The sequence below is a fragment of the Salvia splendens genome, chromosome 20 (assembly GCF_004379255.2).
Source record: "Salvia splendens isolate huo1 chromosome 20, SspV2, whole genome shotgun sequence".
Classification (NCBI taxonomy): domain Eukaryota; kingdom Viridiplantae; phylum Streptophyta; class Magnoliopsida; order Lamiales; family Lamiaceae; genus Salvia; species Salvia splendens.
In genome coordinates this window covers 21321608-21427373 of record NC_056051.1, presented here as the reverse complement: position 1 = coordinate 21427373, position 105766 = coordinate 21321608, and the positions used below count along the sequence as shown (strand labels likewise).

At 37.9% G+C, this 105766-nt stretch overlaps 11 protein-coding genes, 1 non-coding gene and 1 pseudogene across 14 annotated transcripts; 8 read left to right on the top strand and 5 right to left on the bottom strand.

The window, feature by feature from the left end:
* Nucleotides 1–1093: 1093 nt before the first annotated feature.
* On the bottom strand, nt 1094–5369 carry LOC121782599 (boron transporter 4-like). Its single transcript, XM_042180514.1, has 14 exons — nt 5294–5369; nt 4440–4551; nt 4242–4324; nt 3879–4065; nt 3646–3784; nt 3383–3548; nt 3124–3290; nt 2876–3049; nt 2699–2794; nt 2507–2617; nt 2115–2428; nt 1748–2027; nt 1529–1666; nt 1094–1456 (listed from the first exon to the last, which is right to left on the bottom strand). Exons 2-14 carry the CDS (start codon nt 4541–4543, stop codon nt 1427–1429), a joined length of 1989 nt encoding a protein of 662 aa, XP_042036448.1. The 5' UTR covers nt 4544–4551; nt 5294–5369; the 3' UTR covers nt 1094–1426.
* A 7233-nt stretch (nt 5370–12602) lies between these two features.
* On the top strand, nt 12603–16050 carry LOC121780581 (EG45-like domain containing protein). The gene is made up of 4 exons (XM_042178185.1): nt 12603–12657; nt 15011–15181; nt 15253–15553; nt 15880–16050. Exons 2-4 carry the CDS (start codon nt 15040–15042, stop codon nt 15884–15886), a joined length of 450 nt encoding a protein of 149 aa, XP_042034119.1. The 5' UTR covers nt 12603–12657; nt 15011–15039; the 3' UTR covers nt 15887–16050.
* Nucleotides 16051–18036: 1986 nt separating this feature from the next.
* Nucleotides 18037–20116, top strand: LOC121782888 (probable histone H2A variant 3). Its single transcript, XM_042180877.1, has 2 exons — nt 18037–18300; nt 19587–20116. Exons 1-2 carry the CDS (start codon nt 18190–18192, stop codon nt 19881–19883), a joined length of 408 nt encoding a protein of 135 aa, XP_042036811.1. The 5' UTR covers nt 18037–18189; the 3' UTR covers nt 19884–20116.
* A 188-nt stretch (nt 20117–20304) lies between these two features.
* On the bottom strand, nt 20305–20946 carry LOC121781654 (3-ketoacyl-CoA synthase 11-like). Its single transcript, XM_042179371.1, has one exon. It carries the CDS (start codon nt 20899–20901, stop codon nt 20305–20307), a length of 597 nt encoding a protein of 198 aa, XP_042035305.1. The 5' UTR covers nt 20902–20946.
* A 5939-nt stretch (nt 20947–26885) lies between these two features.
* LOC121782969 (2,6-dihydroxypyridine 3-monooxygenase-like) lies at nt 26886–30535 on the top strand. Of its 2 annotated transcripts, XR_006046495.1 has the most exons (5): nt 26886–27167; nt 27417–27721; nt 27803–28013; nt 28116–28691; nt 30413–30535. XR_006046495.1 is itself a non-coding variant. In XM_042180984.1 (4 exons), the coding sequence occupies exons 1-4, from the start codon at nt 26934–26936 to the stop codon at nt 28635–28637; spliced, it is 1272 nt and encodes a 423-aa protein (XP_042036918.1). In that variant the 5' UTR covers nt 26886–26933; the 3' UTR covers nt 28638–28853. The 2 variants fall into 2 exon arrangements, 1 of the variants encoding a protein (XP_042036918.1); XM_042180984.1 differs by lacking the exon at nt 30413–30535 and having other exon boundaries at nt 28116–28853.
* Nucleotides 29209–29850, bottom strand: LOC121781653 (LEAF RUST 10 DISEASE-RESISTANCE LOCUS RECEPTOR-LIKE PROTEIN KINASE-like 2.1). The gene has a single exon (XM_042179368.1). It carries the CDS (start codon nt 29848–29850, stop codon nt 29209–29211), a length of 642 nt encoding a protein of 213 aa, XP_042035302.1.
* A 2063-nt stretch (nt 30536–32598) lies between the features above and the next one.
* Nucleotides 32599–32670, bottom strand: TRNAG-UCC. The gene has a single exon. It is a non-coding gene; the product is annotated as a tRNA-Gly (tRNA).
* Nucleotides 32671–41993: 9323 nt separating this feature from the next.
* LOC121782820 lies at nt 41994–47993 on the top strand (annotated as a pseudogene).
* A 63-nt stretch (nt 47994–48056) lies between these two features.
* LOC121782821 (probable protein phosphatase 2C 57) lies at nt 48057–50385 on the bottom strand. Of its 2 annotated transcripts, none has more exons than XM_042180781.1 (4): nt 49907–50385; nt 49260–49469; nt 48913–49124; nt 48057–48826 (listed from the first exon to the last, which is right to left on the bottom strand). In XM_042180781.1, the coding sequence occupies exons 1-4, from the start codon at nt 50084–50086 to the stop codon at nt 48262–48264; spliced, it is 1167 nt and encodes a 388-aa protein (XP_042036715.1). In that variant the 5' UTR covers nt 50087–50385; the 3' UTR covers nt 48057–48261. The 2 variants fall into 2 exon arrangements, with proteins under 2 accessions (XP_042036715.1, XP_042036716.1); XM_042180782.1 differs by having other exon boundaries at nt 49260–49466; nt 49907–50384.
* Nucleotides 50386–56304: 5919 nt separating this feature from the next.
* LOC121781241 lies at nt 56305–57028 on the top strand. Its single transcript, XM_042178966.1, has 2 exons — nt 56305–56518; nt 56606–57028. Exons 1-2 carry the CDS (start codon nt 56427–56429, stop codon nt 56943–56945), a joined length of 432 nt encoding a protein of 143 aa, XP_042034900.1. The 5' UTR covers nt 56305–56426; the 3' UTR covers nt 56946–57028.
* Nucleotides 57029–65339: 8311 nt separating this feature from the next.
* Nucleotides 65340–65837, top strand: LOC121781652 (uncharacterized mitochondrial protein AtMg00810-like). Its single transcript, XM_042179367.1, has one exon. It carries the CDS (start codon nt 65340–65342, stop codon nt 65835–65837), a length of 498 nt encoding a protein of 165 aa, XP_042035301.1.
* Nucleotides 65838–79325: 13488 nt separating this feature from the next.
* Nucleotides 79326–81584, top strand: LOC121781116 (probable indole-3-pyruvate monooxygenase YUCCA4). Its single transcript, XM_042178816.1, has 4 exons — nt 79326–80031; nt 80102–80350; nt 80551–80673; nt 81246–81584. The coding sequence occupies exons 1-4, from the start codon at nt 79408–79410 to the stop codon at nt 81483–81485; spliced, it is 1236 nt and encodes a 411-aa protein (XP_042034750.1). The 5' UTR covers nt 79326–79407; the 3' UTR covers nt 81486–81584.
* A 12131-nt stretch (nt 81585–93715) lies between these two features.
* On the top strand, nt 93716–99561 carry LOC121780542 (transcriptional corepressor LEUNIG-like). The gene is made up of 19 exons (XM_042178126.1): nt 93716–93972; nt 94206–94318; nt 94770–94867; nt 94947–95056; nt 95230–95631; nt 95708–95796; nt 95950–96028; nt 96111–96186; nt 96405–96454; nt 96573–96881; nt 96989–97183; nt 97423–97665; nt 97746–97881; nt 97983–98092; nt 98200–98349; nt 98441–98596; nt 98682–98798; nt 98910–99116; nt 99204–99561. The coding sequence occupies exons 2-19, from the start codon at nt 94287–94289 to the stop codon at nt 99345–99347; spliced, it is 2703 nt and encodes a 900-aa protein (XP_042034060.1). The 5' UTR covers nt 93716–93972; nt 94206–94286; the 3' UTR covers nt 99348–99561.
* Nucleotides 99562–105766: the final 6205 nt, after the last annotated feature.

The window sequence follows — 105766 nt, the reverse complement described above, 5'->3', positions numbered from 1 at the left end:
TAACTGCGACTGATGAAAGATTGCATTTTTTATATCAACCACCCAGAACAGAAGTCGCTACAACAAATGAGTGTTTAATCGAACTAGAGCTCAGATCAACTTAGGTGCCCAAGACACAGTATAAATTTGTGTACCATGTACTATACTATTATAATTTCTTTCTTACTTTATCAATTTTGTTTGGGATACTGATAAATGTACATAATTCAACTTTTTTAAGATTTTACATTACAAATATTTTTATAAACATTAATTGATTTAAAATAAATCTCATACTAATTATTTTGCAACACTTCGAAAATAAATTGGAATTTTAACTTAATATTTGTATATTTAAGCAAAAAAAAAATATTTTCTTACTAAAAATTGTACTCCCTCCGTCCCTCTGTAGTAGAGGCGAGACGTTTCATTTTGAGCACTTATTTTGAAAAAATTATAATAAATAGTTAAAGTGCAGAGAAAGTAAAGTAAAAAGAGAATAATATAGTTAATAGTCTTCTCTATATTAATCTTTCTCTTATTTTACATTTTCTTTATTTTAATTATTTATTATCATTTTTCCAAAACGAGTGCTCTGTATCGTGGCAGGGTACTATTCTACCACTCTGGTGCTAGTTGTTGTATTTCTATTTGATTCTTACATAAGCGAAATTTATAAGTACTATATCATTGTGTTATACATTTTGCATCGAGGGATCTTTTTGAGCTATGACTCGTGCGTAGTTATATTCTTTGTTACTCAACGCTCAAGTATACGTTGTTACTTAAATATGGACGGATTACGAATTTTTCAAACTTGGTGATTTATAGTACTCCCTCCGTCTCGGACTACTCGCACATTTCCTTTTTGGCACGGAAATTAAGGAATGGGTGTATAGCAAAGTCAACAATTGCGGCTGTAGATGATAATTTTTACTAAAAATTGAAAGAGTGCAAATAACTTGGGACGCCCAGAAAGGAAATAAGTGCAAGTAGTCCGGGACGGAGGGAGTAGTTTTTTGAAAAGCGTGGAAACGACTAGAATTGGATCAAACTTTATAATTTATTGTTCTGTTTTTTGAAAAATACGTGACCGACTAGAATTGGACCAAACTTTGTGATTAAATACTATTTGGCAATTTGGCGTAAAATTAAGAAAGAATTTGAATTCATTCCACTCTTGGATTCCTAACACAAATATTAGAAATTCAATAGCAGGTATGAGGTGAAACACCATCATATATAGTAGCTTCCTCTTCCAATGCCTCCTTAATCAGCCTTTGTTTTCCAAATGCCAGAAAAAATGAAGGGCCTTTGCACCTCATGATTTCTGCTGAGAAAAGAAGAATCCATCACTTCTTCCTATAATGCCATTTTCCCTCATCCTTTCTCCCAATCCCTCCTCGCTTAGCTCGCTCTTGTAAACGCAGCATTGTTGATCGCGTGTCTATGCCCCGCCTGAACCTTCAGGCACAGCCTGCATAAACACAACTCGCTAAGGATAGTTTCCGCCTAATCAACTCAAAGCCGTTGCAGAAATAGAACGAACCTGAAGCTGCTGCCTGCTGTTGAAGCTCACTGACCGGTGCTTTAGTTCACCTCTGCGCGTTGTTATCTCGTCCAATATCTCAGCAGATGATACATCAGGGGAGCTTTCATCATCGTCAATGTCAGGTATCTCCCTGTCCTGCTTTTCCACATGAAGTCAGCCTCAGTTTTCGACGTGTTTTGAGAGCCATTGCGAGGATAGGATAATAAAAAGAACTACCTTGATGGATAGGCTCTTGTTCCTGAACGAGCGCCCAATGATTTCTTCGTATTCAGCTGCATCTAGCTCGCGAAGATAGTGAGGCGGGAACATCTTGGGGAGAACGTGCTCTCGTATGCTTATCAGGAGAAAGAAAGGCAACGGAAACAGTATCCCAGCAATCGGTATCCATGTGATTCCGAAGCACAGTAGGAGGTAGGCGAGCTGAAAGATCGTAAACATGAAGATGTACTTGAATGGCACCCCCTCCACGTACGAGGCATGGAAATCTTCGATGACTCTGCCCGATGAATGAATAGTCACGAGTAAGTTAAAAAGAACCATGGTGGTCTCTGATTTATAGAGTGTAATAATATACGAGGCTTACTTGAAGCGACGGCCTGGTGGAACGAACAGAAGCAGAATCCTCTCCCAGAACTGGTTACCGGGGAGACTGTCAATGGCCATGTAGGCGAAGTATCCCCACAAGACCGAGGTAGGTATCAACCTGAGCACGGGCGTAGCACATATAGCGACTCCCACAAGTATGGATTGCAACAAGTTGCTGACCCTCTGCTCGTTTACTCTAACAGGCAAGTAGAGATCGATGCACTTTTCAGGGTCGAACGCGTTATCTGAGTCTGTATCATCATGGCTCATGACGGCTTCCTTCAAGCTTGCTAGGTCTTTGTCCGAAGCGTGCTGCAGCAAAACACGAAATTAGACCTTTAAACTAAACAACAGATGTAGAGATGGAACGAGACAGCAATGAGCACGTACGCCACCCTCCATTTCAACAAACACAGCGTGCATTCGCCCATATATCTCCGAGTTGCTCGCTTGCAATTTCATGCCCTCCTTCGCAGATTTCACCATTTTCTTCCGTAACAACTGCAGATCATCAGCACTCGATTATTAAACAGTTTATTCATTCGTATGATGAGAGAATTTCTGCACATTCGCAACTCCTACCTGCTTCTTGAGGACTGCAAGACTCCGAGTATGCATAGGGGACTGCGGAAGAACGCCATTTGAAGGAGGTAGTCCGAGTAATCCACAGATCAAAGTCTAAAACAACAAAAAGGTACAGCTCTCAGCAGAGAAGATAACATAAATAATCAGCCAACGATAGCGATTGTAATTACATACCATCACTCCCAGCAACATTATATCATAATGGTAAGCAGAGGGCTTTTTCAGATTGAATTCCTTTTGCTGTGCCAACTGTGAAGCTACACTGTGATCGAAAAAGTATAGACCCGCGATCATCAAGGCTGGTATTATCGCAGCAAAAATGTACATTGCTGGTACCCTCCCCATGTCCTAAAATTCCATTTAATGTTTCATTAAATGGAAGCAATATACAGCTATAAACAGCTTATTTACTAGCTAAATACCTTCAGCACGGTCCAGTGATACAGCGACTCAGAATCCCAAGGATCGGGGCAGAAAAGCCGCCTTGGGACTCCTGAAGGGATCTTGCTCGGTATGCTATAAGATATCGCAGTCCATACTATAACCGCGAAGGGAACTCCGTAGTCTGCAATAAGACTCCTAAATATGCCTGTCCAAATAGACCAGAGGATATGAATCAATACAATGTAGGTAATGCTACGACATGATTCAAGTTAGCATTCCAATGAAAATTCCCTGTACCTGAACCATAACGCCAGGACCTAGCTTGCGTGCTCTTGAGGGCAGTGATAAGGAGGCCGAAAGAAAAAATGATAGAGAGTAATCCATTAGTGTAAAGCCACTGGAATTGGAATTTCTCTTCGGAGGCATTTTCACCCTTTGGAATGCTGAATTCACTTACCACACCCTGTAATTATTCAAGCAAGATTACAAGTTACGATCACAAATTTTCTAGCGGGCCAGCTAGTAGATGCTAGAAGGTTAGGGAGCAAGTATATGTTTACCTTGATGGCCTCTTGAAGGAAAAGAACAGTGATTAACATGCCGAAAAGTTCCCCTGCTACTCGTGTAAATCGCTTGATGACGGTGCAAGCATTAAATATAGCAAGAAGAAACAGCATCAAAGAAGTCCAGGCACAAACCCTGACAAAAAAATCAAATGGAAAAAGGTTACTCAACGTGCTATCTGGAAAGCAAAAGATTGGACAACAAGAAAATATTAAGGCCATTTATGTACCAGCCAGCCCAGGCTAGATACAACTCCGTTCCCACGGTTTTCTTAGCAAAACTATACAGGTAGGAGTACATAATGATGGTTGGTTCCGCAACCCCTAAGATCAATAGGGGCTGTCCACCAAAAATGGAGTGAATGACTCCACATATAGCCGTAGAAGCAAGAGTTTCAGGGGTGCTCAACCTTCCATCTGATACAAAAGCAGAACTTATCAGAAGTTGAAGCTTAGTATTAGTGTAAAGAAGCTTATTAGCCAACAACTACTTCAATAAGTGGGACATGCTTATCTATGGGGCTCAACTTTCATTTCATAATAAATTCTTGTTCAAAAAGATACATCTAGTCTCCTCAAAATTAAAAACTGACCTGTTTCTCTACTTAGCTGCTCTCCAAAGGCAATCACGGGGAGAGCAGAAGCAAAGAAAATATAGGCGGTTGGAGCAAGAATACTGCAATTGTGAATGGAAATAAAGATCAAATTTTAAAGCTTTGCTGAAACAGAACATCATACTACATACTCTCCAATCTCCATCACTCAATTGCAAGGCAAAAAGAAATACAGACCTTGCACCCGAACCACATGAGTCGAGCCAGTCCTTCTTGTAGCATGCTAACCGGCCTTTGAGATCCTTCTCGACTCCCTTGAAGGGAGTCTTGAGGCCATCCATGGTGTTTCCTATAATCAAGAAAAACACCAAGGTATATAATAAATCAAACAAATGCACGAATGCAACACCAATGCATGAATAATTGGGTTTCTTATAAATTAATCAGAACCTAAACAATTCAAGATTTTAAAAAAAAAACAGAAAACTACATTAGGGTGCAAATATGATCTCAAAAACCAATCTTTAGCATTCCCATTTGAAACAACATTAATGAGATGAATCATACATATAAAAAATCCATTTTTCCCTGATTGAACAGATCATCAAAACTGCATTTTCCATAATCAAGAAAAGTTCAAGGGCCGGGTTAGATTCGAACCGGAATACCTTTTTCCCGCTTGACATCAAATTTATCACAAGATTGTAGCTTATATACGCGGTGTGCGCTTCTGTATAATAACGTGGATGGTCCATATCCAAATCAAGAACAGAAAACGGAGTTGCTAAAATAATGGATCTCACTCCCTCCTATAAAGCACTATAAACCATCCAATGTCCATCAAAGACAAAATAACGCTACTAACTACATAACCAATTAAATTAAAATGCACCACACATTCTTAAAATTACAACATATGTCATAACCATGGAATTGCACACAATGGGCTGATCTGATTCGAGAAAAAGAAAGCATGTAGGCAGCTAAATAGTCGAGTTAAAGATAAAAATGCAATCTTTTTTGCAGGCGGCGGTGTTGAAGAAGGAGGGCGGGTTGGCAAAGAAAGCGGGTAGAAGAAGAAAAATGCCTACCTCTTGTATCTCTCTCGCCGTTTTTAGTCTTGTCGTTTCAAGAGAGAAGAGGAATGGATGTCGAGCAGCAGCGAATGTTGTGTGAATTCGAAATATATAACGTCGGAGGTTGTGAAGGTAATGGGCCCACTGGTATCTGCTGTTATGAAAATATATTTTCGGTCCAAATTGTTTTTTGTATTTTGGAAATTGAATTTCGACATCTCATTATGCTAAATTACACTATTATTCCTGCTAATATTAAATTTCTTATTGTTAGTAGTTCAATATATGTTTGTTAGCTACTTGTGAAAGTTCTATAGTTCTTTTAATTACAAAATTAGATAGATTATAGATGTGAGTTCTCAGGTTTGTGAAAAAAAAATTAAATTTCTTTCATTCATTTGTAAAGAAGATGAAATTGTTGATAAACTAGTTCTATGTGTCATTATGGAAGATCTTTGGTAATCTTTTTGCTAGTTTTCTAGTACTGTTATGTAACGACCCGTTAAATCGTTACCTACACGAAAGAATAAACCACGTATCAAATACACTTTCGACAACAAATCGAGACGAAAAGTTGGATAAGAATCGCGTCACATCAGGCACGTTTTCCAATTGGATAAGAATTGCGTCACATCAGGCACGTTTTTCAACGCTGCATTAATTACGCGTCGCATCAAAATAAAAAGACGTGAAATTTTGTCTTTTATGAAAAAATTTTCTATATATACAACCTCCCTTCATTTCATTTCTTTGATTTCGAAATCGAGAGAAATCCGAGAGAAAGAAGAGAGGGGATGGAAGAACGAATTTCCGACCACCTACCTGTCGGGAACGGCGTCGGCGGCTGGGGGAGATCCTCGGCGACGGTGGCTGGGGCGGACCGCGACGGCGAGCCGCCGCGCATACAGCAGCGGTGGCGGCGTGAGCGTAGCCGAGAGAAAGAGAGGAGCACGGCGTGAAGGCTTTAAACGAACGAGGTGGGCTTTCTAGTTACCGTACAGTTTTTACGAGAAGTTTTTACGTGGGCTTTCGAACTAAAGTGTTTCCAAGAACTTTCATATATCGGTTTGAGCATCATGTTATATGTGATCAAAGTGAAAGTGTTGTTGCGCATGTTATGTTGTGATATATGTGTTGATTTATCGAGTGATTTGTGATTTGCTCGACTTGTTGATGTGATATGAGATGATGCTCGATCTTGACGGAGAAAAAATGATTTATGTTTCAAAAACGTTTTGAGGAAAATAAAGTTGAAAAGATTATGTCAAGCCATATTTTGTTTTGGAACTATGCCTATCTGACTGCAACGATGAATGGGATGGATTGATGGGAGACCGTGGGAGGTAACCACTTCCCCGGCACTTGAATGTTAAGATATGATGAATGATGAAAGGAATGATGAATGATGAATGGACTGATGAATGAACAAGAGATAGTGAAAATCGGGTTTGTCAGATACGGCATATGTTCTAAGAAAATAGATCGAGGAAAAGAAAAATGTTTAGTGTTCTCGGACTTTTCCTAAAATCCCGAGTTCACTCAAAGAGTGGCTTGACAAAATCTGTTTTTATAAATATATTTTCGGCACGTGTCCACTGAGTACACTAAGTACTCAGCCCTGCATATGTTTTCTCTATGTGCAGGTTGAGCGGTGACGAGCGCGGTGGGTGTTGAGCATGAAAGTGAAGAAGATTGTAAATAAAACTTTCTGAATATATTATGTCTTCATACATAATAGTATTCTACTCTCGAATGCTTCCGCCAAGTGTTGTTGAGATAATTTTATCTCGAGTTGCTGATTGTTGAAAAGACACTCTGATTTTATTCGAGCTTTTCCCATTTGTTTGGAGCTAAAGTCGAGTTTGCACTATGTGTATCATACACTCTTATATATATTATTCTTTTAAGCTAATTGAGCCTTTCTTATGAACTGTTATCCTTAAATGCTATACTTAAATGTTTGACCCTAGGTCACGATCGCCTCGTTTGTAACACCCCTAGCAAGTGCGGTCGTGACATGTTACTAGGTCATTTACGATAAGGCTGCGAATCGAAGACTTATTGTACGACATCGGATGGAGGGGGCGGCCAGATTGCGTTCCGCCTTGATTTGTGGCTGATTTTCCGACTATATTGCAGTCTGTTTTCAACCACAAAGAATCATTTTTTTAAAATACATTGTTCTATTTCGAAATACCTTCATTCTTCTTCTATCTATAGGGCGCGTTACAACTGATGTTTAATGTAGGAATTTTAATCAAATAAAAATATTATTATTTTAATGACTTTTAAATCATATTTCAATTTTAATACCGTGTTACTATTTGTGTTTAAAATTCAACATTAAAAGGGAAAAAATATGAAAATTTGTGAAATAAGTTGTGGCTGAAAATGAAATTGATATTGCAAGTGTGGCAAAATCAAAAATATTGACTTGACAAAAGAAAAATAGGCTATGATAGAAAATGGAGCTGGAAATCAAGACATTGTTGTATTTACCCTTTAGAACAATGAGACTACTTTGTACTTTGTTTCTATCTGTCGTTAGTAGATTGGAATATAACTTCTTTATATTTTATATTTTTATTATTAAATTTGTAAAAGTTTACCCTTTTTATGAGTAAGTAAATAAAAAAATATATGGATATATCAAGATGAACTCGAATTTAAAATCTTTGATATTGACAATATCTATTTTGTCACTAGACTCGCTCATACTTTTATAAAGTTCATTTGTCAATGTATATGGAATGTAAGTGCCATATTTAATTTGCCATTCGTTTAAATGTATGTGAATTGTGCTATTTCTAACTTGAAAGGTCTTAATGATGGCTTTGAATTTTCATTTTGTAAATTCGTTTTATCTCTAGTTTTGCTACTAATTTTATTTCTTACAAACTTCTACTACAATGCATCAAACATTATATCCTTGCAACATATTATATTTATATAATTTTCATGAGTAGTAATCATGCCATCAAAACAAATCATGTTTATCATATTCTAGTATTATTTAAATAAAAATTAGCCTAAACTCTTTTAGTAGTGCTAATTTGCAAAATGCAAGTATGCAACTCTTCATTAAGAAGGGTTTGATTAGTAATTTGTCATAATTGGAATATGTTGCAATTCCATAAGCCTTTTTTCCAAGTAAATCACTCAGTGTTGACTGTTGACTGTTGACTGACTCACTATATATTGATTTCCACATGGCGGCCGAGAAAACAAAAGCCTCTTATAAGTTAAACTCTATATGAATTTAAAAATTATTTAATCTTCTACAATATATTAATTTTATAATAAAATATTTAAATCAGAGTCTCCCAGCAAATGATTCAGTACTGTTTTGGGGACAGAGATAGGAAATCATACTCAAGTTCAATTTTGTAATTAAAAACCAAAGTTACTTTGATCCATGTTTTATTAGAGTTTTAATAAAAAAAGATTACCTAGTTAATTAATTGACGCTCACAATATGCCCCAGACAAGATTGAGTGTATGGTTTTGCTTTTGCTAATTAAATCTTGTTGTGATAGTCAAAGACATCAAAAGTTTATGTGGAATAATACACCTATATAATATATCCTTTTGCTAATTAAATCTTGTTGTGATAGTCAAAGACATCAAAAGTTTATGTGGAATAATACACCTATATAATATATCAAAGTATTTAAAATGTGATCACTAAATGAGATGTTAGCTGTTAAGGACGTTTCCCTTAACAAGCACCGGCGGCGAGTTTCGCTCGGCGGTGGAGATAAATTTCCGGCGGCCAATAGGCTCGGCGGACGATTGCAGAGTTTCTGTGCGCGGGAGTCGCTCCCGTCGGGCAGATAACTCGGCGATTGATAGAATACTCCGGCGTCCAATTAGGATCGGCGGAGGGAATCCAAAATTAGGATTGGAAAACACACGTTATATTTGGGAGAGAAAATATTTCATTAATTGATTGAATGAATAAAAAAGATAACAGTCTATCCTATTTATAATGCTACTGACTTAATGAACAAGAAAACAAAGATATAGAAAAAGATATGCTAAATCCCTATAATATCTAAACTAATAGAGGTTCGTATCAACTCCCCCACAGTTAAAATCCACCTTGTCCTCAAGGTGGGAACCACGAAGCAAAAAGGAGAGTTGAAAGCAGAAGCTTCGGCGAGGCAACTCCTCCTGGATCAAACACACACCGAACAGTTGAACGTCTCCCTTCTTCACTTCCATAAAAAATCAACAAAGGAGACCCAACTTTGGCGGAAAAATTCCTTGCCAAATCGAAAAGCTTGTCCACGCCTCCCAGAATGCCCAAGCATGGCATGTCATTACTCGGAGGGATCAACCTTGCATCTTTGTCGAGCGATGTTGATCGATGATTCATACTTGGAACGTCACCGACATTCAAATCCACATAGACACAAGCAATTACGGGCAAATCGGTGTAAGTACCATCTCCTTTCTTGCCCAAACAATTTCCAACAACATTTTGGGATGACACTTGAACAACATTGAGTGAGGCGATTATCTTCTCCACTTCACCAATAGAACCATCCTCCTCTTTATCTTCTAGCAATGTCTCCTCATTTTCACCAATCTTCTCATCAGATACCCCAACGAGCACTTGCGGTGGCTCATTGTCGTTCTTGACAATCCCTTTGTTCTTGAGGAACTCTCCAGGGGACTCGTTGTTTGGAACATCAAGAGGAGCGTCGGTAATGTCATTGGGAACATCATCACCGAATACTATCGTGGGAGTATTATCAGTTTTCTCTTCGGCTAAATTCTCATCTTGAATGTTCTCCTCAAACTCATCCCCATCATCCGCATAACAGAGAATGCGTTGTTTACACACATGTCTCATCACCCATTTCTCGGGACAGTGCCAGCAGAGACCCAACCTGGACCGTTCTGACTTCTCCGCCTGGGAGACCCGTATTAGAGGCAGGCGTGGCTGCTCCGGAGTTTGACTGGTCACACGTGCGGTCTGACTGTACAGGTCTCGCATTGGCTTTTCGGTGGAGTAGCGGGGCTGGTGGGAGGCGGGCTGGACTCGCGCTCTCACCTCCTCCCAAGGGCGAGGTCGGTCCCAGCACGTCTCCGAGCGTCGGGGCCGGTCAACGGTCGGGTAGCCGCGGTCCTGCTGTTGCGCCGGTGGGTCCCAACAGGTAGGTCGGCGCTTGGGCGGTGATGGCGAGTACATATCTAGCTCATAGGATGAAGAATGTTGATATGCAGTGGTCCGACGGGTCCATGGTGGGTCCCAGCAAGTGGGCTGTCGGGTGTGGCAAGGGTGAAACGGCTGCACGAGTTGAGGGAAATTGTATTTACGATGGCAATAGCTGGCGTAGTCGTATGACATGTCGACGGACTGAATCGTGGTTGTGGTAGAAATGGTGGTGATTTATTTGGGGATATGGATGAACGCAGACGGAGGATGCTGAGCTCTCAATGAAAGCACCAGTTGTTAAGGACGTTTCCCTTAACAAGCACCGGCGGCGAGTTTCGCTCGGCGGTGGAGATAAATTTCCGGCGGCCAATAGGCTCGGCGGACGATTGCAGAGTTTCTGTGCGCGGGAGTCGCTCCCGTCGGGCAGATAACTCGGCGATTGATAGAATACTCCGGCGTCCAATTAGGATCGGCGGAGGGAATCCAAAATTAGGATTGGAAAACACACGTTATATTTGGGAGAGAAAATATTTCATTAATTGATTGAATGAATAAAAAAGATAACAGTCTATCCTATTTATAATGCTACTGACTTAATGAACAAGAAAACAAAGATATAGAAAAAGATATGCTAAATCCCTATAATATCTAAACTAATAGAGGTTCGTATCATTAGCTTACATTAAACTCATCAGTAATAAAGTTATACAGGTATCACTATGGAAGCCCATTAACCAATTATTAATTCAATGTTGATAGGCGGTACAAATATTCAATGAATTAAATCAATAATTAGATGAATATATGTAGGCAAAATCTGGTAGATTAGTATTATATCACTGTAACAAACTAAAAAAGTCTAATGCATTATGATCCTTCCAAATTAAGCACTCATGGTTTAATGATAATCTTCTCTATACACAAATGGAAGTAATGTTGTCGTTTAGCAATTAGCATAGTTGTTTGAACCAAGCAAGCATTTTGCTAATTTAAGCACATATATGGAGTATTATTTTAGGAAATTTGGTAATAGTTAAATCAGTGTATATCGTATAGTCAATTATATGTCACTAGGTTACTGGATTATGTGAAACTTGTATAGTACAATGATTCAATATAACTCTATAAAAATTGGGCATTTTGAAAGTGACTTTGAAATGTGATCAATGTCCATGAAACCCAAATTAAAAACTAATTAACACAAATTTTAATGCAACTGAACCACTAAACTCTATTTTATCAATTATCTTAATCACACAATTTCCCTTCCTCCAACTTATGATTTACAAATTAGTACAATCTAAAATGTTATGCATCTAAATTCTAATATAGCAATAGAAAGAACTAAGAAGCTTCCGTGAAAGAATAATGGTCTAAAATGACGATTCACTGCCGCCAGGCGCCAACGATTTAATTTATGTTATGTGATTCCTACAAAATAAAAATAAAAATAAATAGGGCGTAGGAGAGTATTATTCTACGTTTCACCAAATTCCACGAAACAAACAAAAAGAACACATACATTAACAAACAAAAAGAACACATACAAAATGATTCACTATACTATCCAAATAAAATACTACACTCAATTGTTTTAGTAAGAAGGGAATATGAAACTGCAGAGGAGCTAAGAAGTGTTAAAAAAATCTAGACCTTTTGTCTTCCGAGACCTACACAAAGAACACATACATTTTTCATTTTCAGTCCAGATATATTTTTAGGTCGATAATTCACTCTGATGCCATGATAAAAATTCATGTGATTCTATTCTAAAATAAATTGGTGACGAAAAGAGAGACCCATGTGATTTATGTAGCGGTTTTAGCTATCTCTTTATACGGATATGAGATAATTATATTTTCATAGAATTTTTGCTTCAATTGTCAACACAAAAGAAGTAATTTCTCGTATATGATTACATTACATGATTCTTGAAAGGAAAGTAATTTCTCGTATATTAATTGTTGCCCATAAATATTATATTTCCAGTCTTGCACACCTTATAGATTACCTAGAAAAGTAATGATTATATTTCCTTAAAAGCAATGTATATAGTTAATGCGTAATCGAGTATCCGTAACGTCATATTTTAGTTTTCTAATACGTCACTATATATATATACCCTACATTATAATTTCAAGAGATACATACTCCTTTTTATTTTCCCAGCTCCATTATCAGTTGATATTAGAGAGCCATCTATCCATTCCATCAGGTATTTTCTCTATACTTCGTCACCTTTTTATTTCTATGCATTTGTGCATCAAATCAAATTCATTTATAACTGTGTTTGAATTCTCTCTCATTTTGAGAAAAATATATCTCGAGATGAAGATAAAATATAATAAAAGAGCTTGAAATATACTATATATTAGTATGTGATTTTTTATTGGGGGTGTTTCATCTCTCTAATTAAATCCCCTGAATTCACAAATTATACTATGTATAAATTATAACTGAAAAATAGAAATACTACTAATTAATTATAACTGAATATTAACAAATTTTATATAAAATCCCATTAATAGAGCCGGGAAGTACTCCATTAATGGAGCAAAGAAAAGCCAAATCCTTAGATAGGACCTTATGACATAATAGACTAATTATTTTAACTTTTGATCTTTGATTAAATTGATCCTAGTCTTGACATTGTAATGGTTGCATGTAGGTTCATTAAACAAATGGTAATTAATTTAATAGTATATGAGAGCTTAATTGGCGCCTAAATTAGTGTCACGAAGCTGTTAATACCAAGCCTTTTTTATCATAACCGATCTTCGAAACAAATTAAACTAATTAATTGTATTGACTAATTATATATAGTTTACAAATCCACAATTATAGTGATTGTGTGGAAATCTACAGGAGACGATCTCTTCTTCTTGCACTTATCTGAGTAATTATGCAACCAATGTCATAATGATTAACCTATTTCAAAATGTAATAGGAGTGATTTACAATTACAACTCCCAACAAGAAGATATGATTATGCTAAGCAATATTAGATATTCTCTTACTCATTCAAACATTATAAGAAATTAAGAATCAAAGATGTACATCGATCTGAATAATAATTTATCAGTATAATATACTAATAAATTCACAATAAATCTTTTCCTTATAAAATATAAATATGCATATTAAAAATTAGTTTACAAAAATTTACCTATGGGCGCCTACCATTTTTAGGTTGATTGTGTTCTATATTAATTAGTATTATTTTAACAATAACTAGAAAAAACAGAACATTAAAATCTAACAATAGACCAAACACAATACACATTTCTAATCCATAACCAACCTTACTTTGCAATAAATTACAATTTCCGCAATCCAATAACGCGTTAAATTTCAGTAGCCGATCTAATTATTTTTATTCATTTTTAAAATTAGTTTGGTTGTATTTACATGTTTATTAATCCACCAATACATTGCATTGAGATTAAGTTTGTGTGTAAAAACGCCACATCCTTATAGCTGACTATGTGGATTTTCAAAGGATCTCATATTATAATTTTAAAAATACTACTAGTACATGTTTAATATACGAAATTATCTAGAGCCGCAATGGACAACAACTCTTCAATAAAAGTATCCTATTGATACTTTTATTGAAGATCATCTTTTTGTAGAAAAATTAAGGCTTAATTACTATTGCCGTCACTTCATAGGTTTATTCCAACCTCGAATATTCTAGCAATTACTCGTGCTCAAAGTTTATATATAACAAGCCCTAAATCTAAGAAAATTAAAATATCACAAACAGAGGGGAAGAGCGTAATTTTTGAAAAAAAAAAATTGTATATGGTTTTACAAGTTCTGATCTAATTAATGTACTTATGAATTATGATTCTCATCTCACTATTTATAGAGTAGTGATGAACTTAACCAGAAATTTAGAGAGATTTAGATAAAATCTTATTCATAGACTTATACTTAATAAGATTTAGCCCAACCAAATCCAAGTTATTGAAAAACGATATTTTGCTTTTTAAGTTTTAAATATGAGATAAATGAGTTAGATTAGATTAAACTTCATGCTTTAAATGATTATTATTTCAACCTCTATTATGAATTTATGATGCAGTGGTCCAAGTGCAATTTATAATATTTTTTCTGTCCCATTGTAGATGTCACATTTTCCTTTCTAGTTTATCCTACAAAATATATCACATTTCTATTTTTGGAAAAAAGTCTTCTCTCTCATTAATATAAATATATTATTTTCTCTTTCCACTCAACACGCAAAACAACATCTCCTAAAACTCGTGCCATTTTCCAAGTGTGTCATCGGGACGGGACAGAGGGAGTATTATAAAACGTTTTTCACATGTGTACAATGTATTAATGTAACGTGTGGAGAATATCGCATTTAAGTTTAGAAAATAAAAAAACTATAAATTGCAAATATTCACCAAACAAATAACCGAAACCAGCCAAATTTAAGATATATATAGTTTTAGAAATCATCGTTTGATAGTTGTACGTCACCCAAATATACTAATATAGCACGTTACAGCGTTGACTAATGACAACATGTACATATATATCGATTGATATATGATTAGATAATAATAGCATTGAGGCCGGAATTCTTATGAGATCAAATCCTAGACTTGATCAAATGAGCATGGTGAAGCCCGAACTCCGCCTCCTGACCTGTCTCCTCCTCTTCCTTCTCTGCCGGTTATCGCGGGCCGACATCGGGACCGCGAGCCGTTATTCCCCTCCCTACACCCGTAAGTTTCGAACTCGTCAACCCGCCAATTCTTAAAGCTAGTGATCGGAATTTGTGATTGAAATTGTGTAGCCACGGCGTGTTACGGCAACGACTACACCGAGTTTCCGACGAGCAACCTCTTCGCGGCGGCCGGGGAGGGGATATGGGACAATGGGGCCGCGTGCGGCCGCCAGTATCTCGTGCGCTGCATCAGCGCGCCCGTGCGGAGTTCGTGCGTCCCGGGCCAGACCATCCAGGTCAAGATCGTGGACCGGGCACAGACCTCCGCCTCTCGCCCCTCGCGATATGGCTCCAGCCTTGTCTTGTCCGATACCGCCTTCTCTGCCATTGCCAATCCCGCGGTCCATTACTTGAACGTCGAATACCAACAGTAAGTACTTAGGCCCTTCTTCATATGATGGGATTGAACGAAGATATAAGTGCACTTCTATTCCATTCTATCGTACGAGCATTTCATTCCATTATACCAAGCAAATGAACGAACAGTGTTCTTTCTGGTTCCCATTAATTGTCACATAGTTAGGTGGAATGAATTTGTAGAATATGAAATCAATTTATCAAAAATAGTAAAAATGAAATGGTACGTGACTAGACAATTAATAGGGATTGTTATCACCATTCCATTCCCTTGGACCAAACTTTTTCATAGATCAAAATGTCTAATAAGTTGATCAATGAACTCCTTTTTATGTGCAGGCTTTGAACTTGTCTGATGCAGAGGAAGTTGACGTCACATTTTTAATACTACTATGATTTATTTATGTAGAAAACTAAAGTTGATTAGTGTTTAAGTTCTTTTCTCGATCGTCCTTATCTTTCTTTAAAATTGTTAATTTTCCAAATTGCTTTAAATTATCTTAGTGTGGACATGCGTGGATGTTCATATTATTTTTACCTAAAAGCAGACTAGTTCCGAAAAAATTCTCAAAATAATGCAAATGATAAAAAAACTAAATCATGTTTGACTTTTAATATTTTAATCGGAATATGTTGCAGCATATATTATTTGCAACACTGAAGAGTACCGTAGTGTGTAGATTATTTATTCAGTAGATGGATGAGAACTGTCATTTTAATTACACTGTTATTTATTGCATCAGATCATATGATACAATCTAGTTAAAATATATGTGATCACGTATTTAGTAAAGACGTTGAAGCAATTTTGATACCAATCACACCAAATTAGGTATAAAAGTTGGGTGCCAAAATTGATATTCGGTAAAGACTATTCCAAACCAATCCCAATGTACTAAAATCTTTTATTTGGTGAAAAATAAGTAAGAGACACATATCATGGAGCATGTCATCTTCAAATGCAAAATCTCAGACAACTTTTGGTATCATTCTTGCAATCGATAGATCATTTCCACATGCTCCCAAGCTCCCTTATGACCCCATTTTGGAGGCTTGATATTAATTTTTTTTTTATTTCTATGTTGTATGTCATTGTTTGGTCTGTTTGAGACATTAGAAACAATGACACTTTTCAAGAATTTGTACCTTACTCGAAAATGGAGACTAAATGTTTATTTTGGAGTCTCCATTCACCAGAGCAGCAGATGAATGACAAATGGAATGAAGTCAGATGTGGGTGAACTCAATGAATTTGCTATGATGCATATGTTCTTGATCTCACTTCTCATCATACTTATATTCTAGGACTTGTCTTGATTTATTGTTGTTTGTCTGGTTTGTTGTTTAATTTGGTGCTGTTAGTTCCGACAATTAAAGGGGGACGAAGAAGGAAGTACTAAAATAAGATAATTAGCCAGGAAATGACGGAGTAATAAATAGTTAAAGTAGAGAAATGGTAAAATAAGAGAGAGATTAATGTAGATAAGTGCTTTCTATATATTATGCTCTCTTACTTTACTATTTCTCCACTTTAACTATTTATTATCATTTTACAAAAAAGTGCTAAAAATAATTAGGATTGCTAAAGCGAGACAGCCTGAAAAACATACTATACAATGTAAATGATTCATACTCAAATTGGCCACTCAAAGGAAAAGGGAACATGTAGAAACAATTAGGCTCTCTGTTTCTTAAAATAATTTTTTTTAAATGATATGAATTTTAATACATAATTGATAAAGTAAGAAAGAGAATTAAAAAAATGTATTATTGAGAAATGGGTCTAACCTATTAGAAAGAATTTTCTAAATGAAATTTTTTTATTTTAAGAAATGTACTAAATTTTTTTCTTCTATTTTTAAGAAATGAAGAAAGTAGTACTATAATCTTTGGAATAAGAGTTAGTGTTACGGAAAAAGAGTTGGTGTTATTTCCTTGTAATTTAGAACGGGCCGAATATGCTTAAGTATCAAAATGATGAGCCCAAGAAGTAAGTCTTCGTATAAATGAAAAAGGAAATATTGAAGTCTCCACAAACTGCACATTAAATAATATCAGAAAAACTTGCATCTAAAAAAATGTATTAATGGTTGATTCAATCAACCAACACCAATGCAATTAAAATGCAAAGTATATGAATGCTTACCTATTTTTTTTTAAAAAAAGGATCCGCAACAAATTGGTTTATTATATGAATAAATCTTTAAGCTATATTTGAATATCCACTTTTAAAAACTTGTACGTAATAGTAGGTTGTCATTTTATTCTCTAACTACTTTTATTTTACTATCTTTTTTACATTTTGCATTAAATTAAATCTTGATATGTAAATTAATTTCATAATTAATGTGGTTCAGTTACAAAAGTGGGCCTCACATCTAATTTTTAAATAAATAACAGTAGAACACGAAAACCGGCCCAATTAAAATTGGGCCTTATACAAGTTGACTGACCCGACTGTGGAGTACGGATAAAAATAAGAAACCAACTTAAAAAATATCGAAAATCGCCACACCCAATCCAAACAGTTCACTCGTGTAGAGAGAGAAATCGTCGTCGAGACGAGTCGCGATAATCTTCTGTAGAGAGAGAATCTCCGAATTCTGAATTGAATTTCTGTGTAATTCGCAGATCTGCGCTAAGTAGAGAATGTCGGGGAAAGGAGCCAAGGGTTTATTGACGGGAAAAACTCCGGCTTCCAAAGACAAAGATAAGGACAAGAAGAAACCTATCTCTCGCTCTTCTCGTGCCGGACTTCAGGTTTTTTTTCCTTCCATTTTTTTACTTTTCTCAATTTTTACATCATTTTCATGTAATTCGTATGAATTTTGCGTCTATTTGTGAATATATTATTTTAAGCATTTTTTTGTGTTATTTAATTGTGAGCTGTTTGGTCCACAGTGTTTGGTCTCTAGTCTTGGTCACGCTTTTCTAGTCTGCGCCGTATGCTGTATAGATTTGTACGTATACGTGTTATGTCTATAATTGTGTAATTTCAGAGTTGCTACTGTGTATGACAGTTCTCTGAATTGACTAGTATGCGCTGTGTTATTGAATGTAATTTTGGCTGTTAGATACTTAGATATGCAAGTGGTCGAGCAATTATTATTATCTATAGATAGTGATTTTTTGGTGCGGATTTTCTAGCAGATTATATTTTTGGTAATATTGCGTGGGTCTTATATGAAGAAAGTTGCAAACCTGTATATATTGGTTGGGGCTTTCATAATTTTGAGGACTTCCACAATTTTGAAATAGTAGGATGTAGAATAGGTGTGCTAGGTCGCACAGCCTTGTGTGAAAGGTTTGCAGAAAGCTTTTGGATGTAATTCTAACAACACGGTGAGCTATTGTGCTTTTCATACTGAAATCCATGGATATTGGGAGTAGTTAATGAGAGTGAGATTGCCATTTGTATTTTTCCTTGAATAACCAGTTGAGTGATTACTTCTGTCAAGTGTAGATTTTCTAGCACATGTTTTGACCTGCATTACGATTTACGCCTCATTATGGGCTTGTTGCTCAACTATGAACTAGCTGAATTTTATTTGTTCAATGTAAAATGTAAAGCCTTTTAGATCGAAATATCTATATCTTGGTTACATAAACTTTCTACTTCGAGTGACTAGTCTTATACTCCATGAGAAAATGTGAATGCATAAAGATATATGGAATGAATGCTTTGGTAGGTAAGAAGTAGCAGCAGACATGGCATACAAAACAACCCATGTCAGTTCAACTGTGTTTGTAGATCTCGTATTCTTCTAGATTGAAGTGTAGTTTAGTAGTACTGACTGTTTCTTCTATAAGCATCTAAAGAATCTATTTTGTATGTAAATAATTTGTCTTGCAAGTTGTAACTTTGATTTTATCAAAGTGCTAAAAGATCAAGGTTCTTTTTTTCGTGGTCATCTTGTTTTAGAATCTGTTGTTGGATCTAGATTGTTTGCAGCATTTCATGCATCTTTTATCTCTCTAATTGAGTCATTTCTTGAAATGAATCATATCATCTTCTTGTGGTATCATATTCACTTTTTTCCCTGCAGTTCCCTGTTGGTCGTATCCATAGGCTCCTGAAGGAGCGAGCAACTGCTCATGGAAGAGTGGGTGCCACTGCTGCTGTCTACTCTGCAGCCATATTGGAGTACCTGACTGCTGAAGTCTTGGAGTTGGCTGGGAATGCTAGTAAGGATTTGAAAGTGAAGCGTATCACACCCCGTCATCTGCAGCTGGCTATTCGCGGTGATGAGGAGCTCGATACCCTCATCAAAGGAACCATTGCTGGTGGTGGTGTGATCCCCCACATACACAAGTCGCTCATCAACAAATCTTCCAAGGAATGAGACAATGATTAGCAGACATCGAGGGGGGTTTTAAGGTTCTAGGGTTAGGCTGTCTACATGTTTAGAAGTTCTATTTTGTGGCATGTTGTGAAGCTAAAACAGTTTATTGGATTCTGTTCAAGAATTCAAGAGACGTTTGTGCGCAGACTTCGTTGCAAATGTATTTTGCATAAACGAGCATGCAACATGAACATAGCCTTCAAATTATGTGAAGTGTGTTACATTGACTGAAATTGCTTGCATTCCTTTGAATCTTTTGAACTGTATTACTTGCAAAATCAATACATGCATTGAAGAATAAAATAGTTTTTGAAATAATTTCAAAAGCCTAGAAATGTGGCTCCAAGAATGCCAGAAAATGCTAGATTAGATCAATTCTAATGCGAGGTAAAATATAAAGTAGACTTGCAATTGCAGAAGATTAGCTCACCAATAGGTTGTAGCTCGCTGCACGCTTGAAGAAGGAATAAGAATCATATACTAGCAACTGGTCGATTTCATTAATCCACGGGCTCTTCTCCTTGGCTGGATTGATAGTCCTGAGGGCTTTCCACACAGCGCTGTTACATTTGAAACCAGACCCGAAGGCGATCTGCCATGTCCTGTCTCCCCTCTTGATCCTTCCCTTGGCTTCTGAATATGCCAGTTCGTACCAGAGAGAGCTGCTAGAAGTGTTTCCAAACCTATAAAGAGTCATTCGTGAAGGTTCCATGTGCCAATCAGATAGCTGAAGATTCTTCTCCAGTTCATCGAGCACAGCCCTTCCACCGGCATGGATGCAGAAATGTTCAAAGGCCAGTTTGAAATCCGGGATGTATGGCTTCAGCTTTATCTTCAACAACTTTCTCCCTACCAATGTAGTGAAGAAGAGCAATTGTTCAGACATGGGTAGCATAAGAGGGCACAACGTTGTGATATTGGCCTTTAAGGCATCACCGGCCACAGCCATCAACTCCTTGGACAGAGAAACACCCACTTTCCCGCTAGGATCCTCCATAAATGAATACAAGAAATTCATAATAGCACATATATATTTGATGGGCTTGCGAATTTATGAAACCATTCTAGGTTGTTTCTCACATCCTTAAATATTTTTTGTTTCACTTTCAATGTGGGACAAAATATGTTGAAGTTTCTTTTATAACTACATGTTTAGATTATTCATTTATCTTTTTCCAATGTGAGATACAAAACTTTCTTTTGTTTTCGACTTTTCTTTATTTTTTACTAGTACATTTTATTACTCACTAACTTTATCTTTATTTTTGTTATGATTCTTTTTCTAAGACAAATTTATAGATAATAATAGCATCAACTAGAATAGTTTAATTAAATTTGAATGTTGCATGTTGCTAATAATTTGTATATTTATAGAATGTGGACGTGTTCAAATAATTGGATTTAAATGTAAGTATGTTGCTAATTTTTCTCAATATATTGATTAAAATGTGAAAAAATAACAATTAATATAATTGGTATAATAATGATAAAAATAGATAACTTAAGAATGATTTGTTTAGTGGTATAATATAGTTTATATATTTATATATTAGTAGTAGACTAATAGTATGATTTTGTATAATAGTTGTTATTCTAATAGATGTAGTATAATTTTTATAAATAAAATTATTATTTGTGAATATATTCTTGATAGATAAGAATAAACACTTATTGAGTAATATGATTTGTATATAGATAAATAATTATTCATATTATAGTTATCGCTAGATTAATACAATTTGTATAATAATTATTTTCTTAATGTGTATAATGGTATTTATTAGTTAACATACACATAAACTTATACACAAACAAATCGATAATGATAAAGAATTAAAGAATAATACTTTATGTAATTATATTTGTTGTTGAGTTATAATAATAGAAGATAGTCAAGATATAAACTAATATAAACAAAGATGATGGAGATGTATCATGTAGTTATAAATAAGGAGTTTTATCCCACATTGAAAGAAAGAACAACACATCCAAGAATATGTAGCTATAAAAGGGAATCATCCAATACACTCTCTTTTCAACCCAAAGGCTCAAGTCTAACATTAAGTGTAAATTGTAACTTATAAGTTGTGACTTGTGATTTGTAGTCTCGTTGAAATAAACACTAAAACGAGAAGAAGAAAAAAAATTTATGAACCGCTGAACCGGCCCGGAACCGGCTGTTTCGGCCAAAAACCGTCGGTTTTGAACCGCCGCCGGAACTGCTGGGGACCTTGGCGGGCCGGTTCAGGTTCAAGGAAATCTTGAATTGTGAACCGCCGGTTCTGAACTGGAACCGGTGGTTTTCGAACCGTGTGCATGCCTAGATTGAGTATTATATTTTAGTTATATCACTTTGGTAGGGGTGGTCATTAGGTTTATGGATCGGATTTTTGTCCATTCAACTCTACTTGAAAATTTAAAATTTTATGAAAAATGAATATGATCTAATTTTTAAAAAATCCAAAAATTAAATTCGAACTATGAAATCCGAATTTGATTTGAAAATTTGAAATTGCATAAATTTATACTACACATGTCCCTTAAAAATAGACTATATTTGTATTTTGGGATGTCGATTAAAAATGGGGTGAATCTCATTCTCCACTAACAATACATCAATCACTTTTTCTTTTTAATTCTCTTATTTTACTAATTACTTATTTGTTATTACTCGTACCGTTTCAAATATTATCTATTTTTTAGATTAAGAATTCAATACCAAACATTTAAAATTTTAAAAATCTAATACCAAAATAAAAAAATATACAAGTAACTACTAGACATTAAAAGAACAATTAGGACAACAACATGACTAATCACCCAATATTGCCAATTAGTAACAAACACAACCCCCACAAATATTTTGGCATGAGTTGATAGGCGGAACAGACATACAAACATGACATACTTGTGTGGTTTCTTTTTTAGCTAAAAGTGACGCAAGCAAAACAACAATGTTCCGGTCACGTGTACTTTAAAACGAGATCGGCAAGCGAATACATAAGGGTACCCGCAACGCGTGCCGCCGGCGTTCCGCGTGCCGTTCCGCCGGAACGGTTTCGCCGCGGAACGCGTTGCGGCGCACCGTTCCGCTCCCATTCCGTTCCCATTCCGTTCCGCGTGCCGACGGCACGGAACGCGGCACGGCTTGTGCCGCCACGCGCTCGGGCGACGTGGCGCTCCCCGCTTCGTGCGTGCTTCCCACTCGCCGGCCCGCGAGTGGGACACGTCAGCTAATTTTTAATAAATTTTTTTTAAAACGGTCATATTACCGTTTTTTTTACTCCTAATTTTTATTTTTAATTTTTTTTATTTTATTTTTATTTTCTTATTCTATAAATACACCTAATTTATTACATTTCACACACAACTACACATCTACTCTTCCTAAACCAACATCAATTCCTCTCCAATTTTCTATTTCAATCTCCTTCACAAAATGTCCGGCGACGGGAATTACGGCGGTGGCGGCTCCGGTGGGTGGGATCTCAACGCGTTCGGCAATTGGGAGACCATGTACAACACACTAGGTGGTTCCGGGTCGTCGACGCCGGGCACCCAGGGGTCGGCGACGCCGGGTGGGTACCAACCCCCCACTTTCGATGTGGATGCCTACGCTCGACCACCCGGCTCGCGGCTTTCTCAGGGTTTGTCCCAGATTCGGGAGGATATCCCCGTAGAACCCACCCAGGGAGGAAGCCGAGGCGGTGGAAGCTCTAGGGCTGCGTCTGAGGCACCCGAGGATGAGGAGGAGGAGGAGGAACTGGAGGATCTGGGCCGGCATCCGTACAACAACGAAGAAACTAAGGCGGTGTACACCGCCTGGCTCACCGTCTCGTACGATCCCATCGTCGGGAACCAACAAGCCGCCAAGTGCTTCTGGGAAAAGGTCCGTGATGTCTACCACCAGACTAAGCCGAAAGGGGCCCGGAAGCGCAAATATACAATGCTCCGTGCTCACTTTGGCCGAGTCGACGCACAGGTCAAAAAATTTTGCGGCATCTACTCGGCCGAAGCGGCGAACTACCAAAGCGGAGCTTCGGGCGCCGACATTCTGAGGGCGGCTTTGCGCGTCTTCTACCAGGACACCGGTCTACAGTTCAAATATGTTGATATTTGGCAGCTCGTCAAGGACGAGGAAAGGTGGGCCGGCGGTGTCCGCTCGAGCTCAGGCTCAACCTCAAAGCGCACGAAGCACACGGCGAGCGGCCACTACTCGTCTGGTGACACCGGTGAGGCCAGCGAGGGTACACCGCAGGTGTTTGGGGGTACGGGGGATCCAACGCCCGACGAATACGGGGGATCCAGCCGTGGGCGCCGTCGGCCGCAAGGGACGAAGGCGGCGAAGACGGCTAGAGCGAGGAAGGGCCGAGGCGAATCAAGCCAGTCGGCCTCGGGATCGGGCTTGCGGGGAGGCTCGGACACACTTACGGTGGCGTACATGACCGCCACAATGGCGGACACTTCCCGCTTCTCGTACGCCCAATTAACGGCCTGGTGGAACTGAATTGTGTGTATGGCAGCACAACTTGGCCTTCCGACTCCCCCTCAACCTCGACCGCCTCCGGAGGATGATTCGCCGGCGGAGTAGTTTTTTTATTTTCCCCCGTTTAATTGTGTGTTTTTTATTTTGTGTTTTTTATGTTTTTAGGATTTTAATTGTGTGCTTTTTTTATTTTTTTTAAGTTTAAGTTGAATTTTTTTTTAATGTTGTGTGTTTTTTAATAAAGTGTGTTTGTTTTTTATTAAAGTGTGTTTATTTAAATTGAATTGGGTTGGAAATAAAAAAAATGAAATTGAATGAATAGTAATTTAAGGAACGGTTAAGGAACGGTTAAGGAACGAAGGGTTGCAGGTTCCGTTCCTTAGTTAAGGAATGGAGTAAAAAAGTACAGTGGGGCCATCAAATAGTGGTTTAAGGAACGGTATAGGAACAGCGTTGTGGATGGCCTAAGGTTATCGGTTGACGGTTTAATTGATCTGACTGAATAGATTGCTAATTGAACCAAAATACTGCATACATATATAATTAAAATGTATATTATATGCAAAAGTAATGCTCCATCCGTCCATCAATACTTGACATGGTATTTCATTGTAGGTTGTCCATCATTTAAAGACACATTTATCTCTTTTTCATTTTTAGTAAGTGGATCCATACTCCACTAATTTATTACACTCACATTTTACTACTATAAAATTACTAAGTACAATATAAAAATGAGACTCATATTCCCTTTTCACTCATTTCCTTTATAAAGTAAAAAAATTTAAAAAAGATATCTTTAAACTGCGTACATAAGGAATAAAATTTACTCCCTCCGTCCAATAATATATGACACACTTGGGTAAATATAAGATTTTATGAGATTTTGTTTTGTGTGTTGAGTGGAGCGAAAAAATAGGTATATTTATATTAATATGAGAGGGAATTTTTTCTAAAAAATAAAATTTGACATTTTTTATGGAACAAACTAAAAGGGAAAGTGAGACATATAGTATTGGACGGAGAGTAATAAATAATAAATGAATAAAAAGAAAAAGTAGACGGTGTAGAAATAAGAAGGATGGTTTTGAAGCCCATTTTGAGCTATCGTTGTTGATCGATTTGGTAAGGTTGTTTTGAGTGAATCTATATTATAAAATACTGAGTTCCAATCCAACAAAAGTTTAAAATAAATATTGAAGATAAGGGAGGAAATGGAAATTAAAGAAAATGTTTGAATAACTGACCAAGTAAGTTTGGTTAATAAAAGATATAACAATTCTGGGGTACTATAATTGAAACGACCATTTATATAAAGCTTCATTACTTAGAGGCATACTACTTTATCAAATGACTATTCCAGGCTAAACCACAAAATAACACTATACTTTGACGGATTCCAAACATTCACTATAGGATTCCAAACATTCATGCTTGTCCACTATTGTATAGTGGGATGTCCTAGTGATGTGGCAGTGGAGTGGGAAGTCCTAGTGACGTGGCAGAAGGTGTTTTTAGAAAGTCTTAGTGATAGTTCGTGGGAAAGTCCTTCCTACTACAGTGGCGGACCCACGTTGGGGCATGGGGTCCCTTGGAACCCCCACCCGTTTTAGAGTGCACCAATTACAAACTATATCTGTAGCGCAGTTGGTCGGTACTTGCATTATTAATCTGGGCGTCCCCTGGTTAAAAACTTGCTGTGTTGTTATTTTTTGGATTTTCTCAACTATTCACTTAACTAGACAGCTAAAACAAATTCAGTTGTCCAGTAACTAACCCATTTGTCCGATTCTTATAGCTATAATATTAGCTACTGTAGTATTTTATTTTCTTGTTTATGTAAATATGAGTATTATTGTAAGACGAAATAGTAATCTTTATAATCTATATAAAGTAGTATATCATATAATGTTAATATAGTTAATTTTAAAGGTATATTTTTATTTTAAAAAGATATTGTCGTCATATATACTTTAATTTATACTCCTCATTTTCAAATTATTTATCTTTTAGCTCCGTACTATTCATGTCGCGACTGTTTTTGGCATCATTGACACTAAAAATATGCAACAATTGTTAATATTAATTTGGACTCTCAGTATTAAAATCTTGCGTTTGCCACTGGCTAGCTATAAGCATCGCTGCATCACACCACCTCAAAGGTTGATATCAATAATAATTTCTAAATCGTGTGTGAGTTGGTCAAGTGGTAGAGATATTGATAATATCATAAGTCAATGGTCTCGAGTTCGAGTTCTCCGTGGTGCTAGCAGCCTTTAAAAGTTATATTCATTTAATTATATAAAAAAATACTCCCTCTGTCGTTTAACTATATAATAATAACAATACTTCGTCCTTTAAATTTATATTTATTTAACTATATAAATAAAATACTCCATCCGTCACATTTACATTTTAAAAAAAATTCTCTTTCACAATAATATAAATATTATATTTTCTTTTTCCAATACCTATTTAATACTAAAAAAAACTAGACCACACAAAGTAATGACGATGACATATAGCTAAGGAAATCGAGAAACTTCAAACGCTGCCGTTTGAAGATGAAGGGGAAGGCAGTGGTGGTTGGCGGCAGCATCGCGGGGTTGTCTTGCGCGCACGCGCTGATCACCGCCGGCTGGGGGGTAGTGGTGCTGGAGAAAACAAGCTCCCCGGCGACGGGTTGCGCCACCGGTGCCGGCCTCGGCCTCGATCCTCTGTCGCAGAAACTCATCAAATCATGGCTCGATCAACCTCATACGCTCGACCTCACCACATTGCCGCTCACCATTGATCAAGTAAGTAAAACCACCGAATTATAGTTCTATTACTGAAATTGAATAGGATAGCTATAGCTTTGGGAGAACGGTTATTCTGTGTGGTTTTAATGTGAATTGATTTGATTTCTTCACATTCCTAGTTGATTGTGATTGCAATCGGAGATTAAATTAGGGTTTCAGTTCGTTCATATTCAAATTAATATGTGCAAATAATCACAATTCAGTGTGAGATTAATGAGTTTCTGGTGCTAATTTGTGACATTATAGAATGAAGCAACTGATGGGGAGAAGAAAATCAATCGAATGCTAACCAGGGATGAGAGATTCAATTTTAGGGCAGCACTCTGGTCTGATCTGTACAGCCTTCTGTACAAGGCATTGCCTCCAGGGACAGTCCACTGGGCTCAAACATTTCTTTCCTTTCGCATTTCCGATGACGAAAATTGCGTGAAAGTGAAGCTTAAAGCTTCTCAATCTGGAGAGGTGACTGAGGTTGTAGGTGATCTTTTTGTGGCAGCTGATGGTTGTCTCTCTTCAATACGGCAGAGTTTCTTTCCCGAGCTTAAATTGAGGTTTGTGATTCGGTTGTTGACGATTTAGCTGAAAATTTGGGATGTTGTTTGTTCGTTCGACTAAATTACAGATTCAGTTAGATATTCAGGTTATTGTGCATGGAGAGGAGTCCTTGACTTCTCGAACAATGAGGATTCGGACACCATTCTTGGGCTCAAGAAGGCTTTCCCTGATCTTGGGAAATGCTTATATTTCGACTTGGGATCAGGAACTCATTCTGTGTTTTATGAGCTGTTGAACAAGCGGATCAATTGGATTTGGTACGTGAATCAGCCGGAGCCACAGCTTAAGGTATACTCTCCTTCTCTCTCTGTGGATTGTCGATGGTGGCATGTTGTTCATTTTCTTGTTTGTTGGTAAAGTGTGTGGTAAAAAAAATGGTGAATGAATCAGGGAAATTCAGTAACCATGAAAGTTAGCAGTGATATGATTGCCAAAATGCATGAAGCAGCAGAGAAGGTTTGGGTACCCGAACTGATGAAAGTTATACGAGAAACAAAGGATCCTTTCTTGAATGTGATATACGACTGTGAACCGCTGGGCCAAATTGTTTGGCAGAATGTGGTCTTGATTGGAGACGCAGCTCATCCGACTACTCCTCATGGTCTGAGGAGCACAAACATGTCGATATTAGATGCTGCAGTCCTCGGGAAGTGCCTTGAGAAGTGGGGAGTCGAGAACCTAGCTTCAGCTCTTCAAGAATATCAATCAACTCGTCTGCCTGTCACAACAGAGCAGGTCCTGTTTTCACAAAGGTTGGGGCGTATCAAGCAAGGTCTGCAACTTCCTGACCGCCAGCCCCTCGATCCAAGAACAGCAAGTTGGGAAGATTGTGAGGAACTGCAGCAGAAGAAGATGCCTTTTTTGTCAGATATGCCTTCTATTCTGAGCCATATAAAACAGTTGGAGGATTAAACCTGCTATTCTTCTATGTCTAAAACATTCCATGTCCATATCTTTATGTAATTCCCAGTGATAGGGATGCTAGTGTTTATATCTACTCTTATGTGTTGGTGTAGGAATCGACAGAGTGTCTGTGAAACTCATAGAGAAATGGACTCAACAAAACCCCAACTTCTCCAACTACTTAGTTTGCAAATGGGATGAATAAAGAATTCAGTAATACTATAATTCACAAGATCATGAAAATAACTAAGTACTCCCTCCGTTCATGAAGAGTATGCACTATTTCTTTTTTCGTTCGTCTCCAAAGAGTATGAATATTCCAATTTTGGAAACCCTCTTCTCTTTAATGAGGTGAGACCAATTCTCCACTAACCATACTTTAAAAACCTTCTCTATCTATCTCTCTCTTACTTTACCAATAAGCATTAAAACTCGTGCCTAATCTAAAGTTCATACTCTTTGGGGGCGGAGGCGGAGGCGGAGGGAGTAATTCACTTCATGTTACATCTGATATGAACAAATTACAAAAACACAATAAAGAGGAACTTGTTTCTAAGTAAAAATAGATGATAACAAAAGTTCAAGCAATACTAATAATCTCAATAATGCTACTATCATTGATATCATGCAACAATGATATGGAAGCATTTGAATCCGTCGCCCAGTCTTCTTCCTCATTTCTTGCCATATACGATGGATAGTTAGGGATATGCAGTTGTTCGACATCACCTTCTAACATCTCTAGCACCTTATTCATTGATGGACGATTTTCTGGACTCATTTGTATGCACCATAACGCAACTATAGTCATCTTCCGACCAATGTTTCTATCGTCATTTTTATTATCATTTCCAATGTCAATGCCCTCACCTTTGTTTAAGTGGTTGTTTATCCAGTTTGGGAAATACTTACTAGATCCATCGTTGTTTCGTGTCAAATCTTTGTTTATATTTTCCATCAACAACATCCCGAAACTATACACATCGGCCTTGTAAGACACTCGGCCAATACTTCTATTGATAAGTTCAGGAGCAACACACCCTATAGTTCCTCTAGCAGCCGTCAAAGTAACTGCCTCCTTGTTTGTGACGCATAATTTTGCTAGCCCGAAATCTGATATTTTTGGGACAAACTTATCATCAAGAAGTATATTGTGATGTTTGATGTCAAAATGCAAGATCCGGATGTCACAACCATGGTGCAAATACTTAGGGGTGTGCATTCGGGTTTCGGTTCGGTTTTTTGCCAAAACTAAACCAAAACCGAAAAACCGAATTTAGTTCAAAATCCAAACCGAACCGAACCCGAAAAACCGAAATCGAAAAACTGAAAACCGAAAAAACCCGAAAAAAACCGAAAAAACCTGAAAAAAAATAAATATAATATAAATATATATTTATATTTATATATGTGCATTTTATTTTATTTTATATATACTAATAGAATATTTATATATAATATAAAATTAATAATACATATAATATATATTATATAGTAGAATATATTAAAAGAATATATATATTATATATAATATAATATATTAAATTAATAGAATATATATAATTCGGTTTTTCGGTTTTTCGGTTTTTTTCTTCGCCCGAACCGAACCGATAAACCGAAATTTTTTTATTTTTAAAATCGAACCGAACCGAAAAACCGAACCGAATTTCAAAATTTCGGTTTGGTTCGGTTCGGATATTCGGTTTCCGGTTTTTTTGCTCACCTCTACAAATACTCAATCCCTCGAGCCACTTCAACTGCAATCTTAAACTTCATGTCCCAATCCAATGAAGATGTGTTTTCTTTGTTTAAGATGTACTTGTCAAGAGAACCATTTGGCATGTATTAAAAAATGAGGGCACGCTTTGATTTTTCAGCGCAATATCCAACAAGTTGGACAACATTTACATGATGGATCCTTCCAATAGTTGCTAATTTATTGATGAAGTCTTGCCTGTTTGCCACAAATTTTCCAAGTGATTTGACTGCTATAAGATGACCACTTCGAAGCTTTCCCTTATAAACAGAATCGAAGCCCCCTTGCCCTAGTTTATCTTCAAAATTTTTAGTCATCTTCTTTATGTCCGAATAGGAATACATAACTGGAGCGAGTTTATTGTCACTTTGTTGGAATGACTCTACTCCCTCGAAAGAGGACAAACGCCTTTTCCGAAATTTACCAATCAAAAAACAGACTACCAAAGAACAAATGATTATCCTTGCTGCCCAGATGATGATTCCAGTAATGAGCACTGATATCAAAGGGAAAAACAAAGACAAATACATTTAGTAATAATCCAAAAAACTTGGGCTAAAATAGTACTATTATAGTAACTTGAATGAGGTAGAATAAAAAGGAACACTCATATCCACCTCATCCATTTGTTCCATCTATTTTTGTTATCCATAACATAGTTTTCGATTGTAATTAAAATAATGAAATTAAATAATTGTCAAACATTGTTCTATTCCAAAATCGCTCGACTCTTCATATACTTATCAAAAACAAATGCAAATTACTACTATAATATTGAAATGGTAATTCGACATAAAACATAAATAAAGAGCGAACTAGGGGAACACGAATTCATTAACTTCAGTTGGGATCTCGATATAAGTTTTCTCTACACGTACACCGGCTAGATACAAAATAAAATAAAGTGAATTTAAACTTACAAGAAGCGTTGATCAATTTATACATAAGAGTAAAGATTCTTACATTTGTCGATATAAATATGCAAGAGTAGTAAATAAAAATATCATGAGAGTAAAAAAAAGTAAGTTAGAAGAAATATGTTGATTTTTACTATAAGGGAAATTACTCCACTATAATGGAACGTACCAAAATTACAAAATGACTATACTACTATGGAACGGAGGGAGTACGTAACATCCCTGGATCAAGAATCAAAAGATACCAGGGGCGGACGCAAAAAAAATTGGTTGTAGGGGCTGAGCTCCACTATATATTTTTTTTCATTCTCAACTTAGTTGGGACTGAGGAGGCATTATATTATATTTTATTATATTAAATATAATATAATAAAATACTCTCCGTTCCAACTAAGTTGAGACATAACTTTTGGGCACGAGATTAAGAAATTGAATAGAAAAGTATGAGAGAGGAATAAAGTAAAAAAGATAAAGAGAGAGTAAAGTAGGTGATGAAATAAAGTAAGAGTGATTAGATGTTTTAATTTTATCAAAAGGGGAATTGACTCAAATTAGTTGAGACATCTCAAAAAAGAAATGTGACTCAACTTAGTTGGGACGGATGGAGTATAATGTAAAAACTGTAAGCACAACCACCGTAAAGTAGTACTCGTATATATTTAACATGAATTAGTCTAAAAGATATATCTAATAAAATGAACATGTCATATTTGTGTTTTTATATCTAAAGCGGTGGTAACTCAATTCTAAGTGTTTTCATCGATTAAAAACGTTGCAAGATTTGTTCGTTATTAATAGTTGAAAATATGTCCTTCTCACTTGATTTTGCAAGTTAGTTTTGACAGTGTTCATTACACTACACCCAAATGCTCATTCTTTACTTTTTTTTTAATCCAAAAAACGTGTGTCGACTTTTAATTTTAAACCCTTCTATTAATAAGAAAGAAAAATAAAATTGTGTGCCCCCTACTAAGAGTTATAGAACTTTTATAAATCTGAAGAATGCATTCTCTTTTTTTAAAAGTAAACATATAAATGTGGAGTCAGACTTTTTTTATATTATTTAATTCCTTTTGAAAAAGTACACATCATCTTCCTCACAGGCCAACGCCATTGTTACTATTTTTTCTGCAAATTCTTTCTTTTTCCTTCTTTAATTTCAGCCCCTTACAATTATTCATTTCAAGATAATTTGTTCTTCAGTAACATTATTTGGTGAGGGCTTAACATCATTTTCCAGAATTTTGAAAAATTTGGAAGTAGAAAATATAAAAAAAAATATATATATAAAATGAAATGCGTTTGCCGGGAGTCGAACCCGGGTCTATTGCTTGGAAGGCAATTATCCTAACCGTTGGACTACAAACGCTTGTTTTTTATGTATCAAATTATTTCATATTATAACAGAAGTCGGAACTATTGCCTTTTTTTTGTTATCTTCTTTATTTTTTTATGTATCAAATTATTTCATATTTATAACAGAAGTCGGAACTATTGCCTTTTTTTTGTTATCTTCTTTATTTTTTGCCTTTTTTATGAGAACGCTTTTTTTAATCTTATACTACTCTCCATGCGCCATCAAATATTTTATATTGATATTTTCAGATAATTATTAATATGAGTAATATAGTACTCATCCTAATGGCTAATATGATCTACTTCCTCCGTCCCTGAAATTTTGTCACATTTTTTCATTTGTGTCTATCCCATAAAATTTATCACATTTCATGTTTTACTATTTTTTGTGATAGACCCCATATTCCACCAACGTATTCTCACTCACATTTTATTATAAAACTAATACTTTAAAAGTAGGACTCACGTCCTATCAACTTTTTCAACTCACTTTCCATTATATTTTTTAAAACATGTGCCCGATAAATAGTGACAAAATTAAAGGATAGAGGGAGTATCTTAGCATTGATACTGTAGGATTTAAGTAACTAGCAAAAAAAATTAAGTCGATCCAACAAATATTAACTACTCAGTTTATAAAATATTTATGAACAATTATTACTAATAAAATACACGAAAGAAACATTTATTAAAAAATGAATTATCAATATTATAAATGTATTTGAAACTCATTTTTAATTGCCGTCACTCAAGCAGCAGTCTTTCAAAATATTTTTAAATGAGTGACACGTTTCAATATTCGTATTACTTTCAATAGAATTAGTTAGGCAACCCATCTACAACTTAACTGTTAACACTTACATTTTTCAAATGTCACATCTCATGTTAGTATTGTCAATATCATACACATTAATTAGTAGGAGGCGTATAGTTTAATGATAATTTAGTTGAGTTTGGAGCGACAAATGTTCTTAGGATTCAATGGGATTTACTAGTAAACATTATCATTAGTTATAGTTAATCGTGTTTACTATCCATAATTTTATGACTACTCTTTTGCATGAATTTTTCTCCTCGTAATTCAAATAACTAAAATTTTAGAATTACCATCAACTTATAGCCCGAATTTTATGTATTTTACAAAAAATATTATCTTCGATAGATGCAAGTAAAATGCTGTCAAATTAAATAAATATTGCATGCGAAGTGTTCAAACGTCTCGTGACAACCTAATAAATAGTTACATGACAAAAATGGCGACAGTTCCAAGCAATCCAATTAGTACGCAATTGTCTCGAAAATATAATTGTCTTCAATTATTTATGATTAAAAGGCGAATTAATTACTTTGACTATATTCCTTCTAGAAGGGTAAATTGGCACAATCTATCACCATATTATATTACGTTACCTAGACATGCTATCAGTATCTTGATATTCGGTGATGAGGTTTTACATTTTCTTTAGCAAAAGAAAATAATACTACAATGAAATAATAATAACGGTTATTTTTTAGACAAAAAAATCTAGCAAATAATAATAAAATAATATATATTAAGGGTTATGTTTTACTTCTCTTCACAATTTATTAAATTATGGTTTGACTTGGCTGATGGATCCGCGAATTTCTGATGTTAGTAATTGCTGGTAGAGAATGAAAACTACGACACAAAGAATTTACGTGGTTCGATTTACTGAAGTAAATCTACGTCCACGGGAAGAAGGGAGGGCAAGATTGTATTGCTTGATCTGTTTTCTACAGCTTACAAATACAAACTTGCTATTTGCTATTTTATCTCTAGAGAGCTTCTAACCCTTGTCTATCTGATCTTAGTTCTATTTATACATTGAACTAAGATCGTGGCTTACATCATCACTCTAGGTCGTGGATGTAGTGTAGGTCATGGCCTCAGATCGTGGCCTGAGTTGACACCACTAAATAGATCGTGGGTGCATTGGAAGTTGTGGAGGCCTTTCACGAGTCCACTAACTTCTAGTTCGGTCGAATACTGAGACCGAACTGCTTTGGTCTCAGATCAGCTTTTACCGATCTGAGAGTAGAGCTTGATGCCGACCTGAGGGCAGAGCTTGATTGGTCGGCTTTTACCGAGCTGCAGGCTGAGGCCGAACTCTTTGGTTGTGCCGACCTGAACTCTTGGCCGAACTCTTTGGTTGTGCCGAACTGAACTCTTTCTTGGGCTAGCTGAGCTGTCACTGCTTTTGGGCTTGTTTAGTACGTACCCCATCACTACCCCCCCCCGAAAAGCGAAGTGAATCACTTCGGCGAAGCGAGTCACTTCGGCATTCCGGATAAGGGTACGGGGGAGGCTGAAGTCAGGGGACGTGCCTTGCGCGTGACTGCATTAAATGCGGCATTAAATGCGACAGTAAAATCCGGCCGTCGAATCCTGAAAAGGTGGGATATGAAACGGTGCGATGATTTGAAATCTTTTCCAAATCTGATAAATACCGCCTTTCTTCATCGTTTGAACACCTTTGCTATTGGCTTCTTCTGCACTATCTTTTGCGTGAAAGATTTTCTTCCGCTTTCAAAAATTTCCTCAGATTTTGCAAAGAGTAAGGACCATGTCTGCTTCTTCTTCGTCTGAGTCTGGTAGCGGTGGTGAAGGGGGTAAGGGGTCTTCTAGCCGGAAAGAATCCGGGGAGAAGACCGTAGAGTATTTTCACAGTATCTTGAGTAAGGATACTGTGATATCCCTTCACGAAAAATACTCTTTTCCTGGGGGGAAGGTTGCGATTCCCGACGACCTTTATAGGGCGGACTCGCCGCCGGAAGGTTACGCCACCGTCTACGAAGCCAGCTTAGAATGCGGGCTTCGTTTCCCCCTTCCCCTTGCCTTTGTAGAGTTGCTAGATTTTTTTCAACTCCCTTTAGGTCAGGTGACTCCGAACTCTTGGAGGCACTTATCGGCTTTTGCTGCCGAACTGCGTAGGCTAGATAAGGATCTGTCTCTGAGGGCAATCCTTAATTTTTTCCAGTTTAAAAGGAAGGGATCTTGGTTTTACTTGGTCCCTTTACAGCCTTTTAGGGCCTTTTGTAAAACCAAATGGCCGAAATGGCAAAATCGCTTCTTTTTTTATAATAGGACTGCGGCTCCTAGTTTTCCCTGGAGAGGGCCGAAGTCCGTTATCCGTCATCCTCGGCCTGAACCGTTGGACGAGCTCGATGGCGAGCTCAACAAGATTCCCATAGTTAGGAAACAATACACGGAGTCTGAGCTCGTCAAGGGCGACGTCGTGTTCGACATCTCGTCTTCGGACGAAGAGGCCGAGGGTGAGGATTTCTCTTTATCTTTATGCTCTACTGCTTTAACGAAGAAAACTAACCTTGCTTTCTTGCTTTTTGGCAGTGTACATGCTGAACAAGGCTACCCGAAAATCTTCGGAGTCCAAGGAGCCGGAGAGAGAGAAGGCTACCAGCTCGGCGCCTGATGCCGAGAAGAATCCGAAGAGGCAAAAGACCTCTTCGGGTCCAAAGAAGCCGGAGTCGACTTCGGCAAGTAGGAAGGGGAAGACCCAGAAGCCCCCGAGAGCGCCAGAGAAAGACGTGGTCTTGGCGCCTCCTTCGGAGCATATCTGTGAGCCATTTTTATGGCCCACGGACTTCGCCGAGGTGAATTGTCTTCTTGATTCTTTGGCTTGGCTTCTGTCCTGTATTTTTGGTGCCCTCTGTTGACTTTTTTCCTTATCCATTTTCAGAGGAACGATATGCTCTCCAAGCTCGTCGCAGTCGAACTCTCCAAAGCGTCCAACGACTATGCTGAGATGCAGAGGAAATTGGCGGCTGCTTGTCACCGGGCCGAGCAGGCTGAGGCAAACTTTGAGAAAGCCAGAGCTGCTAGGATTTCGGCCCAGGATGAAGCTCAGTTTGCCAAAAACCAGCTCGTCATCCAGCGAGAGCAGACGAAACGGAGTGATGCTGCCGCCGTGGTTGCCCAAGGAGAGGGTCTCCGTGTTTACACGGAGAAACTCTTTTTGAGCAGCCAGTTCTCGGCCTTTGTCGGTAGTCTGGTAAGGCTAATTGCCGATAAGGGCGAGCAGGGGGCCGACGTCGTGCTGCCTCTGTACAGCCGAGAGATAGCAGCTCGGCTTCAGAATCTGCCGCTCCTTGAGGAGCTCGCTTCATCCTCGGTCCTGCTTTCTGCAGACCGAGTCCGGAGTTGTCGAGCTGATCGGGACGAGAACCTGGAGGCTATCTTTGCCTCTGTGGGACCCGTTTCACCCGCTTCGACTTACAACGGAGAGGGTGAGGCCGAGCCGCTGGAGCTGGAGGCCGAAGTCGAGCGGGCCGGGCATCCGGAGAAGGAGGCCGATCAGGAGGCGGAGGCGAGGCCGGCAGGAGGCGAGGCCGAGGCTGAGGTAGCCCAGGAGAAAGAAGCTGTACCAGACCGAGGAGCCGGAGACGAAGCTGGCGGAGTATGATTTCGTCTCCCTTCTCTTAGTCTAGTTTCTTCCTTGTAAAATGGCCTTGAAGCCCTAGTGTAAAAAAATTTTCCTTGTGAATGAAAAATTCTCTACACTTGTCTTCGTATAGCTTTTCGTACTCGCCTTTATTCCTGTTGTATTTTACTATCTGCTCGGTACAGCTGCCGAACTAATATAGCTGCTTTGTACCCAAGGAGATGGAGATACTTCACTGGAAACGGCTGTACTCTTCGGCTTTGGACGAAGCTGAGAGAAAAGCTATAGCCGATCAGACGAAGAATGACGAGCTTCTAGCTCGTTTAGTGAAGCTGGATGCCGATAATAAGGACTTAGAGTCCGATAAGAATGATCTGGAGGCCGAGCTGAATACGACCATTGCTGAGAGGACTGCGTACGAGGATTACATCCGTGTGCGCGGGGGAATGACCATATCAGATGTTCAGAGTCGAGTTGACGAACTGTGGGAGGAATATAATGTACTCCGGAGGAACAATGCGCTGGAGAGCTCGGCTTGCCAACAAGTCGTGACATCATTGCGGCGCTGGGCCTCTCGGTACGACATAGTTCTTGCCCGGCGTCCCTCAATTGAGAGATTCCTCCGGCATTTCCCGCCAACAGATGCTAGTACTCCAGCTCAAACCTCTGACTTACTTGCTCAAAACCCTACTCCAAGTCAGCAACGAACTCAGGGACAACCGGAGACGTCAAGTCGAGGACGGACTGAAGTTCGCAGAAGAGCTGTGGTTATGAGTGAGCAAGATCGGCAAATGCTTCGTGAAGAGACTCTTCGCCGCCGAGGTGCTAGGGCTTCCCGGGCTCAGAGAAGAGGTGGCAGGTCGATTAGAGCATCTCGTCGACCTGCTTATTCTGCGGCTGCCTGGAACGCCCGAACTCAGCTTCACGAGGATTTTGTGAATAGATGGCTCAACTTTAGCAACCCTGGACAGTAGAATAGTCCTTTGTAATAGCGTAACGCCATCTCGTAGGGTAGCGGAGTTGTGTGCCGAACAAGATTTGAAAAATGAAATTTTGTTTTCGCTTCTAACACTGTATTTACAGCTTAGCGAAAAATTTCATCGTACTTGTCCTCGGTCTTATGAAGTAAACTTCTTTGACCGGACTTGGTCCTTGGTCTGATGAAATAAACATCTTTGACCGGACTCGTCTTTGGTCTGATGAAATAAACATCTTTGACCGGACTCGTCTTGGGTCTGATGAAATAAACATCTTTGACCGGACTCGTCTTTGGTCTGATGAAATAAACATCTTTGACCGGACTCGTCTTTGGTCTGATGAAATAAACATCTTTGACCGGACTCATCTTTGGTCTGATGAAATAAACATCTTTGACCGGACTTGGTTTGTGTTCTAATTTGGCGATTTTTGTCGCCGGGATCGAACTTTCCCTTGTCCTAATTCGGCGAGTTTTATCGCGTGGATCGGACTTTCCCAGTTAACCGAAGTGGTCTTATGCAGTAAACCTCTTTGACTAGACATGGTCGTCCTCGGTCTTATGAGGTAAACTTCTTTGACCGAACTTGGTCGTCCTAATTCGGCGAGGTTTATCGCGTGGATCGGACTTTCCCTTATTGCAGTTCGTTTCAGACGAAGTGCTTATTTCTTAAGCCGAATTGTGGTCTTGTATCTTCCTGAGAAGCTTGGACTCACAATCGTTGGCTTATTGCAGTTCGTTTCAGACGAACTGCTTGTTTAAGCTGAATTGTGGTCTTGTATCCTCTTTAGAAGCTTTGACTCACAATCGTTTAGCTTGTATATGTTCTAAGAAGGGGATCAGCCTTCGAAGAACAAGATACCTCAGTAACATTTGTAAGAGACGACACGCACATAGACAGACAAAACGCACAGATAAAACGCAGAGAGACAAACAAAGACCAAGCAAACCAAAGAAAGCACATTGACCGAACAGAACTCAAGACTGACTGACCGGACTGTCTCTTACAAATGAAACTTTTTGAGGTTGGAAACGTACCATGTTCGGGGTACTTGTGCTCCTGACACGTGAGTCAATTTGTAAGACCCTTTGCCGAGGACTTCTGACACCCGATATGGACCTTCCCATGTGGGTTCGAGTTCGCCCAGCTTTTCTGCTCGGCTTACTTCGATGTTTCTCAAGACGAGATCTCCCACTTGAAATTGCAGCTTCTTCACCCTTTGGTTGTAATACCGGGCTACTTGCTCCTTGTACTTGGCTGCTTTTATGCAGGCCAATTCTCTTCTTTCTTCGGCAAGATCTAGTTCGGCTCTCAGTCCGTCACCATTCATTTCTGAGGAGAAATTGAGTTCGGGGACTGGGTATGCCGATCTAAACCGGAATCACGGCTTCAATGCCGTACACCATTGAGTTCGGCTCCGGTGTGACTTCGGTCATTTCGCCTGCTTCTGACTCCGGCTGCTGTGATTGCTATGCTTGATGGTGCCGAACTGATTGCTCGGCACTTTTAAGCGCAATCTGCGAACACACTTGCTCTTTTTCGATCACCTCGTATGACCGCTATCCCTCCTTTGGTGGGGAAGGTGTTCGGCGAGGAAGCCTCTGATCGCTATGATCGGGCTTCTTTTCGTCTCCTCTAGATGAGCTGTCTAAAGACCGTTTTCGACGGTCTGCCTCATCGGCTCGGGAGAACTGGTCCGCAATGTCCCACATCTCTTGAGCTGTTTGCGGACTGCATTCCACGAGCTTTCTGTAGAGAGCTCCGGGCAGGATTCCATTTTGGAATGCCGAAATGACAAGTAGATCATTGAGATTATCTACTTGTAGGCATTCCTTATGGAATCTCGTCAGGAAGTCGCTGATCTTTTCGTCGCGACCTTGACGTATAGAAAGCAGCTGAGCCGAAGTGCTTCGGGCTTCCGCTTTCTGAAAGAACCTCCTGTGGAAAGCATCCATTAGATCTCGGTAGGATCTAATGCTGCCTTGAGGAAGGCTGTCGAACCACCTTCTGGCGTTCCCGATGAGCAGCTCGGGGAACAGCTTGCACACATGGACCTCATTGAGACCTTGGTTCGCCATATTATACTGATAGCGTCCCAGGAAGTCATGAGGATCCACGAGTCCGTCATAGGTTATCGACGGAGTTCGGTAGTTCTGTGGAAGGGGAGTTCGGGTGATATCGTCCGAGAACGGAGTCTTCAATGCTCCGTACATAGCGAACCCGACATCTCTTCGGTATGGAGGAGATGGAGATCTCCTGTGATTCCGGTACCGAGGAGGAACAGGAATGTGTCGGGGTTGAGGATTCTTCTTCCTGGAAGACACGGTACTACTTGCGGTAGTGACTTTCATGTCTGGACGAGGAAGGAGAATCTACCGTTTTCATCTTCGGCTGTTGGCTCTTTTGCAGGAAGGCTAAGAACTCATCCTGCTTCTCAGCCAAGAACAGCTTGACAGCATCATTCAAATCAGGCTGCTGGGAAGACTCGGTGGGACGATTTTTGGAGCGGCTTGTTCCTTCGCCATGAGAACTGGTGGTGGATTTATCCCTAGGCTGTTTTCCAGACCTGTGGGGTGGATTGGCTTCCTCCTGGTTCTCACGGGCGGGAAAACGGGTACTCTGCGATCTGGTATGCATTTTTTGGGTGGAAAAAATGGATCAAAAATTCGCTTTATCACAAATTTTGTTCTCTGTTTCCCACAGACGGCGCCAGTGATGGATCCGCGAATTTCTGATGTTAGTAATTGCTGGTAGAGAATGAAAACTACAACACAAAGAATTTACGTGGTTCGATTTACTGAAGTAAATCTACGTCCACGGGAAGAAGGGAGGGCAAGATTGTATTGCTTGATCTGTTTTCTACAGCTTACAAATACAAACTTGCTATTTGCTATTTTATCTCTAGAGAGCTTCTAACCCTTGTCTATCTGATCTTAGTTCTATTTATACATTGAACTAAGATCGTGGCTTACATCATCACTCTAGGTCGTGGATGTAGTGTAGGTCATGGCCTCAGATCGTGGCCTGAGTTGACACCACTAAATAGATCGTGGGTGCATTGGAAGTTGTGGAGGCCTTTCACGAGTCCACTAACTTCTAGTTCGGTCGAATACTGAGACCGAACTGCTTTGGTCTCAGATCAGCTTTTACCGATCTGAGAGTAGAGCTTGATGCCGACCTGAGGGCAGAGCTTGATTGGTCGGCTTTTACCGAGCTGCAGGCTGAGGCCGAACTCTTTGGTTGTGCCGACCTGAACTCTTGGCCGAACTCTTTGGTTGTGCCGAATTGAACTCTTTCTTGGGCTAGCTGAGCTGTCACTGCTTTTGGGCTTGTTTAGTACGTACCCCATCATTGGCTAAAATATTTTTTGAAAAAATGGAATATGAACATTAAGCTTTTTAATATCTAAAAATCATTTGTATTGTAAATACGTACAGTTGGCCTTGAAAATCATGCATGGAACTTTTTCTGATCTTCTAATCCCCAACTAATAAATTAGATTTGCTGCATTGTCCCAAAAATCGTTGGGGAAAATTAATTTCTATTGAATTTATTATCAGTAAATTATTTTCAACTGAATTAGCTCGATCTCTAACGTCAAAATTCCTCCATTAGCCTATATCATGGCAAGACAAATAGGCCAATTAAATTTTTTTCCGTGGTGTTTAGTGAGTTAAATGAAGATAAAATAAAGTAAGAAAAAAATATAAAGTAGGACAGAGTTTTAGAAAAAATAGAGTAAGATTAAAAGTTTTGTTTGTAGTCATAAAAGAAAATGATTTAAGTAACTTGGAACAATCCAAAATAATGTAATACAGCAATTTAGAACTGAGGGGTAGTATATTTTCATGCTCCATAACCAAAGCTACCTATAAAAATGAGTGCATGTTTCATATCTGTCTTAGTCTCATCATCTCTTGCATGGAAGCTCTCTGATTTCTTGCAAATTTTCGCGGTGGCTGTCTGTTTAAACCAAGAGTGATGGAAGGCGGCGACATATTCAGAGTTAACAGCGCGCGTTTAAGCAGCTCGAGCGTATGGAGGAACACGGGAATGGATGTTTTCTCAAAGTCTTCTGCAGAAGTTGATGATGAAGAGGCACTAAAATGGGCTGCTCTTGAGAAGCTGCCAACAAATCTCCGTATAACGAGAGGGATACTCGCAGAGGATGAAGGGAAATCGAGGGAGGTTGATGTAAAGAATCTTGGACTAGTGGAAAGGAAGAATCTTGTGGAGAGGTTGTTGCATATTGCAGAGGAAGGGAATGAGAAGTTCTTGCTCAAGCTCAAGAAAAGAATTCAGAGGTGAATCCTTGAAGTATATGTTGATTCAATGAATGTGAAATGCAGTTTTGAATGTTGGTCTTTTGGGATTGGTTTAGGGTTGGTCTTGATCTTCCTACCATTGAAGTTCGGTACGAGCATTTGAGCGTAGATGCAGAGGCGTATGTAGGTGGGAGAGCTTTGCCTACAGTGTTCAACTTCATTGCTAATATCTTGGAGGTGATTGATTCAGTAATACTAATATTATGCTGAAATAAATGATCTGTTTTTAAATAGGGAGTGCTTATTTTGCTTGATTTCGTGTAGGAATTTTTTAGTAGTTTTCGTGTTCTTCCAAGTCGAAAGAAGCCTTTGCCTATTCTTCATGATGTTAGTGGAATTATCAAACCTGGAAGGTAATGAACTGATGATTTTAAGGCCAATGTTTCAATTTTCTGTGATTGAGTTTAGTGGTCTTGTTTCGCAGAATGACACTACTTTTAGGGCCACCGAGCTCTGGAAAAACGATGTTGCTTCTGGCTTTGGCAGGAAAGCTTGATCCGGAGCTGAAAGTAGGCCAGCAACACAAGTCCAATTTACAAGTTTTGCTTATTTTTTACAACATAACTTTTGAATTTTGATCGTAACTGTCTGAAAGGTATCTGGATTGGTGACATACAACGGGCATGGGATGAACGAGTTCGTGCCACAAAGGACGTCTGCGTACATCAGCCAGCACGATTTGCATATAGGGGAGATGACAGTTAGAGAAACACTGGCTTTCTCCGCGAGATGCCAAGGAGTTGGAGCGCGTCTAGGTGTGGAACAATTTCATTCCCACATATAAAATGTAGAAGGATTAGTTTGACGAAATTGATGAAAATGTTGTTTGTCTGAAAATTCAGAAATGCTTGCTGAGCTTTCGAGAAGGGAGAAGGAAGCAAACATCAAGCCAGATCCTGATCTTGATGTATTCATGAAGGTACTAATGAAACTCGAGACAAACGTTGTGATACGATGATAGTTGCTTATAAAGTTTGGTTTTTTTATTGCACAGGCATGTTCAATTCCTGGGCAGGAAGAAAGTGTGGTGACAGATTACATCATCAAGGTAAGATATAAGGTCCAAAAATTTTCACTATTTTGTATAGTTGTGTCAAAGATGCAGCTGTGACAGTAACTTTATATACTCAATGACAGATTTTGGGGCTTGAGGTCTGTGCTGACACTTTGGTTGGAGACGAAATGGTTCGTGGGATTTCGGGAGGGCAGAGAAAGAGACTAACAACAGGTAAATCTTTACTATATAAAAAAAAGATTTGTTGTACAATTTGAGGCCAAGTTTTATATCCAAATGAAAATTGGATTTTAGGGGAAATGCTGGTTGGACCAGCTAGAGCCTTGTTCATGGATGAGATATCGACTGGTTTGGACAGTTCAACGACGTTCCAGATTGTGAACTCAATCAGGCAAACAATTCACATTCTTCAAGGGACCGGTGTGATCTCACTGCTGCAGCCTGCCCCAGAGACGTACGACTTATTTGATGACATAATCCTCCTATCAGATGGACAGATTGGGTATCAAGGCCCACGCGAGAACGTGTTGGAATTCTTCGAGCACATGGGATTCAGATGCCCTGAGAGGAAAGGAGTAGCAGATTTCCTTCAAGAAGTACATATGCCATTTGTATCTGTTATCTACCAACTTTTTTTATTTGAGAATATGCCAACTGAGCCTTGTTTTTCTGCGTAAAATTAGGTGACATCGAAGAAGGATCAATTGCAGTACTGGGTGCACAAGGACGAACCTTACAGCTATGTGTCCGTGAAGGAATTCTCTGAAGCGTTTCAGTCTTTCCACGTCGGGATAAAGCTTGGTGATGAGCTTGCTGTTCCTTTCAACAAGGCAAAGAGCCACCCCACTGCTCTCACCAGTGATAGATATGGAGTCAGCAAGAAGATGCTTCTCAAAGCCTGTTTTGACCGAGAATTCTTGCTCATGAAACGCAATTCTTTCGTCTACATATTCAAGCTGACACAGGTACGATAAGCTGCCATCTATGCATAAAGATTTTCAGTCTCAATCACAGCTCTAATTTCTCAAATGTGTGTCAATGTAGATTATCATGGTGGTTGTCATTTCAACGACACTATTTCTAAAGACGGAGATGCCTAAGAAAAACGTGACAGACGGTGGGATATACATGGGAGCTCTGTTCTTTGCTCTTTTGACAAACATGTTCAATGGATTCTCAGATCTGGCAATGAGTATAATGAAGCTTCCCGTGTTCTTCAAGCAACAAGACCTTCTGTTCTTCTCTCCGTGGGAGTATTCTCTGCCAGCATGGATACTCAAGATCCCAATCACACTTGTTGAGGCTGCTATATGGGTTGTTTTGACATATTTCACAAGTGGATATGATTCTGATGTGGAAAGGTAATAACTAATACTGCATATCTAGTAAGTTCTATACATTGAGTTGCTAATCTTCTAGTTTGTTTGAATACAGATTCTTCAGGCAATTGCTGGTGCTGTTTTGCATAAGTCAGATGGCTTCTGCACTGTTTCGTTTGATGGGAGCGCTGGGAAGAAACATCATCGTTGCCAACACATTTGGATCATGCGCGTTGCTCACAGTTCTCGTCCTAGGTGGTTTCATTATATCTCGAGGTAGACATTGATTTAAGAGATATTATATCCATGATCCACAGCTTGTAACACAAAGGTGCTGCTTTTTATCAGAAAATATCAAGAAATGGTGGATATGGGGCTACTGGTTTTCGCCGTTGATGTATGGACAGAACGCCATCGCTGTGAACGAGTTTCTTGGAACGAGTTGGAGCCATGTAAGTAGTGTGTCTATGTTTCTTGGACTAATACTGGTTAGATAACGAATGAAATAGCTGACATCAAGCGCGTGCAGATTCCTCCTGGCTCGACAGAATCTGTTGGGCTGTCGGTTCTCAAGTCGCGGGGGATCTTCATAGAAGCGCGTTGATACTGGATAGGCGTAGGCGCTCTCATTGGATATACGTTCCTCTTCAACTTGCTCTGTGTCGTAGCTCTCACTTACCTCAACCGTGAGCTCTCGTTCCCGGATCATGTTTTACTCGTTTACTCGAAAAACTGAATAGATATATAATTTGATGCAGCATTAGGAAAGCAACAAGCAGCTCTATCAGAGGAGACATTAGCAGAGAGGAATGCTATCAAAAGAGGCCAACCTACAGAAAATCAAGATTTTGGTAAAAATGCAGCAAGAGAAAAGCAGGCTGTTTCATCAAGACACAATAGGAAGAGAGGAATGATTCTCCCTTTCCAACCTTTCTCAATGACATTTGATGATATCCGGTACGCAGTAGAGATGCCACCGGAGATCAGAGTTGAAGACAAGCGCCTAGAGCTTCTCAAGGGCGTGAGTGGCGCGTTTAGACCAGGAGTTTTGACAGCGCTTATGGGCGTGAGCGGGGCAGGAAAGACGACGCTGATGGATGTATTGGAGGGAAGGAAGACCGGGGGCTACATAGAAGGGACGATCAAGATATCTGGATACCCGAAGAAGCAGGAAACGTTTGCACGCATAGCAGGATACTGTGAGCAGACAGACATACACTCACCTCATCTCACAGTCTATGAGTCCCTTCAATTCTCTGCTTGGCTCCGTCTGCCTCCTGACGTCGATGCTGCAACACGAAAGGTGCCTTACGTAATTTTATTGAACTTACATTCTCCCCAAAAGGGGTAGAAAATGAAGCAATGAGTTTGTTTGTGTGTGCAGATGTTCATTGATGAAGTGATGGAGCTAGTTGAGCTCACCCCCTTGAGGGACTCCCTCGTAGGACTGCCAGGTATCAACGGGCTCTTGACTGAGCAGAGGAAGAGGCTCACCATTGCTGTGGAGCTCGTGGCCAATCCGTCCATTATATTTATGGACGAGCCAACATCAGGGCTCGATGCAAGAGCAGCTGCAATCGTGATGAGAACAGTCAGGAACACGGTGGACACAGGCAGGACGGTCATCTGCACCATCCACCAGCCGAGCATAGACATCTTCGAAGCCTTCGATGAGGTATGCACCAGCATCACCCACTCATTCTTCCCTCCCTCCCTCCCTCCCTCATCCAACTCAACTTCTGCCATATTCTGCAGCTGCTGCTTCTCAAACGAGGCGGGGAAGAGATCTACGTAGGCCCACTAGGCCGCCACTCGTCTCACCTAATCAAATACTTCGAGGGGATCCAAGGAGTCAGCAGCATCAAAGACGGATACAATCCAGCTACATGGATGCTTGACATCACTGCACCAGCACAAGAAGCAGCTCTTGGTGTTGATTTCACTCAAATATACAGAAACTCTGATCTCTACATGTAATGATTAATTCAACAACATCACAACAATGCACAGCACTACTCTAACCAAATGCTTGAGCTAAACATTACTCTTACCAAATGCAGGAGAAACAAAGCACTAATCAAGGAACTGAGCATGCCAGCCCCGGGCTCAAGAGACATGCACTTCCCAAACCGATACTCTAAGTGGTTCTGGACCCAATGCATGGCCTGCCTATGGAAGCAACACTGGTCTTACTAGCGGAATCCGCCCTACACTGCCGTGAGGCTGCTGTTCACCACCTTCATGGCAGTCTTGTTCGGTGCCATATTCTGGGACCTCGGCTCCAAAAGGCAAGCAACCAAACACAAACACAAACACACCCTCCATCACTCTTGAACATATTAATAAAAAAGTGTGTATCCATCTGTGCAGGGAAAGGCAGCAGGACATCTTCAACGCGATGGGATCCATGTACACCGCTGTGCTATTCCTAGGCATCCAGAACGCCACAACCGTGCAGCCAGTCGTTGCAGTCGAGAGAACTGTATCCTACCGAGAGAGAGCAGCAGGGATGTACTCTGCCTTGCCATACGCCTTCGGACAGGTACCTAGTTTCATCAAAACTATCACTGTTATTCCTATCAACTTTCTTTCATTCATAACAACTATGATTGTTTGTGCTGCAGGCTGTGGTGGAGCTCCCGCACCTGCTGCTGCAGACGCTGATATACGGCGTGATAGTGTACGCGATGATTGGGTTCGAGTGGACCGTGGCAAAATTCTTCTGGTACCTTTTCTTCATGTACTTCACCTTGCTCTACTTCACTCTCTACGGGATGATGGCAGTGGCCGTCACGCCCAACCACAACATCGCTGCCATCGTCTCCTCCGGCTTCTACGGCATTTGGAACATATTCTCCGGATTCATCATCCCTAAGACGGTGAGAGAATCGACACACACACAATAACTAGCACCGGAAATGTTAACTTTGTCTAACATCGTTTTTTTCCTTTCAGAGGATGCCGGTATGGTGGAGGTGGTACTACTACGTCTGCCCGATCTCGTGGTCACTCTACGGATTGGTTGCTTCGCAGTTCGGAGACGTCGAAGCTGTGCTCGACACCGACGAAACGGTCGGAGATTTTGTGATGACTTACTTTGATTTCAAGCATGATTTTGTGGGATATGTGGCTGTTATCATTGTCGGAATAGGCGTACTGTTTGGCTTTATTTTTGCCTTCTCAATTAGGGCGTTTAATTTCCAAAAGAGGTGAAAAACAGAGGAACAAGTTTGTTTGGCTTCATTTTTGTATTCTAAAAGAGGTGAAAAAAGCGAGGAAGCTGATTGTTTGGCTTCATTTTTGTCTACACTAAATCAAGAAAGTAACAAAGGAAAGGGATGATTAATAAATCTTGGTCCTAGCTTAATTTAGTAGTTCAAAATGAGAAAGAAAACAAGGAAAAGGAAAGTGGAAAAAGGGAAAGCTAATGTCAGTTGCCGCATATGTTACAGTTGGAAACTACATCCTCTCTTAACAACAACCAAGCAAGAATAATAAAGAAAAAGATGAAGTGAGGAAGATGCCACAACCATCTCATCTCTAATCTTCAAATATCTAAGTCATCCAAGAAGCTCTGCAACTCCTTCAAACCTTCAGCAGAGATGCTCCGATGCACTCTTCCGCGAGGGACCATCAAATTGGGCGGTGGCTCGGGCTGGAAGCAAACCACGACCACCGATAAATTATCTCCACTCTTTCTCTTCAAAGCCTCGTCCACAAGATCCTTGCTGCACATCAAGGGGTCATTGTGCTCCTGGAGTCTTCTACGAGTAAAATCCACAGCGTTTTGGCTCAGAAACACGTCCCACATGCCATCACACCCGATGATGAGAAACTCGTCTTCTTCAGTGAGCCTCGTGGTCATGAGTTCAGGCTCTGCTGTAAGTGGTCCGCCATCGTCACCTTTCAGTCCTTCCATGTGCCAGTCGCCCAACGCACGAGCAACATTCAGCTGCCCGTTGAGATAGCCGTCGTATACATAACCTCCCGAGGCTTCTATACGACGCCTCTCCCTCAAGCAAACAGGTTTATGATCTCTCGACATCTCTATCGCTTTACCCCTGCGACAGAGTACTGCTCTGCAGTCACCAGCATTCGCCACCACCAGTGACCTACATTGAGACAAGCAGAAAACATTCCATTAATAGCATTTCTCATTTGTTCACAACAATGAATCATCCACAACTAAGATACCAACCTCCCAATCACCAGAGCTGCCAAAGCAGTGGTGCCTGAAGCAAGATCTGCATCCGTGGAGCAAGCTTCTGCAAAAGCAGCATCCGTCTGTAAAAATGCCGACGACAGTACCCTCTCAATGTCCAGCGGAAAATCTCCATCCTCGACAATGAACCTTGGCAAATTATAGCACGCAAAGTCAGCAGCATGTTTCCCTCCATGTCCATCAAAAACCTGACCAATACAGAAAATATTTCATTACATACTAGCCATCAATTTTGGTTACCTCCCCAAACAAGATTCTTCACCACATCCAAGAATAGCTACAATTCCACATGCCGAAAGTAAGAAATAAAAAGAGTTACTAACCCCATAGAAGGCACTGGGACTCTCACTAGAGCCGCTTAAACCATAGTCATTCATCATGTTGTCCGCACAAACATATACATCTTCCATGTTCGAGCGAGAGCCAACATCCGCCCATGCTCCCGAACGGAGAAGAGGCACATATTCAGCATCACTATCATCTAGGTTAAGTCTTGGTTCAAACGAAATTTCTGATGCCCTGCTTCTCACCTGCTACCATTCCAGTCAAAATCCAATTGAGAAATCAAATGTAATGAAAGCTGAACCAATTACTCAAGAATTGCAGTAAACAATAAACCAACAGAGAGTACATGAAACATAAGACTTAAGCTAAACCGATAAAAGATTAAAATGTTATGTTCAAATCTAGTTCAAGCAGCCAATTGCTGAGTTAAATTCCCAATCGAATCCGGGAGATGAAAGAAAATAGAGACAACATACAATTGTAAGTCACTAGCACAACGAAATTTACCCACAATCACTTCAAAACCTTACTATTCCCTCTTTATGGATTACATTTTATCGAACAATCTAACCAATCAGATTCAGATTTAATGACTTGTACATTGATGAGATATTGAAAATCCCTAACAATTTCCCCAATTGCCCCAACTCTAAGCTGAAAATAGACGAATTTCAAGTGCAATTACCAAAGAGGGATGGCGAACAAGGGACTTAGCGCTCAACGGCGGCGTGCCGCCAGAGTCCAGGCAGTGTCGGTAGGCTTCTCGGCCGGCTATAGAGTTCGGAATCGGCGGGCGGCCGTCTCCGGAGCTGCAGTTTTCTCTGTCGCCATCAGCATTGTTGACAACTATTCTACTGCCTTCCATTACAAATTCCAACCATTACTCCTCCGATTGAAAGTTTCGAGCTTTAGATTGGGGAATCCAATGAAGCGGGAAATCAGGCGGTGAATCTTGAAAGATGTTTCAATTGGGGGCTAGGGTTTTGCAGCGAGAATGAATAGTTAAATGCAGGTATTGTGCGAATACAGAAAGAAGAGATCTGAGATAGGAGAGAGAAAGACGTTGAATTTGGCGTTTGGAATCGGATTTGAGAAATACTGCCGCTGCGAAAATGATGCTTCGAATCAAGGCTACGGTGTCGTTTTGCCCTTTTTTTTTGGAGATCGACGTGTGCATTTTACAAGTGCCACACGTTTTATATTTCAACGCTCTCGAGGTGTCAAATGTTTATTTATTGTTTCTAATTTTTAGACACGCTTTCGATTTAATTGTGTCAATGTTTATTTGACGTTTCTCCTTTTGTTTTTTTAGTTTATTTCATGATATTTAGTTAATGGAGCTTTCGTTTTTATTTATAAGAGCAATCACTTTTGTTTACAGAATAAACTCATAACAATACTGGCTTTTAACGTATAAAACTAATCACTAATTATATTGATTTATTATACTTCATCCGTCCACAAAAAATAGGACACGTTGTGAATATCACGGGTTTTAATGTGAAATTGGTAAAGTAAGAGAGAAAGGAAAAAAGTAAGAGAGAAGTAGTACTAGTGGAATGTGAGGTCCATATTATTAGTAAGAGATGAGGGAAAAAAGTAAGAAAGAAGTTGTTGAAAACTTTCTTTTTTAAATGTGCTCTATTTTTCATGAAAACTAAAAATGACAAATATACTCTATTTTTCGTGGACGGAGGGAGAAATAAAAAAGGATATTGGCCCCTAATATCATTGAACTTTCAAAAAGTTGGATTTCCCCACGAACTTTTAACTTGACAAATAATATCATGAACTTTACTCTGAGTTTGTTAATTCACACTCACGAAAAAATTCTAGCTATATTAATAGATTGAAGAACAATTTTGGAAGGTGTATTTCAAGAAAAACTATCCTCAAAGATTGAAGAACTTGAATCTCTCGAAGTTGTTGTCGAGAAATTACGAAAAAAATATGTATCATAATATTATTTGTCGTAGCTTTTTCGACGATGGAAAATAACAAACTCGGGTAAAGTTCGTGTTATTATTTTCCAATTTTAAAGTTTGTGGGAGAAACCTAACTTTTTAAAAGTTCCACGATATTAGAGGCAAATATTAACTTTTAGTTAAAGCTGAGCATAGCTTGCATTATTTTTGTTCATTAATCATATTATAAAATAATATTGGTCACTAAAACTATGATTTGGTTTAATTTAGATATATTCCATGAATTTGAAAATTGTTATAAAAAATAAAAAAAAATTTATATCTCTTGTGTTATTTTTCACGACGGTTAATAACCATATCCGATTAACATGCATAATTTTTTCTTATCTTACTTGATACAACTAAATCATTAATGTTTCACGGTTGTGCAGATAAATAATTTTTCATTGAAAATATATTATTTCGATTGGGTGGGAAAATAACACAATAAATGTAACATTAGTGATATTTTAAATCAATTATAAAATTGGTGTGAAATACTAAAATTAGGCCAAAATATATGGTTTTAGAAACCATATCCATTATGGAGATGAAGCATGCGAGCATATAAGAAAGTGGCTAGATACATAAAATACATCTATATTAATACGAACTGAATAATGATTAGTTAAAATAAGTAATGAAAAGATCCCATTCCTAGCCAATCATTAGTTAAAACATAAGAAAAGACTAAGAAACGGTAAAAGAAAACAAAAATAATGAATGATATCCGAGTAAGCTACCAAACCAAACAGCACCGCGTTTCAGTTGTTGCTGCAAATATTTTAGTTAATCATTTCTAATTATTCAAATGAGCTCCAATATATATACATAATTAATCAAAGAGAAGAAGGAAGAAGAAGAAGAATCAGGCAATGGTGGATGGCGATGTCGAAGCCGCGAAAAAGGAGCAGACTCGGCACCTGGAGAAAGAGGCGTTCCAGCTGGCCAACTACTACTTCGTGTTCCAAGGCGTCATCTTCACCGCATTCTACCACGCGCCCTCGCACCTCAAGTGCGGCCACAGGTGGGTCCCCATGACCCTGTCGGCCCTCGCTGGCGTCCTCAACTCCTGCGCGCTTCTCAGGATCGCTCTTCGCTACAAGGCATCCTTGGATGATGCGGATACCGGAGCTGGCCACGACACCATTGCCGTCATGTGCCAGAGGTCGTGGAGGTGCTTCTATGTCGTCGCCTGCATGGCGTTTGTCGTCGCCTTTCTCGGGGTCACGCTCGCCGGCTGCTGGGTCGTCTCTTGTTCCACCGATACCTTCTCACCGCCTACTGACTAGAAGATCTTTTCGTTTATAACTTCATTGTTGAATTATTGACCATGCGACGCATCTCAGTTGGTCAGGCGCTTTAGAGTGATGTGTGTGTGAGACTTGATTATTATAGAGGGGGTTTGTTTGATATGTATTCATGCACTTGTTTATTAGTAGTAAAGAAAAGAATATCATATGTGTATTTTGTACATCTTTCAATACATGGAGTATATATAACATGAAGTTGTTGTTAATTTTCTTACATAATGTAATACTAATAAAATGCAATTTGGAAAAATGGATTTATTTTGATGTAATATAATAAACTAATGCACGTAGTGTTTCAAATCTGGTCTTTTGTTTCTTGTGGAAATGAATAAACATGGTGAAATCAATAATTTTGTTACTATAATGTTGAATTTTTTTTATTCATAGATTAATAAAAGTTTTTCACTTCATATTAATTGTTCATGATGTGAATTATATTTGAGGTCTGAGGAGGGCATTACTGTGAAAATAATTGGTTTACTAATTGTTTGAGAAAATATCAAGTTGGATCAGACCCATAATAAAAGAGGAAGACTTGGAAATGGTAAAAGAAGCATATATTTCAAAATTAAAAGGAGTGGAAGTATTGCACGTTTCACGCATATACTTAACTGCACTAACAAGCAACTGTCAATATTTATTTATTCATGATATTTAAGTGGTCGCTTTTTATAATGTATCACTTTCATTTTCTATATATTCTTTTTAGTTTTCTTTAGTTTCAATTTATATATAATATTTTTACTTCTATATTATTATCAAATTAGGCTATAGTATTATTTTGTTTTATAGTTTATTATCATTTCTATTTGATAAAAGTTAATTAAGTATTACACTTGACTTGATAACTTTCTCGATACCCACATCATCGGAAATAGTTTAGGGAGGAATCGATTTCCTTTTTACCAAGATTTAGAAAAATAAAACAAAATACACGATATTTTGGCAAAATTTGTACTCGATTTATTCTTTTCAATTTTGAATTTGAGTACATGTCAGCCGGTTTTAGCTAAATCTTTTGCATTCAACTCCATTCATTTCGAGGACTAGAATGTCGAATTCCATGTAAAGAAAATGATCACTAGCAATAATATAAATTTCATATTTCAGGGGGAAATCGAGGTATATTTTTTTTATTGTTTTACTCTCTCTGTCTCATAAATATGTGCACTTTCCATTTTCGTCCATCCCATAAAAAAATATGCATTCCATTTTTGAAAAGTTATATCAATTTAATAATGTAGATCTCATTATCTACTAACACTACTTTAACTATCATTCTCCTTATCTTTCTTACTTTACCATATAATTCTTCTCTCTCTCTTACTTTACCAATTTTATCTTAATTATCGTGTTATACCCATTGTCCATATTTTTATGGGACGGAGAAAGTATATTCTACATTGATTAAAGAATAGTGGTTTTTTTAATAGCAGAAAATGAATAGAGCTATTCAAAATGGCCCTGCACATTGATTAAAGAGGGTTCTTTATAAAAAGAGTGGACTATATAAATGGTACCTAATCTTTCACTTTCGCACATAAATGTTACTTGATCTTTATTTTATATCATTTTTGGTATCTATAAATCACATTTTTTGTACCTGATGCAATTTTCACCCAAAAATGCCCTCTAAACAAATACATTTTCTCATTTGTGTCATAGAGGATATTTTGGGCATACACAATAATAGTACCAAAAGTGATAATTATAATATCTTTTCTCATTCTCCTCACTCTTTATACAATTATTATCGATCAATATTAATATTATTATTTTGATGTTACAAATTAATAATTAAATTTTTTATATAATTCAAATATACTTAATTAAAATTAAAGTTATAATTATATTTAACTATTATTATAATAATATTACTTTTATAATACTAAAAACTAGTATTAATTAATAAATAATTATAGTATAATTATTTTAATTATAGTAAATTATATAATTATTATATAATAATAACTATTATTATTATTATTTTATATTAAATTAATAACTAATCAATATAGTCTTAATAAAAATTTAAATTGTGAATTATATTCATAAAGATATAAACAATTGAACATTTTTAGTTAAGTGTTTCAACCTTAAAATGATGAGTATAAAATAATTTAATTAAAAATATTTAATTAGTTTAAATAATTAATTTAATTAGGTGTTTTGTTCTTGATTTATATTATAAACGCAATTAGATGTATGTATAAAACATTAAAAGATTTAAGAAAAAGAAGAGAAGAAAAAAGAGGAAACATAAACTAAGGAGGAAAAAGATAGAAGAAATGAAGATAAAATACTAAAAAGAAAGAAGAAAATGAAGAAAAAAGAAAGAAGAACAAAAGAAATAAGAAAGGAAGAAATTTAATTGAAATTTCCAAAAATATCCTCCATAATAAAAAAATCACTTGTTTGGTACATAAGATTATTTTTGTAGTTATTTTTGTCACGTGGTACCAAAAACGATATAAAATAAAGATCAGATATCATTTATGTGTGAAAGTAAAAGATCAGGTACCATTTACATAGTTCACTCTTATGAAAAAATGAATATTGCTATATAAAGAGCCCTAAAATACAAGTTTGGTTCTTTTTTATTTTTTTGGAAATGAAAGCAGGTAAAGTTCGAACTTATTTTTTTAAAAGACTACATTAATTAAAGATTATAGTCTCTTTGGATAGTAGAAAATAAATAACCGAAGAAAGATGAATAATACTACTTCTGTCCTATTAAATATAAAATACTTTGCTTTTAGTATGTGATTTTCAGATTCCGGATAATGTTGTTTTGTAAATTAATAAAAAAAATTGTTTTGTTTCTATTTCAGAAAATATCTTATTTTTAATAGAATAACTCAAAAAAAATATTTTAGTTTTAATAGAATAAATTAAAAAGATAAAACTTTTTATTTTTAATCAAATAGAGAGAATAATGGAAAAGAAAATATAGATGAACTTTCCTCCAAATTTATTGGAAGAATTGAGGAGTTAAGGAATACGTGGAAAGGGAGTTAGGTGGGAAAAGAGAAGATAACATGAAATGTCAAAATCTAGGTGATAGATGAGCGGTCAAATAAATGTTACTAGTAAAAATAAAATAAAAATATTACTCTAATATCTTATAATCTTATTTAAGTGTAAAAGCAGAATTGAAACCGCTTTATAAGTCTCATATGTCATTCTTTTATCATTAATTGATTTTAGAACGAAATCTTATACACTCTCTTTTCTACTTTAAGTGACCCATTTCTAATTCGACACGAGTTTGTATATAGTGTTGTTTTATGATTAAAGTGGGGAAAATACAGTAAGAGAGAGGAAAAAATAGAAAAAATAATATTTCTATATATAAAAATGTGTCATTTAGAGTATGACATCTTATAAAAAAATGTGACACTTAGTGAGATTATATTTCTATTATGGGAGCCAAATTTTATTGATTGAGTAGTATATTTGGACTAACATTAATGACTGGAACATTAGCAAATGAAACACTAAAAATTTCTATCAATTTATAAAGTCCATACAACACAACAACACGATTGTTGCATTTTGCACGCTAGGACTACTACGATTAAACATACAAATACTGAATACACCTTTGATTGGTAGAAGTTTGAATGGATTGATTATAGAACATGACAAAAACTAGTTTTGTTTTAGTTTAATCTATTTTGGCACCTCAAATTTGTAAACATGTACTACACCAAATAAGCTTCTAACAAGTACAATTCGGCACAAATTCAATGCACTTTTCTTATAAATCAAATACTATTTTTAATTTATTTCAAACAGTATTGTTATACGGCAAGCAAACTGCTACAGAAAGATCTTCCTTTCCCAGCAAACGTAAATTGACCATCTCTCTATAAAGGAGAGCGAAATCACAAACAGTTGGAGTGCAATTCAACAAAACAGAGCAACAATGGTTACCTCAAGCTACTGCTCCCTCAATTTCCCCCCTCCTTCCACCACATCACCTTCTCCCCCAATCTCAGCGGCGCCGCAGCTTTCATGGTGAGTAACGCTACCGGATTCCGATCTGTTTACATACATAGATCACTAATCAATTATCCAATTTCTGATCGAATTGTTTTCACGCAGCTCTCCGACTCTCAAGGATCGATTGTGGAGGAGTCGATGCGTCCTTGGCTTAACGTGCGCCATAATCGGCCTCGACGGCGGCGATTTCGCGGTGGTTGGGGATCAGGAGAGAGCTATGGCGATGGATATGCAATCATCCGCGATCGCCGTCGGGGCTCCGAGATGGAGCGACAAGAGAGCTTGCTTGCCGTGGCAGCTCAATTCGCTTGAAACGATCGTGCCGGAGAATCTGCCGCGGCCGTCGGCGAAGCGTCGGTGGGAGGCCACTGGCTTCTCGGAGACGGCTCCGGCTGTGAGGGTTGCGGTGAAATCTGGCGCGAAGGGTTGTTTCACTATGTGATTGATTAACCATGGGTAGAAAATGATGTATACTGTAAATATCTTAAGTTGGGAGGAAAATATATCGTATTACCAATTTGATAATTACTCCCTCCGTTAGTGGTAGTTACTTTTCATTTGAACACGAGTTTTAAAAAATACAAATAATATTGAATTAGAAAAGTTAGTAGAATATATGATCCATTTTATTATATTGATTTTATAATAGAATATGGGAATTGAGTTAATGAAATATGAGACATATTTATTATTTATGGTAAAAATTGAAATGTGACATTTATTATGAGACTAACTGAAATAATAAAATGTGATTATTATTGCGAGACGGATGAAGTATTTTAATTAAGTACTATCTTTTTTATGATTAGGTGATGTGAAGTTTTACTGGGTTTATAAAAAATGAGAAAAATAACATGATTGAAAAAATGAATTAACCAATTAGCCCGCCGAGCGTTCCGTCCCGCCGAGACTTCTCGCCACGCGCCAGCGCGACGTGGCGAGCTCCGGCGCCATGCGTGACGCCCACTCGCCGGCCCGCGAGTGGGCGTCGTCACGATGTCGCAATAAATCATTTTTTTAAAAAAAATTGAATTAAAATTTTTTTAAAAAAATGAAAAACGGTATCATTACCGTTAATATTACCGTTTTTTCTTTTTTTATTACTTTTTATTTTTTTACTTTATAAATACTCTTAATTCATCCTCATTTCACACACAAATACACATCTATTCTTCCTAAATCATCTCCATTTCCTCTCCAATTTTCATCTAACCCTCATCACAAAATGTCCGGCGACGGAAACTCTGGCAGTGGCCGTGGCGGCTCCGGCGGGTTTGACATCAACGCGTTCGGCGACTGGGGGCATGTACAATGTCCTGGGTGGTGGTTCCGGTTCGTCGACGCCGGGCACCCAGGGTTCGTCGACACCGGGGGTACCAACCACCCCATTTTGATGTTGATGCATACGCCCGTCCCTCCGCCCCGAGGTATTCGCAGGGATTATCCCAGATTCGGGAGGATTAATCCGTTGAACCCACTCCGGAAGAAGGCCGAGACGGTGGAGGAGGCCGAAGCGGTGGAAGCTCCAAGGCAGAGGCGGACGAGGAGGATCTAGGCCGGTATCCGTACAACCCCAAAGAAACACTGTCGGTGTACAACACCTGGATCAGCGTCTCGTATGATCCCATCGTCGGGAATCAACAATCCCGGAAGTGCTTATGGGAAAAGGTCACCGAGGCCTACCACGAGATGAAGACGAAGGGGTCCCGCCGCCGCACATTAAGATGCTCCGCGCTCACTTTGATCGAGTCGATAGAGAGGTCAAAATATTCTGTGTCATCTACAAGAGTGAAGCGGCTCATTACCAAAGCGGAGCCACGGGAGCCGACATTCTGAGGTCGGCTTTGCGAGTCTACTTCGACGACACCGCCAAATAATTCAAACATGTCGATGTTTGGGAGGTCGTCAAAGACGAGGAAAGGTGGGCCGGCGGTGTCTGGTCTAGCTCGGGCCCGACCTCGAAGCGCAAGAAGCACACGACGGGTGGCCAATACTCGTCTAGTGAGGGCGGTTCGGGCAACACTAGGGGTGGCACGGTACGGTATACCGCACTCAAAATGTCATACCGCATACCGTACCGCAAATTGCGGTATGAGAAAATATCATACCTATACCTTACCGAATTTTTCGGTATACCTCATTGCGGTATACAGTAAAATTCAGTATGATTATTTTCGATACCGTTATCATACCGTCTATGCGATATACCGTACTTTTACATTATACCGAAATAAGGTATAGCATATCGAGTAAATAAGGTATGACATACCGTAATACTTGTGTTTCATACCAAAAAAATTCTATTATAGCCAAATATTTAAAATAAAATTTCACTTATTTCAATAATTTCCAAAAGATTAAAACTACACTATAATCAAATCTATACAGTGGACTTGATTTGCATCTTTGCATATGAATGTTTGGGGTTGGGGGCGGTTGAACTAAAATATGAAAGTATGATTAGGGATGTTAACATATTAACTATTTTTTATATAAATTTTAAATACAACATATATATCAAATTTTTAGCAAATATCGTAAATGCGGTATATTGCGGTATAGGAAAATCTATACCTTTACCGTACCGATATCTATCGGTACGGTATCATACCGTACCGCAACTTGCGGTATACCGCAAATTTGGTATTTTCGATATTTTTTTGGTACGATAAGTGCGGTATTTCGGTATTACGGTATATTTTGTCAGCCCTAGGCAGCGCCGCACAAGAGTTTGCCTCGCAGGAGGTTGAGGCACGACAGACGATGCCGGGGGGTCCTCTCGTGGGCGCCGTCAACCGCAAGAGAGAAATGCGGCGAAGGCGGCTAGAGGGGGGAGGGGCCGAGCCGAATCAAGCCAGGAGGGCTCGGGCTCGGGGGCACCGTCGAACTCCCTAATGTCCATGTACATGACTGCCACAATGGCGGACACTTCCCGCATGACGCCTCCCCAATACCAAGCCTATCTTGCCGGAATTGAGTTTATGGTAAGACAACTTGGTATTCCGCCTCCAGGTGGCTTTAGTGTACCTCCACCGCCTTCGGGGATGATTCGACGGCGGAGTAGTTTTTTTTATATTTTCTATAAAATTGTATTTTAAATTATGTAATTTTTATTTTTTAGTATTTTAATTATGTATTTTTTTTATTTTTTTTTATTTTAAGTTGTATTTTTATTTTACGTTGTAATTTTATTTTATTTAATGAAGTGTGTTTTTATTAATTGAATTTGGTTGGAAATAAAAATAAAAAATGAAATTGAATGAATAGTAATCTAAGAGACGGTTAAGGGACGAATAAGAGATGGAGGGTTGCAGGTTCCGTCTCTTAATTAAGAGATGGAGTAAAAAAATACAGTGGGGCCTATGAATAGTAATTTAAGGGACGATTAAGTGAGAGAGAGCGTTGCATATGGCCTAAGCATCCACGATTAGTAGTAGAGTGCAGTACATCCAGTACAAGAAACGTGACAAAATCACAAAATTAGAAAGGGTCATGGGCCTTCAGTACAAGAAGCCCATTAGAAAATTGGGCCCATTATGGACTCCGACACAGCTAATATTATCTACCCATTTCAACAATAAATAATAAGTACCCCGGACCCCCCCCCCCCAAACTATTCATATATTTACAAAAATAAACTGTTAAAACATAACTACTACTAATTTTTATTGAGAAGGTTAAAAATTAATCATATCACTCCGAGAATACTCGCGGTTGTGATCGATAGTAAAAACCATAAAATACATGATAAAATAGTAAATGTTGGTATTTCTAATTTTACATACTCTCTACGTTCACTCTGAGTTGAGCATTTTCGATTTAATCTGATATTTTATACAGTTTTTTTTTGTGTTGAGTGGAAAGTAAACAAAATATAAATATGGATGTTTTCAATTTTTTTTAAAAAAAGTGTTAAATAGAGTGAAACATACAAAAACGGGAAATATGTCATTTAAAATGAGACAGAGAGATATATTACTAATAAATATAAGTACTTCAATTTTTCACGAAATTTGCCACAATTTTTTATGTTGTTCGTCCACACAAACATTGTAGATATGTATTTATAGTAATAAGGTTCATATAATTCATCGTACTTATCACATATTTTAAGTACGACTCTTATTCTAGTCACATAAGATCAATTATTTAAAAATATTGGTATTGTCTTGTGAGCAGGAAGAGTCGACTTAACTTTCAGAATATAAATTTGGACAATTCGGACTTTCACAAGTTACTAGTAGTACTAAATGTATGAAAATAAGTGAGCAAAATTACATAGTACTAATAAAAGTTTATAATAATTTGAGGATCGTCAATTATAATAATTGGAGATATAGTCGTGTAGGAGTCCCGACTAGACTACACACATCTTGGTCAAGTATATATCACACACTTTTCTTGTTTCCTTAATAATGACAATATAAATTTTGGTCAACTTAGGCATATATAAGTATGTAAACATATCATACATTTATGTATAATTACGTATCATATACATTAATTTCCATATATAGTTCTGAGCTAATATCCATTTTCATGTAAATTACTTAGGAATCTTAGACGTACGTGTCAGCGCAATAAGGAAGGAGGGGCCATGCTGGACCTGTCAATCACAATGTATAATAGTTCAAATTTACAATAATGTTTAACCTAAAAATTTATATTATCAATTTCCCTAGTAGTATAATCTTAAAATGAAACTGGGTACAGAAAAGTAACTTAGTCATACGTGATACAATCCAACAACAAATACTACAAAAAATTGAGTGCACGAAAATGAAATTGAATTGCATAAATGAAATGCAAATAAGAAGCTGCGAAATCGCAAATTAATAGCCGACTCGATGAATCATCTTTCCGCAATACGAGATATTCCCCGACAATGCTCTCGGATTTGGAGTGTAGTCTCCAAAGAAAAAACAACTTCATCTCTGGTGTAGCAACTGTTGGAGAAGATCACGGAAGATCACGAGATATGCTCCAAATCACACGAGAGATATGCTAGAATATATCTTACCAAACATAGGAGATATCAATCATTGTAATTAATGAATGTTTTCCTTGTATAACCTATCCTTGTACTATATAGTGGTTCCTAATGTATAATGACAATAATCAGTGAATAATAACAAGCCCTTTACCGATCAAAGACTTCGTTTGACATGGCATCAGAGCCAGAAAAACGACTACGGCTCAAAGAATTCTCATCATAGCCGCGATACCAATCCCAACCTTCCTTAGCCAAGAACCAGAATAACCAATCCTGTAACAAAAAATGTCAGATACAAAGGACAATAAAATAGATCCAGAACAACCAGCAAAATTGAAGAATAACAAGAATGTCACGGTGGCATTCAAGCTCAACGGAAAGAACTACCCATTGTGGTCGAGACTTATGAAAGTCAAGATAGGAGGCTCGCCTATTCACACATCCGGAAAGAACCCCCAGAACCGGGAAGCAAGGGATACGATGATTGGGAAGAGGATGATTTGGTAGTGTTATCGTGGATCGTCGATAATATTGAGAATGAAATTATCGCCGATTTCGCCCATCATCAAACATCAAAGCCGTTGTGGGACAGTCTGGCCGTAACTTTCGAAAACAAGGCCGAAAAATATCTCATCTACGACCTGGAGGAGAAAATAATCACGATCAAACAAGGAAACATGGACTTGGAAACGTATTACCAAAGGATCCACGGACTGTGGATCAATGTCGACCGCTGCCAAAAGCAGCCGATTACTTGCTGTGACAAAGGAGTCAACCAATACCGAACCCATTCGAACAAGAAGAGATTGTTCAAATTTCTGGCTGGATTGCATCTCGAATATGATTCGATCAAATGGGATATCCTCAAGGAGGATCCCTACCCATCAGTTAAAGTGGCCTACGGGTGGGTGAAGAGGCAGGCGGCTCGACGTCAAATCATGCCACTGGCATCGTCTTTCCCCACCCTTGAGACCGCCGGCGGCAATACCGGAGATACATCATCTAGGGACGGCATCGGGAGTGGATTCACTGCCAAAAGCCAACGCTCATCATACCGGAATGGAGGAACACCACGCCCAGCAGCCACTGCCAGCCAACCGGGGAGCCATCCCGATAAATCCGTCCTATGGTGCACCAACTGCCAGAGACCCAAACACACGTACGAGACGTGTTTCAAACGACTAGGATACCCCAATGGTGGGAGGGGATGCAGAGGATGAAAACGGCGCAACCTCAGGCGAGAATGGCTGTTGGAGTCACCGAGAACGGGCAACCACGAAATTAAAGTGTAAACTGTGGGGGAACAGCCGGAAAAGGACCGACGGTGAACCAGGAGGCTTCAACCGGTGGTGGCAATGTCCGAGGAGCCGGAAACTTTGCAGAACGGGAGGGAGCGGCGCCGGAAAATGGAGGTAACGGGTTTGGTTTTAAACCAAACCCTAGAAACTTGTTGAAATTATATCTGTCTCCCCTGAACTATGAGAAATTAGATTTTCGACCCCATCTTTTACAAAGAAGGCCCTCAAATTGCTGGAAATTAAATATCGACCCCCTTTATATTGGGAATTCTAATATTAGCCTCAATATATGTGAATATGTGACAGAAAACCCATTTGCTCCCTTAGAAAATATTTCTGCTGCATTTCACGTGAATAGAGAGACTAGTATGTCAAAGGGTTGGATTTTTTATTGTGGGGCCACTGATACTATGACACCAGATATGAATTATTTTATTAGCATGAGTAGAATCACTGAAACCTATATTAAAACAACAAGTGGGGAGTTAATTACTGTTGACGGGTCTGGCACTATCGAAATTTCCCCTACACTCCGTCTCCAAAATTGTTTATATGTTCTGACTTTATCTCAGCGATTGATGTCTATCAGTCATGTAACAAAGGAATTAAATAGCACTCTTCTGATGCATCTCAACTTCTGCATTTTACAGGATATTCGGACGAAGAGGATACTTGGGCGTGGCACTGAGAAGTGTGGACTCTACTACGTGGACGAGATAGCTCAACATGGTAGTGCGATGCTGGTTCACGGATCCATGAGACAAGAGATTTGGTTGTGGTACCGAAGACTAGGACACCCTTCTCCTGGTTATTTTAAACTACTTTTTCCGAACCTTTCTGTTCCTACTGATTTCTTTTGTGAAACTTGTGTTTTGGCAAAGAGCCACTGACAATCATTTAAACTCTCAAACACTCGTATGCAATCTATATTCTCCTTAGTACATTCTGATGTGTGGGGTCCCGCACCTTTTGCTGGGGGAAATGGTTTTCGATATTTTGTGATATTTGTTGATGATTGCACTAGGATGACTTGGATCTGTTTTATGAAACATAAGTCTGAGGTTATGGATAAAATTGTTTTATTTTTTAAAATAGTTCAAATCCAATTTCATACCTCAATCAAAACACTTCGATCCGACAATGGAAGGGAATTCATTAACAGCCCCATGACCCAATTCTTCCAAGAAAAAGGAATGGTTCACCAAACTTCATGTGCCTATACACCAGAACAAAATGGGGTGGCCGAACGAAAAAATAGGACAATCCTAGAAATAGCCCGAGCCCTACTGATCGAATCCAAAGTTCCACAACACTTTTGGCCAGAAGCAATAGTCACATCTGTCTACCTCATGAATCGTCTACCAACAAAGATCCTAAATTAAAAAACCCCCCTCGATATTCTATCATCTCTATCCAAAATCCCACCACACCTTAATCTTCAACCCAGAGTCTTTGGTTGCACAGTTTATGTTCACATCGCCAAACACGAAAGAACCAAACTATCCCCATGTGCTACCAAATGTGTCTTTGTCGGGTACGACATTAACCAAAAGGGCTATCGGTGCTATGATCCCCATACCAAAAAAATCACCACCGCCATGAACTGTAACTTCCTAGAAACCGAATTCTTCTACCATACCCACCTTAGTAGTCAGGAGGAGAGTGATCCCGGTAATTCCGTGGACTATCTAAGTTGGGTCGTGCCACTTCTAAACTCTTCGATTGAGGATCTAACAGAACCAGTTGTCACTACCGCCGAGCAGGTCTCACCAAGTGAGTCATCTCATCCACGATCCCCCGATCCTCTTCCACCGACATCCGAGGTAACTACTGAACCGAATCCCCATACAGTTTCTACTGACCTCTCGGTAGATGCAGAATCATCGGAAGAGATCAATACGATTGATAGTGACACTGGGAGATATATTCTGCCCCCTCGGAGCACAAGAGGAGTCCCGCCAAAGAGATATTCCCCCGAAAAGATTGGAAGAAAGAGCAGGTACAGAGTGGCAAATTTTGTGAAAGTGAATCTATCAAAAATGGCAAGAGCATTTGAAGCTGCTCTATATGAAGAAGAAGAGATCCCGCAGTCAGCCGAGGAAGCAATGAAACACAAACACTGGAAGGAGGCTATGCATATTGAAATGAAGGCACTGATGAGAAACAATACTTGGGTCAAAGACAAGTTACCTGAAGGGGTAAGAACTGTCGGGTGTAGATGGGTGTTCATGATAAAGAGGAGGCCAGACGACACGATTGAGAGATATAAAGCCAGACTGGTGGCATAGGGATACACCCAAACCTATGGGGTCGATTATGCGGAGACTTTTTCACTTTTGGCTAAAATTAACACTGTAAGGATGCTATTCTCGATTGCCGCCAACAAGGATCGGCCACTGCATCAATTTGATGTGACGAATGCCTTCCTACATGGAGAATTACCAAAACCAGTTTTTATGGAGGCTCCACCCGGGTTCACTGACGAGTTTCAAGGAGGAGAAGTGTGTAAACTGCAAAAGACTTTATATGGACTGAAACAGAGGTAATGAAGAAGTATGAGTACACGCAGAGTAACTCCGACCACACGCTGTTCATCAAGAAGATGGGAGATCAAATTACATGCTTGATCATATATGTGGATGACATGATTCTTACCGGGGATGACACAGAAGAAATGGCCGAACTAAGGAAGAATCTGTTCAGCGAGTTCGAGATGAAAGATTTGGGACCATTAAAGTATTTCTTGAGAATAGAAGTGCTACGATCGAGGAAGGGAATTTTCATCAATCAGAAGAAGTATGTGCTGGAATTGCTAGCTGAAGCCGGGATGGTAGATTGTAAACCAGCAGACACTCCGATGGTCCAAAATCATGGACTGCAGATGAAGGAAGAAGCGAAGCAGACCGACAGAGGAAGATACCAGCGATTGGTCGGGAAGTTGATTTATCTATCACATACGAGACCAGATATTGCGTATGCTGTAGGGATCCTGAGTCAGTTTATGCACGCAGCCCAAGAAAAGCACTGGGAGACAGTTTTGTGAATTGTGAGATACCTGAAAGGGGCAGTCGAACACGGGCTTCTGTTTGAAAATCATGGGCACCTACAGATACATGGATTTACTGACGCCGATTGGGCCTGCAACTCGAATGATAGGAAGTCCACAGCAGTGTACTTCACCTTTGTAGGAGGTAATCTTGTGACATGGAGAAGCAAGAAACAAAAGGTGGTGGCCCTTTCTAGTGCAGAAGCAGAGTTTCGAGGAATTAAGAGTATAGACTAACAGTATTACTATGGCTGCGGAAGCTTATGAGGGAGTTGGGACTTTCGTCGTCCCAAACATGCAAGTTATTCTGTGATAATAAGGTGGCCATAAGTATCTCGGAGAATCCAGTTCAGCATGACCGAACTAAGCATGTGGAGGTTGATAGACACTTCATAAAAGACAATATTGAGGCGAAAATAGTCAAGATGCCCTGTGTCAAATCCGAGGACCAGCTGGCAGACATATTGACCAAGGCAGTGAACTCGAAGTCATTTTGGGAAGTACTGTGCAAGTTAAGTATCGGGAATCCCATCACTTAACTTGAGGGAGAGTGTTGCAGAAGATCACGGAAGATCACGAGATATGCTCCAAATCATACGAGAGATATGCTAGAATATATCTTACAAAACATAGGAGATATCAATCATTGTAATTAATGAATGTTTTCCATGTATAACCTATCCTTGTACTATATAGTGGTGCTTAATGTATAATGACAATTATCAGTGAATAATAACAAGCCCTTTACCGATCAAAGCCTTCGTTTGACCGCAACACCACTCACAACTGAGCTCCGACAAACTGGATGGTGGTGACTGGTGAGAGCAGAGCAACAGTTTGCACTGTGTGCAATGGATGAAGTGACTACCCTATTTATAGGCGTACATAGTACACTGGCCGGAGCATGTTAGAGGCAATGCAAACTATAAGTGTGGCATCATTGCTGGAGTGTAACCGCCGGGAGTTACAGACTTTACAAGCACCACTCAGAGACGCATGCTAAAGCTGAATCTCAATGGGACGAATTTGGAGACGCCCCACGTCTAGATTCATTCTCGGACATAGTGCACGTTTGTGGACTATTTTAATTGATCCATTTTAGTTGGTTTATGATCCAAAATGAACTTTTGTTCAGTTTTTTCAAAATTTTCGAGATCGAGAATCTAATATTGAATAGCTTGATCAACACAACTCAAAACCCTACTTAATTCGGATTATAAATTATTAATATGCATTTTTTTCATTTTTATAATTAAATTTGGAATTCGATGGAGAGTATCATGTGTATATACTAAGGAGGAGATGTAAATTTCTAAATATAGTGATAGAGTAAATTGCTTTTTTTGTTTCCCTTCAAAGTGCAAAATGTGTTTATGTTGTCTAATATTAAGTGTTATGGTCTTGTCAGTGAGTGCTCACTGGAAGAGGGGGCAGTCCTCGAGCTGTCAACATTTTACAATCTCTCGAGATGTGTAATTAATAAAAATATGTTACTCTACTTTCATTCAATAAATCAAAGTTTGAATTATTACCAGATAAACTAAAAACTAAACTATTAATGTAAGTTTAAAAAGTTTCAAATTGTGAGACGCAACATGCATGTGTAAACGCTTTCAAAAGTAATTTACATTCCTGTTTCTCCTATTTTCTCTTTTTTAATGTTTTCCATCACTCCATCAGCAATTGTCCGCGTGCGATTTAATTTAGTTCAAATCCCATCGAATGGTAATTTTTATCTACTTTTTTAGTTCCAGTTAATTATATAATTTTGCATGCAAGATTCATGCATCCAATAGCGTAATATAAGTTTCATAAGAATCATCTTAAACCTTATACTATGGCAAAAACGTACTCCATAAAGAATTACTGAACTAATAAGTAATCAGAGAAACCCTAGTTTTTTTAAAATGAAAATAATCTTATTAATAAAAAAAATGCATTCAAAACAAAGACACATGTTATTATACGCGACTAGAAAATCCTAAAGACTTATAAAAAAATTTAAACGTAAAACTAAGAAATTAAAATTAGCTTGGAAAACCAAAAATTTTGTTTTTTGCCCTATAAACGATGTTGGATATAGCCTAAATCTATTTCACGCCATTGCTACTTAGCCATGATGTTGATTCCTCGATTAGTAAACATTAGGCAAATTTCATGTCATTCCGACGCAGAAAAGCTTTGGACGTCGGCCGCAGGAATTGTTATAATTATAATCCTAAATAAAACTATGAATATAAATATAATGAAGCAAGGTAACTAGGCACATATATCGTCAACTCCAACTGCGTGAGTGTGTGTTTTGAGCAGCTTTTTGTTAATGGAGAAAACTATTCGAAATCATCAAATTTCCATATGATTACACACACAGATTCGGATATTTAGTTGAATATTCATAGTGAAAGAGATATTCCCACAATCCGAAGGTGGGGACTGATTGTTCAAGGATCGCATATCGCAATAACACTTTCATCATTGCGGTAGCGGAAAGCGTTGTTTAGTCAGTTAATTGTGTTGTTTTGTAGCTGTTGTTTCCAACATAGGTTTATGATTTTTTCTAGGAACCTAAGACTATGGTGTTGATGTAGTTGATGAGATTGAATTGATAGAGCATCTTCATTTAATTTACATCCTATGTTATGTTTTGGTGTCCCTACCATGCACAACGTTACCGAATTGAAAACCAAGTGTTTGCCAATTCAATTCCTATAAATTTATTTGTGGATTCTTGGCTGGCTCTTATATATCTTGATAGATATTTGGTTGGCCACCATGTTTTTCGAATATATATAGGGATGGGAGTTGGAAACAGTCTAGCTTATTCTATGTGGAACGACATGTAAAAAATCATGGATTAAAATATGCCCGGTCAATGGATTTTGACCAAATAATAAATGTGACGAGACATTTAATTTGTGAAATTAAATGACATAGCGTCGATCTACATTTTACGTAGGTAAATGTAGTATATTCACTTTCTCAAATCCGATTTCCGGTGAGTGAGAAATAGTGGATTAAAGTTGGGCATAATTAGCTTTTAATTAAAGCTTGGAGATGGAGCTTAGGGAATAATTAACTAGTGTTAATTATCCCACATTGGAGGATTAACACATCTTTAATGTGTATAAATTAAGTGACTTTATGTTACTTAATAATTATAGTGGACCAAGATGGGTGAAAGAGCCCACACGCGCGCACACGCGCGCGCCGCCGCCGCCCGCCCGCCCGAGCCCGAGCCCGTGCCCGTGCTCGTGCTCGCGGGCCGCGGGCCTCGGGCCCGATCTCGATCTCGACGTCGTCAAGCGAGGCACAGTCACGGTTGCCACGTGAGAAATCCACACGCTCCACACACGGGTGGCACATTACAGCCACACGCCTGTAACCAACGTTTTTGCCATGATGAGCCTTCAATGGCTGGTTGACCCTGCATGGTGGTTGGCCTATAAATAGGCTAGCCATACCACTGCATTAGTACACACACCTACAAGCATTCTCTGCATAAGCTCTCTCCCTCTCCCTGCATTGTCTTTCTGTCGAAGCTCTGCCCTCTCCTCCATCCCGTTCGCCGGAGCTCTGCTGATTGCGGTGCTGCATCAGAAGAGACGTAGCCGTTTTACCTTTGGGGACGACACGCCAAACCGAGAGCACTACCGGGGCGTATCTCGTCTTGCGGGAAGAGGCCTCCTCGACTCGGCTGTCATAGCATACTGGTTTAGTTGTTTCATTTTCGTTGTAACTTCAGTTCTTTTTTGTATTCCTTCTTTTGGGTTGTATTACGCCCGGTTTTGTTATCTTGTAATCCCAGAAACCAACACGACATATATGGAAAGACCATAAAACAAATTTATTTATGTAGGTCTTCATAGTTTATTATGTTGGTATGGTAAACAAACCTAATTATTTACAATAATGTATCATAATTTTTCGTATAATGCATATATAAGCTATGAGTTGTGATTAATACATAACTAAATCCTACTAATGCATAACCAAATAACAAAACACGGAGGTTATTTTTAGACCGTTTTAGTTCACATGAGGAGTACACCGGTCTTTTACAAAGGTGAACTTCATCTCGCCTCTTTTGCTTGCGGTTGAGATAGTTCTCAGCTTTTGGCGGCGGTATTGCTTTTGCCTCTTTATTGCATTATTTGTTGGCGGGAGGTGTGTTGGTCGTGGTTTGTCGTTCGTTTCTTTTGTGTCTTTATTTTTTGGCTAGATGTTCGTTCTAGTTTGGTGATTTTGTTGTCCTTTTTGGTTGGGTTGAAACTTTCTTTGCTCACTGTTGTTAGTCGTTTGAGTCTTTTTTCAATAAAAAAGGGAAATAAAGTAGAGATAAATGTGTTTTTATTTTAAGTAATGTGTCATCTTGATTGGGACAACCCAAAAAGGAAAGTAGATAGTTTTCAACGGGAGAGGAGTATTAACTTATGTAGAGTTGCTAGTACAACTTAATTGCATAACTTGCTAATAGGGATAATTATATTTTATGTCCTCATTTTAAAGCATTTTTTTAGAAAGAATATTAGTATCAACTTATGTTTCTCTTAACAATCTTTAGAAAAAAAAAAGTGATTTATGTCCCCTTTGACATAATTCAACATCTGAACTAAATTATATTCACCTATGAATTCAAAAGCTAACTCGTCATTCCATCACCAAACTATATCTAACATATACTCCCTCCGTCCCCGAATAAGAGTCGCTAATTTCTATTTTGGGTCGTCCCCCATTAAGAGTCATTCTTCATTTTCACCATAAATGGTAATAGGCCACACATTCCACTAACTCACTCCACTCATATTTTATTATAAAACCAATAAAAAAAATGTGGGTCCCACGTTCCACTAACTTTTTCAATCAACTTTTCTCTACATTTCTTAAAAATCGTGTCCGGTCAAAGAGCGACTCCTATTAGGGGACGGAGGGAGTATCAAACTTTGACTGGTGGACAATTTTCAGAAACACGCAAACTTGCGGACAGAAACAAGTTTAATCAAAAAATTAAAACTTACAAAACCCCACTTCGGACTTTTAGGTTTTCGTAGTATTATTGAGTCCATTTGAAATTTTGGGCATTCTTAATTACGACGAGAAATTTCATTATTTCATTGGTCTTCCTATTTGGCTTTAGCTAACGAAGTCGAATATTTCCAATACATGAGTGTAATTAGCAGGAGGATTCTAGATTTTCTCATATATTCCACCACCATATATGATAGGAGTATATAATGATTCAAAAGTCAGATGCTGCATATTCGAATTCTTTAATTGGACACAGATTAGTTTCGGAATCGACAAACGTCGTCTCAAGTTTCAATGGTCTCGTCGTGTTCTCATCATTTTATTCGTGAATATTAGGAATTGTTCGTATTTGTTTTTCCTCTGTGCTAATGGTGACATTTTCAGTGTTCAAATTTTGTCGATGTATAAATATAAATTTTTAAACAAATATAAAAAATTGCTAATAGCTCCCAATAACCAAGTTTGCACCCACCCTTTTCGTTAAAATATTTGTAAACGCAGCCGTTGGATCAACCGCGTCCACGGCGGGAAATGTGCCGGAGAACAGGGCCGTCCTGACAAAATCAGAGGCTCTGTGCAAAAATCTAAAATGAGGCCTACCACTATAGAAAAAAAGACAATGCATTTTAAAGCTATATGATAATTAAAGAAATATACCTTTTCGAACCTCGATTGCATAGTCTTTACTTGAACAACATCATTCTTTTGGTGTTCTTTGAAATGAAATCTTCGACGATGTTCTCATATGCAATCTTCTCCAGCATCTCACTCTCGAGTGCGATTATGGCCAAATCATTCCGTCTATCTTGTGTCATTGTAGAACGCAAATATGACTTCAAAAAATAGTCACGGTGCTAGAAAAAGGCCTGGGCGTTGCTATACAAGAGAAATAGCTTTGTTGGGCTGAAAAAATAGGAATATATGTATATGAACTGAAATATTTCAGAGGCCCCTGAAAATTGGGGGCCCTGTGCGGTCGCACAGGCCGCTAGGGCCAAGGGACGGGCCTGCCGGATAATCTACGCAAAAACAACTAAAAATGGTAATGTTATGGGCAAAGGACACGTGTCTGATTAGAATGACAACAGCGTCAACACAAAGATCAGATAATCAATTGCCAGTTTCACTTGCAGTTTCAGTTTAAGACGTGCGGTTCAATGTTGTACAAAGGAAGCAAGAGGCTACACCGACTTTAATATTCGTTGATGCTTTATTTATAAAATTTATAAAAACAATTATCTAACCCTACAAAACAATAGAAAAAATAGAAATAAAAAAGAGAAAAAAAAGTAAGAGAGATACACAGTATTAATTACTACTCAACTATAATGGAACTTTCTAAAATGATCAACCGACTCAACTATTATGGTGGAACGAGGGGAGTAATAATTAACATTGTAAGTTTCCGTAGATCTCGTTTTTCTACTAACAATACTTCAACTACTTTTTCTCAAACTATTATATATTACAGCTTTGTATAAAACTTGTGTTGTGCACGATTAAAAAAAAGTGACGCGGGTAGTATCATTTTTGTTAGAACGTAATAGACCTCAGTAAATATTTGAAGTTATTGGATTTGGCTCCCTCTCCTTAATTGTAGTAGAGTATTGTGAAACCTCATTAACGACGTCCGGATCCGTGTTGTTTATGATCCAGTTAAAGCCATAATTGATAAAAATTGTTATCTTCCATATTTTCTGGAGTTGTTGGTTGTGGACGTATTGGATTGATTTCTGGTGGGATATTTTAGAGGCTATGCTGGATGAAATTCGCAAATTGAATTGTAAACTCATCAGGGAAGTTCATGGCTGAGATTTGATTTTCTGGATTTCCTCTTTTGTTGGGAGTCTTTCTTAATCGAATGGTATGGGAATGGTATTAAGCACAATGACACTATTTTTTTAATCCTCATCGTTTCTTGTTCTTTATATACATGTAGTAAGAGCATCCACAGTGGGGCAGACGATAGTCCGCCCGATGCATCATCCGGGCTATCATCCGCCACTGTAGCAAGGCGGACGATGGCGTCGGAATACGCATCGTCCGCGGTATCGCCTGGCCCATTGCGGGCGACGCGGAAGATGCGACGCATTTTTTTTAAAATTTATATTTATTCTACAAGCGCAGGATGGAGCAGCTTCGCAAGCACTGGGATCAAGTGAAAAGCAGCTCAACTAGTTCTCAGCGGAGTACATGAAGTGCCTGATGGAGCAGGGCAGCGGTGAGAGTTTGTCCGATGTACGCGATAAAGCGTTGGCGTCGTACTTATCAATGTACAGCGAGTTCAAGCACTACTCCGATGGGCTCATTGTGAAGGACAAGCCAAAGTTCCAAGGATGGATTATGCTCATATCGTCTGCGTCGAAGATGACGAAGAACACCGCTACCGGTGATTATACGAGCAGCGACAGTGGCGCACCTTCGATGGACCTCAACCAACCGATATACGAGGATGAGAGCTCTGGCACACCGATGTCCACCCGGCGTCCGATTGGGGACAAAGCTGCCAAGAACATGGGGGAGAAGGCGACGACCTAATAGAACCCGGTCCCGGCCACGGCCCCGGCTTCGTGTGCGGTGCTTGCCTATGGGGACTTGGTGAGGGTCTCCGCCCAGAGGAATTTGTTGGACACGTACAATGCCCTCAGGCAGACCACTGACCCGGGTGAAGCCCAATACCTCAAGCAGGTGATCATTGATATCCTACGCCAGTTGGGAATGAACTAGACTAGTAGTGCACATGTTTTTATTTCCACTCTTCGTATCTTCCTATCATTGTAACCTTTTTTTTAATTAAGTAAATATAGGGTTTGCCTAATTTGTGTTGCTTTATATTTTGCTTGACATATTTGCAAACATAAAAAATAACAAAATAGCAGTTTAAACTATAGGACGGGCTATAGGGCACCCACTGCAGGTGAATGAGTAGGAAGATAAAATGCTGACGTGGCGAGTTATAGGGCGCCCCATTGTGTATGCTCTAATACATAGAGAGAGAGAATGAGAGATATAATATTTGCGAGAACATAAGGATTAGGTAATTTATATTTATTGATTTCCGTAAAAGTAATTGCCTTCTAATATGGGGATGTTGTAAGCGTATGCAAAGAATATACTCTTTCTGTTCCTTTCAAGATGACCACCTTTCCTCTTTTGTTTGTCCCAATCAAGATGGTTACTTCTAATTTTGGAAACAACTTTCTCTCTCTTTATTAAAATATTCAACTACCTTTTTCCTCTTTACTTTATTCAATCTAACAATACTTCCTAAAATTCCGTGTCAATCAAGAATGTGGTCATCTTGAATGAGACGGAGGGAGTACTCGTTTATACAAAAAAAAAAAATATGCTCCATTCCTTGTGAATGATAGAGGATCATGATCCCTGGAAATCTTATTCATTTCTTATGTGAATTATTTCATTCCTTGTGTGTATTTTATAATCTAGAAAAAAGTCGCATTGCGAAGTACTAGCATTTATAATCATTTTTAATTATAGAAATAGGGATAAAAAGAAATACTCCTATTTTAGATGAACAATACTTGATGTGGAGCATTGAATTTTGAGTTCAGTAGGCAGCAAGTAGTATGGGTGTAAATTTCCTAAACACAGAGGCAGGCACTACATATGAATTTAGTCATGAAAAATAATAATTGGCACGTGAGTGGCAGGGTGACGAGGATGTGAGGTCACGTGACATCAAAATTAGAAGTTGGTGTGCGCCAGCACCCAAACTGACGCACTGACGACGCCTAATTGACTAATGTTCGTCCGTACAATCTTTTCCTTTTTTTTTACGCAATGGTAAAATCTTTTTCTTTTTCATATGCTATCAAAAATCATTCCAATATTTTAGTTTTACCTTTTTACCAAACTATTTTTACATAATGATTTCATGATTATCGATAGCTAATTAACTAATCTTTGGCTCATCATTCTTCTCCAATTATATTTGTGCCTCTTTTCCCCCTTTTAACTTTTTGGTGGTTATATAGTCTAAACTTTCTAGTACATAATCTGCGCTTTTTTATGTCGATTTCAGTACATTTGAATAAGAATAATGCTATGCGGCCACATTATGGTCAGCTATAAATTAATTAAATAACAAAAAAATTAATTTTTTTTCAAATTTTTGGTTTAATACTACTTGATTTTACTTTTATATCATCTTCATTATATGTTGCTCAACATGTTAGTGTTGCTCGTTCGTAGTTTTTGCTCAACTTATTACTACTGTCATTTCTTGATTGTTGCTCAACGTATACACTAATTCGTGATATTAATGTGTTTTACGTAATGGAATTCAAAGATAAGTATCAACTCACAAGTCCATTCACACACATATAAGTTTATATCGACAATTCTAATTTTTTTTATACATGTAAATGAACTAAATTAACTCTTTATGGCAGGCAACATTATGGCCATTTAGCATCACTCTTTGAATAAATACTTTGTTTTAAGATTTTGATTTTAATATTTACATGATCAGTTAATGCTCATATCACGCTGAAGAAAATAAAAATAATGTACTACACCACTACTTATTGGAAATAAATAATCATACTGAATTCGAATTAATTTTAGTGATTTAGTATTAAATATTCTATTATTAACAATAACGATAATATTAATATGTTTGAAGTTGATATATAGAACAGTATATAAGGGTAAAACAGTAAAATAGAATAATAATACTCCCCACCATTTACATATGTTAAATGGAATGTCATATCTATTTTAATAAATTGGTTGATGCATTGTGAATGAATAAATTAGTATTCCATGATTAAAAAATATTTATTTGTTTATGAAAAAATATAAATCAATTTCGTACATATATATGTACTATTTTTATTGGACGAACATGTATATTTCTAGGAAAGGAAGTGATGGATCATGTAATGAAAATAATAAATAAATTGATATATTAAGACCAAATAATATGTTGTGAGATTATGTCTATAAATGGAGATAAATTATTTTTGTAGACTATATATTTTAATGGAGAATTTATTTTTTTCTAGGTTAAAGTGCACTGAAATTGAATTGATACACAAAATCACATCCAAAAGCAACCAGTCGATAGATACTCAATGAATGAAGGTCTTAAATTTTGCTGTTTCCCAGTCAGTGAAAACAATCCAAACCAATCAAATCGCATTATAAATTTGGCTACAAGATTTTCAAAAGAGCGAAATCATTTAATTAATGACTTTCGCATAAAAAGAAGGGTAAATATTAAATCGTGATATGATAGAGGTATACCAAATTTTCTACAAGAAGTGAAAATTGTAAAATGGGGCTCAAATATTTTTCTATAATTCCTATTTTATATTTTTACATCACATACCTATACATCTTAGCTCTAACCCATAGGCACACGCCCAATATACATATATATTCTCTGCATTTATAGGTCAACCAAATAGTCTACTAATTCTAGCATCATATCTATGGCCCGTTCCTTAGCCGTCACTCATCTCATTCCGGAGTGACAAAACGCTTAAGGGACGGCGTTGCAGCCTTCCGTCTCTATCCCGTCACGGAAAAACTCCCGTCTCAGAGGGTCAGCTCGCGAGACTTCTCGCCACGAGCGTTGGCGACGTGGCGAGCTCCGGTTCGTCCGTGACGCCCACTCGCCGGCCCGCGAGTGGGCGTCGTTTTTATCAGGAAAAATGTTTTTTTTTTTATTTTTTTTAAATTTAGGAAAATTTTAAAAATTAAAAAAAAATCCCAAAAAATATACTAGCCATTCATAGGCATTTTTTGCAATTTTTTATTATTTTTTTTATTTTTTAAGCCTCCAATCACTTCTATAAATATCAAATCATTCCCACAAATTAATTCACTATAAAAAATATGTTTTTTTTTATTTAAATTATATATTTTTATTTTTTTAGGATTTTATTAATGAGGTTTTTAAATTTTTTAGAACTTTAAGTTGTAATTTTATTTTATTTTTAATGAAGTGTGCTTTTTTTAATTGAATTTGGTTGGAAATAAAAATAAAAAATGAAATTGAATGAATAGTAATTTAAGGGACAGAGGGTTGCAGGTTCCGTCCCTTAGTTAAGGGATGGAGTAAAAAAGTACAGTGGGACCCGCGAATAGTAATTTAAGGGACGGTTTAGTGATAACGTTGTGGATGACCTAAGTATGTACATTTATTTGTATTGATTTGGTTGTTGACAATATAATTATAATCTTTTAAAGATATCAACATTGTTATTATTGTCAAACTTCTGTTTGTGCTTGGATCTGTGAACCGGAATTTGGCATCTTAAAAATTGATTTAATTAATTAGTAGGGTTCTTGCATGGTATATGTGGGAATGCTTTTATCAATTTTGTGCAAGAATTTGGAGAGTTGAATCAACTTTATGGAGCATATGACTGTTCCCGCGGTTAAGTTTGAGCTCATTACATGTTAGCAAGTACTCCATCTGTCCATTATTAGAAGTCTTTTTTTCCATTTTAATCTGTCCACTACTAGAAGTTTCGATTTATCTTTTTACTATAAATGGTAGGTAGACTCATTTTCCACTAACTCATTATACGCACATTCTATTATAAAATGAATATATAAAAATAGTCTTACATTCTACTATCTTTTCCCATCCAATTTTCTTTATATTTCTTAAAACTCATGTTATACTCAAATAAGACTCCTAATAGTAGACGAAGAGAGTATATTTTAAAGGCATAAGATAAAATAAAATGGCTACATTTTTCGATTTAAAGGAGCAGCCCAAAATAATTGTGCATCAAATATCAGCAAGAGGATCCAACTATTGTGCATCAAACATTTTCCAAATATTCATTTTTCCGAATCGAGTGCATAAAATATCAAAAAGTCTTGTCTACAGTATTCTATCTCTTACTTTACGCTTTCTTTAGAAAAAAAATTCTAGCGAACTGAACACAACTATACGTATTCTTGAAATGGTATATGTTAGTCGCACGACCTTACGAATGAGCGTCTCTATTGTGTATCAAAAGCCATCACCTTTAATTTGTAAAATTACAATAGTAGTAGCTAGAGCTAGACAAATGAATGATTTTGCTTAGACCATATGAGTATTGTTCCATGTTTTCGAATTGTCGGAGATAGGTCTGAAGACTGACGTGGATATTAGTTGGATCCTCTTGCTGATATTTGATGCACAATATAACATGCACATATATACTACCACTTATACTCATAGTATATAATAAATAAGAGGAATTAATTTGTGTGTATGTCCAATATGCCCCATTTCTAGGTGGAATTAAAATATTCTTAAAATTCAACATTATTAAAAAGAAGAAATACTTGTAACATACTCAGATAGAGTATAAAAAACAACAACATTGGCTTCGTTGGATATTCTGACGTTACACATCAGCTATCAATACCATACTGAGACTCGAGTTTTCGATTTCAGTCTAGTTTTTTTCTTCTTACTGTTCAATTGAACTAAAGCACCACAAAATATTATTTCTGGAAGAAACAAAATGGATATATAGAACTATAGAAAAGAAAATCGAATGTAGAACACGAGTTGAACATTCAGAAAACTGTATAGAGTATCCAAAAATAGCATAATTGCATATTTTCAAAAAATTTCTGCCCTTATCCCATTACAAATATTTCATTTATAATTTATGATCACCACTTGCGCATGACAAGTAACTTATATTATAATATATTTATATTGAACTCATGATGAAACCTTTTAAGGAAACATATAGTAATATAAGTCTACCGACTTCAACTATTTTATGAATCTCATCTCAATTACATGCACATAATAATCTCATTAAGTTTATTTGCATGTAGAAAAAAAATTAATACAGATTTTTAAAAATATAAAATGATTGCATAATAATCATATTAATTTTATTTGCATGTAAAAAAATTCATGCAGGTTTTCAAAAATATACTAACTTTTATAATAAAAATATAATAGTAGTAATAGTTTAGTAGAATGTATACTCCAATAATTTAAAATAGGAAGAACTAAATAAAATCATTTTTTAACTAAATAAAATCAAATTGTTAGGTGATAGTAAAATGAATCAATATTTGTGAACCAGGTAATTATAAGAAAATCATTTCTGCAAATAAGTACTACTCCCCTCCATCCGCCATTAGTAGTCTCATTTCTTGGCTGCATGGGTTTTAAGAAATATTAAGAAAAGTGAGTGGAAAAAAGTTAGTGGAATAAGAGTCCCACTTGTATATATTAGTTTTACATAAAATGGGAATGGAATGAGTTAGCTCAAAGTGAGATAATTTATGGTAAAAGTGAATCGGGACTCTTATTTGCGGACGGATTAAAATGAAAAAATAGGACTCCCATTTGCGGACTGAGGTAGTATATTACTCCAGTGAGAGTCATGAAATTTAAATTCATGCGCCTATAAATTGCAGATAGCCGTAGAGAGAGAAAGCACACAGTAACACTACCCAGTCCAGTGGAAAAAGGCTGCAAAGCCTGAGTAGAAAAAGCCTTGAGCAACTGAAATCCAAACTCCTTTTCTCCATAAAACTCTCCTAAATGCCTTCTTCCAAACAGCAAGTGAATTGCGTTTTCCATCCCGGCCCCATCATCGTCGGCGCCGGCCCCTCCGGCCTCGCCGCCGCCGCCTGCCTCCACTCCACTGGCGTCCCCGCCCTCCTCCTCGAGCGCGCCGACTGCCTCGCCTCCCTCTGGCAGCGCCGCACCTACGATCGCCTCAAGCTCCACCTCCCCCGCCAATTCTGCCAGCTCCCCCTTCTCAATTTCCCTAATTTTTTCCCCAAATATCCCACCAAACACCAATTCCTCTCCTACATGGAGCACTACGCCCGCCATTTCTCGATCCGCCCCCGATTCAACCAGGCCGTGCTCGAGGCCCGCTACGCCGCCTTCACCGGGCTATGGCGGGTCCAGACGCAGGACGTGCTCTACGTGTCGCGGTGGTTAATTGTTGCGACGGGGGAGAACGCCGAGCCCGTGATTCCGGAGATTCACGGGCTGCGGAGGTTTCAAGGCCCGGTTCTCCACACCAGCGCGTATCGCTCGGGCTCTCACTTTTCAAAACAGAAGGTGCTCGTAATCGGCTGTGGAAACTCCGGCATGGAAGTTAGCTTGGACCTTTGCCGCCACCGCGCCTCTCCCTCCATCGTTGTCAGGAATTCTGTGAGTCATTTTAAGTTTAATTTATTTATTTTATGATTATTTATTGACTTTTTTTTATAATCAAAATTAGGTTCATATTTTGCCGAGGGAAATGTGGGGAGTTTCGACGTTTACGATGGCAATGGTGTTGCTGAAATGGCTGCCATTGAAGCTGGTTGACAAATTTCTCCTTGTCGTTGCTAATTTGACGTTCGGAAACACCGCTAGATTAGGCCTCCGCCGCCCCAAAACCGGCCCCATTGAGCTCAAAAATGCCACCGGAAAATCGCCAGTGCTCGACGTCGGCGCCGTCTCTCTTATCAAATCCGGCAAAATTCAGGTATATATACATACATGGGGAAAATGCCGGGAACGCGGACAATTGAGAAAAATGTCAATTTATTAGTATTATAATATAATCAGGCAGTACTATTTTTTAAAAGTCGCGGAATTGATAAAAATTTGATTATATTATATGGTTTTTTCGGCAACGATTCCGTATAATGCACACATTCTAATCTTTCTTTCTCTGTAATATAGGTAGTGGAAGGAGTGAAGGAGATAACAAAAAGCGGTGCAAAATTCTGTGACGGCCAAGAACGGGAATTCGACTCTATAATTCTCGCAACGGGGTATAAGAGCAATGTGCCAACTTGGCTAAAGGTAAGTAATGATCTATTTGTCTCGTTTTAAGTGATTGATTTAGCTGTTTTACTATAAGTCATCAATTTTCTTATTACATCAAAAAAAATTTAATCTAAACTTTAGAGAGTAATAGCATTAATTATAGAATTTATTTTATAAATTATTAAATAAATAAGGTTTATTCGGAATCACACATCGCTTTCGGCCTTACACATGCAGTGGGCTACAAAACGTTTTCTTACACTGTAACAGAAAAGGGCAAATCTGATAGCATTTGTTTGGATCATCCTTCCTACCAATGCTTGCAAAATATTTTTTTTGTTCTCATTTTATGATGTGTTACTGTCATTAATTATTTATTCACCTATATTCAATTTTGTAAGACTGGGGAATTTTTGCGTATAGGTCTCAACTACTGCTGTTTTCAAGAACCAGTCTCAGAAAAATTAAATGTCATTATTATTTCTAGTAGTACTTGGTTTCATTTTATATATTTATATGCCCAAGAATTAGGTACAAGTGAATTAAGAGAATTGATGTTGAAATTGCAATTGATATTAATTTAATTCTTTTTGTGGGAAATAATGTAGGGTGAGGATTTCTTCACAAATGAAGGAATGCCGAAGACACCTTTCCCTTATAGTTGGAAAGGAGAGAACGGATTGTATGCGGTCGGGTTCACGAGAAGGGGGCTTCTCGGAACATCATCGGATGCCGTCAAAATTGCTAAAGACATCGCCGATCAATGGAGGAAAATTAACAAGAGATATTCAGCCAAAGAAATTAAATTAGGTAGTGAAATATTTGGGAAAATTACGGAAAATATCTAGAGTGGAGGTGTTTTTTAAGCTAGTTATTTTTTTAATGTTTTTTTGTTGTAAATGAATCAGTTTTGTTTTGGGGAAATTGTAAGAATGGCAATCGTTAGGTCGAATATTTTTATTTTGAAAAAAAAACTAATGTATGATACAAAAATGCAATGAAAAATATAAAAAATTATGCTAAGTGGGAAGATTGTGTAAGGTTAATATATACGTATATTTGTAGAAAATGTTCGTGGTGATTATTATTAGCCTTTGCCAAAGTGGGTAGAGGTTATCTAAATTGAACGCAATTTTACAGAGTGCTACTTTAGGAATTCATGAAATCTTTTTACTCATTAGTTTTTTCAGTTATCAAGTACTATTACACGCAAAAAAGTGAATCTAAGAAAATTGCTTTTTCCAAGTTAATGATTGCAACACGATTACATCACCATCCCCAAAAACTTTTTCAACTTTACCATCTCGTTTAATTTCCTTTCTGTAAAAATATCACTCTCCCTTCCATTTGTGTGCACCACAGATTTTAATGACAAAAATGAGTAAAAAAAAATGATACTAAATGGCCATATTATGGCAGCCATACAAGGCTAAATTAGTAAATTTAAGTGTTAGTTATTAAATAAAATATTAGTTACAGTTAGTGGATAAACGAAAATTACATATATATCCTTGATCATATTTTGTCGAAAATTGATATGTTTCAAATTTTGAATTAAAGAATACGCATTTAATAGCCTCAAGTTGGAATTTAAATCAAAGGAGACCATAATTAATGAGTTTTATATTAAATGCTCAATACACTAATATGATTACACAGTACATTAGATAGTCTTTTAAGAAGGCATATTATAGTAGTAGTAATACTTAATAGTGAAATTTAATCCATGAAAATGTGATCTATATTATCTCATGTGAATGGCATTACACGCCCTAAGTATATAATTATAAAGCTTAATTATGGTACAATCAGTTTGACAAAAAAAATTATGGACTAATAAAAAATATGAATAATGAAAATGTAAACAAAAGATAGAATATAAGAAACAATATTCTTAACTAAGGAATAACTAATGGATGATAAGCTCACAACTCACAAGTACAATATGAAAAAATAAAACTCTTAGTTTAGAATTGAGTAGTCTTAGAATAAAATATACTACTAGTATTCTTAATTGCAATTAGTATTTTTTTTGTCGCTGTAGCATAATACTCCAAATATATGATATGTGAAATAATATTTTTTTACTGTAAATTCGCCTATAAAAGGAATTGATATTAAATTCATAAGGATTAAAAATTGGATGTGAAATCAATCTCGAAAGATTGTATTGATGAATTTGTATCGATTTAGAATTCAACAATCCAGTCGAATATTAGATTCAATTTTTGGACAATAAAATTTCAATAATTAATCTATTTATATTGAGATATTAAACTTGAACCACATTTAAATTATAATTAAACTTAAATCTCATTATAAATTTTTACTAATTAAATAGTTGGATAAGAATAATTCAATTGTTAATCTATCTATTTTGTAATGATAGAACTCAATCACACCCAAAATGTTATCTAACCCACAACTAATATTAATATAATGTTTTGACTGATTAAATAGTTTGGTGAAAATAATTTAATAATTGATCTATTTATTTTCTTAAAATAAAATTAACAACGTTCAAATTCCTATTTAATTGATTTTAGGCTTGTATAAACTTTAATTTGAACATTAATTTAATTAAATTTAGATTTAGTCGAACAAATAAGTTGACCATTAGAATTAATTGAATAATTAAAGATACTTTAATCTACCATTCAGTTAAATTAGTCAATTAAATAATATGTTTAGTTGAACAGTTTAATTATATTTAGATTTAATTTAATAATTATGTTTAGATTAGATTTAACTTAACGATAAACATTTGATTCATATGGACATTTTGTTAAATTAAACATTTAATTTATATGGACATTTGGTTTCATAGTAGATTCAATTTATCTTATATCCAGTTGTATTCTATCATCTCTTGCAAGATTTTTGTACTGTACATGTTAGTGATGGAGTGATGGTACGACAAATGCCATTTTAGTAACATTTTTCTTTCTTAATATTATAAGATTAAATTATAGATTAAAAAATCTATTTATAAATTTAAAATATATAATGAATCTTAGTTATAATTTTTAAAAAGAAAAATTTATACGATAAGTGTATTAGTAAACTGAATTAAAGAAAGTCAATCTAATGGAAATGATAATAGAACAAATCAATCTACTACATTTTGTATTCTATTTTTTAAATGTAATTGAACAATTAAGGTGAATTTTAGATACAAATGAACAATTGAATATCGATTAGTGAATAACTTTTCAAATTTAAAAAAGAATGAATTATCCAATTTAATCTAAAATTCACATATAATATATAAACACTATTGAATTATTCTATTTTGAAATAAATTCAATTAAATTGAGTAGTAGTATTAATAAAAAATTATGGGGTGTATCAAATTAATTCATTTACCTTTTATATTTTATTTTCAACTGTGGTTGGACAATTAAGGTAAATTTTATATTCAAATGAATAATTCAAGTGAATCTAAACATTATATATTCAATTATTCAATTGAATTCTCTAATTACATCTTATAATTAAGTGAATCTAAATTTTATTGAATTGCTCAGTTGATTCTATGTTCTATGTTCAGTTAACTCTAAGTTCGATTGAATTGTTTAGTTACATTTTATAATAAGTGAATCTAAGTACTGGTGAATTTCTCATTGATTCTATGTTCAATTAACTATTTAATTGAATTATGTACTTACATCTTATAATCAAGTGATTCGAAGCACTATTAAATTGTTCAATTGATACTTGATAGTACTATATTCAATCAACTCAAGTGTAGTTGGATTATTTAGTTAAATCTTATAATCGAGTGAATCTTATAATTGATACTTGATAGTACTATATTCAATCAACTCAAGTGTAATTGGATTATTTAGCTAAATTCCACGAATGTACGTTATGAGAGCTCTTATCCGCCATTTGTACCCGCAAAAAAAAATTCCAATGAAGGGAAAGACGCGAGCGCCTCTCGCGTGTATAAACAAAGACGCATCACCGTCTCGCGTCTTTTAAGAAACACTCATGAGTCTCATGCGTGTTTGCCTTCTCCACATACACACATAATCACCAAAAGATGCATACTAACCTGAGTAAAAGATAAATTCAGCAGCTATTGATAAAGATAAATTACCCAATTGCGAAGATGAGGGCTTCAAAGTTCAATCCATTCCAAGAGGCAACAACGATATGTCTTCCTCTCTTTCATTGTAACTTCTATCGGTTACCAATCGAAATCGAGTCGACGAGAGAGGGCTCATTAGAACCGAATTTGAATAGTGGATAAGATGTTTGATGAATTGTTTTTTAGAAAATTTGTGTGATTGTTGATGTAGAGAGAAGTGAACAGACTTCGGACAAATTGCAAACGGCTCATGCGTGTGGTATGAAAATGGAGAAGGCAAACACGCATGAGACTCATGCGTGTTTCTTAAAAGACGCGAGACGACGATGCGTCTTTGTTTATACACGCGAGAGAGATGCGTGTTTCATTTGTTAAACACGCGAGAGGCGCTCGCGTCATTCCCTTCATTGGAATTTTTTTTCGGGTACAAATGGTGGATAAGAGCTCCCATGAGGTACTTTCATGGAATTTCGCCTCTAAACACCATTCAATTGTTTAATTGTTTCTAAGTTCAATTAAACTTTGTTTAGTCGAATATAGCTTCAGTTATATCAAACTAATGTATATTCGATTGAGTAATTTGAATCCTTATTTTTTTAAATTCATGTATTTGTTTGATTATATAATGATCTTTATTGTTATTTTTTAAATAAAATCTTAATTATTATCGCCATTGCATTATCCACACTTAAGTAAATAGTACCGTCGAGAATATCATTGTCGTTGCGACTTTTTTCCTACTAAAAAACGGTGTCAAAATACGTGGCTTGAGAATTACAACTTGTCTCAAACAACGATGTTTCAATTTGAAATTTTAAGGTAAAATTATAAATTCCATGAATAAAAAGTCTTATATAATCAATGCTTAACTAAAAGTAAGTGACAAATTTTTACCTCATATAATTAATCAGTTTATTCTGAAATTATTAAAAGATAAACTGTTAATGTTTTAAGGTCTATTAACATTATTTTTGAACTTATCCCATCACTCATGTTTATTTATGTTTAATAAAATAATTGTAAACTATTACAATATTATACTTTATAGTATTATGTTATTTATAAATGTAAATTTTTACATTTACTTATTATTGTAAGCTCTTTAAATTGAAATAATTAAAACAATTTTTTTCGGCAGTTGGGAAGAGAGAATAGTAAGTATGGGCCCAACTCCCAATACATCTTCTTCCTGCTTCTAGCTACATATCTTCTCCTCAAATTATGACAAGGGTATACAAGTAAAATCAACAATTACTAGACCAGAAATTTTAAGTAAACCGGTTCTTTTTTGCTATTAAACCAGTTTATGGCTGACCATAATGTGGCCACATAGCTTTTCCCTAAAAAATAGGTAAAATAACTTGGATAAAGAGAAAATGTAGGTAAAGTATAAGAGAGAATGGGAAAAGTGTATAAAAGAGAAGAGAAAAGTGGGTAGCATATACTCCATCCGTCCCAAAAGAATACGCACTCTGATATGAATTTTAATACAAAATTGGTGAAGTAAAAGAGCTCAAGGCAGAGAGAAAAAATAATTAAAATATAACTAATGGAGAAGGATCTCACCTTATTAAAGTGAGAACAAATTTCAAAATTTGAAAATAAATATTCTTGTGGGACGAACTAAAAAGGTAATAGTGTATTTTCTTGTGGGACAGAGGAAGTTAAAAAGAGAAATTTTTTCATTTTCATAAATAGGATTATTTTCTATAGACATTCCAAAATAAAAAAAATTAACCTATTTTTCATGAACTGATGTAGTATTTAATTGAGAAATTGTTACAGAAACATTTAAGGGAGAACCTAGTTATATACATGATACGAGCCTCTTCTATTATATTATTTAGTTTAGATATATTAGGGTAGTTTAGAAATATTAGGGATTCACCATATCCTATCATATATCCTAGTATTATAAATAGGCTTAGATTTGTATTATTGGAAATCATCTCGTTCAATAATAAGAATATTGCTTGGCCTATTTTCGTTGCTTCACTATCAAGAAAACCCAGAAGCTGCGCTGCCCGACGAGTAGAACTCGCGCACAGCCCCTTCAGGATTCCGCCGACCCTGTGCTAAGGGCGCCGGACGTTTGTCGATCGGAGTTATCGACGTTAGGAGCAGGAGGCTCTTAACAACTGGTGCTCTCATTGAGAGGTGACCCTCCCACCATCTCGAACCGAAGCGACACCGCTGCCCGACGGAAAACATTCCGCGCACAGCAACGCCTCGATCTGTCATCATGACACACAATCACCATCACCATTTCGTTCACAAGCATACACAGCCGCTGCCCGATTTAGAGTTTCACTATCGCAAGGCGTTGCCACGCGGGTTTAACAGCTTTCAACCGCCCCCCAAACGGGTTCCAGCAGCCTGGAAGGCCGAGGGAGGAGAGCCTTCGCAATTCGGCCACCCACAGCAGCCGCTCGACCAGCCGTACAGGTACAGCTTCTCGACGATTCCTAGAACAGCAGAGACCGCACACGACCAAGAGATTCATGCCAAGCTGGATCATATCCTGGCTGTTTTTGATAAGTGGGAGAACAAGTGGGATGCCACGGATCGTCGTATCGGAAGATCATATGCTCCGCCACGACCTGAGCCAGTTTCCGACCGGGGAGAACATCGAAGTACAAGACAACCATGGCGAGACCCATCGCCGCTCCCGCTCGCAGAGGGACCAACTCCTCCACGACATCCTAACGCGAGGTATCGGGGGCGCTTTCACGACCAACCCCATCCGCGAACCATTGCTAACAATTGGGATCAAGGGGGGTGGGACGATCGCATAGACCACCGTCAGCGACAGGGGCGCCGGACGTTTGTCGATCGGAGTTATCGACGTTAGGAGCAGGAGGCTCTTAACAATACATCTGTCAAGAAAAACGAACGTCTTCTTTATTGTTGAAACGCATCTTGGTAATTAAGATTCAAGACTGATGACGACTTTTTTGGCCCATAGATCTTGATGGCACCCCACACATTTACATTGTGCATCAATATTAGTATTGACTTAAATAATAAATAAATAAGAAGTCGTTGGAATAAGACAATTGTTATCTACTAATTCCGTCCACAAAAAGATGTATACCAAACTATTCCCTTCACCCCAAAAAAAGTTTACCTTTATCAATTTATTCTTCCGTAGAATTAGTCCACTTTTAGTCTTGGTTTTCTAATAAGATGGATCTCATTATTTACTAAAAATAATATAAGCATTTTTTTATTTCTAAATTTCTCCTACTTTGTCCATTTCGTGCGTACAAAAACATGTGTCATTTTCAATAATATATTTTTGGCGATTCATAACAATTATAGTACTCCACTACTATTACCTTTCTTATGATTTCTTGCTCACATACGTACGATGAACACATTTCTGCGTTCAAAACATTATTATCAAGTGTATTAAATAAAATATGTACTGTTCAATTTGCTTAATTCCATACCCAATCCTTACTCTTGTATTTATATCAATTTGGTTAATATATAGGAAAATAGTGGTTATTATATATTTTGATCTGACGTGATTCTGTATTGCCCTCTACTCTAGGTTGATGTCAAACCCCTTAATTTTGCCCTTTCACTGACATCTTTTTACCTCTACTATTACTCCTCATTACTTTTATCTTCATTTCCATTTCAAAATCCTAGTACACGAATTGTTGACTACTAGTGGATTACTTGAAAACTACTGCTATGAATTTTAATGTAGGAATGATATATAAATAGGAAATAGTTAATACTTTTCAAAGTAATAAAGAGAGTAATATTTTATTAGTACCACGTATCCCTATCCCTTAAAAATAAAAATTTTCTAAATTTTATATTTTAGGACATGTATCTCATAATTCATTACACTACTTTCACTATTTTTTCTCTTCGTCTTTCTTACTTTATCAATTTTTCTTTATTTCTCTTACTTTAACAATTCTTCTCTCTTTCTCGTATTTCGAGGTGTGAAACCTCAGTTTTTACTTGATTTAATAGTGCTTACTTAAGAGCATGCGTAACGCCATGGGCCGGGCCGCAAATCGCGAGTCCCGGCCCGTCCCATGCATTACACGGAAGGCCGGCACGGCTCAGGCCCGTCCCGGGGCCGCATTCCCGGCCTGGGGAGCGTCCCGCGTCACGGCCCGGGACGGCGTTGCACGGTGACGGGCCGCAACTGGCGAGTCCCGGCCCAGCGTTACACGGTCCTCGGGCCGGGCCGCAACCAAATTTTTTTTTTATTTTAAATTCGAAAATTTTTCTATAAATACTACTCCATTTTCATACACATTCAACTTCACATTCAACTTCAAATCTCTTCCTAGAATTCGAAAAAATGCCTCCTCGTCAAAGAATATTCGAAGATCAATTGACCCGAGTGTTAGGAGAGGCGGTACCGGCAATCCAAGAAGAAATGAACAACGAAGTTGAACGCTTCCAAGCTGCTATTCAAGCTTGGAACGAACAACGAACCCGGGTACCACGTACCCGGATGTATATTCACCGAGACCGTGAACAAGCTGCCTTGCGGCTTTTCACGGATTATTTCTCTAGAGATCCGCGATGGAGTGATCAGATGTTCCGTCGCCGGTTCCGGATGCGGAGGCCTTCTGTCGGGCAGTCGTCGAAGCATTCAAGGATGCGTACTTGAGAAAGCCAACGACCGACGACGTTAGCAAGTTGGTCGACATGCACGAGCGGGCCCAATGGTTGGCAGCGGTCAAACATCGCCGACACAATGTATGCATGTATCATAATGCATAACATGATCGTTGAGGACGAACAAGATAACGTCACTTTGTGGAGCGACGATCCGCTCGCCAGCACTGGGAGTAACTACGTTGTCACCGAGCCGCCCGTGCAGGGCCTTCCTCACGACATCTGCAATGTCATGGCTCGTTCAGCTGCGATGCGCCAAGAGGAACAACACACTCGCCTCCAAGCCGATCTAATCGAAGAAATTTGGACTCGCAACAACGTTTTCCAGCATTGACGTTATGTTTTTATGTATTTTATTTTCAGTTTGAAAATTTATATGTTGTAATTTTGCAGTATTCGATGAAATTAAATTTTCCGTGTTATAAATTTTCAGTGTTTTTTATTTTACTTTCAAAATAGGTTGGAGTTGTGAATAGTGTCATTTATTAGTTGCGGCCCGGGCCGCAACCTGCAGGGTTACAGCAGTTGGGGCCTGGGCCGCAACTGTAGAAGAATGATGACGTGGAGGGGACTTGGGGCCGGAAATGGGGACGGGGTTACTGATGCCCTAATACTCCATCACCCAATTTATATGTCTACATTAATTGAAGGAGAAATCATTCAAAGATTTCGATTTTGACTGGATAATTAATTTGCAGGAGTAATTATTCTGAATTTTTTTCAGACCTCTATCTTATGGAGTAACTAAATAAATTGTCAGGTTGAGTCCAGCTTACGTATTACTGTCAATATAAATAAACGACTTAAACGTCAGATGTTAATGAAAAATAAATTATATGAATAATTTATATTTGCCCAATAAAATTCTCAATTTTCCGCTAAAAACACACTTAAATCGAGTTAAATTTGGAGGATGGACAAAACTATCTTACCTTATTTTGGGTCCAATTAATTAGATACTCCGTATAAACTTAAATTAAAAAACTGTAGTATAAGAGTCATTTTCTAATATCAAATTTGAAAATAATTGAACAAAAGAACATTTTTAATGTGTACTATATTACTCCCTCCGTCACCCAAATTTTGTCACACTTTGATCGGGCATGAGTTTTAAGAAATGTAATGAAAGTAGTTGAAAAAGTTGGTAGGATGTGAGTTATACTTTTAAAGTATTAGTTTTATAATAAAATGTGAGTGAGAATAAGTTAGTGGAATTTGGGGTCCACAACTAAAAATGGTAAAAACTGAAATGTGACAAATTTTGTGGGACGGATGAAAATGAAAAAATGTGACAAAATTTCAAGGACGGAGGGAGTAATATATAAGTATGTTTACTAGGACACAAATAAGTTGTATAGACTTGAAAGTCACCCAATCTACCAAAAAAGATATAAATACATACAACTTATTATAATAATCTTATTAATGGAATTATTCTCTCTTATAAATTCATGAAAAGTATATACTACGACGAATGATGCTTACTAATCAAGAAAAACAGTAGTTGGGTAGTGTCATGCATGCCGTTTTGCCATGCATGCATTTCTCAGACGACAAATCCCAATTGTATCTCATTGTCTTCTCTCTTCATGTAGGGTTTCTCACCTTCTTCTTCTCCTTCTATTCATGTCCATACACTTTTGTCTTGCCTGTTGTACACAAGGGAACTGTTTACCTAGTTCGTTACAATTTGTAACTATGTATGCCAAGTGTTTTCGCTAAGGGTCAATTTGCTATGATAGATAACTTAAATGACCTAAAATGTGTATTTTTATTATCATATTTTACCTTATCTATCTTTTTTTATCAAACGACCCCCTTAATTCATTTGAATCCTTTTGCGCGTATTGCCCAAATGTAAACCTAGACTACTAAGGGCCGCATGTTTTGTCATCATTAAGTGCGCAGCCCTTTTGGCGTTTTCTGACTGCGCCCATGGCATAGACGGGAACGTCGACTAGCCACCGCGTGTTTGGGGTAGGGCCCACAGGAAGCCAGCTAGGTGGTTGAAGGGAAAATTGGAATTCCTATTGTTGTTATGCATGAATGGTTGGTTTATTTGGGTCCACATTTTGGTGACCTGTTGAAGTTCAGTGGTATGTAGCTTTAGCAACTGCAAATTGTTGACTGCCTCTCAAAGGAGGGATGTGTGCTTCTTTTGTTCCTATGTACATGTGTACCTAATAGTACCTCTGCTGCCTTTTTTACTAGAGAGACAACTCCTAGGATATATAGTCACCTCCTTTTCAAACAATATCTTATTTTATTACTACATTTTACTCTATAATACATAGAGTATCTGATATTTGGAATATTTGATTTCAATTGGAAGATGCTATAGATTGTAGCAAAAAAAGGCGATTCCGTCGCCTTGGCGGCCCCCACACTCCGGCCCGACATCATATGAAGGGGTTCCATCAGGATACGCAGTAGCCCGTTAAGGGGGAGACCTTAACTCACTAGCTGCCAGAAGCCCATCTCCCAAGGCCACACACTTGTGCCTGAGAGATGAAAGCAACTACACGACAGCAGTGGAATTCGAACCCATGCTCATTGCAACAAGATCTGCCCCTCCGTTACCAACTGCGCTATGCCCCTGCAGGCATTGGAAGATGCTATAGAGTTTAGACGGTGGGTGTGACTATGTATGATGAATGACGGACATAGAAAATATCCTCACACAACGGCCATATTTTCTTGGTTTGGTCAAGTCCAATTTGTGCCCATTAATATCTAGGTAGTAGGTACATCCTAATATTGTCTGTTACTCGTGAAATAGGTTCGTGTTTCCATTGGGATTGATATGTTACGTTTCTATAATTATTGCCTAATAGATGTAATTTATAATAGAAAATATTTGTGGGAACCTAAATTTCCACACTATGAGAAAGCAAGTTAGAGCTAAAACTAGAATTGGCAATCCTATTTCCAACAACCAATCTAACTTGGCTCCATAGCATCCACAAACAATATAAGATGTAGTATCATCATGTATGGATCATTCGTTTTATATGTTATAAGTTACATAGATTTCAAACAATATAGGATGCCAAATTGTTGGGAAAATTAGTGTCGAATGCTTGAGATGGGCCAGAGAGAGAAAATTATTGAGCTCAATTGTGTACATTGCATACAAAAAAGAGAGACTTATTTTATATGATTGGGCCCATGCCTTAAGTGGGCCGGACCAAATGTTCAGAAGAACAGAAGCCTCCATTCATAGGTAGATCATGTTTTATTCACTTTTACTTGAATCTGACTATGAAAGTTGAGAAAAGAAATGGATTAACTCAAAGCAGAATAAGAAAATTTGAGATGCCCTCGTCAATAATTTCTGAAAATCATACAAGATATAAAAATGACATGATTAAACAAGTTGAATCTTTTTTAGAACTATTCTTCCAGCCATTCTAAAAGATAATCAAATAACATTGTAATATCGCAATATTAAAGGGTTTAATATGGTTGACATATGGAATGTGAATCATTCGTTATTTCGTTGACATTTAGAAACATTTATAATCCTGCAACTTTGGTTATACACAATTTACAATTTGAATTAAATCCACAAAACCTACTTGTATACACAACATATAATATAGATAGGATGTCATGCCTTCTTAGAGTGAGGATAGACCACTTTTCATTTTGTGCCAAAACAAAGCAACAGGGTCCGTAGGGTGACAAAATCGTGCTGGGTCGTTATTGAGTCAATTAAATAATTAACGACACACCCATTAAGATTTAACCTAATTTTGACTTGTTAATGAAATTCTCAATTCGAACATTAACATCACCTACTACCCCGAAAACGACATGGATCCTTTGATAACACGATTTAATATGAGTTGAGTCGACACACAACGACCTAAACATGATTTACATGATTAAACATGATCTTTACGTGATAAAAACATAATTTAATACCTGATTGAATTGTAGTTTTTAATGGATTACTCAGTCCGAATACAATTCAAGATTATCAAGTTCCTAACATGTTAATCTGATAAGAATACAAGTCCTCAGTTCTATTAATTTCGTGTGTATTCCTGTCGTGTCAAAAATTGGAAGACTTATTATGAATTAAAAGTATACATAAACATCCAAGAAGACAATTAAAATAATGCAAAATTCCCTAAAATTGACGGGGTTAGATAGTAAATAAACGAAAATACAAAGCCCAGAGTTGAAAGCCTGGTCCAAAAGCAAAAGACTGAATCAAATGACATTCTTACCCCGCACCCTCCCCTGGCTCCGGCGCAGTACAGGGTTTTTTCGTCTTTTTCAGAGCATCGTCTCCCCAAACCGGAAATTTGACCAACTGAAAGGTACTTGTGAGTAAATTCCATTCCCAGAGACATTATGATATCTGCAACAGCCCCCATTCAATCCCACCAACAAAGCCCCTCATAAATACAAAACAGAATTTGTTTTTAGTTTCTGCAAAACCAACTCCTACCGCTACTACTGCTTTCTGGAATTTTATTTCCCCCCCACAAAAATAGCGAGATATAAAGGGAGGGAGCCATACGAAAAAGGAGGAAGAGGGTTCTTGTTCTTTTTCAATATTATGTTATGTAGCCTTATAGGTAATAATCCCCTTTTAAGAGATAATCATATTCGCGTATGTGTGCAGCATATGTTTGCGTGTGTGAACTTACTGTTTACTTGTTCAAGATTTCGTTATTGCTGCGTGTTGGTTAGGTTGTATTAGAACTGAGTTTCAATACACCGCAACAACGAAATTGAAGGAAAAGATTGAATTTTTATTTGAATTTGGGGTTTTTTGGAATTGGGGTTTGATGCAATAAATGTGTCTCAGATGGTGAAGGGGTGAGAGATTGAAGGAAAGGTTGTTTCTTGGGGATCTGGCATTTGTATCCCGCTCTACTGGGCTGCAAAAATGTCTCAAACCAACTGGGAAGCTGACAAAATGTAAGTTTTTTCCCCTCACTTTTCACTACCTTTTTTGCCTCAAAGGTGTTCTTTATTTCCTAGTTCATTGTAGTTCTTGCTGTTTTTGTGTTAGATTTTCGATTGTCTGGTTGCTTTGATAGGTCAGTTGAATTTAGCCAGTTGTTTAGTCTTTAAAAGTAGGTATGATCTTGTTTTTGGGTGGGGGCAGCACGAATTTGGATTCCCTTAATAATAAGACTTCTAGTTTGTGTTGTAAGATGAAGATAATGTTTAGTGTTATGTTTTCGGATATAGTTTATGTGGTTTGCCCTCTTTGTTATATAAGTGGTTATTCCTAATTGAGTTCTGACCTATGTTCTTAGTTACAAATTCATAGTTAATGTATATCTTCCCATTCTCTAAAGTTAATGTATGGGTTGAACAAAGGGTGCACACTTTGAAGTTGTTTCTTGACTCTGGTTGTTTTCAGGTTGGATGTCTATATCCACGATTATTTAGTGAAAAGAGATTTGAAGGTTACCGCTCAGGCTTTCCAAACTGAAGGAAAAGTATCATCAGATCCTGTTGGTCTGTACACATCATACCTAATTTAGCTAGTTTCTGTTTTATGTTGGAAGTTCTAATTATTTATATTTGCTTGCTTCAGCTATCGATGCTCCTGGTGGTTTTCTCTTCGAATGGTGGTCTGTCTTTTGGGATATTTTTATTGCCAGGACAAATGAAAAGCATTCCGAAGTTGCTGCATCTTATATCGAGGTTAGCAAACTTGATACAACATTATAAGAAGTTCGTGCTTGATATTTATTGATCAACTCCGCCACCTATTTATTGTTCTAGACTTTTTACGAAGTTCGTGCTTGATATTTGTTATTGCACTAACTCTCTTGTGGTTGAAATCTTATGAGTTTATTTTTTTCCGAGAAAACCAGACTCAGTCGATGAAGGCAAGGGAGCAACAGCAGCAACAGCAGCAGCCGCAGTCACAACACCAACACCAACAACAGCAGCAACTGCAGATGCAGCAGCTTTTGTTGCAGAGGCAAGCTCAACAGCAGCAACAGCAGCAGCAACAGCAACATCAGCAGCAGCAGCAGCAACATCAACAACAACAACAACATCAACAACAGCAGCAACAACATCAGCAGCAGCAGCAGCAGCAGCAACGACGTGAAGGTGGCCACCTCTTGAACGGTTCAGCTAATGGTATTGTTGGGAATGATCCTCTCATGAGGCAAAACACTGGTACTGCAAATGCTTTGGCAACAAAGATGTATGAAGAGAAATTAAAGCTCCCTATTCAGAGGGATTCCTTGGATGATGCAGCCTTAAAGGTACAAGAATTTATTAGGCTCAGGAATAAACCATGATTCTAAAGTCAGTTCCTAACAGTGTGATATTTACTTTCAGCAAAGATTCGCGGATAATGTAGGCCAGCTTTTGGATCCTAACCATGCTTCAATCTTGAAGTCAGCTGCAGCAGCTGGCCAGCCGTCTGGGTATGATATATATGATATTTATTGGTATCTTACTTTTGTTTTCTCTTGTTTGTTCTCGAAATTCTACTATGTAAGTAATTATCTGGAGGTACATGTGCTCTCATGATGTGACTTATTTATGCTTTCTGACCAGCGATGAAATTTATGTTTTAGGCAAATGCTGCACTGTTCTAGTGGTGGGGTATCTCCTCAAGTTCAAGCACGAAGCCAACAATTTCCTGGGTCTACACCAGTCAGTATACTCGTTGCATCCCTGTTTAGAAAATAATTTATTTATATCTTATTTATGTCTTATTCATTTATATATACATCAGGAAATCAAAACTGAAATCAATCCTATTCTCAATCCAAGAGGTGCTGGCCCTGAAGGATCGTTGATTGGAATGCCTGGTATACTCTTATTGTCCATCCTGCTTGCAAGTAATATTTGTTCATGAGGAACTATTTAGTATTTTGGTGAAGAAATATTGTGAATTTCTATTAGTGAACTCATCAAAGACACTAAAAGCAAAATACTGGAGCACAAGCAGAGTCCGTACATGGCTGCTCAATTTGTGCCTTTGTTGTTCTTGTATATGCTACAATTAATACTATTCTGCATGTTTTAGGGTCAAATCAAGGTGGTAACAATTTGACGTTGAAAGGATGGCCTTTAACCGTAAGTACATTATTGTTTTGACACATTGTTAAACATCCCACTGTGCTCCTTGTTAAACAAATTATCGTATGCTGAATATCTATCCTTCTCTTCTAATGCTCTATTTGTTCCTTGACAGGGTCTCGATCAGCTTCGTTCTGGTCTTCTCCAGCAGCCAAAGTCATTTATGCCGGGTCCTCAACCCTTTCATCAACTACAGATGCCAACGCCCCAGCAGCAGCTTATGCTGGCACAGCAGAATCTGACTTCCCCATCTGCCAATGATGTTGAGAGCAGAAGGCTGAGGATGCTTCTCAATAACCGAAGTGTATCTATGGGGAAAGATGGGGTCTCTAATTCAGTCGGGGATGTAATTCCTAATATTGGATCCCCAATGCAAGCTGGTGGCCCGGGATTGCCTCGTGCAGACCCAGAGATTTTGATGAAGGTATCTTTTGCTCCTTTCTAGCTGTTTCTTACGTTAATTAAAGTGGGTAAGTTCTGCAACCGGTTTCCTTGATTATTTATGACGTTTTTGCTTGATTTGTTATATAGATGAAGATTGCACAAATGCATCAACAGCAGCAGCAAAGCAATAACCCAACGCTACAGCAGCAACATCCACAGCACAGTCTCTCGGGTCAGCAGCCTCAGAGTTCTAATCACAATCTCCAGCAAGACAAAATTATGGGTGCTGGCAGTGTTACGGGTGATGCTAGCATGTCGAATTCCTTCAGAGGAAATGATCAGGTTTATCATTATATACATTACTCACAAATTTCTTATAGATTAGATACCAGCCCTTGCTTTATAAACTTTGATTTCAAATAACTTTAGTCAACAGAATAGTAGTTTCTTCTGCATCTATCTACGATCTTTCAATAGCCTGAATGTAGAGCTTAATAAGTGCATATTATGTAAGTTGCTTTAGTTAAATAAACTGAAATTCTGATTTGATTCCTAATATGGTTTCATGCATTCATTTCAAGGCTTCTAAAAACCAGACCGGAAGAAAACGAAAGCAACCTGCATCTTCTGGCCCTGCTAATAGCTCAGGAACTGCAAACACAGCTGGTCCTTCTCCCAGTTCAGCTCCATCGACGCCCTCAACACATACGCCTGGGGATGTCATGTCTATGCCTAATATGCCACACAGTGGCAGTTCTTCGAAGCCTCTGATGATGTTTGGATCTGATAACACGAACACCCTTACCTCACCATCTAACCAGCTGGTGGGAACAGTAACCGTATCTTACCTTTTGTGAATAGAGTCCTGTCCATTCCTTAAGCTTCTCGTTTACTTGTTTGACAGTGGGACGATAAAGATCTTGCACAAGCTGACATGGATCAGTTTGTGGATGATGTTGAAGACAATGTAGAGTCTTTTTTATCCCATGATGATGCTGACCCCCGAGATGCAGTTGGCCGTATGGATGTTGTTAGAAAAGGTAAGGTTAAGGTTTCAATTGCATTTTCTATAAAGAATCTCATTAAGGAATAAAGATTGGGAGATATTCTTCCCTTACGATATCGATATTAATGTGTTCAGGGTTTACATTTGCGGAGCTCAATTCCGTTCGTGCTAGTTCAAATAAAGTCGTTTGTTGCCACTTCTCGTCAGACGGGAAGTTACTTGCCAGTGGTGGTCATGATAAAAAGGTGTTTGACGTACATAACACAATTAATAAAATTGGTTGTTCCCGGCAATGCAGTTATCATTGTTTCTGTCATTCACTGTGATAACAACTTTACAATAATTTATGCAGGCTGTTTTATGGTTCACTGACTCTTTGAAGCCTAAAACTACACTTGAGGAGCACACGTCGCTTATAACCGATGTCCGTTTCAGCACTAGCATGGCTCGCCTTGCCACATCATCATTTGACAAGACTGTCCGAGTTTGGGATGTGGAAAATGTTAGTTGATGAATACACTCTCTATGGAATTGCAACTGCTATTCTCCTTTTAATAATCAAGACTTCTGTAATGCTAATCTTCGTATTGCAGCCTTCATATTCTCTTCGGACCTTCACTGGGCATTCTTCTGGCGTGATGTCGTTGGACTTCCACCCAAACAAAGAAGATCTCATATGTTCCTGCGATGGTGATGGTGAAATAAGATACTGGAGCATAAACAATGGTAGCTGCGCAAGAGTTTTCAAGGTATCATATCTCGGTCTTCACTTTACAGTCATGTCTTTTGTCAATGCGACGAAATTTCTTGACCTTCCTTGCCTGGTTGGATTAGGGTGGAACTTCCCAAGTGAGATTCCAACCCCGACTTGGACGTTATCTTGCAGCAGCTGCTGAAAATGTCGTGTCAATACTGGATGCAGAGACGCAGGCGTGCCGGCATTCCTTAAAGGTAAACCAGTCAATCTCTCACCATTGATTCGGATCAGTAGCTCGTGTCGGAAATTCCTTGTATATACGTCATTTCCACCTTCTTTGTAACCTTTGATCTGGTGTGGTATAGGGCCACACGAAACCTATCCATTCCGTCAACTGGGACCCTTCGGGAGAACTCCTGGCATCCGTGAGCGAGGATTCAGTTAGGGTGTGGACGCTGAGACCCGGGAACGAAGGGGAGTGTGTGCACGAGCTCAGCTGCAACGGAAACAAGTTCCACTCATGTGTTTTCCACCCTACTTACTCCTCGTTGCTAGTTATCGGTTGTTATCAGGTAACTAACTAACCCGACTTTCTTGAAAAAAGTCGTGTAGTTATGAATTGTTTCGTCGTTATTGACCCGAGCTGCGTGATGTAACAGTCTCTAGAGCTGTGGAACATGACGGAAAACAAGACGATGACCCTCTCCGCGCATGACGGGCTGATCGCGTCGCTGGCTGTGTCCACGGTGGCGGGCGTCGTTGCATCCGCCAGCCACGACAAGATCGTAAAGCTGTGGAAATGATGTCGTCTCAGAATTACATAGCTGTTTAACCTCAATCGATGTTTTTTTTGTCAGATTTTGTAATTTTATTTTCTTGATAGGTTTCTATGGTGAAACAGAGTTGGTAGATTTAGAAACTAACTGTTAATCTGTTATGTTGCTTCAGCTACTCAGTAACTTGACTCTATTCAATTACTACTTGAGAGTGCATCAAATTTATACTGGATTTTCTTTATTACTAGTATATATTTAAAATACATTATACTGGAAAAAAGAAAATAACAGAATTTAACAATCAATTGAGGCTATAATAGTACTACAACATAGTATAATAATTAGAGTGTGATGAGTACCTTGAAAAGATTGAAAGAGAAAAATCCAATTGAAACAGACAGATAACTTGAGAAAGAAAGCTATATAGAAGAGAATGATTGCAGATGATTATAAAGGAGAAATACTTGTATCTTCCAAGATCCTGGATTGATGGAAAACAAACCTAGAATATTTACCAAACTTTTCATGTTTTTAGGAATGATATTATTTTTCTTATTTCTTATCAAAAAGAAATTTAATAATTGGGATCAGATTACTTTTACTATTTCATTATAGTTAAATCAAACACAGAATATTTAATAATTGAGGGTTAAAATGAACAAGTCAATAATAAGAATATTTTTAATTTTCAACGGTTAAGTACTTTATAAATAAACTTCTAAGTTCTAAACCTAATGATCTAATCAAACTTACATTTTATGTAGAATAGATAAATTATAATACCACTAAGTTACAAACTTACAATTTACAAGAAAATAAAAGATAAAAATGGCTTGAGTTCAACTTAGTTTTGAAAGTAATTAAGATGCATACGTCTTCTCAGTTACATTGAGGAATCAAAGTCACCAAAAGTCTATGTGAATTTCTTATAGACTTATTATTGTATTCGGCGACAATACAAAAAAGAGAATAAATTGAAAATATTTGAGCTCAATGTATACAACTAAAATATCATTATCCATTCGTCTCCCATTCTATTTCGAAAATCTATCTTAATAAGTTTCATTAAAGAAAATATTCTCTCGACAGAAGTTGCAACTAGGAGGATTAATGTCAACTCATTCAAACGATACACCTGGGGCTGGAGAAAAGCTTTATCTTTTTTAGTAGGAACCAAAATCCATGCTAGATTTCTCAAATCTTAATTGTTGGAGAACCCAACTTTATCAACTATATCACCAATGTAAGTTTTGAGTTGATGACGGAGAGTCATACATTTTATAAACGAAAAATCATCCAGATAAACTTTTGCAAAACGAACCAACTTGTCAATATTGAAGCTAGCAAAGAGTTTTTGGACTAAGGCAATTCGTGCAAGTAAACAATTATGTATTTACTTATGAGAAAGGATTCTCCATTCTTGAGTATTTAAATCAAGAACCTAACAATAAAAGTATACTGTATATGAATATAACATTTAACGGATAATAAATTGTAATCATAAATGAAATAAAATGTAAATCTTACAATAAATCTCCACTTTGTAATGATGGTAATATTATTAAGGCGTCAGTCCCGCTTCACACGCACACGAGAGTCGACGGTATCACATTCCACACAAAACTCTTCGACTTGTCCCAAGAATTGATTCCACCCTGTTGGGTCGTGATGCCTCCGATCTCACACTCACTCAATACGAGAAAATAAAGCACACAACGATGTAACGTGGTTTGGTGATAAACCACCTACGTCCACGGAGAAGATGACCGGAATCTTATTGATGAACAACTCTCAAATACAATGAACTCACACGCACAATTCAATCACTCCAAACTAATCGCAAGCTAGAGCAATAATCTCCTAATTGTGTATGTGTATTGTGTAATCTCCCTCTACTTTACAATTGAACACCTATCGAGCTATATATGTGAGATAAAGAAGAAAACAACTTAACTAACTTCATTTCCCAAAGTTAGTTATAACCGCCAATTTCCAACGGCTAGTTCCAGCTCCAAAAAACCGAGCTTCCTCTGCTTCCTTTCTTGATCCCTTCCTTGAGCTTCAACGGCTCTATCACTCGATCAAATCTCCACCTTGTTGTGAAAGCTGAGTTATGCAAGAATGATAGTTTGATGATACAAGAATGATAGTTTGATTATGCAAGAATGATAGTTTGCATGGACACACATTCACAAATCTCCACCTTGTCCTTGCAAAGCTCCATCAATATCTAGATTCCCTTCTCAATCCTTGTTACAAGTCTCAACACTCCACAATCTCAACCAACTTCAAACAATGTTTGAACTTCGAAGTTGGCAGAGATTTTGTCAACATATCTGATGCATTCTCCTCAGTAGGAACCTTCACCACATTGATCTTCCCACTTTGAATCTCATCCCTGATAAAGTGTCTCCTCACATCAATATGCTTCGACCTCTCATGAAACATTTGGTGTTTGGCTAGGCAAATCGCAGAATTGCTGTCACAGTTTATCTTTACTGCCCCTAGCTTCATTCCCAGATCTTCCAAGATTCCTTGCAACCATTTCCCTTCCTTTGCAGCCTCTGTCAGAGCAATATATTCAGCCTCGGTTGTGGATAAAGCAACCACTGGCTGTAGGTTGGATTTCCAACTGACTGCTGTGCCAAATAAGGTGAAAATGTAGCCACTTTGTGATTTTATGTTATCCAAGTTGGCTGCATAATCCGAATCACAATACCCTTCAAGGACTTCATTCTTTTCAGACCATGCTTCACCACCAAACCTTAAACCAGTCACAACAGATCCCCTCAGATACTTCAAGATCCATTTCAGAGCAGCCCAATGCTCTCTACCCGGATCAGCCATGTATCTACTAGCCACACTTATGGCATGAGCAACATCCGGTCTTGTACATATCATCAAGTACATTACACTTCCTATTATATTTGCATAGGGTATCATGCTCATCTCCTTCCTGATTTCATCTGTCCTTGGCACTTGCTCTCTGCTCAACTTGAAATGGCCCGCTAATGGAGTAGAGACTGATCTTGCATTCATCACCTGATATTTTTTCATCACCTTTTTTATGTATTCAGCTTGAACCAACCTCAGTTCCTTCTTCTTCCTGTTCCTGACAATATCCATGCCTAGGATTCTCTTTGCCTCTCCAAGATCCTTCATCTCAAACTTTTGCTTGAGCTCTTCTTTTACAATCTGCAGTTCACTTAAGCTTGATCCTTCCAGTAGAATGTCATCTACATATAGCAGTAGATAGGCAACTATCAGATCTCCACTTCTCTTGATATATACACAGCTATCAAAGCTAGATCTCTCAAATGCCATCAACTCCATCTGCTTATGGAACTTCTTGTTCCACTGCCGGCTGCTTTGCTTGAGCCCATATAGGCTTTTCTTCAGTAGGCAAACTTTCTTCTCTTCTCCATTCTTCTCAAAACTCTTAGGCTGCATCATATAGATCGTTTCCTCTAGATCCCCATGTAAAAATGCTGTCTTCACATCAAGTTGATGCAGCTCCCAGTTGAAATGGGCAGTCATGGCTAACAAAATCCGAATAGAAGTGTGTTTAACTACTGGAGAAAACACCTCTGTGTAGTCAATGCCTTCCACCTGTGTGAATCCCCTAGCTACCAACCTTGCTTTGAAACGTATGCTTTCCACTTCCCCCACCTCTACCTTCTTCTTGAATAGCCATTTGCAACTAATAAGCTTTTGAGTCCCTGGATCAGTCACTAAAACCCAAGTCCCATTTTTTAGTAGGGACTCTATTTCTTCCTCCATAGCCTTGATCCACTTCTGACTTTCTTTGCAACTCATGGCCTCGTCATAGGTTGAGGGTTCTGAGAACATGAGCACCTCTGCCACACACAAAGCAAAGAAACTCATATCATAGTCTGAGAATCTGCTAGGTAGGCCTGCATTTCTTCTGGGATTCCTTCTGGCCCTTTGACTTGCAGCAGCCTGCTGTACTGGTGACTCCTGATCACTTATATTCTGAGTTGGTTGAGAGATGGTTGCTCCACCTTCTTCTTGGTTTTCTGTGGACTCAGAATTCTCATCATCATCTGATTTTTCAGATTCTCTATCAAGCTCAAAATTCTGCATGCTTGCACTGCTGATGTCATCAGAGACTTCTTTCCTTTTCTTGAATGGCATCTCTTCTTCTTTGAATATCACATCTCTGCTCACAATGATATTCTGACCTACTCCATCTAGGTTCCATAATCTGTACCCCTTTACTCCATCTTGATACCCCAGCAATGCACATTTCTTTGCCCTTGGTTCCAATTTGTTTTGCTTAATATGTGCATAAGCAGCACACCCAAATATCTTCAGAGCAGAATAATCACCAAGGCTTCCATACCATCTCTGATCTGGGGTTTCATTCGATATAGCTGAAGATGGGCACATATTGATCAGATCAACTGCAGTAGAAACAGCCTCTGCCCAGAATCTCTTTGGCATTCCAGAATAGAATAGCATGCACCTCACCCTTTCTAGCAATGTCCTATTCATTCTTTCTGCCAACCCGTTTTGTTGAGGGTTTCTTGGCACGGTCCTATGCCTTCTTATCCCTTTCACTTTACAGAAACTATCAACTCAGCAGACAGAAACTCCATGCCATTATCAGTCCTCAGATATTTAAGCACTGAGCCTTTCTCATTCTCATATCTAGCATGCCATTCCCTAAACTTCTCAGAAGCTTGAGACTTCTCCTTCAGAATGCAAATCCACACCTTTCTAGAGTAATCATCTATGATGGAGATGAAATACTTACCTCCACCTATGGATTCGGTTGGGGATGGCACCCACAGGTCACTGTGGGCATACACAAATGGGGCTGATGAAGTGGGTTTCCCACCAGAAAATGGCAGCTTCTTTGCCTTTCCAAGAATACAAGATTCACATTTCTTTAATCTGTCTGAGGCACCTAACTTCATCACTTCTCGTTTAGCCAGTTCTCTGATGTCTTTCTCACCCACATGTCCAAGCCTAGCATGCCATAGATATAGGTCTTCTGTCTGAGCCACATTCACAGCATCAACCATAGTTTCACCCAGCAAATAATACAGGCTATTCTTTCTTTGAGCCTCCAATACAGTTCTGGAGCCCTTTATTACTCTGAGGATCCCATTACCAGAATCAAACTTGTATCCCTTTGATTCCAACATTCCAAGAGAGATGAGATTTCTCTTGATTTGAGGTATGAACCTGACCTCTGTGAGAGTCTTCACACTCCCATCCCTCACCCTCAATATGATATTCCCAATTCCCTTGACATTACATATTTGATCATTACCTAGCATCACTGAACCTTCCCAAGCTGATAATTCTTGAAACCAAGACTTGTGGGAACAAATGTGGAAGGAGCAGCCAGAGTCCATGATCCAGCACTCCTCAATCTTGGCTCCCGAGTGTATATTCAAAGCCTCATTATTTTCCACTTCTTGAGCCAAATCAGCAGTCGCTGCATTCCCAGCCTTTTCTTGTTCTTGTTTTTTCTTCCAAGCAAAACAATGCTTCTTCAAATGGCCCGGTTTCTTGCAGTAGTGACAGCTTCTTTTCTCCTTCCATCCCCCACCTTCTTCCTTTTTCTGGAACTTCCTTTTGGAGCCCTTCTTGATCTGATTATTCTTCAAGTACAGGCTCTCAGCCACTGGGTCAGATTGCTTAATGTCAGCCATCTGCGATTCTTTCAGCTTTAATGCAGAGTGTATTTCCTCATAGGTAACTTTAGCCTCTCTCCCAAGAAGCACTGCATCCTTGAAGTGCTCATAACTCTTGGGCAGGGAATTGAGCAACATTAAGGACTTATCTTCATCCTTAATCACCTCATCAATGTTTTCGAGATCATCTATGCATTTCCCAAACTCCTCAAGCTGTTCAGTAATGCTCTTTCCATCTGAAAACTTGAAGGCAAGAAGCTTCTGCTTCAAATGTAGCCGATTCGCTAGAGACTTAGTCATATACAATGACTCAAGTTTTGTCCAAACCCCTGCAGCCGTCTCTTCTTTGGATACTTCCCTCAGCACCCTGTCTGTAAGATTTAAGATCAGGGTGCTATAGGCCTTGTATTGCATGTCTTGAAGTCTCCTCTTCTCCTTTTCATCGGCCTCAGGTTTTTCTTTGGCATCATTGCCATCTTTCAAGACATCCCATAGACCTTGCTGCATCAAGATAGCCTTCATCTTCAACCTCCATAGCCCAAAGTCGTTTCTGCCGGTGAACTTCTCCACCTCGAACTTGGCCGTGGACATTTCTCGAACAAATGGTGGGCAATCGCCAAGATCAGCTCAAATAACAAATCTCCCGGACTTCTACTCGCCCAGAAAACCAACCAAGAAAACGTCTTCAACGTTTCCCACAGACGGCGCCACTTGTTGGGTCGTGATGCCTCCGATCTCACACTCACTCAATACGAGAAAATAAAGCACACAACGATGTAA

Coding starts and splice junctions, on each gene's coding strand:
- LOC121781652 (XM_042179367.1), top strand. CDS start 65,340: ATGAAGAAGTATGAGTACACGCAGAGTAACTCCGACCACACGCTGTTC.
- LOC121782969 (XM_042180984.1), top strand. CDS start 26,934: ATGAAGGGGAAGGCAGTGGTGGTTGGCGGCAGCATCGCGGGGTTGTCT. Junction 27,722..27,802: donor TTTCCCGAGCTTAAATTGAG/GTTTGTGATTCG, acceptor AGATTCAGTTAG/ATATTCAGGTTATTGTGCAT. Junction 28,014..28,115: donor AGCCGGAGCCACAGCTTAAG/GTATACTCTCCT, acceptor TGAATGAATCAG/GGAAATTCAGTAACCATGAA.
- LOC121781116 (XM_042178816.1), top strand. CDS start 79,408: ATGCCTTCTTCCAAACAGCAAGTGAATTGCGTTTTCCATCCCGGCCCC. Junction 80,351..80,550: donor TCAAATCCGGCAAAATTCAG/GTATATATACAT, acceptor TCTGTAATATAG/GTAGTGGAAGGAGTGAAGGA. Junction 80,674..81,245: donor ATGTGCCAACTTGGCTAAAG/GTAAGTAATGAT, acceptor GAAATAATGTAG/GGTGAGGATTTCTTCACAAA.
- LOC121782888 (XM_042180877.1), top strand. CDS start 18,190: ATGTCGGGGAAAGGAGCCAAGGGTTTATTGACGGGAAAAACTCCGGCT. Junction 18,301..19,586: donor CTTCTCGTGCCGGACTTCAG/GTTTTTTTTCCT, acceptor TTTTCCCTGCAG/TTCCCTGTTGGTCGTATCCA.
- LOC121781654 (XM_042179371.1), bottom strand. CDS start 20,901: ATGAATTTCTTGTATTCATTTATGGAGGATCCTAGCGGGAAAGTGGGT.
- LOC121780581 (XM_042178185.1), top strand. CDS start 15,040: ATGAGATCAAATCCTAGACTTGATCAAATGAGCATGGTGAAGCCCGAA. Junction 15,182..15,252: donor TTATTCCCCTCCCTACACCC/GTAAGTTTCGAA, acceptor GAAATTGTGTAG/CCACGGCGTGTTACGGCAAC.
- LOC121781653 (XM_042179368.1), bottom strand. CDS start 29,850: ATGCACACCCCTAAGTATTTGCACCATGGTTGTGACATCCGGATCTTG.
- LOC121782821 (XM_042180781.1), bottom strand. CDS start 50,086: ATGGAAGGCAGTAGAATAGTTGTCAACAATGCTGATGGCGACAGAGAA. Junction 49,125..49,259: donor GTCCCAGTGCCTTCTATGGG/GTTAGTAACTCT, acceptor TGTATTGGTCAG/GTTTTTGATGGACATGGAGG. Junction 48,827..48,912: donor GCAGCTCTGGTGATTGGGAG/GTTGGTATCTTA, acceptor GTCTCAATGTAG/GTCACTGGTGGTGGCGAATG.
- LOC121780542 (XM_042178126.1), top strand. CDS start 94,287: ATGTCTCAAACCAACTGGGAAGCTGACAAAAT. Junction 95,797..95,949: donor GCAGCTGGCCAGCCGTCTGG/GTATGATATATA, acceptor TTTATGTTTTAG/GCAAATGCTGCACTGTTCTA. Junction 98,350..98,440: donor GAGTTTGGGATGTGGAAAAT/GTTAGTTGATGA, acceptor TTCGTATTGCAG/CCTTCATATTCTCTTCGGAC.
- LOC121781241 (XM_042178966.1), top strand. CDS start 56,427: ATGGTTACCTCAAGCTACTGCTCCCTCAATTTCCCCCCTCCTTCCACC. Junction 56,519..56,605: donor GCGGCGCCGCAGCTTTCATG/GTGAGTAACGCT, acceptor GTTTTCACGCAG/CTCTCCGACTCTCAAGGATC.
- LOC121782599 (XM_042180514.1), bottom strand. CDS start 4,543: ATGGATGGCCTCAAGACTCCCTTCAAGGGAGTCGAGAAGGATCTCAAA. Junction 4,325..4,439: donor TCATGTGGTTCGGGTGCAAG/GTCTGTATTTCT, acceptor TCACAATTGCAG/TATTCTTGCTCCAACCGCCT. Junction 1,667..1,747: donor ACAAGAGCCTATCCATCAAG/GTAGTTCTTTTT, acceptor GTGGAAAAGCAG/GACAGGGAGATACCTGACAT.